Raw genomic sequence first — 143,315 nt, forward strand, 5'->3', positions numbered from 1 at the left:
TGCCAATATTTCCTGGCAATCAAAGTGTTATCTTTCTTCACTGAAGAATTTTCTCAAAAGGAATTCCTCTCCAGGTTTGTAATAAAAGGAAACTGAAAATTAGACTTCATATACATAAATTCTTGCTAGCAATCAAGCCTTTCCAGCAACACGTCCACTCAAGTGAAGTTACCCTTATTCCAAACAGTATGTAGTGGTGGGAGGTTGAGGAGTTAAATAAGGAGGAGAAAGAAGTTAATGTGACCAGCATAGGCTTTCAGGGTTGGGATGGGTGGTTGTTTTAGTTTGTGGGGTTTTTTTTTGGGGGGGGTTGTTTGTTTTGGCACAAGGGATCAATGGTGGGGGTGGGGGCATTATCTCTGAACCACATACCCAATTTGTTTGGTTTTTTTTTCTTTTGATATAGGCTCAAACTAAGTTGCTGAGGCTGGCCTCATGGTTGCAATCCTCCTGCCTCAGCCTTCCAAGTTGCTGGGATTGCAGGCATGTGCCACCACACCCGGCACCAAGGTGAACATTTTGGCTTTGAGCTGGCTCTGCAAGCAGAGGAGGGCAAGGATTTGGGAAGATTTGCAGAGAAAGTGTTTCAGGTGGACAGAGTTTTCAGGAACTCTAAATATTTGTTCTGGGTTTAACACTGTTCAGTGTCCCCAAGTACATGTTTATGAGCATGCTCACTTAGGGTCCTTGAATCAAGAGATGATTGATTGCACCCAAATTTCATGAAGATTTGTGACTTGTGCAACCACCAGCATCAGAGACAAGATATTGAGATAATGTTTGGGGAGGCCTTGAGCAACAGACACATTAGAGGGAGAGAAAAGACAAATTAACTCATCAAACCCTCCCTTTTATCATAGCACAGATAAGTACAGTTGTGACAGATCTTTACATAGTGAAGTATCTTCTTCCAATAGTGTCAAGTATCCACTTTCTTGCTTCTCTTTATGTTCCAATTCACGGTTCAGAAGCACATGTGAATTAGCCCAATACTCATAAAAAATGCACATGGCAACCAAGAACCATGTTTTAATATTAAATAACTTGCATTGCCTTTAAAATTGTAACACAAATAGAACTTCTATGACACTTAAGAGATGTCATACCAGTCACTGTGGCACGTGCCTATAATTCCACCTAATTGGGAGGCTGAAGTAGGAGGCTAAGCTCATAGTTTATTTTCCAAACCTAGTTATCCCTTTAAGAATTGACAATTTCAACAAGGATGTCCACTCTCACCACTACTATTTAATATACTACTAGAAATTCTAGGCAGAGCAATTAAGCAAGAAATGAAACAAAGGGGATAAAAATAGGAAAAGAAGAAGTCAAATTAGCACTGTTTGAAGATAATATGATCCTATCTTAGAAAATCCAAAGATAGGATCATATTATCTTAACAACAAAAAAACATATTATCTTAACAACATTATCTTAACATATTATCTTAGCAACAAAAAACTAAAAAACCGTTAGAGCTAATAAACAAATTTAGCAAAGTAGCAGGTTACAAAATCAACACACAAAAATCCATAGCTTTCCTGTATACCAACAAAGAATCTGCTGAAAAAGAAATCAAAAAAACAATCCCATTCATAATACCCTCAAAAAAATTAAATACCTAGGAATAAACGTAACCAAGGAGATGAAAGGCCTCTATAATGAAACTATAGACTATTTTTTAATTTTTTAATTTGTTTTAATTAGTTATATATGACAGTAGAATGCACTTATGCACTTTGACGTATCATACATAGATGGGATATAATTTCTAATTTTTCTGAGTGTACATGTTGCAGAATCATATTGGTCATATAGTCACATATATATACAGGAATAATGTCTGTTTCATTCTACTATCTTTCCTATCCCACATCCCCTCCTCTCTTATCCCATCACTTCCCTCTACCTAATCTATTCTTCCCTAGGGCCTCCCACCTTATCATGAATTAACATCCACATATTGAAACTATAGATTATTGAAGAAAGAAATTGAAGAAGACACAAGATGGAAAGACCTCCCATGTTCGTGGGCAGGCAGAATTTATATTGTTTAAATAGCTATACTACCAAAAGTAATATGCAGATTAAATGCCATCCCCATCAAAATACCAATGGCATTCGTTAGGAAGAATAAAAGACCCAAAATAGTCAAAGCATTCCTAAGCCAAAAGTAATACTGGAGCCATCACAATATCTGGCTTCAAATTAGACTACAGAGCTATAGTAACAAAAGCTGCATGGTACTGGCATAAAAACAGACACACAGAACAATGGTACAGAATAGAAGACACAGAGACAAACCCACACATCTATAGTCATCTGATCCTTGATAAAGGTGCTAAAAACATACATTGGAGAAAAGACAGTCTTTTGAACAAATGGTGCAAAGAAAAGTGGTTATCCACAGGTAGAAGAATAAGACTAGACCGTTATCTCTCAGTCTGCACAAAAATAAATTCAAAATGGATTAAAGACATAGGAATTAGACCAGAAACAATGTGACTGCTAGAAGAAAACTTTAGAGTCAGCACTCCAGCATATAAGACAGGCAACAACTTTCTCAATAGGATCTCCAAAGCTCATGAAATAATGCCAAGAGTTAATATGTGGGATGGCATCAAATTAAAAAGCTTTTGCAAAGGAAACAAGTTGAAATGTGAAGAGAGAGCCTACAAAACGGGAGAAAATCTTTGCTAGCTACTCTTCTGACAGAGGATTAATATCTAGAATATTTTTTTTAAACTTCAAAAACTTAACAACAAAAAATCAAACTACCCAATTAATAAATGGGAAGATGAATTAAACAGAAAATTCTCAAAAGAAGAAATAATAATGGGCAACCAATATATGAAAAACTTTCAAAATCATTAGCAATGAGAGAAATGCAAATCAAAACCACACTTTGATTTCACCTCACACCAGTCAAAATGGCAGTCATCAAGAATACAAATAATAATGAATGCTGCAGAGAGGGTAAGAAAAAAGGAACGCACTTTTACACTGTTGGTGTGATTATAAATTAGTACAACCTCATGAAAGACAGTATGGAGGTTTCTCAAAAGACAACACATGGAACCACTATATAATCTAGCTATACCACTCCTCAGTAATGTATAAAAAACATTTCAGTCATCATGTTACAGTGACACATGAAGACCCATGTTTATAATAATACAATTCACAATAGCCAAACTGTGAAACCAAACTAGGTGTCCACCAAAAAATGAAGGGATAAAGAAAATGTGGTTTATACACACAATGGATTCTCATTTGGCCATAAAGAAAAGTAAAAATGATGGAACTTGAAAACAGTATGTTAAGCAAAAGAAGCCAAACTCAGAAGGTCACGGGTCATGTTTTCTCTCATTTGTGGAAGGTAGGAAAAGGGAAAAGAAAGTGGGGCGAATCTCATGAAAAAGGAGATCAGTAGAAGAGTGGAAAGCAACAGGACACTTATCCAGACCATAACCCTGCTTGCTTGCTTTCTTTCTTTCTTCCTTTCTTTCTTTCTTTTAGTCCTATTATTTCTTGATTTTTCTCAATTATTTTACATAGCTTCTTAAGTAATATAGGGATTTCATTCCTTTACACTATATACACACACAAACACCAACTTCCCCCATCCTTTCTCTCCTATATTCTTCTTTCAGGATCACAAGTTCAAGGCCAGCCTTAGCAACTTGATAAGACTCTGTCTCAAAATAAAAAATAAGGGGTTGAAAATATAGCTCAGTTGGTACAGTGGTTGCCTCACATTCACAAGGCCCTGGGTTCAATCCCCTGCACCACAAAAAATAAATAAATAAATAACCAAAGGGCTGGGGGTTCCACTCATTGGTTAAGCACCCCGGGTTAACCCTGGTACCCCCGCCCCAAAAAATGTATAGATTTGCTTAAGTTGGCAAGTTAGTATCTTTGCTTAAAAATACAGAATGCTACTAGTATAGATATTAATAACAAAGAGCTTGTTGTAAATAACAGACTCTCGGGGAAATCCAGAATATCTAGAGTTGAGATCTAATTCTGGCGTGCAACACTAGAAGTTCTTGGTATCTAGTGACAAAACGACTCAGTCACCTGGAAGCAAGCATTGTGGATGCTGGGACTCTATTGAACAAGGGATTTCTTTTCTAAAACAACGTAAGATGTATTAGGAATTCCAGGACTCTGATGCACATGCTAGTTCTTCTCATAATAAACTTAAAAACAAAAATGAAAGAGGGCTGGGGTTGTGGCTCAGTGGTAGAGTGCTCGCCCAGCACGTGTGAGGCCCTGGGTTCGATCCTCAGCACCACATATATAAATAGATAGATAGATAATAGATAAAATAAAGGTATTATGTCCAAGTACAACTAAAAAATAAATATAAAAAAATAAATATAAAAAAACTCCTCATTTACTGTTTCAAGTATCAAAACTCAAGAGACTTTCTTTAGCCACTTGAAAGACTCTCTTATCCATTATAGACACCTGAATAGTGTTGCAAAAGAAAAGAAGAAAGGAGGGGGAAAAGGAAGGAAGGAAAGAAACTGAACTTGATTCTGTGAATTGAAGAAAGCCATAAATGAGAACAGACTTGAATGCCGATCACTGTAATGGGATTTCAGGGAATATTGGGCAAGTGGTTTTCCCTTCTAAAATGTTCCATACTGCGCTTTCCGATGGTAGATCCAATAAGGGGTATATATTCTGCTTGGATATGTAAGCACTGAGACAAAAGATCAACTGATCATTTCCCAAGTCACAGAAATAAACATATATACATTTGACAATAAGGTAACCAATGAAATATTAGCAAAGACATTCATCAGTAAACTTATTCAGTGGACCTTAATAACAGCAGTTTGCACAAAACTGGAAGTGTTCGTCAACTTTTTACCTCTGTGACCAAAATACTTGATGAGAACAACTTAGAGGAAGGAAAATTTATTTTGGCTCATAGTTTCAGAGATTTAGCCCATGGTCAGCCAACTCCGTTGCTCTGGGATCTGGGTGAGGCAGAATAACATAACAGAAGGGGGAGGCAGAGGAGTGCAGCTCCATTCATAGCAACCAGAAAACAGAAAGAGGGACAGAGGAATGGGCCCAGGAAAGAAGAATCCTTCAAGGGCATATTCCCAGTGACCCACCTTGTCCAGCTCTGCTCCATCTGCCTATAGTTATGATCTTCATCTTGTTACTCCATTCAAACTAGGATGAACTAAGGAGGTTAAAGCTCTCATAATCCAATCATTTCACCTTCAAGCATTCCTGAATTAATATAGGAGATTTAGGGGGACACTTCACACCCAAGCCATCACAATGGGTCTAGACCACCAAGTGTGAGAAGCCATTATTGTCATTCTATGGCGCTTTTAGAGTTGACCTCTGCCTAAAACAAGCTGGAGTCCAGGCTTCAAAAATTTTGCCTTTCTCAGTCACTAAAAACAGTTATATATCATGGCTTATTTAGACAGTTGGGATGTTGCCTGAAAAGAAAATTCAGAGGAACTTCTAATTAATCACATTAAGTGAAATTCCACAGTTGTGTGGACATCCAAGAGTAGGAGTCATGTTCTCACCATTCCATTAGGGATGAGCCCCTCACACCCTCTTCCCGAAGAGGCTGTGTTGACAAGCTGTTACTGCGTGCCTAGAGGGAGACTAACCCTGTGCAAGAAAAAAATAAAAAGCAGTTAACTCTTCTTCAGCCCTGCTCCTCAGATTCTGGAAAACAAAATTTATATGATGAGAGAATTTCAGAATTTGCTAATCTATTTATCATTAAAAATCCAAGAACTATTTTTGGCAATGGAATTTGGAGGGTAATCAAGATGAAAGAAACATTGTTTTACATTAGGTTAAATTTGTTTATGTGTATGGACTGACAGAAAATGTATGTTCTGAGAGTCACTCTATTCATTAGAGAGTTTTGGCATGTGCACACCTCGGGGGGAATCTCACACCTGGCTGGGTTGGCCAATATGAAGTCAGAAGCAGCTCTGGATGATGCAAAAGAAGTTTAGACGTTATAAAATCCCGGACATATTAAAGAAGGAGAGACTTCAGGACATAAGAATATTAAATTAGTTCCATCACATCTGTGCTACTCATCCTGCTACATGCAATGTCCTCTGAGGAGTCCCAGAAGATTCTTCCTCATCAGAACAGAAGCAGCAATATTTCAAGTGAACTAGAAATTTGAGTTCACCAGTTTCCCTTCTTATAGACTCTGCAATCTCAAAACAGGAAGATCTGCTTGTTTCAACTCTGATAAAATTCTAATCTGTTCAATGTTGAAAGCTGGAAATACTCACTCCAAGGTCAGCACCTCCCCTGAACCAATTGCTGATAAATCACAGATGAGACTTACCTGTGACCCTGAATACATACTCAATGCCACTTGGCAAAAAGTTACTAGATAAAAATGACAGTAATAATTAAAAATTTTCTTCTTTTCCACTGTATGACAGAGACTGCTTCAAAATCCAATTTCTCCTTCTTTGACATTACTGTAATTATAGCGTGTCACATTGCAGCCCAGTTACCCCACACTTCCCAGACTTCATTGGTATTAGATTTTATCATGACTTAGTTTTCTGAAGGATATAAGCAATACCCTCCTATTCCTGCTGACCACTGCTATAAATTCAAAAACAACCTCCTCTTAGATAAGTATAAACAAGTGGAAGGAACAATGGCCCTTGAGTTGTGCAGCAGAACATCCAAATCTCCGTAAATACCTTCCCTGAAGCATTATTTAGAAAGAAAGAAATTTTCTGTTCCCCCCTTTTTTTTAATTGCTATACTTTGGGTTCTCTTTGTTAAGCAGTATAACCTGCACTAGCTAAAACACAATACAACTTTTCTCAGCAAATCAACTCTCCATCAGCATTGTTCCCAGTGGGTTATAAGCAGGTATCAAAGGCTGACAGGCTCCTGCCTTTACCCAACATTTATTTTATTTTCCTTTAGTTGTCCCATATTTTGCAACAGCGTGGTGTCTCTGTTCTCGGTGCACCATTTTCTGCTCAGTGCAGACAACCCATATCACTACCCAATCTATTCAGTAAGTGAGGCAAACACTTTGCTTAAAGAGAAAATTTAGATTTATCTTTTTTCCTCGTTACTTCATACGTGGAGGTCAAAAAGGATGCGCCAAAGATCTCCTCTGGAACTAACAAAGGAAATTCACAAGAAATAATAATTTCTGGAAATCAAAAATACGATTTAAATGTGAACACCAAATCAACACATTTTTAAGATAACCAATCATAATTATAGACTTTTAGAGGTTCAAGGTTATTTTCACAGGATATGGCAAAAAGACATGTCATAGGACACTTTCACAGGATTTTCACGTGACAGCACTAGACAGCTTACCAAAGGACAAGATGAAACACTTCTGGAGGAAGAGAACAGCACTCCAGCTTTTCTGAAACAAATTACACAAAATGTCCCATATTTGTTCAAAAATTACTAAAAATGCTAAGAGACATATGACCAAAATCCCAAAGGGAAAAAAAAACAGATCTCAAAATGAACTAGAGAGCAGAGTTATCAAATAATTTTTTAAAATAACAATGGTTGTGTGCTTAAAGTAACAGACTTGAAAAAACAATAAAATATGGAAAAAACAAATGAAAAATAGAGGATTTTAGCAGCAGATTTGAACATATAAAAGTAAGTTTAAAGAAAATTTTAACCCTCATTGTTATACAAAATTACATATAAGAGGTTGTGAGGGGAATGGGAAAATAAACAAGAAGAGAAATGAATTACAGTAGATGGGGTAGAGAGAGAAGATGGGAGGGGAGGGGAGGGGGGATAGTAGAGGATAGGAAAGGTAGCAGAATACAACAATTACTAATAGGGCATTATGTAAAAATGTGGATGTGTAACCGACGTGATTCTGCAATCTGCATTTGGGGTAAAAATGGGAGTTCAAAACCCACTTGAATCTAATGTATGAAATATGATATGTCAAGAGCTTTGTAATGTTTTGAACAACCAATAAAAAAAAAGAAAATTTTAATTATAAACTACAATTACTGAAATCAGGAATTTAAACGTGGGTTGACTTACATATTAATATAGCAAAAAAAATATTACTTGATTGGAAGACAAACCAATAACATGTATACAAGATGAAACACATTCACAAAAAGGAAAACACAAAAAGGGAAAGAATATAATTCTTATGAATAAATATAACATACATATAGAATACAGTTAAAACTCTATTTTATTTTTAATTGGATTTCCAATTACAACGAGAGGAGATGAAAATTGAACACATCAATTTTGAATAGACAATGGCTGAGAATTTTTTTTTTATATACTGGGGATTGAACTCGGAGGAATTTTATCACTGAACCCCATCCCCCTTCCTTTTTATTTGTTATTCTGAGACAGGATCTCACTAAGTTGCTGAAGCTGGCCTTGAACCAGCTTGCCTCAGCCTCCACAGATCCTGGTATTGTAGGCATGATTCACCACACCCAGCTGCCATTTTTTTTAAGCCAATGAAAAGCATAAATCCAAATACTCAAAATTCTCTGACAGTTCAATCAGGATAAATATAAAGAAAAACATTGGGGCTGGGGTTGTGGCTCAGCAGAATAGCACTTGCCTAGCACATGAGAGGCAACAGGTCCAATCCTAAGCACCACATAAAAATAAATAAATAAATAAATAAATAAATAAATAAAGTAAAAGGAAAGAAAGAAAGAAAAAGAAAAGCATTAATGAATTGAAGGGCAAAAAGAAAACCATAAAAGCAGTAAGGGAGGGTGGAAGAAATTTCTTTAAAAGGAAAAAAATAACAGTAAGACACACTTTGATTTTTCAACAGTATCTAGGAAACCAGATGATGACTGAATGGCAACTATTAAGTGCTGAAAGAAGATAACTGGCAAACTAAAATTCTTATGCCCAGTGAAAAATACATTGAAAATAAAAGAAATAGGGATACAAAGAAGCTACTTCAACATCATAAAGGCGATATACAACAAACCCAAAGCCAACTTCATAGTAAATAGGGAAAAACTAAAAGTATTTCCTTTAAAATCTAGAACAAGAGGGGCTGGGGTTGCAGCTCAGTGGTAGAGTGCTCACCTAGCATGTGTGAGACCCTGGGTTTGATCCTCTGCACCACATAAAAATAAATAAAATAACGGTATTGTGTCCAACTACAACTAAAAAATAAAATATTTTTTAAAAATAAAATAAAATAAAATCTAGAACAAGATAAGGATGTCCAGTCCCACCACTCCTGTTTAATATAGTACTAGAAATTCTAGGCAGAGCAACTAGGCAAGAGAAGGAACTAGAAGGAATAAAAATAGGAAAGGAAGAAGTCATATCAGCACTGTTTGCAGATAATATGATCCTATACTTAGAAAATCCAAAGATTGTGGGAGAGAAATGAAGAAAAGAACGAAGAGCATACAAATTTTTCAAGAAATGTATTGGCTTGACCCAAAATCAGAAAGAATAAACTTGATAAAGCCTGTGGACCTCAAGAGTTTCATACTATTTTAATTTGGTTCTTTGTTACAAAAGGAACTGGGGCGGGGGAAAAGCTGTCTGATTTCATTCCAATGTCAGGTAAGTTTGAAATAGTCCTCTTTAATAAAAATATATTTTCAGAGTTGACACCATTCTTTTGCCAACAAATACTGTTATTGTATATTAAAAAACAACACTAACTCAAATTTATATATTTTTTTTTATCTCTTCAAATCGTGTATTCAAATAAATTGTCTCCACATGCCCAGAAAGAAAAAAACAACTTTCTTTTATAGAATTTACTAGAGTGGTCAAAATGATGATTTCATTATCCTATGTCTACATGTATATATGGTTTAATAGCTTCATTTATTAATAAATACTTCATTGTTTTTCTAAAATGCGTTCCCCAATATTGAAGGAGGTGTATTTGAATAGCATCAATTCTTTCTTTTCATAAGGCATAATGCATTAGCTTGAATGTACCTTCATTTCTCTTCATTTTATTATGCAGTCTCCAGCTAAACTGTCATTTTTTAAAATTTTATCATTGTACATGAAGTAGACTCAAATTTATATTTTTAAATGGAGAAACTTAATGATGATCAACTTTCTTCCTTTTAATTTTCCTTTCATCGGGCAAAAATTTGGTTAATTTCCAAATATTTAAGTCTAATACTTTCCTGGTTATAAATAAAACAACTCATTTATATAATAAACATTTTGATTAAAATCTAATTCATTAAACCTAATGCTATATCTTTTTATGGAAAAGAATATAACTTGGGCTGTATAATAGAAGAAAAAACAGATTAATTTAAATAGATGATAAAAATTATTTTAACTTCTTTCCCCAAGGATTATCATTTTTGCTGAATATATAAGTACATGTGTACATATATGTAAGTATGTATGTATAGGTAAATATATATCCATATATTTCTAACATATATTAAATATTGAAGTTAAAAATTTTAACACTTACTTTTGTGTGTGTGTGTGGTGCTGAGGATTGCACCCAGGGCCTTATGTATGTGAGGTAAGCACTCTACCAATTGGGCTATATCCCCAGCTCTTAACATTTACTTTTAAGGCATAATCTGTATATATCGAAGCAGATTAAACTGAATTTCCCCATCCAAACTTTCATGATATCTCCCCAAAGAAACAAATAGTGGCCACAGATTCACATATGAAATTTTCATTTAGATGAAAACGCTCAGCTGTGGTGCTGAAAATTTTTTTAACTCTATTAATTTAGGGATTTAAGCACAATTTACGAGCTATGAACAATATAAGGACATGTATTTTCAATAACTCCTACCAAGTCATTAGTTCATCGCAGGATCAAATCAATATTCTTTTTTTAAAATTTATTTTTTGGTTGTAACTGGACACAATATCTTTATTTTATTTATTTTTTATTTATTTATTTATTTTAATGTGGTGCTGAGGATCAAACCCAGGGCCTTCCACGTGCTAGGAGAGCGCTCTACCACTGAGCTACAATCCCAGCCCCCAAATCAATATTCTTAACAAAGGAAAATACTTATAGAACATAAAAGAATGAAAGTGCCATTATTATCAGAATATAAAATTATTGGTCTCATTGCTGCCTAGAATACAGAAAGCCTGGCTATGCAGTGCTCCATCCTACCAAAATAAACCATTACAAACACAATCATAACTTTTCCTGAAAGCATCAATCAACCATGGTTGAAAGGCAACCAAGTAACCTGAAGTCTGAATAAAGAGTAACCCCTCTGGGCTGGGGCTATAGCTCAATGGTAGAGCATCTGTCTTGCATGTGTGAGGCACTGGGTTCAATTCCTCAGCACCACATAAAAATAAATAAATAAAGATATTGTGTCCATCTACAACTAAAAAAAAAAAAAAAAAAAAGAGTTGCTCCTCCAAGTTCTGAAAGGCAGGCCCCTGTATCAGATCAGAAGCTCTGCTACCATACCAGCAAATGATGACAGCTAAATTTTTTAACTTACTGCTAAAGGCCAAGTGTGAGTGTATGAAAGCATAGAACTCCTGGGAGCTACAGACATAAGGGAAAAAATTCATGCCCATGGGCTCTTCTCTGCCAACTTCCCCCCAGATGCTCAGAAGAAAGACTGGGGACATGACCAAAGATGAGAGAGAGCTTCCCTCCCTGGTTTAGACCTACAGGAGGATCAACCACCACTGCAGGAAATTCCGAAGGTCCCGCCAGGAACCTTCTTCCTTACAGAACACAATACCTAAGCTGCCAGAGGGAGGGAATGCAAACCCAGTCACCCCATAGCATAGGAGAAGACCGATGGAAAAGGAGCACAAACAGCACTCTAGATCCCTGGAAGAAGGACCCGGAACCGCCCTCAGCTGACAGTTCCATATCAACATTAGTAGAGGTCCCCTGAGACAGGGCCAGGAACTCTCTCTCCCACACAAGACCCCAAACTTTGGCTGCCACACGTAGGAGTTGCAGATTCAGAGAGAGCCCCAGACACAGGCATACCGAGGGCTTCCTGAAACTGAGGTTGGACCACAGCCAAAGAGAAAGTCCCTTGCCCTCATCCCACCCCACCACCAGGCTAACAAGAGCCACTGTGAGAAAATGGAGAGACTCCCTGCATTGTTCAGAAACAGAAAAGTCTAGAAGCTGATGATAGCATAGGAACCCTCTGGTGCCCTGGCCCCACCCTAAGCACAAAGATAACACCAGAGGAACTTGAAGGTGGTATTGTGCTGAAGCAAACAAACCCAACAACAAAACCCAACCCAGCTTCTCTCCTGATAAGATTGACTCAATACCCCACCATCATTGCCTCATAGAAGGAAGAGCAAGCCCATTTCTAAGCATGAATGCTATTTATTTCAGTTTATGCTGCTGTAGACACAATATCTTCTATACCATTAAAAATTATGGAGGGCTGGGGTTGTGGTTCAGCGGTAGAGCGCTCGCCTAACAAGTGCAAGGCCCTGCGTTTGATCCCCAGCACCACATAAAAAAAATACAATAAAGGTATGGTGTCCAACGACAACTAAAAAATATTTTTTTTTAATTGTGGAGTGCAAGGATAAGCAACAGAAAACAAACCATTGTCAAGAGACAGCTAATCATGGTGTCACACACCTGGAATGATTTGTTGCCTGGAACCCCAGATACCCTGCAGGCTGAGGCAGGAGGATCTCAAGTTCCAGGCCAGCCTCAGCAACTTTGTAAGAACCTTGTCTTAAAATAAAACTCTGAAAAAGGGCCAGAGGTGTAGCTTAATGACAGAGCACTTACCTAACATGTGAGATGCCCTGCATTCAATCTCCAGTACTGGGGAAAAATGCATTTTTTTTTCAATCAAAAGTAATACTGGTAGGTGGGTGGGTCCTTCTGGGATGCTGGGAAAGTTTTCTTTCTTGCTCCAGGCTGTGGCTACATGATTGTCCTCTTGGTGATGACACATCAAGCAGGACTTTACATTTCATGCACTTTTTTTGTATGGGTTAGCAATTGTAAAAATTTAAGATAAAAATTATCTCCCCGACCCCAACCAGCCTTAAGTCCTTGGATTCATCCTCTCCCCTTTCTCCATACCTAGTCTTGTGACTATGTAAAACATTACCACCTCCCGTCAATTGTCTTTGCAGTATTTCCCATATTTTTTTCTCTAGCTTCTCACAGACATCACACCGTCATGTCCCACAGTTGATCACCCATGACAGAGATTGGCATGGAAAGGAGCAAGATAGAGAAGGAGGAGAGCTCCATGCCATGGTCTGGTTAGGGTTGAGGAAGGTTCCCAGAAAGTCAGGTCTTCTCTGGACCTTATAGCCGCTGCTACTGAGCATTGAACCCAGGGGCATCCTTTTTATTTTTTATTTTGTGATCAGGTCTAAGTTGCCCAGGTTGACCTAGAACTTTCAATCCTCCTGCCTCAGCCTCCCAAGTAGCTGGGACAACAGACGTGTGCCACTGTGCATGGCCGATCTCAAGACTGTTCCAGCTATGCCCTCTCCAGGGCAGTTCCCTTCTGCCCAGTTGCCGGGTCACACCTTTCTGTTCCTATGAATATATTATATAAGAACAACCTGCAGTATGACCTAAATTGTATTTGCCAATATTCTGCTCTTCTGCCTTTTGCAGATTTTCCTGTACTCTAGCATTAAATTCTCCACCCCCGACCTCTCAACTAATTTTTTTCTAATTCTGTCTTAAGAATCAGGCCAAACTGGGCATGGTGGTGCCCACCTGTAATCCCATCAGCTCAGGAGGCTGAGGCAGGAAGATCTCAAGTTCAAAGCCAGCCTTGGCATCTTAACAAGACCTTGTCTCAGAATACAAAATAAAAAGGGCTGGATATGTAGCTCAGTGGTAAAATGCCCCTGGATTCAATCTCGGTACCAAAAAAAAAAAAAATCAGACCAACTATCATCCATTACTTCTGTAAAATCAAATAGAATCAGGGCAAGAAGCAACTTTGCTTATATTGTAAAGGAAATGTTTTTGGTTCATGTATACTATTAGTTTCTGCTTTTAAATGGATGGTTACAGATTATTATTATATGAAGAAACAAGACTCCCAAGTTTGTTTTTCCTAATTTTACCCACATACAGAGTTGAATTTCCTTGAATCCTTGTTGTACTCACTAAGACAATCAATAGATTTTTAGTATTCTTCCTGTGAAGTATGTTAATTTTGAACTTTCCAACTGATAAACTGCAAATAGGTTAGAGAGATGAATCCCTCAGGCTGAAACCTGAGACTAAACTTCTCCAGAGCATCTTCTTAAATTTGACCAGCTTACCTTCACTTATCATTTTCTAAGTGAGTCATAAAATGAAAATCCTGAGTGTCGACATTTTTTTTTTTAGAATCTCTGTGTTAATGGTTTGCATTATAGTATGTGTCTGGCTTCAGGACACATGCTAAATCCTATCCAGTAAAAAAAAAAAAAAGAAAGAAAAAACATTTTTGATGCTTTATATTCTTTTGGCAATACTTTATTTAAAATAGCTGGGTGTAAGCTCTTTTCTATCACTAGTGTAAAACATCTTTTGCTGTTATTAAAATTTAGGTTCAAAATCAAATTCAATTCATAAAAGGTGTCGTGCAATATATGCTATCACTCTATCATATTCTTGAAATAGTTTGTAAAAGGTGGCTATTATTGGCCCTAGAGGAGATCTGAATGGTAAGCAAAGAAGAGAGGGAGGGAGGAAAAGAGGAAAGAATAGAGGCACCTAGATGACACATCTAAAATGAAATGTGTTCCAAGGGGCAGAGACAAGGGAAAGGTTACATTTGGGAAGGGTGGCTGTGGTTTGGGCAGAGGAGAGCTAAAACAACCAAAAGCTTGGGACACTCATATGGCCACACTATTTTCCACCAGGCTGGGTCGAAGGTACTCATAGGGTATGTTTAGGTTTTCATTCCGGACCTCAATTTCCTTGTCCAGGACAGCCAGCTCCTCCCTGAACCTCTTCAGCACAGCCTTGGGCCCAGGAGTTGAAAAATACTCCTCCTCATGCTGGCCTAGAGGCACCTGGGATGGAGAGGAAAACAGCTTAGAACCTATGAGCCCCGTTCAGGGCACTACACCTCCCCCTTTGCCTCCTTCCCCAGGCCCTCAGGGCATCTGGTTCTCACCATAATGGGCTGGCGTCTGCCAAGTTGCCAAATGATGGACATCTGGAGAGTAGCCTGATTAACAGTGGGCAGTGTGGCCATCACTGTCTCCATAGTGGCATCCTTGGTAGTTGGTGGGGGCAGCCTCATGGTGCAGGGTGCATTAGGGATCCAAGAGAACCAATCCAACTAAATAGGAGCAGGAATCTAGAATCAAGGCCTGCTAAGCATGAAAACCCTTTGGCTCACCTGTATTCAGCTCCCTCCCCCCACTGAAGGCCACAAATTCCGGGTTGTCCAGGTTAACAGTCAAGGTTAAGTACCTGGCCCAGGTGAATGGAAGAGTGCTGCCCAGTGCAGGTGAAGATGCACATGGTGACAAAGTGGCAAGCCTGGGCCCGAGACTGGAGAGAGGTGGGAAACCCTACAAGAAGTGGGGAGAGTTAAAGTTGTGGGGTCAGGCATAGGAGCAGAACTGAGAGAGATAAGGCAAAGAGAGGAGAAAAGGGTAGTAAAGAGGGATGCCAGCAACTCTCAGTGACCTGTGGAAATTGACCTGAGAGCTGGTGCGGGGCAGGGGATGGAGGACCTCTGCTGGGAGGATCCCAATCAGTCGGGTGCTGGGGCTGGCTCACAAAGATGTCAACTTCTCAACTGTTCAGCATGCTGGTAGCCACAGTGGGGATATTTATGTCACAGAAATGGGCAAATGCTACCAGGCAGGGCTCTTTTTTCTGGAGAGCCAGTTGATAAACATTTTTTAGCACTACTCCTACTGTGTCTAGGAGGCTTTTGGATTTTATATGGGTTGGAAATGCTTCTGGAAGATTCTACATAAGAAGAGAGGATTCTGGAGAGGTCTCTTAGAACTTTTGTCTTAGTTCTGAGGACAGGAACTCTGATTACCTCGGTCCTGGGCCCCTAGCAGCCCAATTTCAGTGATCTCTCGACACCAGTTCTGCAGCTCAGGGTCATCTCTCACAGCCACATCTGTCTTATAGTACAGATCCATAATTCCTTCCACATACCTGCCAGACAAGAGGTCAGGGCAAGAAGAGCTGAAGCTCTCAGCTCCTTGTTCACATGGCCAGTTCAGGGCATGCAGCTCCCCAACCAAGACACAGCCCTCCTGTTCTCCCAGCCTTCTTCTCCACCCTCACCCTCATCCCACCTGCCCTGCCTCCCTGCTTGCCTTACCGACGGATGATTTCCCAGAGCCGCAGTGCATCTTGAGCATAGTAGGAAGACTTGACTTCCAGGAGCCCCCGGTCAGCTAAGTCGTCAGGGGGACATAATGAGCTATAGGTCAGAAGACCTCCAGCACGCCTCAGCAGATCCAGATGGCCTCCCCCACCTACGCTCACCACCTGAGGATTGAGGAGAGACAGGCAAGTCAAGCTGTCTGAAGCTAGAGCCAGCAAGGAGAGTGAACCCAGAATCCGAATCCCCACTTCTTTCCCCATACCTGGTCAAAAATTCCACAGTCTGAGACCAGCCCATTCCTGGCCCGAAGGTTAATTTCCATGGTGTACCGCAGGTGAGGAACTATAAGCTAAAAGAAGAAAAGCAGGCAAGGGCAAAGTCAAAAGAGATCTGTAGCAGGACCCTGCAGAAACCAGCGTGGAAAGGGGAGGAAAGAACAGGTCTTCAGGGAAAGCACAGACCTGGGGCTCAGTGGCCCCTCAACACCAAGAGTTTGCTACTAATCTGCACTGCCTAATTCCTTCCACAAACCACTGGCTTAGTGCTTTTTGATAACTGAAAGAAATCACTCTCCTTTTCTTCTCATATTCTTTTCATAAGTCTAGGTGAATATTCTTCAAAATTTTTTATTAAAACCCCCATAAGAATATTTTTGAGACATTTTTTTCCTAATCTCACATTCATCCAAGAAATGTCAATGCTACAAACAGACTGTGTACCTGTTTCTGTGCTATAATATCTATGCTTTGTACATGAAGATAATATTTTTCACACACACACACACACACACACACACACACACACACACACTGATTGTCACACACACCCTTGAGGGGAATAACAGTCCCCTTCGAGAAGATCTGGTGAGACCTACACCTGCCTCCAGAACCTTCTGATTCCCTCTCCCCTTGTCCACCACACTCCCCTTCTTTCTGTTCTTCAGACAAGTCAAGATTATTCTATGTCAGGGTCCCTGCACAGGCTGTCCCACTAGCCTGGAACACCGAGGGCCCTTGACCATTTCATTGGCTGGCTTCTTGTTTTCTCACCCTTTATGTCACCTCCTTGAGAGAACCTTTCCTGACATCCAATCTAAACTCACCATCACACCACCCTGTTCTGATTCCCTCTGTCGTACTTGTCACAACCCCTATATTGCAACACAATCTTTATAGTCTGCCCTCATTGGAGATGAAAATCCCAAAAGATCAGGACATTGTCTGATCCAGATGTTACCACTGGCATCTAGAATGATTCTTGCACCCAATAACCATTTTGAATGAGTGAATGTGTTACCCTAATTGCTGGCTTGAGCCCCTTTAACTGGCCTATGTTACTATTTTAGAACTTTTCAAATCTTTTATGTGAAAGTCTTTTATGTTATTTGCATGGTCCCCTATGGATGGAATCTTTAGTCATTAGCCTGCACGTATGAATATCTGTGCTTTATAGATTTTAAAAAAACAGTAATATTTTTTACTCCTCTCCCCAGGAAACATGTTCGACCCCTTGGGGAGGTGACAAAAGCAATTGAAAATGCAGGACAGGCCCTCTCCCACTCCCTAGCTCTCTTATTTTCCATTGCTGGTTCTCACAAAGCACTGAGATGTCAGGTGAGAATGTGCAGTGAGGTGGAAAGAGAAGCAGGCAAGAGAGTCGAGTTGGGAATAAGGTATTACCTTGAAGACAGGATGTACTGATGGAAGGCACCTCATGGTGGCCACAGCAAAGACCTCAGCCATCAAGTGTCCTCTCAGAAGATGAGACTGCAGCTCATGAAGCTGGAATTCAGAGCTACGGACCCAGCATTTGGCCAAGAGCCAGACCACTGGCGGATCCGTGGGCAGGAAAAGGGGTGGCGGAATAGATCCGATCTTTGGCAGTTGGAGCTGAAGCAAAGACAAGGAAAAGTTGGAAGAGGGGCTGAGTGTCAGGTGCCCAACCATTTCCCCTTTCTTGCATGTTACCTGTCCCTTCCTCCTCCACATTTGCCTGTCTTTCTCCATCTTCCCACTCCAGCTACCATTTCTCCCCCCACCACCCTTCTCTTATCCATTCAGAGCAGTGCATTGATGTTGGACAAGCCTCAATGCGCTCAGCCTTCAGCAGAAACCGAGCCTTCTCCAGCCTCCACTTCCCCTTTCAGTTCCCACAATGTGGACAGGAATCAAACCCTTCATCCCACAGTCTTGTTCAGAAACCTCAGCCTCTCTCTGATCTTCCGACATCACCTCTGCACAGAGGACTGAGTCTCCAGTTCTCAGCTGCCTGCTAGACAATTTGAATGTTTCCCCATTGCCTCAAAATCGACAAGTCAAAACCCTACCCAGGCATTTTTTTCTTCTTTACTGGTATGGACTGACACCCCCTTTTCCTCTTTTGGAATCCAGTTGCATCTCCCTCTGCACTCCTATCCATCTTTCCTCTCCGTCTCTATCCCCAGGGGAGTCCTTCACCTCCCAGAGCTATAGCCTGAGACCCCAAACCTGGCACTAAACACAACTTCCCCTCCAGTGTACCCACAACATCTTTCACAACAGCCATCCCCAGCTTCCCTTATCCCTACTCCTTAGCTTGGCTTAGGTTTTATCCTCTCACCTCATATTATTCGCCCACTCCAATCACAGAGAATCTCCTGACTTCTCTACCTCGGCCTCTCTGCCCAACACATCTTGCCCCTGGGGAAAGGTCCTTCCTCTCCTCCCATTTGTCTAAGTCCTGGCCCTCTTGCAGGGATTCCTTTCAGACTGTCTCTGACTTTAGTATTGTCTATATTTCCAATGAGGCTGCAAAACCTTTAAAATCAAAGACTTCATCCATTTCTTCCTTTAATGACTCCTCCAGTATCTCAGAGAGTGGGTCCTCGGTGAACTTAAATGAGGGGCTGATTTGAGACGGCCAACCAACAAGGAGCAGAAATCCCAAGTCCTCTCACCTGAATGGCCATGGGTAAGAGTTGCCCATCAGGCTGCAGCTTCAGCATGACCAGAGGGGCAGCCAGGTGCTGTTGGTGATTACAGATGACATTGGCCTTGATCCCATCAAGTAGGTAAAAATCAGCTTCAAACAAGGTGCCTTCCTGGGTGGGGGAGAGGGCAAGGGCTTCTCTCAGCATAAGGTGTCTTCTTCCCACCCTGATTCCCCAAATGGAGAAGAAAGAGAAGGAAACTGACTTGTCTTCATCACCTACTTTGTACCAGGAGTGGATTATGTGCATATTATCTCATGAAATTCGTATATATTCTACTTGAATCATTCCCAGTTTTACAGAAAATGAAATAGATAATCAGAGAAGTTGGGTGTTTTGTCTGAGTTCACACAGCTTACAAATAGAAGAGCCAGGATTCAAATCTAAGTCTGCCTGACCCTGTAATCCTATGAATTTTCTCTATCAATTGTCCCAGATTAACAATCCTCTGGCCCTAATTGTTCTGCACAATCCTTGAATCCATAGCACCAAGGCTCAGTCCCATGTCCTCATTTTGACTCAGTCTATCAACCATCCCACCTCATACACCCCACCCTTCACAATTGCACCACTCTCATGTGGGAAGAAAAGCCATGGGGAGCTGTACTTCTCAGGATTGCTCAGGATTTCTGTAAGAGTCCTTCTTGCCAATCAGCCATAAGCCAGGTCCATGGTGAACCCTACTGCAGCACAGTTGATGCTAACACCACTCCCATTTCACTGTTCCATCTCCTTAGGGTTCATACCTTGAGCTCCTTCTGCAACTGAGCCTGCAGTTCCTCCATCCCTGGAGGAAACACTAGGCGTTCAGGAAGCTGAATGGAGCGCCTCAGCAGCATGGGGTTGGCGCCATTGAGAAACTGATACCCAAAGAAGGCATCCTCCTTCCAGGACTGCCGCACTCGCTCTGGGGAATGGCAGTAGAGCATGCTATGAGACCTGAGCTCCTGGTCCTCCTGACCCCCACCAAACCATCCTCATCTGACCCCAGCTTATCAGGGGATCTAAACCTCTGGTCTCCCAACCCTGATTCTTTCATTAACCCAGACTGGGTGGGATCTAGGTGATAAAAGGTCCAGGGAGAAATACTGGGATAGGTGGGACTAACCAGCCAGCTTGCTGTAGCCGCACCAAAAAATCCGGTTATAGTCATCCACATCATTCCAGTTACTCAGAATATTCACAGATCTTTTGACAGCCAGGTCAGCCAGCCTTCAGGGAAGAATAGGGCAAACAGACACTTATTCGTAGACGAAAACACTACAGCCACAGGCACCTATCTTGGACTGGTCAGTCCAGGGCAGTACATAGGCCTATTGGCCTCCACTAGATCAAGATTCTCACCAGGACCCCCCCCTTGGTCTCACCCTACGGCCAGTGAAGCTTCAAAGTCAACTCTCTTGTTTTCCAGAAATCGCTCATCTTCAGGGAGGTCAGATAAACTAGTCCCAGCCACATTCAAGACTAAGCCAGCCTTCCAGTTACCCCACCTGCGGGGGCAGAAATAAAATCAGGCATTGGTATTCCAGAGAATAAACCACTCATCATGAGTCAGGGGATGGGCCACTGTTGGGGTTTTTAGCCCTCATTCCCTCCCAACCTACGACCTGTGGGAGAGATGGGGAGAGCTTGCCCCGACTGGACAAGCCAAGAAAGGAGAGGGTCCCTCGCTGGAGGACAATCAGATAGATGCATCAGGGAGACCAATCAAAGCAGGAGCTGGTTTATTGAGAAAACACACACAGCTAATATAATGTACAGGAGCCAATCAGGATAAAGGTCAGCAGGGTGGGGAGAGTTCATGTGTATACCCATCCTACAGGGTATATGATAATGGGTGACACGAGCTGTCCACCAGGGCAGAAGGGTTCTGAGCCTATCCTAGAGGCGGTCCGATTTTTTGTCACAACCCACGGCTGATTGCCAGGCACCATCGTAGCCATGTATGGCCCCAGGACCAGGAATCAGTTAGCAGCCAGCAAGTTAGGTTTCCTCTTTTCTAATGCAACATGCCCCACATGTTACATCATGCCCTACAGGGGACTGACTAACTTGTACAACTTCCTTCTCTCTTCCAGTTCCTCTTCCCTGTGCTTCTTGAAAAGTCCTTGAGAGTCTTCAACAACTGTGCAGCCTGAAAGTAAAGGAGGGCATGGTATGACTTCACTGAGGGCCTGACCCTATCCCTATCTTCTTGGTCCTTCTAGCTGGCCCCTACAGCTTCATGTCCCTCTCCTGTCTCCTTGACACCTGTGCCAGTAGCCTTCTGTTTTGACAATTCCCTGCCCTCCAGGTTCTAGCTTCCACATCTGTGCACACAAGCGCACGCACACGCACACACACACACACACACACACACACACAGACCTTCAGCCTCTCTTGTGCCTTCTCACACACTTGTCCCTGGTGCTTACCAGTGCCCTCAGCAAGGCTCAAGATGTGGTTGCCCTGCACCCAACGGTAACAAGGGAACCTGTACTCAGGCCCTCCACCTCCAGGGCCCTGCACAGAGATCCAGTTGCAGAACCAGTTGTCATCCTTAATGAGGTGCCTTTTGCGCACTTTCACAAACAGCAGGGACCCCAAGTACTCTGAGACTTCCACCTTGAACTCCTGTTCCTGTAGGCGACAATTCAGCATCCATGCTGAGAGGTTCAGAATCAGTGGGACCCACAGGATGGTGTACTTGGGCTGGGTCTTGCTTTCCCTGGACTGCTTTCCCCAGACTTCAGGGAAAGGGGAGCGAGATAAAGGGAGTCCACATTGAGCAGGGGCCCCCAAGACCCTATTCCGAGATGCCAAATAACTCAACCCACAGTGAGAAGGTAAAGGACGGGAGATGGAAAGGTGCTCTCTTTCCTTACTAATTTCCTCCCTATTTCATCGATTGGGTCAAGCGCTGGCAAGGATCAGGCACTGGGAACCCTGCGCTGCAGGCTGGAGAGCACACTGGCAGAGGAGCTCGATCCAGCAGTTACAGCGGTGAGACCCCAGCCAAGGCTGAGGGCGGCCAGGCACCCCGCCCCTCCTGGAGGCAGGTTTCCCAGAAGACATTCTATCCAAGCGGAAGCCTGGAGGTGGAGAGGGCTTAGGCAGCTAGGAGTGAGAGCGAAGCAAAGGAAAGGAAAAGGCGTTCCAGCTAGAGTCCACGGAGACAGCAGGCGGAGAAAGGCACCAGCTCCGTGGAACTGGAGCACAGAGCGCCAGACGCGCAAGATCCGATGGTGAGTCTTAAAAGTTAAGCCAATGTTTTGGATTTGGTCCTGAAAACAAGCGGGAGCCATTAAATGTTTTCAGCAGGGGAATTTTGTTTTAAGGTCGGGAATATACTGGGGGCAGAAATTGACTGGCTTCAGAAGGGTTAGAAACAGAGGCGGGGAAGCCAGCTAAGAAGGTGAAGGTAACACAAGGTCAAGGGGATACTGGTGATCAGGGTGAGGCGGTTATCAAAACAGCGATGGTGGAGATGCCCAAGAGACAAAAGACAGGGGAGGGTTAATAGTGGGAAAGAGGGACATCTCCTTTCTACACATTCCACTGAAACATCCTTGGGGCAAGCGTCCGGATCTGAAAGGCTGGGAGACAGATGGATGGATGATGGGAATTTGGGAGTCAGCAGGTGAAAAAAAGTAACAGAAACGGCAAGAACACCGAGTAAATGTCGGGAAATTGAGAGTTCACAGGTCTTGCCTCCTTTCTCCCACCCTTCCCCCATCCCAAGTCCCCAAGATCAGAGATCTAGACCAGTAGAGAAAATTTGAGAGAGCAGCTTTTAAAAACAGGAAAACAGGATAGACGGCTGCTCCGGTGACCGCAGTGTTTGGTGACAATAGAACTCTGTGGAATGAGGGGTGCGGGGGAGCCAAGTCAATTCCAAGGAAGCCAGGAGCGAGGACAGTTATTGAAACCCTCTAAGAAACCCTCTAGGGCGCTGCACGCGGCAGACCCCCTGGAGCCGTAGGCTCACACGCTCAAGGCGGGCTGGGACGCGCCTCGTCACCGGGACTTGACGCATCTCAGGCCAAGGGCGCAGCCCACCCACCCGACTCCCTGCAGCGCACCTGGTCTCTGGCTGGCCTTAGCAGCACGCCGAGCGCCGCCTCCCCGTGCTGGCCGACCAACCACAGTTGCACCTGGTTAGCGGAGCCCGCGTAGAGAGAGGTACCAGTGGACACGCGGACGCGATAGACACCCATCTTGCTCAAAGCCGCTTAACGGGTTCTGAGAACCAAGAAGGGTAGAAGCATTAAATAACAGAGCCCGAGACCCCGCCCTCTCGGAAGTCGGGTCGTCAGTGGCGCGTCTCCAGCCGACCTCGCCAGAATACGATCAGGGGCCCCCAGTTCTATCAGTCTAGAGCTCAGCCCCGGTCCCCAAAAGGCGGGGCCCTATTGGGGGCAGGGCGTACAAACCATTATGTTGATGGGAGGAGGAAGCAGAAGAGGATTTGAGCAGAAAGCCTACAAGAAGGAATCAACACCTAATCCGGGAAAACCCAGTGAGAAGAGTGAGCCTGGGGCGGACTTTGGGGCAAATCCGGACGACTGGGAAGTCCTCCTCCACCTAAACAAACACGAACTCCTTGCAAATTGCTTCTCCCAGGCCATAGGACGCGCTTAAGGTTGCAGTGGAGAGGTAGTGGGCGAGGAGACATGGTCTTCCGCAGCATTTGAAGGATTCTATCAATTTTTGTACACTTTGCTTTCTTTGTGCTCATTACTTTGGATCTTAAAAGCGTCTGCCTTCCTTGTTACCTGCAGATATGAACCTTCTTGATATTCAACACCCATGTTATCCCCATCTGCCCTCCTTCTCCTCATCCCATAGCATTCCTTCCTCATTGCCTGGTCCTCCATATTGGACTGAGGCCATGTGTTCCTCAGAATGCCCCATGCTCTTCTCTCCAAGAACCTACTCCTAGAACATTCTGTGTATCCCTCCAAACTCTGATTAAACTCCAGTTTTTCAGCAAAGTCTTCCCTGGCAATTCTACCCCTCTCACTGAGCCAGAGCAAATCAACTTTCCCTCTATGACTTTCCCTCTTGTACATATTCCTATTATTGCACACTTCATAATGCATAGTGGTAATTTATATATCTATAATCTCCCACTAATGTGAGCTCCTCTTAGGCAAGAACCACATTCTCCACACAATTCAATTTTGTCTCCCCTGGCATTAGCACACTGTCTGGGGTTGAGGATGTCAGTGAGCATTTTCTGAAACACACTGAGCTGTAAAAAATCAATTACAAATAAATTCTTCCTTTTGGGGACATAAGGTAATCAAATAATTATTAGGCAATGTAAATAACACACAAATATTAAAATAAACTGGTGCCACCATGCCATGGAATACTGCACACCTAGTAACACTAAAGAAGTTGATGGAAATATGTTGGTAACGCGTATTTTCTGATTCATTTACTTTTTGGCAAAAGTACATTCGCATGATTCAAAATTCAGAATGTACAAAGTGATATTCACTAGGTTCTTCTTCTCTGCTAGTTCCAATCCACCCTGTTCACACTGTTGCTAGTGTCTTCTGTGCACATTCCCAAGCAAATGTATACCTATAATTTTTGTTCTTTTCCTGCACATGGTAGCACATTTTATACACTGTTCTGCACCTTGTTTTTTCCATAGTGCAACGTAAATCAGGAAATCATTTCATATTAGCATTAAAACATTAAAAACTTCCTTGTTATTTGTGAAGGTAGCTACAGTTTTGTCGTATACACTCTGCCAGTCCCTTATTGGTAGACTTTAAGTTATCAACAATCTTTTGTAACTTTTGTTGTTGTTGAAAGGAATAAATCTGGTGCATACATCATTTCTTTTGTGTAACCATATCTGTAATACAAAATCCTAGAAATAGAATTTATAAGCCAAAAGCAAGTGTAAATTTGGCAGAAATTGATAAATTTCCTGCCATAGAAAGTTGCACAAATTTATTCTTCCACCAGTAGTCAAGATATGAGAATGCCTGTGTCAATGGTGTGATAATAACCACTCCTATTGATAGGTAAAAATTGCACCCCCATTTTAATTTAATTTGCATTTTTATGATGGCTACAGTTGAGCATCTTTTCATATTATAGGAGCTATTTATGTTTCCTTTTTTGTGAACTGGCTATTTCATTTTTCTTTTGGGTTTTGGTCTTTTTCTTATTTACTTGTAGCAACTATTTATATAAGGAAAATTAACCTTTCCAACTCTATCACTACTAACAGGGTCCAAAAAGACATGATAGTCCTTTTTTTTTATTACCTACATCAGCTTCTCTTTTTTTAAATATTTTTAGACATTGATGAACCTTTATTTTATTCATTTATTTATATATGGTGCTGAGAATCGAACCCAGTGCCTCACACATGCTAGGCAAATGCTCTACCACTGAGCCACCACCCAGCCCACCTACATCAGCTTCTTAAAGCCCTGATTTTGTTCTACAATATTATTCTCCACTAAAAGAAACTTGGACCCTTGGAGGATAGCTGATCCCATGTCTTTTGGCAGGTCTAAACAACATAGAATAAGCCCAGAACATACTGCTGTGGTTAAAAGGTAAGGGTTCTCTCAAAAAAGTCACAGACAGTATTAAGAGGTCTTAATGTCCAATTATAAGGGCTCCCACTAGGCACATTGTTATATTTTGAGTAGCAAAAACAAAACAATAAATAGGGTTCATTAAAATAGATATGTGGGGCTGGGGTTGTGGTTCAGCGATAGAACACTAGCCTAGCATGTGTGAGGCCCTGGGTTCAATCCTCAGCACCACAGAAAAATAAATTTTAAAAAAAGGTACAGGGGCTGGGGTTGTAGCTCAGTGGGAGAGCACTCACCTAGCATGTTCAAGGCCCTGGGTTCGATCCTCAGCACCACATAAAAATAAATAAATAAAGATATTGTGTCCAACTACAACTAAAAAATAAATATTAAAAAAATTTTAAAAAGATACAATACCTTTGTGTCCCACTACAACTAAAAAATAAATATTTAAAAAAAATAGATACGTGTGTCAGAATACTTTTGATTGCAACTAACATAAAAATTCAAAATGATTCAAACAATTGGGAAAAATTAGGAAATAAGAAGTTCATAAGGTAGGTTGGCTGTAGGGTTGTTTGGGTCACTGGTTCAACAATATCACCAAGCAACCCAAGGTATTTTAGGGGGCTTTCTTTTGGGTTTACCCTGATCTTTCCATTCTGTCATTCTTCATCGGTTAGTTCCTCAATAGTTTACCTCTTTAATTATGTTATGGTGGCACCATGTAATAACTGCTATCGTTCCAATAATCCCATATAGACACAATATCTAGTGGGAAAAGAGGGACCATTTTGTGCTTTCTTTTTAAGAGCCGAGAAAGTTTTCTCAGAAACCATCCAGCTGTTTCCCATCAATCCAAAATGAGCCACAACAAACAAACAAACAAACAAAAAAACAGCTCTCCAAAACACAGTGTTGATTCAGGAACAGTAGGGGACTGTTCCTGAATCCTGGATATGCAAGTCATAGCAACTCATAGCCAGGTGGGCATAGAAAGACAAAGACTGTAATCCCAGAGACTCGGGAGGCTGAGGGAGGAGGACCACAATTTGGAGGCCAGACTGGGCAATTTAGCAAGACCCTGTCTCAAAAAATAAATAAAAAGTGCTGAGGCTATAGCCCCTGTGTTCAGTTACCACAAAGAAAGAAAGAGAAGGAGGGTGGGAGACAAAGGTTTTTAAAGGCAAATGAGGAGGATTACATAAGCTTTTTGAAATAATAATCCTAGGCTACAAAAATTAATTTTAAAAAAAAGTAGTATCAGTCCAAGACTGAATAGGCTACTACTAGACAGACATTTTTTTTTAATGGCCTCAGCAAGAAAGTTGCAGTTCCAGAGTCTCTTTTTCCTGACTCTCTTTGGTTAGGGTTTGACATAAATGACTCCATTTTGAATCTGAAAACATCACATTCCCCTTATCTCTTTTCTCAAAACTGAGTGTCAAGCCTGAAACCATTAAATGGGCAAAGGAGATGGAACCACTGTGATTCTCTTGACATAGTTAGAACTTAGCCCTGACTTAATTGAGCAATTATGGACACCCAAACATATTTGGGGCTCCTCCAATAAGTGAGAAGTTTGGATTAATGATTGGGAGGTAGGTGCCAAAGAGTGACTGCTATAGTTTATAAAAGACCTGAATTCATAATATTCAAATGAAAAAAGTTGTTATAAACTGTTACCAAAAAATAACATAATGCAAAAGAGTGAATAATTAGGACTTTTGACATTTTACAGGTTTTAATGAAAAAAAAATGATGTGTTTCTTCAAAGTTAATCCATTGTAATTAAGAGATGTATGTTTATTTCCATTAGTAAAATAGAAAAATATAAAAACAGATAATTTTATGTGAGCCAAATAGATATGGAAAAAATTGGAACTGTTCCCAAAAGAGGAAAGACTGATCAGAACATGTGGTTACACATGATAACCAGATGGGAAGGAGGTTCAAATAGTTAACGAATGTTGGTGCCTATACTTCATGACCAAGGAGAAAGGGGTCCTGAGTTGACAGGTAGTCAAATTTCCTAAAGAGAAATTTATGGGTAAATGCAATCCATCTCTCCCAGGTGAAGAATCTATTAGATAGATGCCCCATTAGTCATGAGAATACATTAGCAATGCACGCATATGTTTTATTGTTGTTGTTGTTGTTGTTGTTGTTGTTTCTGGTACTGGGGATTGAACTCAAGGGTGCTCTACCGCTGAGCCACATCCTCAGCCCTTTTTATTTTGAGACAGGGTCTCACTAAGTTGCTTAGAACCTCACTAAGTTGCTGAGGCAGGTCTTGAACTTGAGATCCTCCTGCCTCAACCTGGATCACTGGGATAACAGACCTGTGTCACTGTGCCTGGTTAGATATGTTTTTAATACTAATAATAAAATAGGATTATGTGGGCTGGGATTGTGGCTCAGCAGTAGAGCACTCGAGATCCTTGGTTCAATCCTTAGCACTACATAAAAATAAATAAAATAAGGGTATTGTGTCCAACTACAACTAAAAAATAAATACTTAAAAAAGAGCACATAGATATTAAAAAAAAAAAAACAGGACAATGAGAATGAGGGGTTCCACAACTCTGGCCAAGTGAATAAAAGAGTGCATCATTTCAAGGGAAAAGACAGATTGCAGAAACAAAGACTTCTGTGAAAGATACAAACACTGAAAGGTTTATTGAGGTAGGTGGAAAAGACAGTTCCTTGGGAGAAACAAGCTTCAGTACCCCAACCATGAATTAATCTGTTAGGAAGTGTGATTTTATAGCTTTAGCAGATCTGAGGATTGAGGATATTAGAGGTCTAACAAGTAACAAGATTTAAGTATCAAGAAGAAAACAATAAAAGAAATATTTTAGCAACCTTAAGGAAGTATCTAAGCCATGTGTAAAGGCATACCCCTGGAGTCTCCAGCTACTCAGGAGGCTGAGGCAAGAGGATCATTTGAGCCTAGGAGTTCAGGGCCAACCAGGGAAACATACCAAGAAACCATCAGGAAAGGGAAGGGAAGGGAAGAAGGAAACCTTATTCCTAGGGAAAAACAAAAACAAGTAAAAACCAATGAAGTCATGAATTAAATCCATAGGGTTGATGTTTTAAAATAGATTTAAGAACAGTTGTAGTAAGTCTTATAATCATTGTATTAGTGTTTATTTTGTGTACTGTTTAAAGTGTACTCAAAAGAATCATCAAATTAAATTTGCAATTGCAGTTTAAACTGTTTAACACAATGCAATGAAGTTTGCAACGTGTAAATATTTTTTTGAAGTTTAGGTTTCCAACTTCTACTTAGAGATGTTTAATAAACTGAGCATTAAATAAGATGAATATTGTAGGATGGACAAAATATCCTCAGACATTAAACACTTTATCAATGTTGAACATAAACTGTGAACAATAAGTATAAATAAATACCTGAAAGGGTGTTCATCAAAAACTAGCAATGGTTAGCTCTAGAGAATGGGGATAAGGTGGGGAAAGGACTCTCGTTTCTTATATAATTTGGAATAAATTTGTAAAGTTTTAAAGAAGCATGAAGGGTTTTTCCCAAAAATTTAATCTTGGGCAAAATGTAAGACTCTAAAAACTATCATAAAGGCATTAACTATAGTCAAACATGGCTGTCAGGAAAGCCCCAAAAGCAAAGCTCAAATTTTCCTCTTTCAAATTAAATTCAGAAAAATCAAAATGTCACAAAATTTATCATAAACATAGTTATGACACAAACCCAGTAATTTTCTTACAGATTAAAAGTGTAATTGAAGAGTTGGGAAGACATCCAAAAGCCACTCAGTGACTTGTGGGTAACCTCAGTGAGTTTAGATAATGATGCAGTTGTGACCCAGAGAGGTAAAACCTGAGCCAATTCTCCCTTTTTGGCCAGGAATATCTATCAAAGTCATCCTATATCTGTTCCACCATTGCATGTTAGGGAGAGGAGGGCAGATGACTCCCCTTTAATTTATAGGTCTTTAGGAGGAGAGGAATTATACTTGAGATGCTGCACTTAATGAAATACACTGGGAAATCTTAGCCATACCTGAAGCTGACTTGAATGGTGAAATGCTGGGCTTCTGTAATGATTCTATAATGGGATCAGACTTTGGTGCATCTTGAAAGGGGTTGAGTCTATTTTGCACATGGGAGGAACATAAGTCGAGAGTCAGAGGGCATTCAGTCTTCAATATGGCCCCCAGGGATCCCTACCACATAACATCCATAGTATTAGAGATATTATTTTTATTGTTTTATAGATAGTCTCCTCTAAAATTCTATCAGGGTTGGTCTGAATATGGCAAAAGTGATGGAAGTCACTTCCAAGGCTAGGTCTTTAAAACATTGTTTTCCTTCTCCCTACCTCCCCTCTCTTTCTCTCTCTCTCACGAGGAAGAACTCAGCTGCCATGTCATGAGGACACTCAAGAAATTCTGTGGATCCAGGCACAGTGGCACACACATGAAATCTCAACAACTTGGGAGGCTGAGGCAGGAGGATTGCAAGTTCAAGTCCAGCCTCAGCAATTTAGTGAGGCCCTCTCAAAAAAAAAATCAAAAGAGCTGGGGATGTAGCTGAATGGCAGGATGCTCTTGGGTTAAATCCCCAGTACCAAAAGAAGGAAAGGAAGGAAAAAAGGAAAGAAGGAAAAAAATAAGGAATAGGAAGAGAGGCAGAGAAGGAAAGAAAGAAAAAGAAACTCTGTGGAGAAGTCTACATGGCAAGGAAATGAACATTTCTGCCACGAGACAGCCAAGAACTGAGGCCTCCACCAACAACCTTGTGAGTGTGTTATCTTGGAAGCAGATCCTCCAGCCCTTTTCAGACCTCCAGATAACTGCAGTCCCAGCCAACATCTTAACTGAAACCTCACCAGAGACCTGATCTACAACCACTTGACTCTTCAAACTGTGGGAGGTGATGTTTGTTGTCTAATGCCTCTGAGTTTTTAGGTAATGGTAATTCAGCAATGGATAATTAATAGGGACCATGTACTTATTTTCTGAATCCCCAAACTCACAAGCTTCTGTAAAGCCAAAAATATTCACAATGAACTGACCACTTTCAAAATTAATCCTCACTCAGATATTCCTCCCCAATTAATAGCAGCTACCAACTACATGATCATCTACTTGACTGTAAAGTAAAACTTCAAGTTTTGAAAAAGATGATTTCTTGGAGCTGGAAATGTGGCTTCGTGGTAAATCACTTGCTTAGCATGCACAAAGCCCTGTGTTTAATCCCCAGTTAGTGCTAACTAACTTCGTAGGTATCTCACTTCTTATGAGACTAGAATCTTTCAGGAAACATATAAGATGTGGTTAAAATTGAGCAGCCTTTAATCTTTCTTCTACTGAGACAGGACTCCCAGGAGGCTGACTCCAGTACATGAGGTAAACATCGGAACCTCTGGTTAAATATACTTGTGATAGCCAGGCACAGTGGTGCACACCTGTAATCCCAGTGGCTCCGGAGACTGCGATAGGAGGATCACAAGTTCAAAGCCAGCCTCAGCAATGGGGAAACACTAAGAAACTCAGTGAGACTCTGTCTCTAAATAAAATACAAAATAGGGCTGGGGACGTGGCTCAAATCATGTGTCCCTGAGTTCAATCCCCAGTACCTCCACACACCAAAAAAAAAAAAAAAAAAAAAAAAAAAAAAAAAGAACACTTGCAACCAAAAACTCAATATGTTTTCAAGGAGTACAGGATTGAGACGAATAAGAGGGTTTGGGATTGTGGTCAGAGTATGCCACAGAAATGTAGGCCTGAGGGAAAGAAGAAAAAGATTAATAAAAAGTTACAAGAGCCAGTCAGAAATTGTAAATGACCTTGGAGTTGTGCATGCCTCCAACTCTGTAATTGCCCAAAAGTTCTTAGAGGGTATTCAATGATGACTTTTCAGAAATTGGACATCAGATTTCAAATAAACACATTCTCACATGTCAGAATAAAGACCACTCTGCTCATATGCACTAAGGCTGGAGGAGCTTCAGAATGAACAAACATCCACATGCTATGGAATACAGTTTGGAAAAATAGGATTTGTTAGAGTGAGTCACTTACAGAGAAGCTCAGATTGGAAAACTCAGGCTTCAAAATGACCTTAAGGCCTTCCTGAATTCACATAAGAGAAGGAGAGGACATTCCTTCTCTCAGAAAATAGGACAAAACATTAGGGTTGGCCTTAAAGGAACCTCATCAAATTCGGGAAATGAAATTGATATGTGTCTGATTCCACTCCTAAAGACAAATTCTCAACAATTGAGATCTCAGGGAGTAGAGATGAGTGGGTTTCCCACTTCTTGTAGAAGTTTCCTGAAAACAAGCTGATTGGGGTCTGCAGTGTGGGGAAGCTATGTGATTGATTTGAGGAGACAATTTGGCTTTCTGTGGTTGGTCCTAAGTGGAAGCAGGGACAAAAATTCTAGTGTTATTGATCTAGTCTTGACCATTTTGAGCCAATTGCTGCAGAAGTTATGGTTTGGTTTCTGCCACAGTGTGATTTGACTTCCCTGGATGGTTGCTAGAAAGGTTGTAGGACAAAGTTCTATATTTATATATAATCTGGCCATTGTTCTTTTATGTTTAGTTTCTCATTGGAAATGTAAGAGAGTGCCAGTTACTCTGCACTCCTGCCGGTACTTGGTATCATCATCTTGTCAGTGAAAGGTGGTTTCTGGGCAGGGGGTTGGAGATGTGCAGTTCACCATGCAAATAGATGTGTGATGATATGCCATTGTCGTTTTAACTTACATTTTGCTAATGACTAATTATACTGAGAGTCTGTGTTAGTCAGACTTCCATTCCTGTGACAAAATACCTGAGAAAAACAACTAAGAGGAGAAAAGATTTATTTTGACTCATGGTTTCAGATATTTCAGTCCATAATCACTTGGCTCCATTGATTGGCCTGTGGTGAGGCAGAACATTATGGCAGGGAGGATGTGGTGGAGCAAAGTGGTTCACCTCACTGACATCAGGAAAGGGGCCAGAGAAATGATATACTCTTAAGAACACACCTAATTCCTCCAATGAGGCCTCACCTTCAAAAGTTTCCATCATCTAATAATACCATCAAATTATGAATCCATCAATGGATTGATCCACTGGTGCGTTAAACCCTCATGATCCCCTCACTTCCCCAAAGTCCCACCTCTGTACATTGCTGCATTGGAGGCCAATCCTTCAACACAGGAACCTTTGGGGGACATTCTCAAAAACTAAAAAGGACTGGTGATATAGCTCAGTGGTGAAGTACCCCTGGGTTAAATCCCCAGTATCAAAAATAAATTATTAACAAAAATTTCTGTTTGGCCTCAGCAACTTAGAGAGACCCTAAGAAACTCAGAGAGACCTTGTCTCTAAATAAAATACAAAAAAAAATGCCTGGGGATGTTGCTCAGTGGTTAAGCACCCCTGGGTTCAATCCCTGGTCCCCTCCCCCCTCAAAAAAATCTGCTGGGTCCTTTTTTATTGTGATTACATTGAATATATTGGTATATTTATAAAGAACTGACTTCTACCAAAATTGAGTTTTCCAATCTATGAATAAGATTTATCTCTCCATTTATTTAGTCTTTGATTTCTTTCATTAGTATTTTAGTTTCCAGCATAGAGATCATGCACATATTTTATTTGATTTGTACCAAGTTTTTCTTTCTTTGGTGAGGTTGTAAATAGTACTCTTTTATTCCACATTCCAGTTATTCATTGCTACTGTATAGAAATGCATATGATTTTTGTATATTGATCAAGTATTCTGCAGTCTCAAAAAATCTCACTTATTAGTTCTAGGAGCTTTTTTTTCTTTGGGTTTTCTATGTAAATAATTATATTAGTCCATTTTCTGCTGCTACAATAAAATATTTGAGGCTTGGAACTTTTTTTTTTAAAGAGAGAGAGAGAGAGAGAATTTTTTAATATTTATTTTTTTAGTTTTCAGTGGACACAGCATCTTTATTTTATTTTTATGTGGTGCTGAGGATCAATCCCAGCGCCCTGTGCATGCCAGGCGAGTGCGCTACCACTTGAGCCACATCCCTAGTCTGAGGCTGGGAACTTTATATAGAAAAGAGGTTTATTTAGCTCACAGATTTTTGAGGTTCAAGAGCATGGCACCACCATCTGCTCAACACTGGTGAAGCCCCACAAGGCTGCATCACCTGGTAGATGGCATCACGAAGGGAGTGCCTGTAAGAGGGAGAGATCACTTGTAAGGCAGGCAGCCTGAGAGCAGGGAAGGGCCAGTCTTGCTCTTTCACAACAATGCTGTGGCAAGACAATCTCATAGAACTACCTTAATTTAGGGCTACATCCTCATTGACACAAAGACCTCCCAACTAGGCCTCACCTCTTAAAAGATCCACCACCTCCCAATGTCACCACACAGAGAACCAAGCCCCCAACATGTGAACACTTAAGGGGGTGGAAATACATCCAAACCCTACCAACAATCATAGCAAATATAATGGGAAAAATTTTATTTCTTCCTTTCCAATTTGAATAGCTTTTATTCCTTTTCCTTACAATGATGCACTGGCTAGGACTTCCCAAGGGTGTCACATAGGAATGGTGAGAATGAACAGCTTTTTCCTGTTTCCATTGTTAGGAACAAAGTATCCAATATTTCACAATTAAGTATAATTTTAGCTTTTCAACACCAGGTTGGGGAAGTTCCCTTTCCTCTTTACTCTGTTAAGATAGTGAATTATATTGATTGATTTTCAAATGTAGAATCATCCTTGTAATCCAAGATGCATTCCACTATCTTAAGCAATAAATAAATCATTGCTTTGAACCATGTAACTCTGGACAGTGGCCACTTCTGGGAATCCTACAGTGAATGCCACGGAAGAACCCATTTGCATGCAATTTGTGACTCCTGTTGATAGAAAGAATTCTGTGTTTTTTTCCATGGAATTTACTAGTTCAAAAACCTTGGATTCAAATCTCAGCTGCCCAGAAGTAGAAGCAATGAGTGTAAACTGATAAGCCTCAGCCAAGCTGTTTTGCTCAACTTCATCCGGTTTACCTCAAGAAGCCTTTCTACACCAAAACCCTTTGGTGTTCATATCTACGTAAATAAACCTGCAGACCCTCCTTCTTTGTTAAGCCAGACTCCCTCAGAACTGCTTGCCCACCATGTCCTGCTTCCATTCATAATTGAGTCTTTATTTCCATAATTTCTAATTTTCTCAATCTGACTCACAGGCCTGAGTTTGGTGAGCTGTTCATTCACTGTGTAGGATGCACTCCACTTAGATATGATTTTTATACACTTTATATACTGGTGATTTCAATTTAATAACATAGCATTAGAGATATTCCCCTCTATGTTCGTGAAAGATCTTAGTTTGCAGTTTTTGTTTCTTATCATTTTATTATTTATACTAGGGTGTTGCAGAAAGCTCAGTCCTTGTCCCTGATGAAAATCTAATAACGAGGACACAGTTTTGAGAAAAAGGAAAAAGACAGTTTATTGTTTTGCTAGCAAAGGAGAAACATGGGGGCTTCTGTCCCAAAGGCTGTGATTCTGACCCTCAGCAAGAACAGGGCAGGTTTAAAGAGGTGATTCAGAGAAAATGAGATTAGCAAGAAGAGATCAGGAAGGAGATCAGAGAGAAGATCAGGGAAAAGTTTAGGGAAAAGAAGATCAGAAGGGGCTGGGGATATAGCTCAGTTGGTAGAGTGCTTACCTTGCATGTACAAGGCCCTAGGCTCAATCCCCAGAACCATCAAAAAAGATCAGGAAGTAGGATAGGGAAAAGAAGATCAAGGAGAATAAGTTTGGAGGAAAAAAAAAACCACATAAGTCAAGTGAGCCACATCCCCAGCCCTATTTTATATTTTATTTAGAGACCAGCACCTTGCTTTTGCTGAGACTGGCTTTGAACTTGAGTCCTCCTGCCTCAGCCTCTTTAGCCATTGGGATTACAGACGAGCGTCACTGCGCCCAGCTCTTTCTTGTAATATCTTTCCCTGGCTTTGGTAATAGGATAAGACTAAATTTTAAAAACAAAATCATAAAAAGATGGAGAAGTGTTATTTCCTGTTTTCCAAAGGAGGTTGTATAGGATCCGTATTATTTCTTCCCTGTTTAATAGTGAAAGCATCTAGACCTGAGGTTTCCATGATTAGAAGTTTTCTACATATAATTCAATTTCTTTGCTAGATATAGAAGTTATAATGTCTAGGGCCAGGCATTGTGGCTCACACCTCTAATCCTAGAATTCAGAGGCTGAGGCAGGAGGATCGTGAGTTCAAACACAGTCTCAACAATTTAGTGAGGCCCTGAGTAACTCAGCAAGACCCTATCTCTATAAAATATTTTTAAAAAGGGCTGGGATGTGGTTCAGTGGTTAAGCATCCCTGGGTTCAATCCCTGGTACCAAAAATAAATAAATAAATCAAAAGTTACCTATGTCTTCTTGAGTGAGTTTGGCAGGTTAAGTCTTTCAAGTAGCTCATTTCATCTAAGTTCTCAAATACTTAGATATTAAATTGCTCATAATAATACCTTATTATCATTTTAATATGATTGGAATCCATAGGGATATCTACATTTATATTCCTGATATTGGCAATTTGTCACTTGTCTCTTTTTTTTTTCTTGGTCATGACTAGAGATCTATCAATGATCTTTTCAAAGAACCAACTCTTAGTTTTTCTGCTTTTCCTATTATTTTTCTGTTCTCAGTTGCACTAATTTCTGCTCCTTAAAACTCTTTCTTTTGGCTTGATTTTGATTTCCTTTGTGTTTTTTCCCCTAAAGATGCAAGCTTAGACTATGGTTTGAGGGTTTTCATCTCTTCTAATACATTTAATGCTATAATTTTCCAAAAAGTAGTGGTATAGGCTGGCCTATACCGACTCATGAGAGTCAGATCCATGCATATCTTCCCAACTTTGTGTTCGGTCATGTCACATCGGTGCCTTGAATCTGTATGCAATGAGGGTATTTACATCCCAGAAGGTGGAAGATACTGCCAATAAAGTCTATTTTCCCCAGAAAACCTCTTATTAAATATTTGCCAGCAACTAATAAGTACTTCCTTAGCTGTATGCCACAAATTTATTTTTTTCATTTTTATTCAATTTATGTTTTCTTATTTCATTGTGATTTCTTTCTTGTTCCTTGAATTACTTAGAAGCCTATTGTTTGATTTCCAAATATTTTAGAGATTTTTCAGAAATCTTTCTGTTGCTGATTTCTAGTTTAATCCCATATGGTCAGACACATACTTTGTATGACTTCAACTATTTTAAAATTTGATGAGTTTTGTTTTGTGGCCCAGAATATAATTTGTATTGGTGAATTTTTCATGTGCACTTGAAAAGTGTTTATTTGGATGCTGTTTGAGTGGAGTATATTCTGAGTATTAATTAGATCAAGTTGCTTAAAAATGTTGTTCAAGTCTTCTGTATCCTTGCTGATTTTTTGTTTGTTCTACTGATGACAGGGAGAGTAGATTGAAGTTTCAAAATATAATTATAGGGCTGGAGTTGTAGCTCGGTGATGAAGCGCTTACCTAACACAAGTAAGGCACTAGGTTTGAACCTCAGCATCACATAAAAATAAATAAAATAAAGGTATTGTGTCCAATAATATCTAAAAAAAAATTTTTAAATATATATATATAATTGTAGATTTGTCTACTTATCCCTTGGTTATGTTAGCTTTTCTTAGTTTATTTTTAATCTTTATTTTAGGCACCTATACTTTAAACATTTGTTATGGCTTTTTGTTGAAGTGACCTGTTTTTTATTCTGTCACATCTCTTATTTTCCTGATAACACTTCTTGATGTAAAGTCTAGTTTGTCTAATATTAATATGGTTACTCTAGTTTTTTCTACTAGTATTTTTATTATCTTTTTCAACTCTTTTTTTAATAATCTATTTATAGCATAATATTTGAAGTGGATTTATTATATACAGCATACAGTTGGCTCTTGTTTTTTTAATCCAATCCAATAGTTTCCATGTGTTTAACCCATTTAAATTTAATGACTATTAATATGCTTGGATTCATGTCTACTATTTTATTATGTTTTCTGTTTGTTCTCTCAATTTTACATTCCTGGCCTTCTTTTAGATTATTTAGATATATTTTAGTATTTCTTTCTTTTTCTTTTTTTTTTTCCAGTACCAGGAATTGCCAGGACCTTATATATGCTAGGCAATCATTTTGAAAAACCACTGAAAATTTACAAAAGTTAGGGCTTAAGAGAAATTTCAGTGCTGATATTTACCACCTTAAAAAAATGGATGATACTGGGTATGGAGGCACCCACATATAATTCCAGCAACTCAGGACTAAAGCAGGAGCTTCACAAGATACAAGTCAGCTCAGCAACTTAGAGAGACCCTATCTCAAAATAAAAAATAAAAACGGGCTAGGGATGTGACTCAGTGGTTAAGCATCCCTGGATTCAATCCCCAGTACCAAATAAGAAAAAATTAATTAATTATTAATAAAATTAAAAATTGATGCTATGCCAGGTATGGTAGCACATGCCTATGTGTGTATATATACAGTCTTTTGTCATCCTTAGTCACTTTAGATTACTAATTATGCCAAAATTAAGAGATGGTTTCTGGGAAGGGACAAATCCAAGGTGTTTTCAGGAAACATGCTTTAAAGATTAAGCCAAATGTATAACTGTAAAACAGTTTTATTAAAACCTGAGAAAGATTTAAGTTAGTGCTTTAAACAAACAAACCTTCTAAGAATCTTAAGGGCATGCTTGGCAAAACATCTCTGTTAAACAATAGGACTTTAAGGATATTAAGGGCAAGGAATCCAAACTAGATGGGGCTATTCTATGATTTTGTCTGATAGATTGGATTAAAATTGAAACATCAAACATACACACAAGGTTTTTTTTTAATGAGCTTGATCTGAAGGAAACAGAAAAATCATACTTCACCACATAATTGTCACCACTGTAAAATTGTCGCAACCTATTTTTTCAGTCCAAAAATCGGACCTTTCATCTTGTAATTGGTATAATTCTGTTGTCATGCCACTTAAAAGGTAAATAGAGCAGCAATGTATTCACGAGTGGCACATAGATGTGCATCGGTCCTCTTGTGCACTTTGAGCCAAGAGCCTAGAATTCTCAGCACCCACATTGTCAGTATATTCCAGAAAGCCAACTTGGCATGGTTTGTTTTAGAGTGCTCCAGTACTGATGGTAAACACATCTCAGGTGAGTGGCACTGAGGTCCAAGTGTCAGATGAGGAAACCAATGATAACAGTACAGAATCTTTGTTCACAGAAGATTAAATTTTTAAATCCATGTTTCACAACACTGTAGTAAATTTTCTCAAGTGTAATATTTTTAGCATAATACATAAATCAGTAACAACTGATGTGTTACCTATATTTTTCAGATGATAAAATGTTTGCTAAACTGTCATCAAGAAATGATGTACATTGATTTTGACTACACAAAACATATTTAACATATATTCACAAGTATTCCATGTATGCTAATCTTGCACCAAAGTCAGTTTAATAATAAATTATTTTTTAGGAATACAACACACACATACATACACACATACACAAAGCTTCACATAATGGTCACACTATACTTTTTTGAAAAAAAAATTGGCATAAAAATCTGCAACAAATATGTGGTGAAATACAGAAGTACAAATTAAAAAAATTTTTGGACCTGCAAACTTCTATAGGCAAGAATCAAGCTAAGAAATCTATTCGCCTACAAACATAGGCTACTATTTATGGAAAAGGGAGGATGACTTAGAAGAGGAAACAAGATCCTAGAGGATGAAGCCAGGAGCTCAGAGACCTCACAAGCAATAGATAAGCCCCAATCAAAGACCTGTCCCTGAGAAACACACCTAGGAGGCCTCATCCAACCTGGATGGGACCCTGAACTTTAAGCTGATGCTATTATGGAACATGACCTGAGGGAAGGATTGAGTGGACTTAACTGTGGAATGAATGTGATTCATTGTGGTTGGAGGGTGGACTGTGACAGATCGTGCTCCCTTCATTTAGCCACAATAATATACAATACCCTGCATTCTCTTCTATGACACTGATGTCAGGTGCCACCTCCTCTAGGATAAGAAAGGTGCAGCTCTGCGAGTGGGTGTCATAAGATAGAGTTGAATTACACCCACCTGTTGTTGTAATCCTATCCTTTTGCCCTTTGGGGATAGAATGTTCCTTGGATTAGCTCTCTTCATTAATAATCCCGGGTTCAAGGTGTGCTCCTCCTTTCTTGCCTGCCTTGCCCCACTTGTGGGAGCTGTGGCTAGAAGCAGTCACTGAATCCAAAGGAAAAGACACTTTCTGTGTCTGTGTCTTTATTTAGTCAGCCCAAATTCACTTGGAGTGACCCTGATTTAGCTGCGTGTCTCTGCACACTGATGCTCCTCTCATGGAGGAGCAGGTTCTATTTGCTCTTCTTCATGCACCAAAGTGGACCTTTGTGATGCCTCAACCAGGGGGTTACAAGGAAGCACTGCTCTGTGATTTCCGAGACCAGGTTATGGGAGTCTTTGTTGCCTTGTGATGCTTTCTCTGGAACCTAGTGGCCATACTGTGAGAACACCTGGATCTCATGGAGAAACCACACATAGATGTTCAGCTGACAGCCCTAACTCAAGATCCCAATAGAAAACATCATCCAGCTGATAAGTGAGTTAGGAGGCCTTTGAAATGACTCTGGCCTAAGCCACTGAATACAACCACGTGAGATTCCTCAAGTGAGACTAATTTAACTGAGCCCCCAACCACCACCAGCACTGTACAAAATAATAATAATATGATTGATAATATCTTATTTCACGAACTTGGGAATGGTTCATTACACAGCAGTAGATAACTGGAACAGACATGCAGAAGCCAAAACAGGAAGTAGAGGGCCTGCAGAAAGAAACTAACCCACAGCTTGTCACAAAAAGTGTTGACAGAAACCACAGATCCCTTGCTTCACCAGAGGCATATGGTTGTACACAGGGCATAGGCCTACCAGGTGCTCTTCCATTTTGTGGAGTCAAGAGATCTATAGAGCCCTGAGGTGAATCAAGTGTGGCAAAAAACAGGGCAGGATATACTACTAGTTCCCCAGTCACCCTTATTTTCCAGCCCCCAACCAACAAACATCAACTGGAGATGTACATTGGAGCAGAGAAGACAAAAAGATAAGAAAATTGTAAAAAGAAAATTACCTGACACTGTATTTTATAATAGTGAACAATCTAGTTTAAAAATCAGCACACATTTCAAAGAAAACATTCAGGTGTCAGGCCAAAAAAGACATAGTTATTTTTAAAAATCAGTGGGTAAGCTAGGCTTAGTGGCAGGTGCCTGTGATTCCAACTCCTGGGGAGGATGAGGCAGGAGGATCATTTAAGACTACAAGTGGAGGTCAGACTGGGTAACATAGCAAGATCCCATCTTAAAAAAAAATCAATGGGCAAAAATCTACTTACTGACATGAAGACTTCTTTTAGGGCTATGTGATTATTGCTTAGCCACCCTCAGAGAGAGAGAGAGAGAGAGAGAGAGAGAGAGAGAGAGAGAGAGAGAGAGCGAGCTGGGTGTGGTAGCACACACTTGGGAGGTTGAGGCAGGATGGATCACAAGTTCAAGTCTAGCGTCAATAATTTAGGGAAGTCCTAAGCAACTTAGTGAGATACTATATCAAAAGAAAAAAGGGTTGGGGATCAAAAGAAAAAAGGGTTGGGGATTCAATTCCCAGTTCAAAATTAAAAAATAAATAAAAATTTTAAAAATAAAAAGGGCTGGGGATGCAGCTCAGTAGTAAAGCACCCTTGGGTAAAATCCCCAGTGCCAAATAAATAAATAAAAATAAAAATTCCTCATTAAGAATCCAAAAAAGGTAAGAAAGATCAAAATGCCACAGAAGTCTATCCTTCATAGTCTGACTTGGGCAGAAATGTGTCCAGTGGATGCAGAGAGTACTTTTTGGAAGGAAAGAAGTGACAATTTGTCATTTGATTATTCTTCAGAATCCTGCAGCTCTTCAATAAGCTTGAAGGTTCAGCTAATTATGAAAAACTTCTGATGCTCACTACTAACCCTGGTTTCTCAAAGCCCTACATTCTTTTTCAATCAATAATCACATTAGATTTTCCAAGGAACTATATTGTAAAAGCAAAGACATCATTGGTTGCAAAGATGATGGCTTCAGTGTTGGGATAAATATTCTATCCATCATCTGGGCGGAACTGAGGAAAATGAATATCAGAATTCTCATTAAGTCCCAAGTCTTTCTATGAGAAATGTCTAGGAAATTATTATAAAAGAAAATACTTCAAATAAAATCCATGAATAATTTTAAAGCCAAAGAAGCAATGAATAGATTAGATAAATCAATCCATTAAGTTTACAGAGATTAATGAAAATACCACAAAGTAAAGAATGCAGCAAATGGGGCAAATTTATTTTATTCTATCTTCATCTTCTGGATTTTGCCTTGAAACAGAATGGTTCAACATAATTCAATTTATTAGATTTCTGTCTGATTTTATCTAATGCTTTATGAAATTCATATGTATAGATAGATATATGTGTGTGTTCACTCCTAGTCAGAATGTAATCCAAGTCATTGAAAATAAGACTTACTGAATTATTGATAATATTGGCTCAAACTACAAATGTGATGTTATTAAGACTTGGGTCATTTAGAAGTAATAATATAATCTTAAATTTGGCTGTAATATCATTGGAAAATAAAGTAGCTAAGAGAATTGGATCAGTGACTTGGAAGGAGATACTGTTGTTTTTTTTTTAAATTTCAGAATCTGAAAAAAGAGAAAATTTTCTAGTGAAATTCCAAATAATGTGAGGTCATTTGAAAAATGATACTTAATCATAAAAACAACTTACAAGGAATTATATGTTTTTCAGTTCAGCTCAGATTTAATTTTGGGTGTGGATTTAAAAGTGAAAGATGAAGTAAGAAAGTTGGACCATCCAAATCCATTTATTAAATCATGAATGTGTGATCGTGGAATTTTGGAAATACCTCGGTTTCAATATAAGGTAACCTGGGCCATAGATTCCAAAAGGCAAAATTAAAGAGAAGCAGAACTTGTAAATATTCTAACTGAAGTGTGTTTGCCAGGCGTGGTGGCCCATGCTAATAATCCCAGAGACTTGTGAGGACAGAAAGATCCCAAATTCAAGGCCAGTCTCAGTAACTTAACCAGGCCCTAAGTAATTTAACGAGACTCTCAGATAAAAAGTAAAAAGGACTGGGATGTAGCTCAGTTGCAAAGCACCCCTGGGTTCATTCCCAGTACCAAAAATAGAAAAGAAAGAGTATGTTAGCAGAAACAGGAACCTGAAGAATAAGTGTGAGTCAGGTCAAAATTCATCAGGATTTCTTACAGTGCCATTACCTGAAACACCTATGCAAACAGATATGGTGTGAGATCCTTTGTAACTCTCTGTGGCAAAGAGCAGGGCTCCAGGATGGAGCAAGGGACAGGATTATGTAGGAGTCCCTATATCCTGCCTCAAACATAGAGCACAAAGACACAAAAGTTTAGCAGCTGCCATTTTTTATTCCCAAGACAATAAATACATCCATCCACTCCACATTACACCTAAGAAAGCTGGCCTTTGTAACCACGATCAGGGCACTACTTCTCAGTCCAAAGAATTAGTGCAGACATTTCTGATAAAAATGGATGATTTAATGCATTTTTGCACTCCACCCTAAAGTCCCAATATTGTTACAAAAAAAGAATTGAGGCAGGTGAGTTCTAAGGGATCGAACCAAAGGATTTGGACATGTAAGGTAAGTGCTTTAACACTGAGCTGCATCCCAGGATGGCCTCAAACTTGGGATCCTCTTACCTCAGCCTTCAAGTAACTAGGATTACAACTGTGTACCTGGCCTGTAAGGAACTTTTTTAAACATATAAACCCACAAGAACAAAGGTAGTAGGAGAGGTAACATATATAGATGAGAGCTTCAACAAATTTATCACCTAGGAGCAGTGAGGTGATAACTACTTTAACATCCTGGAAAAAGATGAACATTAGAACCATGGAGGAGGTAGACCTAGGGTCATAAATCCTCTTTAAAAAGCACATCAGCTGGGTGTAATGGCTCATACCTGTAATCTCAGTGCCACAGGATGCTAGGCAAGAGGATCACAAATTTGAAGCCAGTCTAGGTGATCTGGGGAGACCCTCAGCAATTAGCAAGACCCTATCTCAAGATAAAAATAAAATAAAAAGGTCTGGGGATATAACTCAGTGGTAAATAACCCCTGGGTTCAATCCTCAATACAAAAAATTAATTTGAAAATGTAAGCCAATTCCTGACAAAACGTCCTGAAAGGCTTAGAAATGAAACATACCCAGTTCCTTGAAGGCGCAGGTGCAGAGTAAGACTATATACTGGGAAATTAGCTAAAAATCCTTAAAATAGCAATTATGTCTCCAGAAATCTTTCCTTAATCTGCACAGTTGGCAACAATCTACACCCAAGACTGGGGAAAATTTTAAAGTTTTACTTTCTGGGGACACCAGGCTCCCTGGATGTCTCATCCTGGTTCTCAGGATGTGATTCTATGCTCAAAACATACTGAACAAGGAAATTTCCAGCACCCAGCCCAACCAAGCTTCCTGTGCCAGCAGCCAGGCTTATTCCCTGTGAAAGTTAAGAGTACTCCTGTTTGGGAAAATGAGCATAACCAAGAAAAATTACCTGTAAATACTGTCTTCTGGGATCCTCCCGCAAAATGACCAGGCCCCCATCACCGGCAACCAGGCCCTCTAGTAGAAAAGTCCCATTAACATACCACAGTTTCCAATGGGCATCTCATAGAGCCTGACTTAAAATCTAAAAGGAAAATATCACCAGATATTTGAGAAAAGTGTAGAAATATAGGAACAAACAGAAAGGAAACTTAGAGAAAAGAGAGAGAAGAAGGAGCCAAACAAATTTTTCTGAAAAGTTATCATTAACATAAAAAGAAAGGTAAGAGAGGGGGATATTGCAGTCATGAAATAAGAATAGGAACCTATTTATTGGGGGAAAAAAAAGAGAGAAAAAGCCAGAGAAGAAGGAAGAGTTTTGGGAAATAAAAAATTGGTAGTAGAATCTAAAATTTCAAAAGAAGCCTGGTAGGAAAAGTATATGAAATCTCACAGAAAAAGATAAAGAAATAGAAAACATCAGTAAGGGCAATTAGGGAACACATCCAAAATTCGACATCTAAATAATAGCACTTCCTGAATGACAGAAGAGGAAAAACAAAAAATGTGAGGAAAACACCTGAACAAGAAATTTTTCTAGAACTTAGGGAAGGAATATTAGTGCCAGATTGATTCAGCCCACAAGCTGTCAATAAAATGAACACAATCAGACCTGGAACGAAGCATACTGTAGTGAAATTTCAGAATGTTGGGGACCAAGAAATAAAACCTAAAAATGCAGGGAGGGGCGAGAAAGAAAGAAGGAGAGGAGGAAATAGGCCATAGACAAAGTAAGTCAAAATTGCATCAAACTTCTCAATGATAACACTGAAAACTGTAAGAAATGGGAAAATGTCTACAGTTATTTTGAAGAGAAATAATTCCTGACCACTATACCTGGCTAAATTGTTAACAAATTGTGAAGATAAAGTCATTTTACCTGCTACACACCCTTTCTCAAGAAGCTACTGGAGGATGTGCTCCATGGAAATAAATAAGAGAAAGGCTTGGGATCCAAAAAACAGTAAAGGCAAATGGACATCCCCAAATAACACTTTTATCACAGGTCTAGAGAGCAATGGATCCAGAGTGGGGCTAGAGGTATGTCTCTAAGAATAAATGAATGAAATCTTACTTTGATTAAATATAAATTACTAAAATGTGTGTAAAAAATTACTGTAGAAATATCACAGCAAAAGATAAGCCATAATATATAGTTTCCCCTTAAATTCTCTGTTGTATAATAGTTTAAATATTTTCTCCTATGCTCATCTGCAATGTCAATTGATGATGTCATGGCTACAACTTTCCTGCTGCCTGCTGTCAATCCCTAGCTTCTCTACCCATTTCTTTGTTTGTTTCATTTGTTCCACAAAAATGACTGGCTTTCATGTTGTTACAATAACAATCTTTATGACCTATTCAGCCTGACTCATAAATTCTAAAGTCTTATATTGACTGCCAGCCCTTGGTGTTCTGCAGAAACTGAAGGAATGTTAGCAGCTAAATTGGAATTGCACTGCCATCATTGTTGTTGCATTCCAGCAATGGCTCCAACCTTGATGACTATGTAGCCAGATGACAAGAAAGAGATGCTTGGACAGAGCTAACAAGTCTAGCAGTCCTGCCACAACCTAGGCCTTATCTTGGCTGGACATATATAGCATTCTCATTTAATGGGAATCTTTTTTAAAAGTTACAAATATGTTAGTTGGGGTTATATTTACTTTTAACTGGAGAGAAAAGAAAGTAAACACTAACTTGGGAATCTAATGCTAAGCAGGACTTAGCAGAGATGGCTCATGCTGTAAAGATTCAAATGGAGGTCAGGGAAGTCTTGTCAGATGGGGCAAGGGTACCTATGACTTGGTGACATTAAAAAGCCAAAATCAACAACCAGCCATAAAGGATATTAATAGGACAATTGAGGAAATTCAAATGTGGACAGCATGTTAAGTAATAATATTCTCTCAATTGTTAAAATTCTTGACTTGTACCTGGCAAAGTGGCACACACCTGGAACTCTGGAGGCTGAGGCAGCAGGAATCCAAGTTCCAGGCCAGCCTGGGCAACTTAGCAAGACCCTATCTCCCAGTTAAAAAGAACTGGGAATGCAGCTCAGTGATAAGTACTCCTGGGTTCAATCCCCATACCATAAAAAGGAAAGAAAAATCTTGATTTTTATGGTGATTGTATTAGATGATATCCATAATTTTAGGAAATACTGTAGAAGTATAGTGTATTAGAGTGTAAAAGTATTTGAGGGTAAAGAATCATAATAATGCAACTTATGCTCAAATGGTTCAAAGGAGAAAATACAGATATAAAGAAAAAAGTATGGTGGAATGAATATTTAATTGACCTAAGTTAATGGTATATGGATATCTGTTGTACTGTTATTCTGTTAGCTTTCTAGGATTTGAAGTTAGGGAAAAAGGGAAGTTTTTAAATTTTTTTGAACATTTTTTAGTTGTTGATGGACCTTTATTTATTTTATTTATATATGGTGCTGAGAATTGAACCTAGTGCCTCACACATGCTAGGCAAGCATTCTACCACTGAGCCACAACCCCAGCCCTAAAATTTCTTAAGAGCTAAATACTTTGTTATATAATGTGAATGTCCTCCTTTTTGGCTCCAGCCATTTAGGATGGAGCTCCCTAACCCTCTTCTGGCTAGAGTGCCTGACCCCAGTATGCTCAGATGACTGGCACTGCTCTCCAATAACCTTCTAACACCCTTAGGTCTTCCTACTGTCCCCAGCCAGCAGCTCTCTGTTGGGGCTCCCATTGTACACTAAAATAATTATTCAAGGATTTCATTTCATTGTATTTATCCATTTGCCTTCCTCCTACACAGGGGACTATGAGATCCTTGGAGATGGTGACTGTTTCCATTTGTTATCTCTAGCATATAGCATGATGTGTGCCCTACAGCACTATATGTATTAGGAAATGAATTTGTAAATCAGTGAATGGCTCCCTGGATGTCTCATCAGAGATGAGAGCTGAAGTACAACAAATGAAAGCAAGTAACCACCAGGCTGGTTGATGGACTGAAACAATGAAAGAGCGAGTTCAGATTCTTAGTGTTAGAGACCTAAAAGTGTTGCTTACACACTACTCTACAACATGAGAGCTAGAGAAACACAGGATAGGTTAGGCCTGAAGGACTTGTGGTCAGAAAGGTGGTGGAATCTGGAGTCAAATGGAGTTAAAAATGTCTGGAAACAAAACCAGCCTGAGAAGAGGAAGGCCAAGCACAATCACCAAGGACTGGAAAGGGCATTTCCTCCTCAAATCTGGATCACACAAAGGGACATTCATTTACCTTCCAGCCACCAACAGCCGCTTGATACCAAGCATTTTGTTAGGTAAAGAATACCCAACAATAGGGCTGGGGATGTGGCTCAAGAGGTAGCGCGCTCGCCTGGCATGCGTGCGGCCCGGGTTCGATCCTCAGCACCACAAACAAAGATGTTGTGTCCGCCGAAAATAAATATTAAAAATTCTCCCTCTCAAAAAAAAAAAAAATACCCAACACTCAACACCTAGCATCCACAGGATGCTAGATGAGTTACTCTTTAGGGAAATTCACTGGACAGGTGGTAGGGAGGCCACTCCTTCAGGGTTTTAAGACTGATTTCCACAAGGCAGAAACTGAGAAAGAACACCAGGCACAAGGGCTGAAAATTAATGTAACCACATAGTCACAGGCCAGAGAAATGGCACCTTGTGGGCTCCACAGGCTCTGTGCTCTGAAAGATAGTTCAAAGTCTTCTTGGCTTGCAAGGAATGAGGGAGGAGGGTGTGCAGTCCCGTTGGTGCCCTACAGCCCCAGCCGGTTCTCTGTGATGTTCAGGCTGTGAGATGACGCCACCAAATGTTGGACATTCCTCAACAGCACAGATATTGACTCCCTCCGGCTTGAAGCTCTTATTTTCTGGGACACTGCCCTCTCCAAGTTCCCTTTCCTCTCCTCAAAGGGGCCCTTTTAACCCTAAATGTGCTGTTATCTAGGTTCCACAGACAACATCACTTTGCATTCCAAACAACTCCCTGGGTGGCTTTTCGCCTCCCAAATCTCCAGCCCTGGGCCGTCTCTTGAACTTTCAACCTCACATACAGCTGCTTATCACCCCAGAAGTACTGTTCCCTCAAAATGTTATTTCCCAGACTGTGCATTTCTTTGGAGAGACATCTTATATAATATACTGCTTCCTCAATGCCTCATACCTGCTTGTGTACCATAAGGACATAAATGCTTGTTTAAATTGTTCTCCCAAACTAATCTTGGCTACAGTCCCTTCCATTTGGGGGATTACCTATGGTTTTCATCTACCTACTCCCCCAAAGTCCCGTCTCTATCAGAGTGTAAGCAATAAGGACACTGACTCATCATACTGAGAGTGACAAGAAAACACAAAGCCTGGCTAAGCAGCCAGCTCCTCCAAGGAAGAGTAGGAACAGTGAGACTGCTTGACCCAGCCAGGCTTTGGCAAGGATCCCCCAAACTGATACTCTCATGGCTTATGTGGCAGTCAAGCCCAGGATGCGGGCCAAAGGGCACTCTGACATATCAGGACAGCTCAACCTCACTTTCTCCATCCAGGGCTCCTGCCTACAGTCAGCTCCCACCACCCTCCCACTGAGCCCCTGCCCACTTAGTCTCTGATCTCTTGGGGTCCAACTCTCTTCACAGGCTGTCAGAGCTGACTGAAAATAGAATAAGACACTTACCTCCTCAAGGGAGGGAATCCCTGCAACTTAGAAGAAAGTTTAAACTCTGAAGCACAGCTTCCAATGCCCTCCACCACCAGATCCTCACAAACCATCCAGCACCTTCTTCACTACACCACCTGCCTCAGCCTTCTCTTGTACTCAGGTGGCTATGCATGGAGGTACACTTCTGAATCTCCCTATTTCTTCTGAACCACATCCTCCTCCTGCTCACTTAATTGAGGGGCCCAAAGACAAAATAGTCTGATCCTTGTGAAATTCCACCCTACAGCTTTGTCTTTTCTCCCCCAGTAGCGCTGAGGATTGAATCAAGGGCATCACCCATGCCAGGTAACACCCCGTCACTGGACTTTTTAAAAATCCCTTTCAGATAATTCCAGATATGAGCCTTCCAACTTTGTCTCACAAATATTTAATAAACAGCTTCACAATTGAGCTACTTACAAGGATTTTTGACCAAAGTCTGGAGAATACCCCCCAAAACTCTCTCTTAATAACCCTGATTTGTTATCCCTAATAATTAGGGTCAACAAATTAGGGTATTAAATAGGTGAATAATTTAACTAACCTTTCACTACCCTGGCCACAAGCACATCTGAAAATCTGGTGGAAAGCTTGCTGAAGTCAATATGCTGACCTTACTTCCTCAACAAATAATCCAGAAATCCAGGACTAGCCAGACAACTCCTGTTCTGAATTATGGACCCATTCCAGTCCTTATCATTTATCTTTTTCCCTAGATCAAGCAAAATACACCTTAAGAACATACTCTTCCTACCAGATATGGGTACACATCATAGATCTCCAATAATTATATGTGCACAGGCAGACCAATGGAATAGAACACACGGGGGGAAAACACCCAAATACATGTAGAAACTATAATAAAGGCATTTCATATCTTGGAAAAGATGACATTTTTACAAAATGAGGTTTGGTTAAAATAGCAATGTTGGATTTGGTTTTGTTGTTGTTATTGTTTGGGGGCTTTTTGGTATCAGGGACTGAATCCAGGGGTGCTCTATCACTGAGCCACATCCCCAGTACCCCTGCTTTTATTTGTGGTGCTGGGGATGGAACCCAGGGCCTTGTGCATGTGAGGCAAGCATTCTACCAACTGAGTTATATTCCCCAGGTCCCCCCACCTTTTTTTCTTTTTTTTTTTTTTTGAGACAGGGTCTTGCTAAATTGCTTAGGGCCTCACTAAATTGCCAAGACTGGCTTTGAACTTGTGATCCTCCTGTCTCAGCGTCCCAAATCACTGGGAGGAGTACAGGCGTGCACCCAGTGCAATGTTGAGTCTGTACCTCATTCTTTACACTAGAATAAATTCCAAATGGAAGAAAACTTTAAAAACTGAGAGCAGGGTACACTGATGCAAACCTATAATCCCAGTGACTCAGGACACTGAGGCAGGAAGATTACAGTTAAAGGCCAGCCTGGGCAACTTAGCAAGAACCTGTCTTAACACAGAAAAAAAGGAAATTAGGTGCCCTTCAATAGACTATGGATAAAAGAAAATGTGGTATATACACACAATGGAATACTACTCAGGCATAAAAAATGAAATTATGGCATTTGCCAGCAAATGGATGAAAGTAGAGACTATCATGCTAAGTGAAATAAGCCAATCTTGAAAAAAACTAAGGGCCGAATGTTCTGATATGTAGATACTAACACACAATAAGGCGGGGAGGAGTGGCAAGGGAAGGGAAAAATAGAAGTTCATTGTACTAAAGAAAAGGGAATGAAGGGAAGGGTGGGAGGATGGGAATAGGAAAGATCACAGAATGAACCAGATTTGAATTTCCTATGTTCATATCTGAATACATGATCAGTGTAAACTCCACATCATGTACAACCACAAGAATGGGAAGTTATACTCCATGTATGCATAATATGTCAAAATACACTCCATTATCGTGTATATTTAAAAAGAACAAACTAAAAAATGAAAAAAGGGATTGGGCATATAGCTCAGTGGTAAAGAACCCCTGGGTTCAATTTTCGCACAAAAACTCCTAAAACTTAAAACCATAAAAATTAGTACTACAAAGGCGTGGCATCATATAAATCTTAGAGGAAAAAAATGTGAGACTTTCCCAATCTCACTCTAGGCTTCTAAAAAATATTACCTGAAGAGATAAGGGTGTTGCTTAGTAGTAGGGCATCTAGCATGTTTGAGGTACTGCCAGGAAAAAAAAAAAAATAGGAAAAGAAAATCAAGCCAAACCCAATAGCCCTAAAACACATAAATTCAATAAAATAAAATAAAAATAAGCTAAAAAAATTTTCAGCATGGAAAACAGTATAAACCATTAAAAGACAAACTGCAAAAAAGCAACCTTATTACAAAGAGCTAAATTTCCTAATCCACAGAGTTATGATGCAAGAAAAAACAGAAAACTTATCAGGCAAAGGATGTGGACATCTCACAGAAAAGGAAATTTAGAATATCTTAAACATGTTTAAAAAAAAAAAAAGCTCAAAACATGTTGATTTGCCATTGAATGTCTGGCAAAGGATCACATGATTCAATACAATTTGGCAAAGATCTGGGGAAACATATTCTTAATGGAAGCAAAAATTGGTACAAATCCAAGGAAGGACTCAGCAATTCTGCTTCTAGGAATTTATCTAACACATACTCAAATGAAAAATGATACGTACACATATCATGCATATACATGTACATGTCTGTTTTGTGGCAGTAAAAGATAATCAACCTAAATACCCACAAGCCAGGGACTGGTTTCTTAAATTATTATATAATTAAATTCTAGGCATCTGTCAATAAGAGAAATGGGGAACTCCCTATGAACTGAAATGGAATGTTTGTCCATACAACCTTCAAAGATTATCTAGAATCCAACCTTTTTTTTACCACCTTGGTTGAATGAGCTCCTGACTGGGGTCTCTGCTACCACCCTTACTCCCTTTCATCTGTTCCCCAAGAATGTCCAATGAATCCTGCTAACATACAAATCACATTGTCAATTCTCTGCTTAAAACCCTTCAGCAACCCAGGGTATGGTGCACACCTATAATCTGAGCCAGCCTTGTCAACTTAGCAACACTATCTCAAAATAAATATTTTAAAAAAGGACTGGGAGTTATGGCTTAGTGCTAAAAGCACTATTGGATTCAATCCCCAGAAGCGGGGGAAGACATGTTAGAAAACACACATACCCTCACAAATCTAAGCCCCCTTTCCTTATTTGCCTAAGGTATTTGTCACAATCTAACAGGGGACACACCCCTAGCCCCTTTTTTGGTATTTTTATTTAGAGACAAGGTATTACTGAGTTGCTTGGGGCCTCGATAAATTGCTGAGGCTGATTTTGAAATTGTGATCGTCCCTGCTTCAGCCTCCTGAGCTGCTAGGATTACAGATGAATGCCCCCACACCTGGTCACATTTAGAAAACAAATCCTATAAAGACTGGACAGAGATTTTTGTCCATTTCCAAGCTTTATCATCAGCTTGGAAAATAGCACCTATCAGTGTATCAACATAAAATGGCTGGTTTTGACATTGTACTAAAATCATGTTAACCATGAGAGAGGGAGGGGACTGGGTAAAGGGTACCTCAATAGTCCTCCCCTCTGTACCATATTTGCAAACTCTTGTGTATCTTATCTATTTCAAATATACATACATTAATATATGTACCTAGGGCATAATGGTACTAAATAAATATTTCCTGAATAACTCCCCACAACAGTAAAATTAAGTGCTCTACTAAATTGTGGATATTATCATTTGTGTAAAAAAAAAGAATGTATATTTGTGTGCGTATACATAAATATATCCACAAATATATATAATATCTCTGGAAGAACATGTGAATACTAATTGTACTGGCTACTTTAAGGAGAAAATCTGGGTGACTATTTAGAATACAGTTCAAATTGAGAAATATCTGTGCTAGCCTCTTCCCAGGATCAATATCAACTTCACCTATCTACAATTTCCAGACATCAGGTTTGGTTCTTTTCTGAAAAATCACTATTGCCAGAGGTCTTATACTTCTGTACCTCCGTCCTTGCAGTGAGCCTTGGACTTTAAAACAGCCTTCTCCATGTAATGAAAACTCTTGAACTTGATTCAGAAGGAAGTGGGGGGGGGGACAGCTCTAAGACATTTTAGGGACAATAAGGGAGATTTATCACAACATATATAATACAGATGTTCCTCCTCTTACGTTGACATTCCAATAACCCATCATAAATTTGAAATGTTTTTGAATATTGCATTTAACACACCCAACCTACTGACCATGTATAGCCTAGCCTACCTTAAATGAGCTCAGAACACTTAATTTGCCCCGAGTTAAGCAAAATCATCTGACAAAATATTTTATAATAAAGTACTATTTCATGTAATTTGTTGAATACTATACTGAGAGTGAAAAAAAAAGGAATGCAATCCTTATTATCTTAAGCCAGTTTAAAACAAATAATAGCCCACATCAATGTAAAGCCAAAAAAAAAAAAAAACCTAAAGTCAACTATCATCGTCACAAGGGATTATCTGTATGATTGAATTAGTTACTTTTGTTAAATTTGATGATTGTATCACGATAGTGTTCTTAATCTTTAGAATGTTGAAGAATTGAGGGGAAAAGGTACATGATGTCTGCAACTAACTTTCACATGGTCTCACAGAGAGGAATGTGTACCTCCAGATTTCTGTCTACATATAAGTAGACAGTTACATGGGCTAAATATTAACAACTGGTGAGTCCAGGGAACGGCCTATGTATTATATTATTACAATAACTATTCTGGGGATTTGGAATTTTTCAAAACAAGTTTGGGGAAAATTTTTTTAAACCATACTACTTCAAATGCTTTCAAGGTATACACAGAAAGAAGAAATGACTCTCTTTTCTGTATTCCTAAAGTCTTTACTTGTGTTCATACATCAATAGACTGAATGACGACATCATGGGGCCCCATCTCAAGCCCATAACGCTTGGTACCTCACAAACAGCTTCAGGCTCATGGTTCCTAAACAATATTAACTGCTTAAATGCACCACACACTAATTGGAGAATACCCAGGTATCAAGAGTGGGCAGCCCCTGGATATGCTTATGAAATTCCTGCCCATGAGGTGTTGGGAGAACAGGGAGATTGTCAAAGGACTGGCCCCAGGGCAAAGTTCACTCCCCAGCCCCACTGACAATGCCCCTTTAATATGGGGTACCCAAAGTTCACAGTGCACAGAATTTAATGACAAAACTTTCAACTTCAGTCTGAGCCAGACGCAGTGGTGCACACCTGTAATCCAGCCTCAGTGGTCTGAGGCAGGAGGATCTAAGTTCAAGGCCAGTCTCAGCAAAACTGTATCTCAAAGTAAAAAAAAAAAAAAAAAAAAGGGCTAGGGATGTGGCTCGGTGGTTAAGCTCCCCTGAGCTCAATCCCCAGTGTCCCCGCACTACCACAAAAAATCTGTTTGCTTTCAGAGCAAGAGACTGCATGTGCACAGGCACAGGTTCACTCAGCAGGCTGCTTACTCCCTTAAATTCTTACATTATTTCCCACCTCTAATTACAAACTCAAAAGCAGGGCTGCATCTTTTAATTCCTTGCAGTCTTAGCCATACACGCATCCTTGCATATACTTAGTATTACATGAGAGCAGAGAGCAAAAATTCTAAAATTCTGACTCTTAAATTTGCTGAGTGACAAGACCTCCATTTCTTCTATAAATCAGTGTTTCCTCCTCTATACAATAAAGACAACATGACAGCTGCAGGAACACTTGGAGACTCTGGATACCTTGAGAACTCCGGGCTCCTGGCCGGGGATATATTGTGGCAAGAGCCAGAAGCCACATCAATATCTAAGGATATAACTTTATTGGAAACAAAGTGTTGGGATGTGGAAGAGAGCTAGGAGTCAGGTTCCGTGGTAGGTGGTGGCTTCTCATCATCAGGGGGGCAATCGATGAAGTCAGCCAGCATGGCAGCTGTGTCATCCTGCTCCTTTTAGGAACAAAGACATAAGATTTGAAACAGATACATAGGTATACATAGAAAAGTGGCAAACCTCTTCCCTAATAAAAGCAGCTGCACCCCATTTCCCCACCAGCCCCACCTTTCTAGCCAGAGTGCTTCTCCACCTGGCTCTCACCTTTTCCTGGAGAACTGCAGCCTCTGTCTCTGTCTCCATCTCTTCTTCTGCAGCTGTCTCTGGTGGGGGTGGCACATTGTCACCCCCACCCTCAGTCCCCTCTTCCAGCAGGGTTGGAGGAGCAGAGGGTTCTTCTTCAACAAGCTCCTGAGGAGGTGGCCCTGCCTCTGGGCTTCCCCCTTCCCTCTCTTCCTCACCCTGAGAAGGGAGCACCTCGGGGGCTAGGGTAGGGGCTGTCTCAGTCCCATGCTGCTCCTCTGATCCTGGTTCCTCCACTTCCAGCAGCAGCCCAGGCTCTGGTTCTGGCTCAGGGTGCTCTTTGGGAGACTCTGGAGGAGGGAGAGCTGGGGGCAGGGTTGGGGGTGGAGGTCCACCTTCTTCTACCTCCCCTCCTGCTGAGCCAAACTCCAAGTCTTCAACCTCTTCCAACTCTTCTTCCTCCTCCTCTTCCTCTTCCTCCTCTTCTTCCTCTAATTCACCTTCTTCCTCCTCAAATTCTTCTTCAAACTCTTCTTCCTCCTCTTCTTCCTCTTCAAAATACTCTTCTTCCTCCTCTTCTTCTTCCTCAAATTCTTCCTCCTCCTCCTCCTCTTCTTCTTCTTCCTCCTCCTCCTCTTCCTCTTCCTCTTCATCACTGCTATTGATATTAATAACTGTCAAATCTTCTTCCAGAGCTGGGGGTCCTCCTCCTCCAGGAGTCCCTTCAGGGACCAGCTGCGGTGGCGGGAGTGTCACAGGACCAGGTACAGGTGGGGGCGGGGGCGGAGGGAGAGGCCCTGGGGCTGCAGGAAGCTCTTCAGGCTCCTCCTTGGCTGGCACAGGAGGGGATGCTGTTGGGGGCCCAGTAGGGGCAACAGGGGGAGGAGTGGTGCCCGAGGGTGGTGGGGGTGGCAGGGGCGGAAGCCCCTCAGGCACAATCACCACACTATCATCAGAGTCGCTTTCTAAGGAGATCTCAACATCAGATGCCTCCTCCTTATCATAGTGGACAAAGGCTGGTCTGGGCACTCTCCCCCCAAAAGTTTCATCTGGTGGGATGGTGGGTGGAGGAGTCCCACTAGGAGCAAGGACAGGGTCCTCATTGGAGCCTGCACGATGGTTCTCAGGGCCAGGAAGGAGCCGAGGGGGTACAGATACCAGGCCTGGGACAGAGAGGCCTAAGTGGTTGGCTGTGGCTGGAGGTCCAGGACGTGCTGAAGGCACAGGGCCTGCTGAGGGCATGGGGCCTGCGGAAGGCATTGGGCCTACTGAGGGCATAGAGCCTGAAGAGGTCAATGGGCCTGCTGAGGGCATGGGACCTGCAGAAGGCATGGGACCTACAGAAGGCATAGGGCCTGGGGGCTGGAAAGGCGGAGCTCTGAATGGAGACGGGGCCTCAGGAGGGGGCACAGGGGCAGGTGTGGGGCAGGTGGGGCCCATGGCCTGTAGAGGAGGAACTCGGGGGTGAGTCAGAGCAGCACAAGTCACCAGTGCTTCCGAACAGAAAGAGGAGACCTAAGGAAGGAAGAAAAGGCCACTGTGATCCTCAAGAATACATGGTCTCATGGGCCAGCATAACAAGAGAATCCAATAATCAAAGAGGGTCTCGGGCCCAGTGAGCAGTTACCTCAAGACTGTCCTCTCGCTGACCAAGGGAGAAAGCTTGCAGGGCACAGGCAAGAGGAGGTGGGCAGCGAGGAGAAGGCGCCAACAATAGCGCCAGCAGCAGGCGGTAGAGCTCACGGCGGCAACAGGAGCTGGTATATGGGGAGCTGCCCAGGACCTCACCCTGCTGGACACCCATGACCAGAGGCAGAATCAGATCATGCAGTCTCTGAAAAGGACACAGAGCACACCTAGAAACTTGGCCAAGAATGCCCAGACCGTCTCCAGGGCCTCCTCCCAGGTTTCAATGGACACACCTTAGGGGCACCCCCCATACACATGCAAAGAGCAACATCCCCCACCCCCAGGCTCCATGGATAACATGTTCCACTAACCCTGTGAGTCTCCTCCTTGATGAGAGGCCCACACATGAGGATGGTCCGGCTGAGGCCTGGCAAAAAGAATAGTATGTGACCTATAGGCAGGCTACTGACAAGATAAAGACTGAAGGCTTCTGAAGCATACAGCCCAACAATAGCATCCGGCTGCCACTGAGCACCCTGGGCAAGGCATTTATTTCCTTCCCTTGGTCTGCTTTCTCATGTATAAAATGGGGACCATAAAAGCCCCTCTAGGATATAAGGCTATTGATAATACTTAAATGAGATAATGGAGGTACACCATTATAAATGTGCCCTTAGGTACTTGGACAATTGACTCCCTGCTTCACATGGGGTGGGGGAAAGTGAAATACATGGGAGCCAAAGGAAAGTCACCCATTAACTGCATAGCATCCAATTACTAACTTCTATTGATAGATTAGTGGTTGCACTGGAGGCAAGGAAGCTCTACCAGGCATCCTGCCTTATAGGGGAATGTGAGTTCCAAAGGCAGGGATTTCCCCCAAGAGCTAGAATTGTATCTAATACATGGGTACAAAGTGTCTGTTAAGTAAATGAAAGGAGAGAAACGAGACTCTGGAAGGGCAAGATGAACTATCAGAACCCCAGTCTAACAGCAGGACACAAGACGCCACCTGCAGCCCTCATAGCTGCATGGCTGCTTCTGCTCCTTCTGCGGGCTATGGCTCCAAGCCCTCCCAGAGCCACACAGGTCCAGGCGTCACCAACCTCTCAGCGCAGCTGCACAGACATCACTGTTGGCATTGTTCTCTCCTTTCCGGTGGCTGGGTGGGGCCATAGCCTCCCCTACATCCAGCTTTATCTTCTTGGGGGCACTAGGCTTCCCAGTTTGCAAACCCCCATCAGGGCTCCCCCGAGGACTGCGTAGCTGATGGTAGAGGAAAACACTAATCAGGTTATACAGAGGCAAACAGAAGGGCAGGACAGAGGTAGGAGACAGTGTAGTGAAGAGGCACATTTGGACAAAGGGCACAGGAGATAAGTTCTCACTCACCTTAAGGGCATCAGACGGTGGGGAGATATCACTGAGTAGATGAGTGAGCAGGGCCTCTCCAGAGGCTCCTCCCTGAAGCACCCCTGCTGAGGCCCCACAAACCTGCACCCACAGCTCTAAGATAGCATATACTTTGGTCCGAATAGTGCTATAGTATGAGCAAAGAGGGTAGGTTATAAATGGAAATTGGTTGTGCCAGAGCCCCAGGTCCACCTGCATGCCTTCTCACCCTCTCCCCTTTATCCCCTCCTGGATGATCACCTGTAAGGCCTCTCCTGGCCAGGAGAGAGAGTATCCCTACCAATGCTCCAGGCGTTGAGGACCTGGGGGAGCAGGCGACTGATCAGAGCCCCAAAGCGTAAGAGCCGGCCTCCACACCTGAGGGCAGAGATGGAATGGTGACGCTCATTTCCAGCAGGCCCGAGATCCTTCTCCACACCCAGCTAAATCCCACTCACGCAAGAATGAGTGCAGACAGCAGGTCCAAGGCTTCAAGGTGGATAGACGGCAGTAATAGCAACCTCAGGGGACCATCTCCAAGCAAGCTCTAGAGAAAAAATAATCAGCAAACGTAAGAACTGGAAAAAGAAAGCAAGAGCCAGAGAAAGACAGAGCAGAAGAGTGTGACTTTGTACATTATGTACAAATAATTAGGAACCTACTCCTTGGCCACAGCTCACACAAAAACAAACTCCAATCCTCTAATAAGACCCTCAAATGGAGGGTAACGAGAGGATGGCTGAGCTTCTCAGTAACGACTCAGCTGATCCCCAAAGTCACCCTCCAATAAGGAGGCACTGGCTATGTGAGAAAATCTACTTTGACACTGGCACTTGTGTCAGGGAAGCACAGTTAGTTATGGTATTTGGACAGAAATAAGGAGCCATCTGGGACAGCTTCAGAGATGAGTCTGTTTGGGGAGCTTCAAGTCACAGTGCTTTCCTAGTTGCCCAAAGTCCTGAACAAGGGCTATGTATAAAGGACAAAGTCCACTCACAATATTCTTGCCACTGACACTGAGAGTCCGGCAGATGAGATCCAGGACTTCCTGCACAGGCACGGAAACAGGAGCCCCAAACTCAGAGCTAAAGAAAATAAGAACAGGGAGACCCTCAGAGCAGGCTCCCCAACATGGCTCCACACCCACCTCAATCTCCCTTCTTCACATTGAAGTTAACTCTCCCATTCCAAGACCCTGCTCCTTCTAATACCCACACACCTGAGCATAAGCCCCAGACAGCGGGCCAGTCCTGAAAACCTCTGCCGAAGGCGCAGGAGGACATGGGCATCACCATCTTCGGAAGGGGAAAGCAGCGTCTCCACTCCAGGGCCTTCATTCTGAACAGGAGCTGAGCAGCAAACAATCACCTCATATACTATCTTCTTTCCATTCCTTCCTTTTTCATCGGTGGTACATTTTTTGACCAGCTATGTTCATCCATTTTGCCTAGCAACCAACTGCCCCGCCTCTCTGGACCTCCCTCCTGTTCCCTCCTGTCAAGCTCCCCAGTCCTTATTGACCATCAGCCCTGGTCCCTACCCGTTTCTGCGCCTTCATAGAGGGCCCCCAACAGGCTGTGCAGTGAGGCCAGCAGGCTGTGCAACTCCTGCTCCCAGCTCTCAGTGTGCTTCAGGCCCTGGGAAAAGCCAGCCCCTAAGGAAGGCAGCCTGGAATAACACTCACAGGCCAGCTGTAAGAGGAAGGGCAGAAAGCTGGTCAGATGGAACTAGCTCAGCTGTGGAGCCCCCACCCCTCTAAAACGCAAGAGCTGAAAATCAAAGGAAGCTCAAGGGACAGTCAGGTTTTCAGGTCCAGATGGGCATAGGAAAGTAGAAGTCGAGACTAGTGATGTTAACCACGAGGAAGTGGAAACAACCCAAAAGCTATAAAAGAAAAGCTAATAATAAACCATAAGAGGCTCAGATCCCTGAGTTCTGTACCTCTCTCCCCACTTCCTTTACCTGCTGGAGCTGAGGGCTCAAGGCATCCACTCGAGACAGGAAAAACGAGGCCAATTTGCCCTAGAAGGGAAAAGAAGGAAGAGGTTGCGAGGCAGCTCCATGAGCCAGAGATACACACCCATCCATTCCCAGTGGCAGACTCTCCACCCAGTCTTTCCTACAGACGCAGAAAGCACACTGCCTACACAGGGCAGTGAAGCCTGGTATCATACATTCTTTCATAGCAGGAAAACACCCTGCATGTCACATCTGCTCCTTAGCCTCCTGTCTGGGGAGAAAAAAAACCTGGGTCCTGCACTACAGACAACTGGACTCCGTCCTGCCAGTTTTTACAAAATTACAATCATCTCCTTCAACCAAGGACACAGTCCTAAGAAATAATCTCTACATTCCAACCCTCTACCAACTCAGACACAGAAACCAGAGTCCAAAGCTAGGAATCAAGGCACTCTCTAGAGGTTATAAGGGACAGGCCAGTGGAGCAGAACAAAGGCAGCAAATCTGAGCAGTAACATGACAGTCAGCAAACATCATCTCTGCCTGCTATGAGAAAACTCTGGCACAGGAGTGTTTAATCTGAGGGCCACAATTTATTTGGAAATAAAATCAGAGGCCTTGAACATAGAAGGTGAAAAAATTACATCATTATTTTCACTAACTATAAGTGAAATGTAGTGCTCCCTTCAATTGGAAATGTAGACAAATGGCAGTGTTAGCAGTACCTTTGACTGTCACCAACAGAACATACTTATTTTTATTTCATATTATAATGGTAACATATCTTCAAATATTATCCACATGCATGACAAATTTAAAATTACAGTAGTTAGAAGACCTGCTTCTAGATTTATAATAAATTCTTTTAATTTTATGTTGCCTTAGTATCCATTGTGAATACAAACTGAACTTTCTTATACCAGAAGCAGGGCCAGTATCCAATTCTCCACCTTCTCCCAATTGCTCAATGCAAGTTATCCTGGTATGTGTCTTGTTCTCTTGGTAGCCAGCCCCCAGATCCAGCCTACTGGACTCAAGGCCCCGCTGACCTTCACACCATGAATGGGCTGGGAAGATATGCCACAGTGACTACTTCGCTGTCACCTCCTGGAACCCATGCTTGATTCCTTTAAACACATCAATTAAAACTTCCAAGGGAAATCTGTCTGAATAATGCGCTAGAGTCAGAAGTGAGAGTGTGTGTATGTGTACGCATGGTCTGTTTCCTCATGTTCCCTAACCTCTTGTGTAAGTAGCCTCCAGGTATGCCATGTATCCTATAAGGTCCCTGGTAGGACCTGTAAGTAATAAAATCTTTATTCTCTCTAGGTTTCTCCTAATCACTGAAGGAAAACTCTCATCTTAAGACAACTTAGATTAAAACAAGACCTTGCTATTTAATGTATTAATAAACTACAACATACTACTCTATTTTAAAAACTATTTTAAGAGACTAGCTTTCCTTAAAATTCTATGCATTTTATTTTACGAATTCAAAAATATTACTCCAATAAAAACATTACACTGCTGGGTGCAGTGTACACATGCTAATAATCTCAGAGACCCCGGAGGCTGAAGTAGAAGGATTGTTAAGTTTGAGGCCAGCCTCAGCAACTAAGGCCCTAAGCAACTTAATAAAACCCTGTCTCAAAATAAAAAAGTAAGAAGTTGAGGATGTAGCTCAGTGGTAATGTGCTTCGTTCAATCCCCAGTACCAAACAATCAAACATTACTCTCAGAAGGGTTCATGGCAAAAAAAAAAAAAAAAGAAGAAGAAGAAGAAGAAGAATACAACAACTGAAATATAAACAGGAAGAAGATAACATTTCTACTTTCAGAGAGATGTAAGAGTTAATCAGGTAGACACAATAGCCAAAGCTGGACAGAAAGAAGATCAGGAGGGAATGATGCTGAGACTAGAGAATAGAACTGAGCTTGGTTTAGAAAAAAAGGCTACAATCCAGATCATGAGGCCAGAGAGAGAAAAATGCTAAGGAAAGCTAAAAAATCACAAAATGCCAAGAGAGAAGCAGACTGAAGTCTTGAATTCTAGATTGGGAAGTACTAACTTTATCCTGGACTCTGTGGCACCCTATGTATAAAGGTGCACTTCCAGAAGACAAATTAAGCCGTAGCACCAGGCACAAGGCCCAGCACTAGGGAGGATACTAGGAATAGAAGCCTCTGCCAGTGTGTGGTTCAGAAACCAAGTTCCCAAGGGTTCCCTATCTATCTGTGGCAGGAGCCACATATAGTTTCCCATATTACACTTCAAGATTCTCACTAACTATGAGACAAGCACTGTTACAGCTAATCCCAGGTAGGGGAGGATCCAGGACCATTTCCCTTAGGATTCGGAGAGCATTTGTATGTCTTATGTGGTACCCAGGGTCTCCTGACTCACTTGCTTCTCCAAGGAAGACAGGTCTTCAAGAAATTAAGAAATACCAAAGCCTCAACTATTAGGGGCACTTGGCCTTTTGGGCCAACTTATTACTCATGCTTTTTTTTTTTTTTTTGAGACTCTGGCTCAAATGGCTGGACTGAGGCCAACAGAAGTCTGCTTGTGTGTCTGTAACAAAACAAACAACAGTGCAGTGACATGGCACCAACCACAAGATCTGCCCTGGCTAACCCATAACGCAAGCCAAAGTTGTTCCAAGCTCGCCTGAACATTTCACTTAAAACATGCATGAAGCCAGGCGCAGTGGCATATACATCTAATCTCAACAGTGCAAGAGGCTGAGGCAGGAGGATTGCGAGGTTAAAGCCAGCCTCAGCAACTTATTGAGACCTTAAGCAACTCAGTGAGACCCTGTCTCTAAAACATACACAACAGGGCTGGGGTTGTGGCTCAGTAGTCAAGTGTCCCAGAGTTCAATCCCTAATACCACACACACAAAAAAAAAAAAAAGAAAAGAAAAGAAAAGAAAAAGAAACAATATACATGTCACACACACACACACACACACAGTCCTAGGTGTATCACAAGGGTAGGGTTTGTCTCCCTCCTCATTCCAAGTAACTACTAATCAACTTAGCAAGGAGGAAGAAGTGAGGTAAAGCCTGAGCAGAGACTGACTTCAGGAACTCAGAATGTTTGAGATTCTTCATTTGGGAGGTATTACCCCTGAGATGGAAGATTGCAACTGCCCTGGGAGCATCTGGGAGGCAAGACAAAAAATTGATAAATATTTCAAAATGGCAACTATCAGTTTCCGAAGTACTGGTCTGCAAGATTTTACAAATATAGACCGCCCCTAATGCCTGTGCATAAAACAGATTCTTATCTGAATAGATAAAGCAATAGACGAAGCCAAAATCCTCAACAGAGGGAAGGATGTTTTCCAGATGACACTATTTTTAGAGAAATAAAGGCAGGCCAGGTACAGTGGCACACACCTGTAATCCCAGTAACTCAGGAGGCTATAGCAGGAGGATCGAATATTTAAAGCCAGCTTCAACAAAAGTGAGTCACTAAGCAACTCAGTGAGACTCTGTCTCTAAATAAAATACAAAATAGGGCTGGGGATGTGGCTCAGTGGTTGACAGTCCCCGAGTTCAATCCACAGTAGCAAATAAATAAATAAATACACAAAGGTAGGCATACCCTGCAACCACATATGAATGCGTTGTTGTTTGTTTGGAAAGAGTACACAAAACACAGGCCATAACTCTAAAAACTATACTGTCTAAAAAAGGCTTTGAATTTTACACATCAACCTCCCAACTACTCACACTGAAAACTTAAGTTAGGAACAAAATGCTAACCTGTATAATCTGAGAACGAACAAAACATCTTGCAAGGCAGGCAGTTAGTAAAATGTCAGTAAATAAATCTTTAGTAATTGTTGGTAAAATCCATGAGTTACTCCAAATACTTAGTTTCTTTACCAAAATCCTGTCCTGTCCACTCAAAGTTTCTATTAGCTGTGGTTAAGAGCATTCATATGAAAACAAAGAATCAACAAGGACATGACCCATCCTCATGCTCACTAAGAAATAGCACATGTTCTAGGACTTTTCAGATACTGCAAATAACCAGCTACAGAGGTCTCCCTCTTAACCATGGGGAGCACATTTCAAGAACCCAAACAGATGCCTGAAACCAGATAGCTGAAAACCTATATACTATGTTTTTGTTTTACTATACATACATACCCATTGTAAAGTGTGAGTTATAAATTGGGCACAGTAAGAGAATAACAACTAATAATAAAACAGAACAATTTTAACAACATATTGTAATACAAGTTACGTGAATGTGAATTCTCACATATGCTCGTGCTCTTGATACTTTAATAGCCATCTCAGTTATCAGACTATTTCAGCATCATAATGCTTGTGTTCAAATAACCCTTATTTTACTTTATCATGGCCCCATAGAGCGAGAGGAGTGTTACTGGCAATTCAGACATGCCAAAGAGAAGCCATAAAGTTCCTCCTTTAAGTAAAAAGGTACTCCATTTACATACACAAAAAAGAAGTACACTGAGGTTGCTAAGACCTAAAGTATGAACAAATCTTCTATCTGTGAAATTGGAAAAAGAGAGAAAGTCATGCTAGTTTGTTCCCAGCATGAGGCCAATTATCATTAAATCTATCAGTTTATATATAATAAGAAAAAACATTTGACCTACAAGGCAACACCTACTGGTATTTAGGTATAGCTCACACCCAATTACACAGATGTGCCAATTACAAATGATCCTTAACTGTTGCTATTTTAATAGAATTTGTAAACTGTTACTGCTTTAACAGAATTTGTAAACTATTCATATCTGTAGCAGCTCCTTAAAAATCAAAACTGGACCCCAGCCCAACGCACAGAGGAAGCAGAGGAGATGGCCCTGGCAACCAATGCATGGAGGAGGACACTGACCACATACACGTGGAGGAGGAGACTGACTGCACTGCAGCCCCCCATCTACCAATGCATGGCCCTTCCAGTTCACTTCCATCTAGAGACAACAGCCAGGACAAGGAAGACTATAACCAAGGTTCCTGCAGGCCTAGTTAAACCAGAGGCAAGGTATTGGTAACCTGCAGGGACACTACAAGATTACAGAATAAAAATTATAATACCTCAGATCTACACTGCCAGAGAGGAAGACACATGAACAACATGAAAAAACAAGGGAAGAACCTGCCCCCAAACAAACTAAGATGCTACAATAATAGAATCCATTGACAACACAGTAAATGAAATGTCAAGAGAAGGAATTCAGAATGTACACAATTAAAATGATCTGCAAACCACAGAATAAGATGAGAGCGATTATAGGCAACAATTGATCATTCCAACAAAGAGATAAGAGGGCAAATACAGGTAGCAAAAGATTACTTCAAGAAAGAGACAGACTCTTAAAAAAGAAATCCTTAAAATGAAGGAAACAATAAACCAAATAAAAACTTCAATAGAAAACATCATTAAAGGCTAGACCACTTGGAAGACAGAACCTCAGGCAATGAAGACAAAACATATAATCTTGAAAATAAAGTTGACCACACAATGAAGATGGTAAGAAACCATGAACAGAATATTCAAGAATTATGGGATGGGCTGGGGATGTGGCTCAAGCGGTAGCGCGCTCGCCTGGCATGCATGCGACCCGGGTTCGATCCTCAGCACCACATACCAACAAAGATGTTGTGTCCGCCGAGAACTAAAAAATAAATATTGAAAATTCCCTCTCTCTCTCTCTCTCTCTCCTCTCTCACTCTCTCTTTGAAAAAAAAAAGAATTATGGGATAACATGAAAAGAACAAATCTAAGAATTATCAGGACAGAGGAAGGCACACATATACAAACCAAAGGAATGCACAATCTTTTCAATGAAATAATATCATAAAAATTCCCAAATATGAAGAATGAATTGGATAATCAAATATAAGAGGCTTACAGGACACTAAATGTACAAAACTATAACAGATCTATACCATGGCACAGTATAATGTAAATGCCAAGCGTACAGAATAAGGATAGAATTTTAAAAGCCACAAGAGAAAAGTTTCAGATTACATACAGGGGGAAACCAATTCAGATCTCAGCAGATTTCTCAACCCAGACCATCAAAGCTAGGAGATCCTGGAACAATATACACCAAGCTCTGAAAACAAAATTAATTCTTCCCCTGGCCTCTTCCCTCATCTGTGCCATGTATAGTCATTTTGTATGGATCATGACAAGTGGTGTGGAGTGGGGTGACAAAGGGAATTTAGGCAGGAATACAAAAAGAAACTTTTGAAGAGTTGTCCTAGGAAAGCAATACATCAAGAAGGCCTCCTACAGGAACAAAGATAGGATGTAGAAAAATGGGCAAGGCATTCTATAGATTCAGAGAAAGCAAGGCAGAAAGAGAAACAAGGCAAGACATGATGGCACATGTATCTAATTCCAGCTGCTTGGGAGATGAGGCAGGAGGACTGCATGTTCAAAGGGCCTGGGCAATTTAGGGAGACCCTGTCTCAAAATAGAAATAAAAAGGGCTGAGGATGTACCTAAGTGGTAGAGTGACCATGGGTTCAATTCCTGGTTTGGGAAGGAAGGAAGGAGGAAGGAAGGAAGGAAGGAAGGAAGGAAGGAAGGAAGGAAGGAAGGAAGGAAGGCGAGGGGGAAGGAGGGAAGAAGAAAGGGAAGGAGGAGGAAAGAAAGGAAGGAGGAAAGGGAGTAAATGGGTGGTTGGTGGTTAGTTGTGGGAAGGAGTCCATGGGTACAGCCTAGGTCTTAACATCAGACAAATAAATAAAGGTACTGATCCCTGCTGATCTTAGGCCAGTTGCTTAATTCTAATTTCTTGATCTGTGAAGATTAAACAAGTGCTCCAAGGTAATATCATTATAGTTGTTGAGACAGGTGCTTAGAAAGCTCAGAAATGGGATCTGAGGTTAAGAGTGCTATCAAGGTTTATATTGGTGGGGAGAAGAGATTCCATGAATACTTACTTTGAGAGAACCACAAGCCCGAGGGAAATAGGTCATACAAGCCTTCATTCCTTCTAATGCTGACTGCTCACACTGTAGGAAAAACAGAAAGTCAGGAAGAAGGAAGAGATCAAGAGCCCAATGGCCCCATATACATCCCCCAACCCAATGTACTCTACTACCCTAGAAGGTCCTTTCTCTACACACTCACTTTTTTCTTGCTCCTCCCCCATCCCACTTCTTCATCCTATTCCTTAATTACTTCTCACCACATTCTTTAATCCAAACAGTGTAAATAAGGGCAAAGACTCCTAGGGGTAAAGCAGTGGGGAAGTGTCTCACCTCTGGTCTAAGGCCCAGCAGGGAAGTGAGAAGTCCAGGAAGGTGGTTGATGGAGATGTCCCGAAACAGTGTAGGAAGTTGGGCTGCATATCGGAGTAGGTCCCTCAGGACAGCCACAGCCAACTCCATGGTGGGTGGAGGGTCCTGGGACTAAAAGCAACAACACCCATGCTGCCAACCTCACCTCCACTGTCACCAAGAGGAGGAACAGGAGGTATAACAACTTAGGGCTTTTGAGAAACATCACAGTCAGTGTCAACAGTATCATCAAATCTACTACTGTAGGGAAAAAGGGCCATAGAGAATATACAGATCCAAAAAGAACATATTTGTCTTCAGAAAGAACTTGTGCTTAATATTTTAATATTAAAAGTATCTGGAATCCCAGGAATATCTGTTAGGAAGGGAAAAAGGTAAGGAAGCCACTCCTCAAGATCCAATCACCTGAAGGTTTCAAGAGTTGTTTGAGCTGGGCTGGTGGCACACACCTGTAATCCCAGCAACTTGCAGGGCTGAGGCAGGAGGATCACAAATTTAAGGCCAGCCTTAGCAACTTAGCAAGACCCTGTCTCAAAATTAAAAAAGGGTTGAGGATGTGGCTCAGTAGTAAAGTTCCTTTGGGTTCAGTCCTCAGTAACAAAGAGTTGTTTGAATCTCCCATACTACTCTTAAAAAAAAAAAAAAAAAGACAACCTTTGGATTTAGAAAGAAAATTAACACTATTTAAGGACAAAGCATTTAACACAGATTTCCTTCTACACCAGGGGAGACCATGAGCCAACAAAATAAATAAGAATACTTCTTAAGAAAGTAAGACGAGGTGGGCCTGCCTACCAACCACAGGCTCTCAACGCTGTCCAGCAATCCTACTGCATTGGCTAATTTCCTCGGCTACTCAAACCTTTTCCTTGAACTTCCAAACCCAACTTCTCCCACCACTACCACCTCAAGATGGCCTTGCTTACATCTTAGAAAACTAAAGCCCAAAGATGGGAACCACCTTAGTTTCCTATTCCCAAATCTGAAACCCTTATCATCCTTCTCCTCTGCTAAAGCCTGCCTGCCTCCTCCTGTCCAAGGACAAATTCTCCACTATGTTTTAAAATACTATCCCATCCCTTCTTTTCAAAACTTTACACATCAACCAGCTCTCTCTTCTGTCCCTCGAATGGATTCTACCCACTGACATTTACATATGCTCAAGCACTCCCAACTTCAAAACTCCTCAAGCTGGGTGCAGTGGCACACACCTCTTAATTCCAGAATCTGGAGGTTAAGACAGAAGGATCACAAGTTCAAGTCCAGCTTCAGAAATTTAGCAAGGCCCTCAGCAATTCAATGAGATCCTGACCCAAAGATGAAAATAGAAAGGACTGGGGATATAGCTCAGCAGTAGAGTGGTTCAGGGTTCAATTTGCAGTACAAAAATGAATCAAAACTACACATACACACACATATTATTATTCCTTGATCCCATCTAGTGTTCCACTTGTCAAATCCCATTAACTGCCCAATTTCTCTCCCTTATCATTAGAGCTAAAATCTTGAAAGGCTCACCTATTTTCCCTACTTCTGCTTCCATTCTCCTTCTCCCACTTATCTTCACCCCAAGCTAGCCTGGTTTCAGTGTCTATAGCTCCATCAAAAACACTCTCACTACAGTCTTACAACTTTTGGACTTACTAATATGATAAGCAATTTTAGATCCGTGTCTTGTTCCATCTCACAGGAGTATTAACAGAAATGACTCTTGCCCCTTCCCTCAAGAGTCCTTCCCTTGGAATCCATCCAACCCACAATCCTGCTTGCTACTCTCTCTTCTGTTGGATTTCATCCAAGCTACCACCCTAGTTACCTCCTTTCTACTGTTATCTTGGTCTCCTTTGTTGATTCTCCTCTACCTGACCATTACCTGTGGTACGCCTTGAAACTCAGTTGGTACAAAACTCATCTTGATATCTCATTCTCAATATTAACTGCTATCTAAATATTGAATGTTCCTTCCCTTATGAAACATACCAACTAGCTGGATGCAGTGGCGCACACCTATAATCCCAGTGGCTCAGAAGGTTGAGGCAGAAGAATGGAAAGTTCAAAGCCAGCCTCAGCAACTTAGCGAGGCCCTAAGCAACTCAGCAAGACCCTGTATCAAAATAAATATAAAAAGGGGCTGGGGATGTGACTCAGGGGTTAAGCACCTCTGGGTTCAATCCCTGGTACAAAAAAAAAAAAAAAAAACAACTAAAGCCCCAACCCTCTGAATCCTTCAAGGCTATATGGAGACACTTCCAGTCATGACAGATGAGATGCTTACGAAGAAGGATTCTATATAACACCCAAGGACACATCTATGGTGTTTTCTACAATTCCTTCTGAACCTAGCTGTCTTCCAATGTTCTCAAGTCCATGAGTCATTCTGGGCATGTCTTCTCCCTAATGCTAATCAATCATCAGGACTCCCTGTTTTGCCTCTGTATCTCTATCTATTTCTCATTAATTCTACTGCCACCACTCTCATTCAAGCTACTGCAAATGTTCTAGATTACTTCAGTAGTCTTCCACATGGTATTCCTGTTTTCATTTTCTCCTTTCTAATCCTTTCTCCACACAGCAGCCAGGGTGCTATTTTTAAATAAAAATTTGACCATCACCGTTACCACTGTTTCCTCACTGCCACTGCTATGGTTTTAATGTTCTCCAAAATTCATGTGCTGGAAACTTTTCAACACAATAACGTAGGAAGGTAAGACCTTTAGGTGGGATTAAGTTATGAGGGTAAAATGGGTTAATGTCATTATCACAGGATTGGGTTTATTATAAAAGCAAGTTCTGGGCATGCACACTCATGCCCACAACCCCAAATCCAACCTCCCATGTGATGACACCCACCATGTTATGTTGCCCTCACTAAATGCTGCCTCTCAATCCTGCACTTCCCAGCTTCCAGAACTGTGACCCAGATAAATCTCTATCTACAGTATTTTGTTATTTTGTCTGTTAGTATTTGGTATACTAAGATATCAACTTAAAACTTTGGATGAATTCCACTGCTCTCAGAACAAAAATAAAAATCCTTAATGTGACTATCAAGGCCATACATATTTTGGTCACAATCTATCTTCCCATTTGTGTCTCATCAACTCCAGCCACACCAGCATGCTTTCAATTCTTCAAATGGCAACTTCTCTTCTGTCAGGGTTTATGCACTCTTACAGCATTTTTTCAGCCCAATTAACTACTACTTATCAGTTCAGGAAAGCCCTTCCTAAACCTCTGACCCCAATCCCTACCTCTGTAGTTGGGATCAGATTCTACCTCCATAGCACCTACCTCAGTTTATCACGTCACATTCAACTGTATCATTATTCAGTTAAAGTGTTTTCCATTAGAACCGAAAATAGCAAAATAGGGTCTGTGGGTGCCTGTTTCTTCATGGCCCACAAGCTAAAAATGGTTTTCACATTTTTAAAGTGATGGAAAACAAACAACAGGCGACAGAAACATGTGGTTCACCAGCCTAAAACATTTACTATCTGCAAACACTTACTTCATTGAGAAAATTTCCCAACCTCTGTATTAGACTCTAGGCACCATGAAAGAAGAGTCCAAGTACACCTTACCATTGTCTGCCCAGAGCTTAGCACACAGTTTGCTGTAAAACTAAGTATAGACATCATCAAAGCATGGAAAAGGAGAGAAGAGAAATTAAAACATTAAAAGAGGAACAAAGGAAGCCAGGAGCAGTGGTGCACACCTGTAATCCCAGCGTCTTGGGAGGCTAAGGCAGGAGGATCATGGATTCAAAGCCAGCCTCAGCAACAGCAAGGCACTAAGAAACTCAGTGAGACCCTGTCTCTAAATAAAATATAAAAAAGGGCTGGGGATGTGGCTCAGTGGTTAAACCCCTCTGGATTCAATCTCCAGTACTAAAAAAAAAGGGGGGGGGGACGGGACAAAGGAGTAGACCAAAACAAACCCAGAAAAAGGAATATTAGTGATTTAGCGATGACATTCATTACAAAAGCTAACTAAGGAGTGAAGCTGTCAAAGGTTACAGTGTGTGATAGATCAGATGAATTAAAATAACCCAGCAGATAAAAATATCAAAAAAAAAGTTTGAAAGGATGTTTCTATTTCAAGTTTAATCTCCCTATTTTCAGGAAATTGCTTCTCTAATCATTCTGTCCTCAGAACTAAATGTCCCAGGCACACACACACACAAAAAAAATACCAGACCCAAGAGAAGGATCAGGTGGGAAAAGGAGAGGGCAGTAGGCAGCTGAATCCTTACCTGCAACACCTGCTGAATGCTACGAAGCCAGGACACACAGTGCTGCTGGAATATCTCTGTAGGGCTCTCCCCCACCAGCAGGGACAGCAGACACAGGCCCTCGAACCTTACAAGCAAGAAGGGTGTGACACAGTGGGTGGGGGCTATTGACTGCACTTTTATTCTCAAGGGCTCTAATAAAAGACTTCAACCCCAGATCCATTGTGCTTTCCACCTCCTGAAATGCTTGGAGGACCTAAGGTAAGGTGGGGCCAGCAAGGAAAGAAAGGAGGCCCAGGTAAAGAATAGAAACTTGGGAACTGGAAAGGGTAGATTCAACTCAAGAGAACTCACAATCAGAAAGAAACTTCCCACCCTTCTGGAAATGGAGAAATCTTTTGAATACACAGGGTGGTGATAATAGATGGACAGGTGTATATACAGTTCACTCCCTAAGGGAACATACCCCTAGAGAGGAGGGGGGGGGGAAGCCAGGTGTGGTGGTCCACACACCTATAATCCCGGCAACTTGGGAGGCTGAGGCAGGAGGATCTCAAAGTCAAGGTCAGCCTCAGCAATTTAGTAAAGCCCTGAGCAATTTAGCAAGACCCTGTCTCAAAACAAAATACAAAAAAAGGCCAAAGAGCGAGGCATGGTGGCACATGCCTATAATCTCAACAGCTCAGGAGGCTGAGGCAGGAAGATGAGTTCAAAGCTAGCCTCTGCAATTTAGTGATACCCTAAGCTGTCTCAAAATAAAAAAGGGCTGAGGATATGGCTCAGTGGTTTAGCACCCCTGGCTTCAATTCTTAATATCAAGGGAGAGAAAAAAGTGTTAAAAGACTTACCGAGTTTTGATGGAACCTAGACGTGCATTACTGAGACTCACCAATGCTCCAAGGGCTGAAAGATTCTAGAAAAAAGAAGTTAGGTAATAGGACATTAAACACAAGCAGAATTCTCCAAGCTTTCCCTGCCCCAGCACTTCCAAAATCCTTTCTGAAGTTACAGTACCTTTGAGGCCAAAAGATCATCCCTCTAGAGGCCTTTCACCTGTGTCCTCTTCTCCTGTGGTTAACACTCATATCAGCCTCTGAGCTCTTCCTCAACTTCTAATTTGCCTGATCCCTTCCACCATACCACACCCAACAAATCAGAGCTATCCAAAAAGAGCCAAACTCATCCCTCCATTAGTCTTCAACAATGGGTCAGGTTCACCTCAGATCCCTGGAAAGCACTCAGCATAGAGATATCCAGAAACCATAGCTGAAGGGACACTGAACTCATTCCCCATCCTTCTGCCTTCATACCCAAGCAAATCCTCTCCTGTTCCTGATTTCCATACAGCTGTAAAGAGGACATCACAGATCTACTGAGCCAGAGTCTTCCTTCCAAGGCTCCCCTTCCTCTCATACTGTGGAAGCCCATGAAAGAGGTTTCCTCATTGGCCCTCCCACAACTTCTCTACTGGCAGAAGGACCAGACCCCCCTCATGGCACCTGTATCTTCCTAATGGTATACAACACTCATTGTTTCTGTTTTTCTTCATACTGGGTATTAAACCCAGAGGTACATTACCACTGAGCTGCATCCCCAGCCCTTTTTATTTTTTATTTTTTTTTGAGACAAGGTCTCCCTAAATTACTGAGGCTGACTTTGAATTTACAATCCTCCTACCTCAGCCTTTTGAGTTGCTGGGATTACAGGAATGTGCCACCATGCCCAGCATCACTCATTCTCTGAACACACATCATGCATCTTTCTGAACACACATCATGTACTGGGTCAGGTGAAGGAACATATAGCTCAATAAATGTTTATTCAAACGTGACATTGTCTTAGATACTGGATAGTTTACTTTCTAGTTAGAGACAGAAAATAAAGAACTGATGAAATAAAAACAGGTTGAGCATTCCTAACTCAAATATCTAAAATCCAAAACATTTTGAGTGCTGGCATGACACAAGTGGAAAATTCCACACCTGACCTTATGTGATGGGGCCAGTTAAAACAGGTATACAGTAGCTTATGCAGTGCCCCCAAGGGAAAAAAAGAGACCCTCTCAGCCCCCTTCAGCTGTGATTCTCTTTCCCACAGCTCAAATTTCCCCCACATAAGCCTACCCACAAAAGGTTGTAAAATGGAGGCATGAAGGCCAGACCAGCCAATGACAGATTCCTCACAATGCCCCACATGGATTACATGCAATACTCAGTGTTTTATTTTGCTGCTTATTCTCTGCTCTCTAATGTAAAGATATTGTTGAAAATTTTAAAAAAGCAGATACCCCTATAGGTAACCGTAATAAGAAAAAAGCATGTGTATTTATTTACAGCACACATAGGTGTTCATGATAACAGTGATGATGAAGATGATGGTTTTTTTTCTTTCTTTAAAATATTTTTTTAGTTTTCGGCGGACTCAACATCTTTGTTTGTATGTGGTGCTGAGGATCGATCCCGTGCCGCACGCATGCCAGGCGAGCATGCTACCACTTGAGCCACATCCCCAGCCCCAAGATGATGTTAATATTGGGGAAAATGTACCTACAGATGACATGGTGAAAATGTGTGAAGGATTTACTGAAGGACTAAAGCAATATGCATTCATAACTGAGTAAGAAATCATGTCCATTTGTAAAATCAAAGAGACTTCTAAAACAAAAAATGTTAATGGGGCAGATGACTAGAGGAAACATTTCAAAAAGTCATCCAAAAAAATGCATTCTCATTCCTTCAGGACCCACTTCCTAGTCTTGCAGCTGTTTCACACGTTTGTTTTCCCTTAAAAAAAAAAAAAAAAAAAAAAACTAAAACAGTACACAGTAACCTTTCAATGAAAACACATGTAGGTGCCATTATTTGCAGATACTGGTATTCAATAACTGATGCAGGGCTTTTCTTGCTTTCTTTTTTCCTGTGGGTACCAGGGACTGAACTCCAGGGCACTCAAGCACTGAGCCACATTACCAACCCTTTTTTGTATTTTATTTAGAGACAGGGTTTCACTGAGTTGCTCAGTGCCTCACTGAGGCTGGCTTTGAACTTGTGATACTCCTGCCTCAGCTTCCTGAGCTGCTGGGATTACAGGCATGTGACGCCACACCTGACTCAATGCAGGGATTTTGATGATGTTTTTGTGCTGCTTCCTTATCATTTACTGTATTAATGGTGTGTCATATCATATTTTTCACTGCAAAGTACTTAAGTATTAATAAGTATAAGAAATGATTGCTTAGCATATAAATTCATTGCCACAAATGATGGTGATATCAAACAACCACAGATTGTCCACATGGGTGACTGAGAGCATCAGCTTCACTTCTTTACAGTTCAATGTACCCAAACTTTGTTTTATGCACAAAATTAACTAAAATATTACATAAGCTGGCTGCAGTGGCACACACTTGTAATGCCAGCACAAAGTGGGAGGCTGAGGCAGGAAGAACCAGGTTTAAGACCAGCCTCAGCAATTTAGCAAGACCCTGTCTCAAAATAAAAAGAACTGGGGATGTAGCTTAGTGGTAAAGCACCCCAGGTTCAATCTCCAGTACCAAAAATAATAACAATAAAATGTTCCAGTACATATATGTCAGATGGTGCTAAATGTTTTAAGAAAGAATAAAGCAGAGTAAAGAAGGAAAGCAGTGCTCTGAGTAGGAAGGGAGATAGTACTTAAGTAGTAAAATGGGCACAAAAGTCCTCTCTTGAAAGTCTGTGTAGGCAGAGATCTAAAGAGAAATGGGAACAAGACACACCCTCATGGGCAGGGGATGTGGCTCAAGCGGTAGTGCGCTCGCCTGGCATGCGTGCGGCCCCGGTTCGATCCTCAGCACCACATACCAACAAAGATGTTGTGTCCACCGAGAACTAAAGAAAAAATAAATATTAAAGATTCTCTCTCTCTCCTCTCTCACTCTCTCTAAAAAAAAAAAAAAAAATTAAAAAAAAAAAGACACACCCTCATATGCTACTGATAAAAATGCAAGATGGTCATTTTGGAAAAACCAATCTGGCAGTTCCTCAAAACAATATGCATAAGCCAGGTGCTGGGTAATCCTAGATATTTGGGAGGCTGAGATAGGAGGATCACGAAGCCAAGGTTAGCCTCAACAACTTAATGAGATCTTGTCTCAAAAGAAAAAATAAAAAGGCTGGAAATGTAGCTCAGTGGTACAGTGATAGAGTATCCCTGGGTTCAATCCCCAGAACAACAACAACAACAAAAATGGGGTTATATGCAGAGTGAATACATGACCCAGAAATTCCACTCCTAGGTTGTTTTATGCACAAAATTAACTAAAATATTACATAAAATGAAAACATGTGCTCACAATAACTTGTATATAGTTCAAAACAGTATTATTCTAATAATGAAAAAGTAGAAATAATTCAAATATCCATCAATTTCACAAGGCCCTGTCCAAAAAATAAAAAGGGCTGGGATGTAGCTCAGCAGGAGAGTGTCCCTGGGTTCAATCCCCAGTACCAGTGACCACACACACACAAAAAAATATTATAGAGGGCTGGGGATGTGGCTCAAGCGGTAGCGCGCTCGCCTGGCATGCGTGCGGCCCGGGTTCGATCCTCAGCACCACATACCAACGAAGATGTTGTGTCCGCTGAGAACTAAAAAATAAATATTAAAAATTCTCTCTCTCTCTCCTCTCTCACTCTCTCTTAAAAAAAAAAAAATTATAGAAGTAGACTAATGGTCACCTATGGCTGGAAGCAGTCAGAGAGGATTGATGGGAAATAGGGACTATCAATGGGTACAACGTTCCTATATAGAGTGATGAAAATGTTCAAAACACAGTGATGGTTGCACAACTCTGCAAATACAAAAAACAAAACAAAACAAAACAAAACAAAAAAACATTGTATTGTGGCTGGGGATATAGCTCAGTTGGAAGAGGACCTGCCTGGCATGCACAAAGCCCTGAGTTCAATTCCCAGCACACACACACACACAAAAAAAACTATTGTACCCTTTAAATGAGTAAACTATACAGTATATGAATCACATTTCAATAAAAACTTTTTTTTTAAAGGAGAGAATTAAGCAGAGAAGTGACATTATCTGACTTATGGTTAAAATAAGTAAATAAACAAAGACAGACATACCAGATTATACTGGTGCATACTATAACCTATAAGCTACTCCAGAAGTTAAAGCAGGAAGATCACAAATACAAGGCCAACCTGCAAAACTTGGTGAGACAGTCTCAAAATAAAAAAAATTTAAAAAAAAAAAAAATGGCTGGGATGTAGCTTAGTGGTAGAGCTCTTGCATAGCATGTATGAGGCCCCGGTTTGATCCCAGTATTATCTCTTTGTAACCTGGTAAGAGTGTGGATAAAAAGCTGTTAAAATCCAATTAAATTCTGAAGGTAAAGCTAATGGAATTTGATATATGCACACGGGATATGGATGGGAGATACTGAGAGAAGTCAAAGATAACCTCAAAGTTTATCACTTGATAATTAGACAGAGGTGCCATTTACTAAGGGGAATGATTCAGGAGAAGTAGGTCTTGGAGGTAAGAATCAGGAATTCAGTTTCAGGTATGTTAAATCTGTGGTATTTATTTAGCATCAAAATGGAAACGCCAAACAGGCACTGGGTAGACAAGTCTGGAGTTACAAGAATTCCTGGTTAAGATGTGAATTTGGGAGTTTTGGGTCATGACATTGGATCAGTTCACCAACGGAATAAATAAAGCAGAAATAAATAAATGGAATAAATAAAGTAAAGAAGCAATGTGAGGATTGGGTTCCTGGGAACTCTAACCTTTATAGAGGTCAAAGAAATAAGGAAGAACTAGTCTTTACTGGAAAAGGAGTAAACAGTGTGGTAGGAGGAGAATTGAGAGAGTGCTATCCCAAAAGCCAAATAAAGAAAGTCTTTTAAGAAGGAAGGATTCAGACACACGGTGGCACACACCTATAATCCCAGCAGCTGGGGAGGATGAGAGAGGTAAGAGGATCCCAAGTTCAAAGCCAGCATCAGCAATTTAGCAAGAACCTGTCTCAAAATAAAAAATAAAAAAGGGCTAGGGATGTGGCTCAGTGGCTAAGTATACCCAGGTTCAATCCCTGGTACTCCCCCCAAAACAAAGGAAGGAACAATTGACTATACTGAATGATATAGATGGGTCAAGTGACATAAGGACTCAAATTTGACCCATGAACTTACTCTCTTAATGGTCACTAGGATTACCTTCAAGAGTTACCAGATCACCCCAAAAAAGTGTTTTGGCAAAGTGGCTGAACAGATTAGCCCAATGAAATAATCATCATAGTAATAATCTATTCTGGGAAGGAACTTTAATGGATGGCAAAACAGATGAAAGGTTAAGACACAGGACATTTAAATCATCTCCCAAGATATCTATTAATTACAAATAGAAAAATCATAAGTTTATAGTTGAGAAACCTAGAAAATACATCTTAACCCAGAGATGAAAATTAATATATCAACATGGAAAAAAAAAATACAGTATATGCCTCCTGATGTGGATGCTCCAAGAATGACACACCATAACTTCTGCAGAACTCCTGCTGAAAATGCACAATCTCAATCTAAGGAAAACCCAGAAAAACCAAATGGAAGGGCATCTTACAAAACAACTATCCTGTACTGTTTTGTTTTTCTTTTTAGTACTAAAGACTAAACCCAAGGGCACTTTACCACATTGAAATACATCTCTAATCCTTTTGATTTTGAGATAGGGTCTCACCAAGTTGTCCAGTTTGGCCTCAAACTTGCAATCCTCCTACTTCAGACTCCTGAATTCCTGGAATTAAGGACAGAAGCCACCACCATAAAGTTGATTTTGACCTTTTTAAAGAGTATTGGGCCAGGAGTGGTGGTGCACACCTGTAATCCCAGCTACTTAGGCGGCTGAGGCAAGATGACTGCAAATTTGAAGCCAAACTGGGCAACTTAGTAAGACTATAAATTTTTAAAAAATTTAATGAAAGGGCTGAAGTAAAGATTCAGTGGTAAAAGAACCCTGGGTTCAATTACAGTACTGCAAATAAATAAATTAAATGAATTAAATGTTGACTTGTGGGTAAAGGATATGTAGGATTTCTTTTAATCTTTCAACTTTTCTGTGAACTTTAATGTTTAAAAAAAAAAAGAATGGAAGCAATCAAGTATAGAGAATTATTTTGAGGAGTTTTGCCATAAAATAAAATATAAAAATGGGACAGGAACTGGAGGGTAATTTTTTTTTAGCAGCTTTGAGTTATATACTGATAAAAATAATCCACCAGAGAATAGGGGAAGTTGATGATGGTGGAGTAGAGATCTGCTGAAACAAGGTTCTTGTGTAAGTGGTAAGGGAAAGTGTCTAGTACACATGCAGAAGAACCGGCCTTATGTAAGAGTATGGACAGCTCATCACTAGTAACAGGGGGGAAGGCAAAGCATTTGTCACAGGTAAGCTGGTAAATATGGTGGTGGGAGTCTATGGAAAATCCATCCATTTCTCCTTTCTCCATGATGTCACCAAGTAAAGAGTAAAAATGTAGAAAATTAGTAGGAAAAAAACAAAAAATATTAGGAGAGGTTTGAAGAAGGTACAAAACAGTTGTCTAGGAAAGTGGGACTGTAACAGGTTTGCTGGGCAACACTAAAAGTCCACTTCTGAGGACAATGGCCATGAATTTAAAGTGGAATCATAAAGCAAGGACTCATAGTTTTCTCTAGTTATACTGAGCTGTGAAGATGCAGGAACAAAATAAGTTAGAATTGGATTTAACACTTACCAAGTAAATGCAAGTCAAGAAGAGCAAAGGAATTGATCACAATGGATCACCAAATTTAAACTGGGTATGAAGGGAAGAGAAAACTTAGAAAATGATAAGTTGATAAATTTACTTCTTTCAAATAGTGGTAAATGCTAGGAAAGAAACAAATAGGATAAAATGAAAGAGAATGACTGAAATAAAAGGGGCTACTTTACAACAGTGGTCAGGAAAGATTCCTCTGAAATGGTGACATTTGAGATCTAAGTTTAAAAAAGCTCACTTTGCCAGGAATTTCCCAGCAAAGAGTAAAAAAAAAAAAAAATTAATAAGCAATGGCCTCTGTGTGTCCTAGAAATTAGATAAGCCTCGGTGGCTGGAACACAATTAAGACAAGCAGAGTGTCCCATGAGATGAGTTCAAGAGGTAAACATGCCATGTACAGCCTCATGCAATGGTAAGTTACTGTAGAGTTTCAAGCAGAAGAATGCTGATATTTAGCTACTGGCTAGAACAGAACACTACTAAGCCCTAGGGATACAAGGCAGAAAAGAAAAACCATTGTCCTTCAAAGAGCATATAGTGGGCTGGGGATGTGGCTCAGCGGTAGCGCGCTCGCCTGGCATGCGTGCGGCCAGGGTTCGATCCTCAGCACCACATACAAACAAAGATGTTGTGTCCGCCAATAACTAAAAAATAAAAAATATTAAAGAAAAAAAGAGCATACAGTTACAGGAGAAATATCTGGGATTTGCTTGGGAGGGGGCAGAGCTGAGAAGGAATGAAACTGCTAAAATGTTCATTGTTAAATTTGGGTGATAGAGACAGCTCAGGGTGGAATGATTAGAAAAATTATCTGTGTATGTCTGAATATTTCCATAAGATTTTTCTTTCAGTTATAAACAAAAATAAAACAAATCTAAGCCTAGCTGTGCTCCTGCAGAGAAGAGAGGTTGAATATACTATATAAATGAAAGAAACAATGTAATAAACATCTCTTAATCATAGGTGGTTAGGAACAAGCAAAGAACTGAAAAGATTTGAGGCAAGAGCCAAGGCAGCTCACGGAGGGATTTCAAGAGAAGAATAAAGGCCCTGAAATGAAATTAAAAAAAAAGAAAGAAAGAAAGAAAGAAAGAAAGAAAGAAAGAAAGAAAGAAAGAAAGAAAGAAAGCCAGCCCAGGTACTGAAGGATTTTTAAAGGCAGCAAACAGAAACAGAACTTACTTTAGAAAGCTCACTCATTGCTGGGCATGGTGATCCATACTATAATTCCACCTACTCAGGATGGCAGGTTTGAGGCCAGTCTGGCAACTTACTGAGACCAGCCTCAAAATAAAATTTAAGCCGGGTACAGAGGCACACACCTGTAATCCCAGCAGCTTAGGAGGCTGAGGCAGGAGGATGGAGAGTTCAAAGCCAGCCTCAGCAAAGTGAGGTGCTAAGCAACTCAGTGAGATCCTGTCTCTAAATAAAATACAAAACAAGGCTGAGGATGTGGCCCAGTGGTCAAGTGTCCCTAAGTTCAATCCCCGGTACCCAAAAAGAAATGGTTTGGGATATAACTCAGTGCTTGCCTACTAATGTGTTAGGTCCTGGATTCAATTCCCAGTACACCAAAAAAGAAAAAACAAGCAAGAAAGTTCACTCCAACTACTGTTCAGGTAGTAAGAAGACAAGGAGAAGATTTTGCTACAATCTGAACTAGAAATTGTGCACTGTCCTGGGGTAGTATCATTTTGAAATTGTTAAATTTGTGGTACCATGGGAAAGTCAAGTCGGTGATTAAGCTTAAATGGGTTGATCAAACAATGTATCTCTCTTCTCAAGTTCTAGGCCCTTTTACTTACCTTCATTTCTGTTCTTAACTAAACTAGAAATTCTTAGGGAAAGACCCATGTCTAATTTATCTACCTAGAGATAAGAACAGTATGTTACATATAACCCATACCCAATAAATATTTGATGAATGAAAATCTATGGGGAAGCAGCAGGATTTGATAGAGTGCTTATGGTAAGGTGTGTGAGGAATAAAGTATTCAATATGACACTTGACTCTCTACTCACGCTTTCCCTCCACCTCTGAGCCTCTGGACAATAACCTTTTCAGTTCTTTCCTACCCCAGGGCCTTCCCACATGAGTTTTCCTCTAAAAACCCTCTCCCATTTTCTTTCCTTACCCAACCCCTACTCATCCTTAAGGTCTCATTTTACATTCCAGTTCCCTTGGAAAATCTCGACAATTCTCCGGATTAGGTTAGAGGTTCCCTGCTAGGATTCAATTTTCATCGCGTTTCATTGCGCATTGCTCATCGCCATCATGTCTGTAAATGGAGAGCCTAGTACAGCCTTCGGCTTTCAGTAAAACCACGTAAATATTTATGCGTTGAAAATGTCCGTTAACTGTGGAAACAATCCCCAAAACAGGTATCTCCATAAGAAAACGGGACTGGAGATCATTCAATTATTCAGTGACCAGACCTGGAACTGACTCCATTCCGGAGTGCCTACCAATAGCCTAGCAACAGAAAAATGAGGCCTAATTTTTCCCCTAGAGAAACGGCGGATAAAGGGGAAAGACGTGAATCTCGTCTGAAATGATGGCTGGATTCGCTTTCTGCCGTTCTCCCTCAACCTCCCTACTGCAGCTTCGGTGCAGCATAATCCTGGCCCTCGGGTGCCTCGCCAACCTTCCCACAGAGCCGCGAGCACGCGAGCTCAGACTTACCTGGGCCCCGCCCACCGTCCCATGCAACCGCAATAGGCACATGAGCCCGGGCAAATGTGGAACCGAACAGACAGGGGGATGCACAGGAGCAACGGTAGACCCCGTTCGCGGCTGCAGCAAACCGGAAACGCTCTCCAGCAGCAGCAGACGAAGACGCGGACCCGAGTTCATCGCCGAGAGACCCCCGGTTCCCCCGGGAACCCCAGCCGGGGAGCCCGCTGAGGGCCCACTAAGAACGGCTGCCGCCATCTTCCCCGGGCTCTACTGGTGGCGTGGCGCGATGACGCAAACACACCGCGACGGACGCGTCTTGAGAAGGGGGCTTACGGAGGGGGTTGTGATCCTGCGCACTGGCTGAATGGAGGTGCACTCCCGGGCTCAGGCTGAGTGGGAGCATGCGCGGGGTGGAGGGGCCCCGGGGGCTGAGGGGCCCCGGGGGCTGAGGCAGCGGGAGTGTAGCATCTCCGGTGTTCGAGGATGGCCTATAAGGCCCGCCCGCGGCGGGACGGAGGCGGGCTTGTGGTCCTTAGTAAACACGTGGTCCGGACAAAAGGCGCTGAAATCCGAAAATTTTCCTTTAAACAGTTTTAGACACCTTCGTTCTGGGATTTGGTAATACCTATTTAAGAAACCGCTTGTCTGAAATCACATTTTTAACCTCAAGTCCGGAAATTATATGATATACGTGCCTTTGAAAAACAAATTAAAACTATATGGAGGGCATCAATTATAAAGAAAACCTTCTCTTTTCCAAAGGCACTCCCCGAGTAACGTGTGTATTTTCCTAATATTAATTCATACACAAACACATAAATGAGTAGTTTATCTTACAACAAGAGGGTGTGCACTTGGCTTTTTAAATTCATATATCGTGAGCGTCTTTAAGCTGCGTAGGATGAATGAAATACACGTGCTACGATCTAATAGTTCCATTGATGAATTTTTGCACCAATTTTTCACCAATACATTATAAGTGAACACCCCAATACCTCATTCTGTATTGAGTGATGGTTAGATTCAAATACAAGAGTCATCCTTTTTTCTGCTAGACCTCTACCCAATTCTTCAAATCCTGATATTCGCTTCCGAAATACATTAACCCAAGAGGGCTAATTTTTTTCATTTCTCCATCTCCGGTGTCACTCTGATCTAACTCACCATCCTCCCTCACCTGGCTTCTTATAAGCTCTTACAAAGGTTTATTCATTGTTTTCTGCCACCCTTTTGCTTTCTAGTGCCTCCACACAATAACCAGAGGATTTTGGTTTTTTGGGTTTTAGTGGTTCTTTGTGTGTGTTGGGGGGGGGGGGTGTTGTGTTTGCTACTAGGGATTGAACCCAGGGAGCTTAACCATTGAGCCACATCCCCAGTCCTTTTTTTTTTTTTTTTTTTTTTGAGACAGAGTCTCACTAAGTTGCTTAGCACCTTGCTAAATTGCTGAGGCTGACTTTGAACTCGAAATCCTCCTGCCTCAGCCTCTGGAACTGATGGGATTATAGGTGTGCACCACTGCACCAGGCTCCCATGTATATAAGCTTTTGTCACTTCCACCTTAAAGCCCTTCTGTGGCTTTCAATCAAGATGCTGAAGATGTAGCTCAGTTGGTAGGTCCTTGGATCCAGCACTGCACAAAACAAAAAACAAAAGTGATGACAATGAAATACTGTCTCTCAGGAGATACCTTGAGCCCAGGAGTTTTTGTTTTGCTGTTGTTATTGTTTTGTTTGTTGGCAGTACTGTGATTGAACTCAGGGCACTTTTCCACTGAGCTACATCCCTTTTTCATTATTTTTCATTTTTGAGAGAGTCTCATTAAGTTGCCCAGGCTGGCCTTGAATTTATGATCCTCCTGCCTCAGCCTCACCAATAGCTGGGATTACAGGCATGCACCACCATGCCTGGCTGAGCTCAAGGGTCTGAGACCAGCTTTGGCAACATAGAGAGACTCTGTCTCAAAAAAAGAAAAAATGCCAGGAGCGATGTTGCTCACCTGAACTCTCAGCTATTCAGGAGGCACTGAGACAGGGGATCCCAAGTTTGAGGCCAGACTAAGTGACTTAGTGAGACCCTCTTAAAATAAAAATAAAAAGGGCTGAGGTGTAGTTCAGTGGTAAACTACCTCTGGGTTCATGCCCCAGTACAAAAAAAGAAAAAAAATAAAAGGCCAATCTGGGTGTTGAAAAAATCTAATTAGTGAAATAGAATAACTTTTCATAGAATAACTTTTCGTGTTTAGTAGACATTTATATTTCTTCTTCATTGCCTTTCATGTCCTTAACCTATTTGGGTTCTGTAGAAATTCTTTGTAGATATGGGAAATTATTGCAAGGCATTTCTACCAATTTGTCTTTTTATTTTTTTAGTTCATTTGAGGAGATTATAGGAAAAGAGATGAAAGGAGAAATACTTTATCTCCATAAGTCATCCTTTATTCTCCCTCAAGTCCAATCTCACTCAAGAAATGACTCCAGTATGGCCCTCTTCTCTCTTCCACTCTACCAACCATCATTTTCTTTTGACTAGTTTATGTACTGCAGTCTTGTCCAACTCCTTCCACCCTCCAGATTGCCCAGAATTATCTTCCAAAAAGAGAAATCTCTTCATGTCACTCCTCTTGCTAAAATAATAATAATAATAATAATAATTAATAAATAAAGTGTTTCCAGGGAAAGACCTCAGTCCACTTTCTTCACCTACTATACCAAACAACATGTTCCAGTCTTTCCCCTTTCTCTTTCCTGCCATCTAACCCTGTGAACACTTCAGAAGAGGATGTGACTTGACTTTTTCCCTCTTTGGAATGCCCTTTCTCCACATCTGCCCATCTTTCAAATTTCCTTCCTATGGACAGTCTTCACTCTCTCCACCCCCATGCTGGCCAAGCGCTTTTAGTTGTTTTGTCTTCTGAGTCATACCTCTATTATAGCATCCATAGGATCATAAAACCTGTTTGTGTGTGTCCTCAAGTATACAAGGAAAACAGGGGCCAGGGTACCCCATAGAAACTAGCATAAAATAGGGATGGATGTATCGATGGATGAATGAGTGGGTGGATGTTAGCTGGGATGGGTTGGTAGAGGAGGTGGAAAGTCGGAGAAATTTTAAAAAACGAGCCGTGTATGTAGAAGACATACACCAGGGGGAGCTGAGACACCACAATAAAACGGGAAGGCGAGCCAAAGGCTTTAAGCTCTGGGGTGAGAGGCACTCACTAAAGCAAGCATCACGCAACTAAGAACCGCTCACCCACGTGTGCATTACCCAGTCCTCCTTCGCAGACTGTGTTTGAGCTCATCCCACCTCCCCCGCCACCCGCGTCGCCTCCACAGCCACTGAGAAAGCAAACAAAGGGGAGGGCACCCCTGCAGGGCTCCGGCTGCCAAGAGCCAATCAGTGGGCTCTAGTATCAGGGAAGGCTGGTGCCTTCGTTTAAAGGGGCCCAATCGGTTTCTAAGGAGTTGAGGAGGGGCGGAGAGATGGGCGGGAAGAGCGGGAGTAAAACAGCGCGCGCAAGAAGGCTCCCCCAGGGAGGCCGAGGGCTGAGGCGTGGGGCGGGACCCAGGGGCAGCCCTGTCTGAGTGGAGAGGGCAGGCAGCGCTGCGGCGCGCGCGATCTGGCTGACGCATCTGGCCCTAGTTCCCCAGGACCTGAGGGGAGGGGGAAGAGGAGAAAGAGCCGCGGGCGCGCGTGCGCAGTGGCGCGGGGAGGAGCTGGGACCTGGCAGCGGGCGAGAAGGCTGCGAGCAAGCCGCGAACCCGGCGGGCGCGCGCACCATGGGGGAGAAACCCGGGACCAGGTAAGGGAGGTGGGGCCACGCGGCGGGGCACGGCCGGTGGCGGCTCGCCGTAAGTGCCAGTATGGTCCCCAGACAAGGACAACGGGGAAAGAATCTCGGGCCGGACCCCTGGGTCCCTAGGGGGCAGCCATCCGGGGCCGCACGCCTAGGTCCTCGAGGATAATGGGGGGGGGGGCGGTGTGCGACTCATGTCTGGGCCCCTGTAGAAAGCGAGGCCTGTCGTTGTGCGACCAATGGATTCTCCTGTGCAGGCTGCGATGCAGGGGCGGAGGAAGAAGGAGCAGGTGGCCGGCCCCAAGAGGTTGTGTACTAGGAGACTGATGCTGGGAGGGGATCCTCCCTAGACTCAGGCTTAACCAATGGAAAGCCTCCTGTCCAATACCCCACAGGCAGTCGGGCTGCCCCCACCTGTCCCAAAGGCCCGGTGGCTCTGCTTCCAAACTTCTGCCTTTTCCCGTGTTGCTAGGAGCAGCAGCTTCATATTGAGGGAGCAGAGTGCTTAGAGACCCTCTATGAGATTAGGCCGAATCCTTCTTCTGGGGATGGGGGAATATCAGCCCTGGGCACAGCATCCACTCCCCGGATGTTTTCTGTGCAATTGAGGCTCCTTCCTTCCACTGACACCCCGAGTTCTCTTTTTTTTTTTTTTTTTTGGTCTCTAGCAAAATCCACTTCCTGTTGTGACCAACACCCCAAGGGGGCAGAGGGTGTATGCCTTAGTCCCAGGGGAGTAGGAGCAAAAGAAAAAAAGGTTGGGGTTGTATGCCTCAAAGCAGAGGGGATCAGGAATGGGAGCTTGGTCACTAATTCTGCAAAACATCATATAAATTCCACCACTCCTCTCACCCATATAATATGAGAATTCAGGTTTCTGAGCATCAAGAGGACCAGTGTCCGATAGAGATAATCAGAGGGAAGACTGACATCCTGGGTTAGGAGTTAAACACCCCACAGAAAGGGGAAGTCACAGACTTGAGGGAGGGCCCCCTGATTTCCGTTGTGTGGTTCATGGAGGGGGACGGGTGGACCAAAGTGGACTGCTGACTTGGCATGATTCCCTCCACCCTCATCAAATTCTGGGCCATAGGAAATGGAGAGAATAGCAGGAAGTGCAAAGGGGCATCTGCTTCAGCTACCCTCCCCCTGACTCCAGACACCTCCCTGATCATTTCCATACTCTGCTTCCTTGACCAGCTTCACTATGTGCATGCTCTGCTCCCTAGCATGGCAAGAGGTGGCTGGGATAAGATCCAAAAGGCAAGTGTCCTGTAGTTGCTCCAGAACTATTGACCCAGAGCCACATTCCAGTTGGCCAACTAACTGTGGCTGTTGCAGCCCTTTGCCAGGGCTCCTAGTGGGAGGAAACACTGGGACAAAGAGGAAAACCAGAAGCTGAGGGCAGGGAGAGTCTGGATGATGCCATAGCAAGTTGGAAAATAAGGTAGGGTCCTTATTCTAGCTGCCACTGTGTCCATGTTTACACTCCTTTATGATTGGGGATATCTGGGACGCTCCATACCCTTTGCCATATGACCTTTGGACAGCTTGGCTTCAGGAAAAAGGGACAAGGAAGTTGTAACAGAAACTTGTGGTGGAGAATTTCAATTTCTATTATCTGGGGACCCTTCCTAGGGATTGCTGCTGATGACAAATTATTGATGCTAGTTACAAAGCATAGTGAAACAGTTTGGTGATTAAAAGCAGGGACTTGGAGCCAAGTTGCCTCAGTTTGTGGAGGCTCACCATTTACATTCTGTGACCTTAGACAAAATTCTTGATCTCTCCGTACCCCAATTTCTTCACCTGTAAAATAAAAATATTAGGACTTTCATCATTGGATTAAGAGCATTAAATAACACATTTGGAACAGTGCTAGGCATGGAGTATTCACCCAGTAAATGTTAGCAAGCATCATGAATTTCATCATATGGCTGTTACTAAACTAGGGATGCCTAAATGAACAAGGCTTTGGAACTCACGGTGTAAGAAGACAGAAAGATGGTACACAGCTAAATTCCCTTGTGTGCTGTCACTTGTCATGCAAGTAAAATATGAACAAGGTGTGATAGGATTCACAAAAAAGGAGTGGGCTGGGGTCTAAGCTGGGTCTGCATCCTAAAAGAGGTGTTATGTGAGCTAAGCTTTGAAAGATGAATAGACTTTTTAAGCTGCCGAGATCAGAGATGGGGACAGTTGGTGGTTAATAGAAAATAGCTCCTGTGGTAGAAACCATTTGAGGGACAAAGTCCAGAGCCATTGCTCTTCTATGTACCCCAACTGTCATTGGAGCTAGAGGGCAAATGGAAAAATGGTTAGTTCTGACTCAGGACACTGCTGCAGCTTGCCCATTCAGGTCCCCTCTGGGGCAGGTACTCTGGGAAGAGTCTGGATGGTTCCTGGGGCAACCAATGGCCATCACTGTGGATGGCAGGGGACTAGTGAGGGTGGACCAAGGACAAGAGAAGGAGCATTTGCCCTGGTAACGAGCTTCAGGGGGCTGCCATGTGAGAAATGTAAGGGACTTATCAGAAAGTGGGAGGGGTAGAGCTGGGTAAAGTCTCCAGCCAGGGTTAAGGGTGAGCTCTGCTTCTCAGGCTGGGGAGGGATAAAGTCCTGGCATGGGGGTCCCTGCTGAGTCTGAGGGAGGCAGTGGGGTTTCCCTTTCTGTTTTGTTAGGGTCTTCAAGAAGTCGAGCCCTAACTGCAAGGTGAGTCACCCAAAGTACTTATCCTTTGACCCTCCCTGGGCCCTACCAAAGCCCAGCCTTCCCCTAGACAACCCCCAACACTAGCTCCCCACTTCCTGTGACAGCTAAGAGCTGACTTCCTTTGCCTCTTGAAGCCCCTTGCTTCAGAGGCTGCTCAGCCTAAGCCAGCCACAGGGCTGGGTGGGGACAGGCCCAAGTCCTTATAGCAACACTAAAGAAAAAGAGCCACAAGCAAGCCCAGTTCCTTGTAACCCTTTAGGAGCCAACCCATTGAGCCTGGGGCTGGGAAAAGTTAACAACCCCCCAGGCTATGGCCTGTTTATCCCAGAGCACCTTGAGAGGTGAGCCTTCTGTGCCAAATCACTAGCACTGTTCTCTGACCCGCTGATTGGGCTATCCTCTCCCAAACACATACACCTGACTGGTGAACAGAGATGAGAAGAGAGATAAAAGAGCAGCTAAAAAGCCTAAGAAGTTTGGTTCGATAGTTTGGGAAACCCACCACCCTCATCTTCCTAAACTATTGGGAGAAACTCCTTGATAGCCCAGCCTGGGCCTGGGGCAGGGCAGCCACTTTTGAGGGCTTTGATGCCTTGTCACCATCCTCCCCAATCCTCCCTGTGACTCCTTGACATCCTCAGCTCACCGTGTACTTGGGCAAGCGGGACTTTGTAGATCACCTGGACAAAGTGGACCCTGTAGGTAAGTTTGTCCAGAAGGAGACAGCTTACTTCCCCACAGGGGAGGAGATTCCTAAGCCTGGGAATGGGGAAGAAGTCCCTTCAAGAAATAAACCTGTGTCCTTTTCCTAGACGGTGTGGTGCTTGTGGATCCTGACTACTTGAAAGACCGCAAAGGTACCAGCCCCAAATCCAAAGGGCCTGAGGGGAGGTGGGGAGGAGAGAATGAGATGGACTGGCATTGGAAGGTGCCACAGAGAGATGAAGGGCTGAGGCAGAAGGAATTCTTATGCTACCAAAAAAGAAGCTATGGCTGCTTAGGTACTGGGAGGCGTTGGGGAAAGGGGTTCTCCTGACCACCCCACCTTGCCCTCCCTTACCAGTGTTTGTGACCCTCACCTGCGCCTTCCGCTATGGCCGCGAAGACCTGGATGTGCTGGGCTTGTCCTTCCGCAAAGACCTGTTCATCGCCACCTACCAGGCCTTCCCCCCAATGCCCAACCCACCCCGGCCCCCCACCCGCCTGCAGGACCGGCTGCTGAGGAAGCTGGGCCAGCATGCCCACCCCTTTTTTTTCACAGTGAGAATGCCCTCAACTCTCTGCTGGGCAAGGGGTCTGGGATCATGGTGGGGCAAAAGGGGTGAGGCATCTATTTTGAGCAGATCTAGAAGAAACAAGTGAGGCAGGTGCCCTAGATTCACCACCCTTTAAGGAAGCAACTTCTATGGTTTAACCATTCCCCACTTCCTGGAGCCCCAGGAAACCTTAGTATAGGCCTCCTCCCTGGGGCCTCTTTCTTATCCCCAGGTGCCCTTTGTCCAGCCTCTTAAATTGAGATTGGGGTGAAGACATGAGGCTTTCTGGAGGCACTGAAGTTTCCCCTTTCCTCTGCTACAGATACCCCAGAATCTACCCTGCTCGGTCACACTGCAGCCAGGACCAGAGGACACAGGGAAGGTATGGAAGGAATGGCTCTGAGGACACGTGGGCAAAACAAAGTTGAGCAAGACCCAGAGCATAACTGAGCAGAGAGTGAAACTGCAGGGGTGGATAGGGAGATATCCCCCACCCCATAGACGTGTGTGTGTGTGTGTGTGTGTGTGTGTGTTTTCACTGCACATGTGACACTGCCTCCTGCTCTTGACCTGCATGCACACGAGTACAGGGGTTGCCCGTATACTACCATAAATGAGCCTCTGCAGGCTTAGAGGCAGCGGGGGAGATAATCCCTGCACTCCTCACAGCAATGGGGCAAGAGTCCCTGCCCAAGACAAGAAACATGGAGGAAGGAAGGGGAATGGTGGAGATGAGCGCAGGAGTCTTGGGTAAGATGTGGCCTTTCCTCCCCCCTCCCAAGGCCTGCGGGGTAGACTTTGAGATTCGCGCCTTCTGTGCCAAATCACTAGAAGAGAAAAGCCACAAAAGGTGAGGGAAGCAACCTCCTCTGTGGTTTAACTATTCCTTCCCCACTTCCTGGAGCTCCAGGCCCTGTGGGAGGTGGGAGGGAGATTTGGGTGTCTAGAGATTGATCCCTTTTCCTCCCCCCCCAACCCAAGGAACTCTGTGCGACTGGTGATCCGAAAGGTACAGTTTGCCCCAGAGAAACCAGGCCCACAGCCTTCAGCTGAAACCACACGCCACTTCCTCATGTCTGACCGGTCCCTGCACCTTGAGGCTTCTTTGGACAAGGAGGTGGGATGCTAGAGAGTGATGAAAGTGCCGAGGCAAAACTGACCCTGGGGGCAGGAATGAAGCCACAAGCAGTTGCCTCTGCTGGGTGTGGAGTTGCTATGGGCTAGGGCTCAGGGGAGGGGGCACACCAAGAACGGGATCAGTGAAAAACAGGTGCAATTCATGTAACGCCCGCCCCCCCCCCTTCAAAAGCTATACTACCACGGGGAGCCCCTCAGTGTCAATGTCCACGTCACCAACAACTCCACCAAGACCGTCAAGAAGATCAGAGTCTCTGGTAGGAGACAGGGTTGGAAGGGTATCTTGGGGGAGGGAGTCCCTGCATAAGTGACTTCTGTTAAGATTTCAGTCCAGGTCATATCCCAGTGTGGGAGACCTGCCAGGGCACAATGAATTTAGAGAATGTTATCTAGACCTCAGTATTTGCTGCAGGGAGGGCCCTGTGTTAGGGATAGTAGGTAGGGGTGTGCTGGGGTTTGGGGCCCACCCCACATGGTCTGGAATGGTGCCGCAATGGTACGTCTACGCTCCATCCAGAGCTGTTCCACCCCCACCCCACAGTGAGACAATATGCCGACATCTGCCTCTTCAGCACTGCCCAGTACAAGTGCCCCGTGGCTCAACTTGAACAAGAGTAAGTATCACAACAGGCCTGCGGGTCCCAATCTTAGAGAGGAGTAGGCCAGGGGAATATGAGGTGAAGGGCAGAATTTATTTCCTGAACCATCTCACTCCTAAGGTTGTTCTCTACACAGTAAGGTGGCTCTGAGCTGTTCATTTTCTTGAACAGACTGAGCCAAAACCTATCCTATGTAACCTGTGCCTAAAGGGACAAAAAGAGGTAGGCTGCCCCATCATCCAGCCTAGCCTCTCCAAGATTCTTGTCCCTTTGTTTCTACCCCAAGTGACCAGATATCTCCCAGTTCCACATTCTGTAAGGTGTACACCATAACCCCACTGCTCAGTGACAACCGAGAGAAGCGTGGTCTTGCCCTGGATGGGAAGCTCAAGCATGAGGACACCAACCTGGCTTCCAGCACCATGTGAGGCGGGGCTGAGTGCCTATGGGGCAGGAGACAGGGCTGGTTGTGTGTCAGACTCTGTTCTAGATACCAGGAAGGTATCAGTGAACAGGAGACCAGAAACAATTTTTCCCCCCTAGGAGAGAACAGATGATCAGATAAAGGGTAAAATATACATGGCATGTTAAGGGAAAAGAGTTAAGGAGAAAAAAGCAAGCACAAACTGGAAATCTAGAGAGGGGCAGGTCTGCATTGGTTTTAAATAGGGTAGCCAGAGGTGCATTTTGAGGAAGGAGGTGTTGTGAATATGCAGACCAAGTGTGCTCCACGCAGAGAGAGCTGTAAGCCCTAAGACTCAGAGATGGGACAGGCCCAGTGTATCCAAGGAATTGTTAAGTGCCCTGTGCCCTTGGGCAGGAGCAGCTCCATTGGTCCAGAGCTTTACAAAGGGCTGGATCAAACCCCAACTGGGCACACAGTGCACACTGCACACAGGAGGCCTGGAGGCCAGCATAGTGAGAAAGAACCAAAAGGAGAGGAGTAGGTGAGGGGAACAGGATCTGCAAGGTTCTTGGGTTAGAAAGACTGAGCTTTTGTTGCCAGGGATGAGGCCCCAGGAGGGTTCTGAGCAGGGGAATGCCGCGGTGTCCTTTGCCAGTGCTGCTGGAGTCCTGGGGTATAGTGTGACTTTGTAGTCCAGCTCAGAATCCTGATGGAAGCCACGGGGTTGTGTGAGGTGACAAGGCAATGAATGGGCCACCTGATCCAATATCTCCCCACAATTGCAGAGTGAAGGAGGGGGCCAACAAGGAGGTGCTGGGAATCCTGGTGTCCTACAGGGTCAAGGTGAAGCTGGTAGTATCTCGAGGCGGGTGAGTATGGCAGAACCTGGTAGGGGTCACAGTGGTTCTCTCTGGTTCCACATCATTGTTGTCCTCTTCATACATCCTCTTTCTCCCAGGGATGTCTCTGTGGAGCTGCCTTTTGTTCTTATGCACCCCAAGCCCCATGACCACATCACCCTGCCCAGACCTCAGTCAGGTGAGCACTCTGCCCACCCTGCACCCGCAGCAAGGCCAGTGGAGAAACCTTGATCCTCCAGCACCTGCCCACCCACCCACTCTCTCTTCTCCCCTCAGCTGCTCCCGAAACAGATGTCCCTGTGGATACTAACCTCATTGAATTTGATACCAAGTAAGAAACCCAGAGCTATACCTTCCTACTTTGACCTTCTTTGCAGATTCCCATAATATCCAAATCTACCCTTATACCTCCTGGGGTTATTTGTTTTCCTTGGGGGGTAAGAGGGTGGTTGAATATTGGATGACTCAGCCTTGTAAGACTCCCTATTTCTGTCCTTTTCCATCCCTTCTGGTTCCATTGTTGTTTAAACACCTCTGCCCCTGGAAGGGGGTAGGGAGCAGAGGGGGAAACAGAAAGAAGGGTCACAAGCCTTTACCTCATCCCTCTCCTTTCTACCACCAAGCTATGCCACAGATGACGACATTGTGTTTGAGGACTTTGCCCGACTTCGGCTGAAGGGGATGAAGGACGACGATTATGATGACCAATTCTGCTAGGAAGGGGGGCTGGAAGAAGGGAGTGGATGGTGCTGGGAGAGGTAGGGACAAGACCAAGATCCCCGCTATGGAGGCGGGGGTGTCCCTGCTTCTTTTCCTTCCCCTCCATCCAGCAGTTTCCTCAACCAACCCCTTTTCTCACTCCCCCTTTACCCCAGATACGCACTGGACCCATCACTTGTTTAAAGTGGGCATTAATCTTTTGACTACAGCTCTGCTTCCCCAGTTGCCCAGTGGGTGGCAAGCTGTGTTCATACATGAATTTTTTGGAGGGGGACAACAAGGAGTGAGAGTAGGGAAAGGGGAAGAACTCCCATATTCAATTTCACACCAACACACCTGCCCCCTCCAGTCACTCTCTGCCTCCCATTCCTCCAAGATAAGACCCTGCAGAGGCAAAGCTGTTTCTTTGTTTCTGAGCATAAACAAGAAAATAAACCTTTTAATAGGCATGAGTGTGTGTGTGTTTTCCCTGTAGTGTTCAGTGCGTAGTGTAGGTATCCACAATTCCTTTCTGTACCCTCAGGGCACCTGACATCAGGCTATCAATAAATGTTTATTGAATGATTGTGTGTTCCTGTATTCCAAAGTAAACACTGAAACTTGATTTGGTCACTCCACACTCAAGTTTAATAAGGCCACAAAGTAAACTGTCATTTACAGGGGAAATAATAATTAACTTCCCCACAGACAGGATGCTCCCTCCCAGGAGCTGAGCAGGGTGGGCTCTTCTCTGTTATGCCTGATGATATAGGACAGCATTGTGACCTGTTGTGACCCAGCTGGTTTCATTCCCACTTCTCCTTATGGTTACTCAAGTAGTCCGCTCCTGGGGCTCAGTGGGACCACATCTGCACACTTCACCAGACAGAAGCCACATGAGTGACATCTTTCTAACACAGAAGCTGAAGCTTTGATCAGCCAAGAGAGTCATGCAGCTGTGGGCCTAAAGATACATCCTAGTGCTGCTCCTGTGATGCCTGGGATTTGCATCAGATTCCCTGAGGCTTGGCCTAAATTCCAGGCTAGGCTGAGGAAATAAGCAACACTCCAGAACATTTCTCACCTCCATCACCCACTGCCACACCTGTAATTGACCTTTATCTCCTATAGCTCCTTCATTCATTCCATAAACTCTTTAGTTTTGGCGGGGGAGTACTGGAAATTTAACCCAGGGGTGCCCTTGAGGGTCTCACTAAATTGTTTAGGGCCTTGCTAAATTGCTCAGGCTGGCTTTGAACCCATGATCTTCCTGCCTCAGCCTCCTGAACTACTGGGATTACAGGCGTGTGCCATCACGCCCAGCTCATAAACTCATCTTGATTTAATTATCTGTATGTGCCAGGCATGATATAGGGACATAGCAGTAGCCAAAACAAATATTAAGTCATTCCCCATCTATTACAGTATCTGTGTCCCAAGGATAAGTACAGGAACTGTGAAACACATGACAGGGAGTCTGATATAGCTGGGGTTTGGGGATGATTTCCCTGGAGGAAGTGACTTTTAAGCAAAGATAAGGAGACCACACAGAGATGGCAACCCCAAGTGAAGACTGAAAGGAACAGAGCGCCTTTTGGGGACTTAAAGAGACTCTGGACTGGAACAACCAGTCAAAGGCAATGGGTGTAACAGGGCAATAAACCAGCTTTTTCCTTTTTCTCAAAACCGTGTCCTCTGGGGCTGGGGATGAGGCTCAAGTGGTAGAGCGCTCACCTGGCATGCGGCCCGGGTTTGATTCTCAGCACCGCATAAAAACAAAGATGTTGTGTCCCCTGAAAACTAAAAAATAGATATTAAAAAAAAAAATTCTCTCTCACTCTATCTTAAAAAAAAAACAAAACAAAACTGTGTCCTCATTGGCAATGGGGTCAAGGATGGAGCTTTCAGCAACATGGGGACAAGTCTATGGGCTCTTAGTCTATGTCAAAGCTTATACGTGTAGAGTTAAATCATTATTTATCCACAGGCTTTAAGTGCTGCCAAAATGTCAATGACCTTGCTTACCCCACCATAGGATCAAGCTTCCCTCTGACTGCCATGACCCTGCTCCTTGACCTCCAAGTCCATGGATCTCCAAAAGCTTCGAGTGAATAAGAACCCTTTGGAGGCACAATAACAATCCAGAATCTGGCTCTACCACCTTGGATTCAGAGCCAGGAGCCCTCAAGAAGAATCCATGAATCCAGATATATAGTTAACACACTTTGAGAACATGAGGTTTTTTAAAGCTTTTTATGTTTTTAATGCTTTTTAGGAAGTAACACATGCAGTATGGTTTTTAAAAAGTCAAACATTATTTAACAGTAAACAATGAAAAGAAGGCTCCCTCCTGCCCATTTCCCATCCTTCCATTTCTTTTTCCTAGAGACAACCACTATTGCTAGTCCTTGATTATCCTTCCAAAGATATACTTCATATTCAGTCACACATGTGGGTTTATGTATTCTTTAGCTTATATAACACACAAAGACTAGCATATTATGTACTCTTCTATACCTTTTTACTTAATAGTGTATCTAAAATAGCATTCCTTCCACAATACATATAGATCCACCTCATTCTTTTAAAGAATGATTTCCTCATTGTTTAGATATCATTTATTTTTACCAGTTACCTATTAGTGGACATGCTGAATGACCACTATTTTGCCAACTCAAACAGTATTAAAATAATTGCCCTTGTTGATTTGTGGTTTTTGTTTTGTTTGTGGTACTGGGGACTGAACTCATGGCCTCAGTCATGGTAGGCAAGCACTTCCCACTGAGTTACATCCCCAGTCCTTTATTTTGAGACAAGGTCTCAAGTTTCTAAGTTCCCGAGGCTGGCCTCAAACTTATGATCATCCGGTCTCAGGTGTCTGAGTAGCAGGGATCACACGTGTGCATCACTACAGCCAGCTTATAGATATGTTATTTTGCCTATGCTAAGAGTGCCTATAGGACAAATTCTTAAAAGTAGAATTGCCAGGTCACAGAGGGTGAGCATTTTTTTTTATTACTGTCAATCTAGCAAGTAAAATATAATATTACTGGAGTTTTCACTTACATTTCTTTGATTATGAGTGAGGATGAACCCAACTTACTGCACTGATTTTTTTTCTTAATGACAAAAGTTCTTCATGAACAAATCAGCTATTTGTAGTATACTTTGCAAATATTTTCCCCAGTTTTTTATATCTTTTGCATTTGTATCTAGTTTTTTATCTTAAAATACAGAATTCAATGATATTTAATACATTCACTATATTATGCATTCTTCACCATTATCTAATTCCAAACATTTTGCTTCTAGTTTTATTCATTCATTCATTCATTCCAGAAATTGAACCCAGGGGTGCTTAACCACTGAGCCACATCCTCAGCCCTTTTTATTGTGTATTTTGGTGTATTTTGAGGCAGGTTCTCACTAAATTGCTTAGGGCCTTGCTAAGCAGCTGAGGCTGGTTTTGAATTTGCCATTCTCTTGCCTCAGCCTTCCAAGTCACTGAGATTACAAATGTGTGCCACTGCTTCTAGTATTTTGTTGTTGTTTTTGGTGGTGCTGGGGATTGAACCCAGGGCTTTGTGCATGCAAGGCAAGCACTCTACCAAATGAACTATATCCCCAGCCCTGCTTCTAGTATTTTTAATACACAAATTTTTAAGACAGTCAGCTATAATCACTTTTTAATGGCTTTTTAAATTTTTTTTCTTCTTTTTAGTTATTCATGACAGTAGAATGTACTTACTTTGACAAATTTATTGGCTCTTTTAGTTTTTTATTACGAAAGCTCATGGTTCCTTCTGCTTTCTCACAACTCAACACTTCCTCTTCTTTCCAGCCTACATTCAAGATCATTAGATCAACCACTATCTTATCAGCATACTCAATTTCTTCTCCTTTCACAATTCTGCTTTCAAACCCCACCCTTGAATCTGTCCCACTATCTCCTGCCTCTTTGCACTAACAGGGAGCTGATAGGCAATAACTGGAGAGAAATCATATAACCACACTTATCATTCAACAAATATTTTTGAATACCTCCTAGGTGCCAACACTATGCTAGGCCCCAGGTATAAATTTAGGGCCACTATAAATTTATGGTCTCTAATCTAAGCTGAGATCTTGATACCTGATTCCCTTTGTCCCTTCTCCTTGTCCCTGGTCACCTCCCTCTCCTGCTCCCATCCAACTATTTTCTACCTTCCTTATAAGGATTTCTGCTTTTCACAGATATTAGGCAGTGAGGATGAATGACTTAAACTTCCCACTCTACAAACACTGACATCTACACCAACTCTCCTACACCACCAAGGTTAAGATGCTTTTTTGGTTCAAAGCTAATCATTCCACCTGTGCTCACAGCTCTCACTTCCCTCCTCCTCAGAGACCTTAATTCATTGAACCAACCCTTCTCTTCAACCCCCTTTATTAGCTCTTCCTTCACAGTAAATAAACCCACACAATTCTTTCCACTGAAGGGAAGAAGAAAGGAGAAAGAGAAAGGAGGGAGGGAAGAAAACAAACTCCTCCACGCTTAGCTCTTTTTCACAGTAAAGTACATCTCTATTTTCTCTCTCATTTTTTTTAAACTTATTTTTTTATTTTTTTGTACCTGGGATTGAATCCAGGGGTGCTTAACCACTGAGCCGCATCCCCAGTCCTTTTTTAATATTTTAGAGACAGGGTCTTGCTTGGGGACTCACTAAGTTGCTGAGGGCAGCTTTGAACTTGTAATTCTCCTACCTCAGCCTACCTGGTCCCTGGGATTACCATGCCCAGCTTGTCTCTGAGTTGTCCTCAGAGACAACTACTTTCACTATCTTTAGATGTTTCTGTTGACATTTATCTCCACATCTCCAAACACTTTTGACTTCTTGATTTTTTTTTTTTTTTAAGCATTTATGGCTTCCCACCATAGAAGATAAAGACTGAACCCAATCACCAGGGAACAACTTTCATCTTGCCCCAACTCCAATTCTCTCAAGGGAATTATATCCTCAGTTTGGATCAGACCAATATTCTGTATTTAATTATGGCTATGCAAAGGTTATTTATTGTTGAGTCATGTGGTATATTATGATTACCTTTCTGTTCTTATGCAACTATTTCCCCTAAATAACTGACATTTTGAAATTTGCTTATTATCAGAATTTATCACTAATTCAGCAGTATACACTTCCAAAAAAAGTCTACATTTTGAACAATTCCAAAATTCATCTCTTTCATCTCCTTGAAGCAATCTCTCCAGGATCCTTCTGATGAACTAGCTGTTCTTTCCACACCTGCTGTCCTGGAATTGCCTGGGCTGTAGCCCTTGTGTTGGTGGTATAGTGGTGAGCATAGCTGCCTTCCTGAGCCCAGGGGTTCCCAGTTACCTCTCAAGAATTAAGGCTTACTTCCTGGATCCTAGATCTTCCTCTTCTGGTTTAACTCTAATAACTTCCTGAGAGGGACTGGTGTTGTGGCTCAGTGGTAGAGCACTCACATAGCACGTGCAGGGCCCTGGGTTCAATCCTCAGCACCCTATAAAAATAAATAAAGGCGTTGTGTCCAACTACAACTAAAAAATAATTTTTTTTTCTAAAGAGAGAGAGAGAGAGAGAGAGAATTTATTTATTTATTTTAGGTTTCGGCGGACACAACATCTTTGTTTGTACGTGGTGCTGAGGATCGAACCCGGGCCGCACGCATGCCAGGCGAGCGCGCTACCGCTTGAGCCACATCCCCAGCCCTAAAAAATAATTTTTTAAAAAATAATAATTTCCAAGGGCTGGGGATGTGGCTCAAGCGGTAGCGCGCTCGCCTGGCATGCGTGCGGCCCGGGTTCAATCCTCAGCACCACATACCAACAAAGATGTTGTGTCCACCGAGAACTAAAAAATAAATATTAAAAAATTCTCTCTCTCTCTCTCCTCTCTCACTTTCTCTAAAAAAAAAAAAAATAATAATAATAATAATAATTTCCTGAGAAAGGATGCATATAGGAGAAAAATTTTGAGAGCTTGTGCATATCAAAATGCCTTTATTCTGCCTGTGTAATTGAGAATTTGACTTTGTGAGTCTATTCTCTAAAAATCTATTATTTCATATCAATGGAACAATAGCTGGCCACCTAGGTAAGAACTGATTTCCCTGAACCTCAGAGACCATCTGACTAAGTTTTCTTCAATGGATGTGAGTAGCAATGATATGGGTTAGTTCCCTGAGACAGGTGAGCCTCCTCTGCATTTTCTCTCCCAGCTTCTGCCAGCTGCAACCCAGGAATGGAAACAACTATTTTGACAATGCAAACAACACATGCTCTAGAGTGTATTTCTCAAATTTTCTACGTGTACAAATCACCAGGGGATCATAAAACAAACACTGGCTAGGTGCAGTGAAACAGGCCTGCAATACCAGCAGCTCAGGAGGCTGAGGCAGGAGGATCATAAGTTCAAAGCTGCCCTTAGCAACTCAGCAAGGCCCTATGCAACTCAGCAAGACCCTGTATCTAAATAAAATATAAAAAAGGGCTGAGGATGTGGCTCAGTGGTTAAGTGCCCCTGGGTTCAATCCCTGGCACCAAACGCACGTGCGCTTGCACACACACACACACCAAAAAAAACCCCACAAAGTTGATTCAGTAGGTCTGGGTTGGGGATTGAGATTCTGTATTTCTAACAAGTTTCTAGGTTATGCCAATGAGGCTGGACTGCAGACCACACTTTTGAGGATAAGACCCTAAAGATGGCCCAGGTACACTGAAAGCCTTGGTCCTGTATGATTTGTGGAGCACTGAATTAACCACACCCAACTATTTTATGAGAAAAAAATTAAGTGTGCTGAGTCATGGGAAAAAATGCAGTCACTGGATCCCTCCCCTTCCCCTGTACAGGAGATAGAACCCAAGGGTGATCTACCATTGAACTACATCTCCAGCCTTTTTAAAAAAAATTTTTTTTGAGATAAGAGTCTAAGTTTCCCAGGCTAGCCTCAAACTTGCAATCCTCCTGCCTCAGCCTCCAGAGTCCCTGAAATTACTGATAATTACCACTTTAGTTTCATTCTTGATGATCTTCTGCAAGCTGTAGAAAGTGATCTTTCAAAAAAAAGGTAAATCTGGTCATAAAATATTTACTAAAATTCCTTCAAAGGTCCCCAAATGTGAATAAAGTCCACATTACTTAGCTTACAAGTCTTTTCCTGACCTGGCTCCCGGATCCTGTCTCCCCAATGTCACACCTAACCACCACCACACTCCACTCAAAATAAACCCCTTGCCGGATTCCAAATGTGCTAGGCCTTTTCACATGCTCTTGCCTATGGTGTTTCCCTTTTCCACTCCCACTTCTCATCTAGTTAGCCCTTCGGGATTCAGTTCAAGCAGCATTTCCTCTTGGACTCTTTGTGATACACCCTGGGCATATCTCTAACAAAACATCTATCCAAGTGTCACATGAGAGTCCGCCTCATTCTTCTTTAACTCCCCTGATCCTACAACATAGGTAACCAGAAAAGCAAAAAGAAAAAAGCTGGAAGGTGCCAGCAACAGAGAATAAATACTTCAATAGTCTGTATTGCGGCTGGACTCACAGTCAGAGAAAAGCCCTGGGGAGAATTATGTAACACTCACCAAGTCAAGTTTTCCTCGGGCGTGGTTGGCAGACAAAGGGCCCATGGCCATCCAGTCTGAAGGAATACCCTAGAAATCCAATCACCTAGCACCCAGGAGACGGTTAATAAATTCTTATTTTACAATTAAGTATGCTCCACAAAACAGTGGCATGAAGGTGGACAGGTCTGAATGTTCTCAGACCAGGACCTACTTCAACATTACCCCTTACACAGGTGGTCCGCGGTGAAGGCGCAGACGCTGCCAGACGCTGGACGCCCTGGGAGTGACACTAGTTCCCAGGTGGACCGAGTGCGCGCTGGGAATCCTGGGAATTGTAGTGTTCGCTAGAGAGTTTCCTCTACGCAGGCGCAAGCCGACAGCCACTTCCGAGCCCTAAGCGTTGCACTAAGCAGAAGGACGGAATCCCGTGGAGGTTTCCCAGAGGCACGATGGCTACCTACAGCCTGGCGAACGAGCGATTACGCGCCCTGGAAGACATCGAACGGGAAATCGGCGCCATCCTCCAGAATGCAGGTTCGGAACGCGACAAGCGAAAGGCAGAGCGCAGAAAGCGAACCGGAGCTGTGCACACATGCGCCAACCGGAGCCTCGACGCGTGGTGGGGTGGGATCCTAAGCGCCTGCGCGGTAAATAGGGTGGGTCCTTAGGGCGGGGCTATAGTGCCAGTCTCCGATTAGCCGCACCCATTCCAATGAGCCCCGCCCTCTCCCCGCCCCGACAGGGACGGTGATCCTGGAACTGTCCAAGGAAAAAACCAATGAGCGGCTTCTAGACCGGCAGGCGGCAGCCTTCACCGCTTCGGTGCAGCACGTGGAGGCGGAGCTGTCGGCTCAGATCCGCTACCTCACCCAGGTAAGTATGTCCGCGATGTGTTGTGCACCTACCCCTTCTCCGCCTTTGCCTTAGCCGTAGGGATCCTCTAGTAGAGCATTAGCTGGGCAAAATCAGGCCTCCCAAACTGGCGAGTTGACACCTTCTTTCCAGGACTTGTTTCCTCCTCTAAGAGAAAAGAATTAAGGGGGTTCCTTATGACAGCTATCACCATTTCCTAAGGTTTATGTGTGCCAGGCATTCATTATTATCTTTTACTACGACGACTCTAAAAAGTAGTTATTTTCACCACCATCTCACCGATGAACTTAACAGAAGTTAAGTGATTTGTCACCCACCTACCAGGCTGCTTAGCAGACCAAACTCAGGAAAGAAATGAGACAAGAAACCTGATGCTTGGTTGGGGGTTAGGTAAGGGAGGTAGGGCTACACTGATCAGTCTTATCTGTCCTGTAGGTGGCCACTGGGCAGCCCCATGAGGGCTCCAGCTACTCTTCAAGGAAAGACTGTCAAATGGCTCTGAAGCGAGTAGACTATGCCCGTCTCAAGCTCAGTGATGTGGCCCGAACCTGTGAGCAGATGCTGGAGAACTAAGCCAAGGAGTGGATCCAGAGTGTGGAGGGAGACTATGACCTGCACTTTGGGTCAAAACTTAGAAGCATGCAGGATGGGAAGCAGGAACTGAAACATACATGCCCTGCTGGTCAAAGAAAAGACAAGGACCAGAAGGTGGAAATGGAGAAACTAAAACCCCATCTTACCCACAGCTGTGGCCTGACTCCTCCAGCAGGGTGTTCCTGCTTTGGATTTAGCAAGTTCAGGAGATGGACATTCAGTTGCCCAATCCACTTCCTCATGTCCATCATGCCCCTGCCCCAGGCTCCCAAAAACAGCCTAATGAAGATATGTTCTTCCTCATTGGAAGATACTAAACAAGAACTAAGGATTTTATTAATAAAAGCAATAACAATTTTTTAAAGGAAATCAGATTCTTAATTGGGGTATATTTGAGTGATATGAGGGATGAAGAAGTAAACCTGGCCTGAACTGCATCAGCACAAAGCCACTGAGGATGGAAAGTGGGAGGGCCCAGACCTTTGGTGTGAGGTTGGAGAGGAACCACTGGTATAGTGTGCAGGATACTTGTGACTAGGAGGAACCATCAGCAGCAAAACTGAAGACAGGTGTCACGGTAAGGGGGAAGGGCCTAAAGCAAATGTCTATAGAGAAAAGAGTCAACAATTCTAAAAAAAAAAAAAAAAAAATTTAATGCTAGGGATTGACCCAGGAATATTCTACCACTGAGCTATCTCCCCAGTCCTTTTTATTTTATTTAGAGACGTGGTCTTTCTTAGTTGCCCAGACTGCCATCAAACTTAAGATCCTCCTGTCTCACCTTCCCAAGTCACTGGGATTATAGATCCTAAAAATAATTATTTATTTATTTTTTATATTTCTTTTTAAATTTGTTCTTTTTAGTTATATATGACAATAGAATTTATTTTGACATATTATACATGCATTCTTTCAGTTGTACATGATATGGAGTTACACTGGTCATGTATTCATATAAAACATAGGGAAGTAATATCTGATTCATTCTACTGTCTTTGTCTAATCCAAAGTACTTCTATTCTTCTCTCCCCATGCCCCTTATTGTGTATTAGCATCCATATATAAGAGACAACATTCAGCTTTTGGTTTTTCAGAATTGGCTTGTTTCATTTAGCATGATCATTTCTAGATTCATCCATTTGCCAGCAAATATTTCAGTCTTTATTGCTGAATAATATTCGTATGTGTGTGTGTGTGTATCACAATACTTTTATTTTTTGTCCATTTATCTGTTGAAGGGTACCTAGGTTGGTTCCAGAGCTTAGTACTGTGAATTGAGCTACTATAAACATTGATGTGGCACATCATTATAATATGCTAAAATAATTTTTATTAGTTAAGAAGCACATATAGATTTTGTCTAAGCTATCATTATGTAGGATAAAAGGCAGATTTTATTTTCTTTTAGATTTTTTTTTGGCATAGATAGGGATTTAAACCAGGGCCTCACACATGCTAAGCAAGCACTCTACCACTGAGGTACATCCTCAGCACCCAGATTTTATAATATTGATTTTTTTTTAAGGGGGACAAAGTTTGCCTGGTACAGTGGCATACACCTGTAATCCCAGCAGTTTAGAAGGCTGAGACAGGAGGATCACAAGTTCAAAGCCAGTGTCAGCAACTTAGCAAGGCCCTAAGCAACTTGGTGAGACCCTGTCTGTATGTAAAGTTTAAAAGGGCGGGGAATGTGGCTCATTGGTTAAGCACCCCTAGGTTCAATCCCCCCCCAAAAAAAGGGGGGTGGGGAACAACATGCCTCTAGTCCGAGTTGCTCAGAGGCTGAGGCAGGAGGATCCAAGTTCGAGGCCAGCCAATTTACAGAGTCCCTGACTCAAAAATAAAAAAATGCTGGGGATGTAGCTCAGTGGTAGAGCACTTGCCTAGCATGTTTGAAGCCCTGGGTTCAGTCCCCAATATGAGGATAGGAGGCTAAGAAAGTTCATTGATTGGTTAGTCATATTAAATACTGAATATAGTACCTAATATGTGTCAGAAGTTGTATTAATTACATAAAATATAAAAACAAACCAACTTTAGGCTCACAAGTTGTAGGTGGACACATACTTTCATTTTATTTATTTTTATGTGCTCAGGATCAAACCCAGAGCCTCACACAGTCTAGGGAGGTACTCTACCACTGAGCTACAACCCCAGACCACACAAGCTTCATTTCTTGGCTTAGGCATTGAAGACTGTTGCCACAGGTGTATAATGCAAACCTGAAAAGGATAAAGAAATAGAGATGAGCTCTGAGATCAAAGGGAGTTGGAGAAGTAGATAATAATTTGAACTGGGGAGTCAGACTCTAAGACATCTAGGGCCTGGTATATAGTAAGTACTCAATAGAGGATTTGTGAATTTATTGAATGGTCCTCACCCTTTTCCACAAGTTCATTTCCCACTAGCCTAGTCCAGCTGCCATCTCCTTGATGTTGCTCCAAGCACTGCCTGACTTTAAAGTCCAAGTACTGGCCCGTGGGCCCAGGGTGACTTCCCTCCCTCTCTACTCCATAGTCTCTGGCTGACTCTTCCTGTGTTCTGTAGCACAGGAAATGTTAATATTTGTGTGCCAGGGTCAGGTTTCCAGCTACCTGAGAACTACCAGGGGCAAGAGTCCTGCCAGGAAGGAATCCTGGATCCCTGGGGGAGGGATTCACAAGCCCAGTTTACCTGGAGAGCACTGCAGAGACTGTTCCCTCCTCCTTTTGCACAACACATAAAGGACGACTCCAGTGAGAATGAAGACAATGGCCAGGAGGGACGGCACTGCCACCATGACTGATTTGTTAATTGCAGTGCCTTCCATTTCTTCCTTCTGCCTCTGTTTCTCTCCATCCTTAAACCAAATTCCCAGATTATAACCCACAGTGAAAGTGGTGGTTTCCTTTAGGTGAGTGAGCTCTTTGTCCAAAGGCAGCACTCCTGATGGAAGCATGAATTGCTGGGTAGACTGCTGAGTAGGTGGCAGGTACATCTGGGCAGGAGTGCTCGTATCTGGAGGTGCCAACTCTGTGGGCTCAGGAATTGGAGTGCTGGGAAAAAGTAAGTGCTCCTGGTTGACCCGATTCTTCCCATGTTCATATCCACACTCTGAAGAGGAAAGAAGTGAGGAGCAGGGATATCAGGGAATAGGTGACATCAGACAGAGGTACAGGAAAGAAAAAGTGGTAAATTTCCTCATTCATCCCCCAAATCATGGCTGACACCCCAATAACATCCAAAAAAAAGATTAAAGCTGGGTGTGATGGCATACACCTGCCATCCCAGCAATTCAGGAGGCTGAGGAAGGAGGATTACAAATTTGAGGACAGCATCAGCAATTTAGCAACCCTCAGTAACTTAGGGAGACCATGTATCAACATAAAAAATTAAAAGAACTGGGGATGTATCTCAATGAGAGAGCACTCCTGAGTTTAACCCCCATGTATCCCCCAAAGAAATTAGATACTAACAAGAGAAAAGCATAACAAATGTATTCAATCAGTTTTACAGGGCATGGGAGCCTTCAGAAAGAAGACCCAGATTCAGGAAAAAAAAATATTTTTGTCCTTAGATTGAATGAAGAATGGACAGTTATGTAGAAATATGTACAAAAAGGGTATGATCTAGTGGTGATAAATGGGGTTGGAGGAGACCAGCAAAGCTTGCCTATTCCAATTCTTCTTGGCCTCCCAGTATAGGGCAGGACCCCTGTGGAAGGAGAATATTATGACTTATTTTCAGATGAGGTAGGTCATAGAATTCCTTTAGGGAACACAGAAAGATGGTGGAAGGTCAGAGTGAGCTTGCTTTGGCAGTCTCTCAGTTGTTAAGGGGCCATGGTTTGGGGTATGGTGTTCCAAGCCTCAACAAAGAGAATGGAATGAAACTGGAAATCAATGATAAAAGAAGGAAGGAAAAATTCTACATCACATGGAAAATGAACAATATGTTACTGAATGATCAGTGGGTTACAGAAGACATAAAGGAGGAAATCAAAAAATTCTTAGAGATAAATGAAAATACAGACACAACATATCAGAATCTATGGGACACAATGAAAGCAGTTTTAAGAGGAAAATTCATCGCCTGGTGAAAAAAAGAAAAAACCAACAAATAAATGAGCTCACACTTCATCTCAAAGCCCTAGAAAAGGAAGAGCAAAACAACAGCAAATGTAGCAGAAGGCAAGAAATAATTGAAATGAGAGCGGAAATCAATGAAATTGAAACAAAAGAAACTATTGAAAAAATTAACAAAACTAAAAGTTGGTTCTTCGAAAAAATAAATAAGATCGACAGACCTTTAGCCATGCTAACGAAGAGAAGAAGAGAGAGAACTCAAATTACTAACATACGGGATGAAAAAGGCAATATCACAACAGATGCTACAGAAATACAGAAGACAATTAGAAATTATTTTGAAAACCTATATTCCAATAAAATAGAAGATAGTGAAGACATCGATAAATTTCTTAAGTCATATGATTTGCCCAGACTGAGTCAGGAGGATACACACAATTTGAACAGACCAATATCAATGGATGAAATTGAAGAAGCCATCAAAAGACTACCAACCAAGAAAAGCCCAGGACCGGATGGGTATACAGCGGAGTTTTACAAAACCTTTAAAGAAGAATTAATACCAATACTTTTCAAGTTATTTCAGGAAATAGAAAAAGAGGGAGCTCTTCCAAATTCATTCTATGAGGCCAACATCACCCTGATTCCGAAACCAGACAAAGACACCTCAAAGAAAGAAAACTACAGACCAATATCTCTAATGAACCTAGATGCAAAAATCCTCAATAAAATTCTGGCGAATCGAATACAAAAACACATCAAAAAATTGTGCACCATGATCAAGTAGGGTTCATCCCTGGGATGCAAGGATGGTTCAACATACGGAAATCAATAAATGTTATTCACCACATCAATAGACTTAAAGATAAGAACCATATGATCATCTCGATAGATGCAGAGAAAGCATTCGACAAAGTACAGCATCCCTTTATGTTCAAAACATTAGAAAAACTAGGGATAACAGGAACTTACCTTGACATTGTAAAAGCTATCTATGCTAAGCCTCAGGCTAGCATCATTCTGAATGGACAAAAGTTAAAGGCATTCCCTCTAAAATCTGGAACAAGACAGGGATGCCCTCTATCACCACTTCTATTCAATATAGTTCTCGAAACACTGGTCAGAGCAATTAGACAGACGAAAGAAATTAAAGGCATAAAAATTGGAAAAGAAGAACTTAAATTATCACTATTTGCAGATGACATGATTCTATACCTAGAAGACCCAAAAGGGTCTACAAAGAAACTACTAGAACTAATAAATGAATTCAGCAAAGTGGCAGGATATAAAATCAACACGCATAAATCAAAGGCATTTCTGTATATCAGCGACAAAACTTCTGAAACAGAAATGAGGAAAAACACTCCATTCACAATATCCTCAAAAAAAATAAAATACTTGGGAATCAACCTAACAAAAGAGGTGAAAGATTTATACAATGAAAACTACAGAACCCTAAAGAGAGAAGTAGAAGATCTTAGAAGATGGAAAAATATACCCTGTTCATGGATAGGCAGAACTAACATCAAAATGGCAATATTACCAAAAGTTCTCTATAGGTTTAATGCAATGCCAATCAAAATCCCAATGGCATTTCTTGTAGAAATAGATAAAGCAATCATGAAATTCATATGGAAAAATAAAAGACCCAGAATAGCAAAAGCAATTCTAAACAGGAAGTGTGAATCAGGCGGTATAGCGATACCAGATTTCAAACTATATTACAGAGCAATAGTGACAAAAACAGCATGGTACTGGTACCAAAACAGGCAGGTGGACCAATGGTATAGAATAGAGGACACAGAGACTAATCCACAAAGTTACAACTATCTTATATTTGATAAAGGTGCTAAAAGCATGCAATGGAGGAAGGATAGCATCTTCAACAAATGGTGTTGGGAAAACTGGAAATCCATATACAACAAAATGAAACTGAATCCCTTTCTCTCGCCATGCACAAAAGTTAACTCAAAATGGATCAAGGAGCTTGATATCAAATCAGAGACTCTGCATCTGATAGAAGAAAAAGTTGGCTCTGATCTACATATTGTGGGGTCGGGCTCCAAATTCCTTAATAGGACACCCATAGCACAAGAGTTAATAACAAGAATCAACAAATGGGACTTAATTAAACTTAAAAGTTTTTTCTCAGCAAGAGAAACAATAAGAGAGGTAAATAGGGAGCCTACATCCTGGGAACAAATTTTTACTCCTCACACTTCAGATAGAGCCCTAATATCCAGAGTATACAAAGAACTCAAAAAATTAGACAATAAGATAACAAATAACCCAATCAACAAATGGGCCAAGGACCTGAACAGACACTTCTCAGAGGAGGATATACAATCAATCAACAAGTACATGAAAAAATGCTCACCATCTCTAGCAGTCAGAGAAATGCAAATCAAAACCACCCTAAGATACCATCTCACTCCAGTAAGATTGGCAGCCACTATGAAGTCAAACAACAACAAGTGCTGGCGAGGATGTGGAGAAAAGGGTACACTTGTACATTGCTGGTGGGACTGCAAATTGGTGCGGCCAATTTGGAAAGCAGTTTGGAGATTCCTGGGAAAGCTGGGAATGGAACCACCATTTGACCCTGCTATTGCCCTTCTCGGACTATTCCCTGAAGACATTAAAAGAGCATGCTACAGGGATACTGCCACATCGATGTTCATAGCAGCACAATTCACAATAGCTAGACTGTGGAACCAACCCAGATGCCCTTCAATAGATGAATGGATAAAAAAAATTTGGCATCTATACACAATGGAGTACTATGCAGCAATAAAAAATGACAAAATCATAGAATTTGCAGGGAAATGGATGGCACTAGAGCAGATTATGCTTAGTGAAGCTAGCCAATCCCTAAAAAACAAATACCAAATGTCTTCTTTGATATAATGAGAGCAACTATGAACAGAGCAGGGAGGAAGAGTAGGAAGAAAAGATTAACATTAAACAGAGACATGAGATGGGAGGGAAAGGGAGAGAGAAGGGAAATTGCATGGAAATGAAGGGAGACCCTCATTGCTATACAAAATTACATATAAGAGGTTGTGAGGGGAATGGGAAAATAAACAAGGAGAGAAATGAATTACAGTAGATGGGGTAGAGAGAGAAGATGGGAGGGGAGGGGAGGGGGGATAGTAGGGGATAGGAAATGTAGCAGAATACAACAATTACTAATAGGGCATTATGTAAAATTGTGGATGTGTAACCGATGTGGTTCTGCAATCTGCATTTGGGGTAAAATTGGGGGTTCATAACCCACTTCAATCTAATGTATGAAATATGATATGTCAAGAGCTTTGTAATGTTGTGAACAACCAATAAAAAAATTAAAAAAAATTAAAAAAATAAATGAATAATTAAAATACTAAAAAAAAAAAAACAAAGAGAAGGATAGTAGGTTAAGGACAACATCAAGGGGACAACTGAAGGCCAAGAGAGGGAGGGAGACAGCAACAGCTGAGAAAGGCAGGGGACAAGGAAGTTAGCAAACCCCAAGATAGAACTACTGAGACAAGTGAATGTCCTGAACTGGATAATCAGGAGGCTTGGATTGTACCCTGAGCTGTGCCACAAAATAGCTGTTTGACCTTGCCCCTCATCTCTAAACTCTCTGGGACTAACTTCTTTCAGCTGTCAAATGAGTATAATTGTAGTACCAAGGGCCAGGGTAGCTGTGAGGATTAAAGAAATAACAGGTCTATGTAGCCTGAAGGACTATACTTCACAACTTTAGGTAGGACATCAAAGAACAGTTTGTATTTTAATAGCTGTGTATTTATTTCAAGAGCAAAATACAATCAGCACATCAAATATGTGACTTCAGCCAGGTGCAGTGGTGTACACCTATAATCCCAGCAATTCAGGAGGCTTAGGCAGGAGGATCATGATTTCAAAGACAGCATCAGCAATTTAGGAGGCATTTAGCAACTCATTGAGACCCTGTCTCTAAATAAAATATTTTAAAAAGGGCTGGGGATGTGGCTCAGTGGTTAAGCACCCCTAGGTTCAATCTGTGGTACCAATATATATATGAAATAAAAATATATAGTGACTTCACAGATGACATTTTTTAGGACAAATTGTTAAACAAATTTTTTTGCAAAACCAACTTGTGTACACTTATGATTTATTCACTTCACTATATGCAAAATATACCCCCAAAAAAGAGCAGTGAAATTTTGAACACTACTTAATAATATACATGCTTAAACATTTTGGGATGAAATATAACCATGCCTACAACTTAGGTTGAAATGCATCACAAAGTCAGCCACTGTGAGACACAAATTGAAGCAGGATCACAAGTTCAAGGTCAAACTCAGCAATTTAGCCAGACCCTCAGCAACTTAGGGAGCCCTGTCCCAAAATGAAAAATAAAAAGGACTGGGGATGTAGCTCAGTGGTAGTGCCCTGGGTTCACTCTCCAGTACCAGAGAGAGAGAGAGAGAGAGAGAGAGAGAGAGAGAGAGAGAGAGAAGAAATCCATCAAAAATTAAGATGGATCTAAAGAAAAATGAGGAAGTGCCCCTGGGTTCAAGAAAGAAATAGAGAGAGAAAGGCAGGCAGGCAGGCATCAAAAAATAAGATGGATCTAAAGAAAAATGAAATTGCAGAAAATGGATGGAAGACTTGAGAACATTATGTTAAGCAAAACAAAATAAACTAAAAAGGTCAAGGGCCATGCTTTCTGTCATCTGTGGAAGAAGAAAAAGGGAATGAAAGGGGGCGTGTCTCATGAAAATCAAAGGAAGATCAGTACAACAGAAGAAAGGGACCAGGGGGATGGAGAAGGGAAGGGCAAGGGGAAATACTGGGCAGTGAAACTGGCCAAATTATATTGTTATATTGTGTACATGTATGAATATGTAACAACAAACCCCCCACCATTATGTACAACTATAATGCACCAATAAAAATGTAGAACAATTTAAAAAAAAATAAGATGGGTTAATGATAGAGAAGGGTATGCAATAAGCAAATACAGTAAATGATGTAATCTCAATATTGTGAATATCATATATTGTAAATATTTGCTTTATATGTGAGATATAGGTATATATAAATCAAATATTGCAGTCTAGGTGATGGACATATCATTGTTCATTGTACAATTCTTTAAACTTTTATATATGTCTAAATTTTCATAATTAAATATTGGAAAATGAAAATAATACCGTCAAGTGATTTCAAGGAAAATACAACAGTGATTATTTTATATATGAAAACGTTTTATATGATAGTGATTTCAAGAAAAATATTAAGTACAAAATATCACATGAGGTAGAACTGGCAAAAAAAAAAATCGTGAAGGAGCTGATAAATGATGTTTGGTAGATATGGACTTAAGCGAGAGTACTTTAGCCAGGGCTGGGGATGTGGCTCAAGCGGTAGCGTCCTCGTCTGGCATGCGTGCGGCCCGGGTTCGATCCTCAGCACCACATACCAACAAAGATGTTGTGTCTGCCGAGAACTAAAAATAAATATTGAAAATTCTCTCTCTCTCTCTCTCTCTCTCTCTCTCTCTCTTTAAAAAAATACTCTATAACTGCGAGCTAAAAAAAAAACAAAACAAACCTCATTCTTAAAAAAAAAAAAAAAAAAAAAAAAAAAAAGAAAGTACTTTGGCCAGAATCAGAAGCTTCAAGGATGTAATGTCTCTGCTTAAGGGCAGAGGCGAAGGAATTTATAAGGTGGAAAGCTGCCGTGCCCAAAGTTGAGGAGGAAAGGCAAAGTTCTCACCTCCGCGATCAAAGCAGCTCATTAATTCACGAACCCCTTGGTCTTTGATGTTCCCACATACATTCTTCTTAATTAGCTGAAACCTGCAAGAAACAGAACCTGGTCTCAGCAGCAGCACCTTCCCCACCTTCCCTCATTCCAGAGACATAACGTCACCCAAAGAAAGTTGTTTCTGCGGAGACTGGAAATCCCCAGTGAAGTGAAACAGAAAAAAAGATGGTGCAGAGAGTTAGAAGGAACAGAACTCCGAGACGGGGCAGGATTCACCCCGAATCCAGAGAGGATTCCTGGAGACAACTGGCAGGGACGGACAGTTAGGCGCTGCCAGCTGGGTGAGGGAGATTACCAGATGTGGGTTCGACAGTCACGGTAGGCTCTCAAGTTTCTTCGGTAACGATTCATGGTTTGCAAGGGTACTGGGTTATCAAAAGAAATTATTTCATCACAGGGACAGCTTCCAGCGATGCTGCCTTCGTTGCCATCACCTGAACGGGATAGAGGCGATCGTACCTGTTCTCAGGCCAAGAATCTCCCACCGCTGGTACTTAATCTACTTAGTCTCCAACTCATTATCCCATGCAGCCTCTCCCCCTAGGCCTTGGGGGGTCTGACCCGCAGCCTCAACCCACACATCACACACCGCACCCCTCCAAAACGTCCATAATCCCACCAGGACCCCGTTGTCTCCAGCCTCCGTTCCCAATCCCAAGCAACTTCCCCTTGTCCCAATTGCCTTGGGAGCCCTGCAGCGCCCCAGTTCTGCACTCAACACCGCGGCCCTAGTGTCCCCTTCCCTAGCGCATTCTCTTCCCGGGACTCCGGGCTCCAGACTATGAACCCGCTCCAGACTAACCTGGCAGAATCTGCAGCGTTAGCAGAAATAGGAGCTCGGGGAGCAGGGGTCCCGAGCTCGGTCTCATCTCCGGGATCGAGGGGAGTTTAGCTCATAGGGCCGCCTCTCCCTGACTCCGGATCGGAGAGTGTGACGTCCAGCTAATTTCTCGATGGCTTTCGCTTCCTTCCCCCGCCCGCCTCAGGTTCTGGAGAAGATTGCGGGGGCCGTAGGTGCCAAGTCTCGGCTGGGGAGAGGGCGCGAGGCGGAGGCGGCCTTCCGCCCAGCGCTCGCGCCGTCCCGAACCGACCTTTGGTCAGTATTTCCGAGCCCGTGCCGCGTCTGCCACCCGCGACAGGGAAATTCCCAAAGCTGAGCTCCTTAGCCCCGTGCCTAACCCAGAGTGGACTCAGGGGGCGGTCAGGAATGTCCGACGAAACCGAAAGAAAACTCAGACTTCGGGGTGAGACGAGTCTGTGTAGGCGGGCAGTTACTATACGGGATGATCGAGTTCGGTTCAGGGATGCCAGCCCCTCTGGCCGCCACAGGCCAGTCCGCGGACCTGTGAAATGGATGAATGGCTAGACTCCCACCTGCTCCAGCATGCTTTCACTTCCCGGCTCCTCCTCTCCGTCGCGGCGGGATCCACTCTGCGGTGCGCAGAGGTGAAGCGGTCATAGGACTCTGGCTCAGCAGCGCACGCACTGGCTAGGGCAGCCACCCGCCAAGACACCCACTTCGGGGGGGCGTGGCCACCCGAGGGACTGGCCGTGGGCTCGGGCAGCCCTGACGTCACGACCGCCCCCCACCCGAGGTATTTACCTTCGAAAAGTAGTGGCGGCTGCAGGTACCGGAGGAGTAGGGCGACCGGGTAGGGCTAGGTCTACTGGGGCTCACGCCAAACTCCAAGGGATGCCTCAGCTTCTATTCCCTCTTCCCATACCCCATAGATCAGTGGGTCTTCCTTCCTCACAAGCCCTTCCCTATAGGATTAACCCTACCTCATCTCTACCTGTAATTAAAACCTTACTTTAGAGAATTTGAGTACTCAATTTTTGAGCTCAGAATACCATCTCATCCCTGAGTACTCATCTTCAACGCTAATAGCTCACTTTCCAATCCAGGTCCTCCTCCACCATTCTCACCCCAATCTCCCATCCTCATTCCCAAAAACCCTACTCTCAGCTCCTAATATTCATCCATAGATCCACCCTAAGTGACCTTCAAAACCCCATTCTCGCCCATTTAGTGACCCTGCCCCAAACTTTCTCAACACTACCCTATTACTTCCTATGCTCAGTCTGGGCCCAGGCCCTGTGCCCCTGAAGACATGGAGTTTGTGTCTGGATACCGCGATGAGTTCCTTGATTTCGCTGCTCTCCTCTTTGGCTGGTTCCGCAAGTTTGTGGCAGAACGGGGGGCTGTGGGGGCCAGCCTTGAGGGCCGCTGGCGACAGCTGGAGGCTCAAATCAGAAGGCTGCCCCAGGACCCCGCCCTTTGGGTGCTCCATGTCTTGCCCAACCGTAGTGTGGGCATCAGCCTGGGGCAAGGGGCAGAGCCAGGCCCTGGACCAGGCCTGGGGGCTGCCCGGCTCCTGGGAGATGAGCCTCCACTCCACCTTCAAGACCTGAGCCCCTATGTCAGCTTTGTCAGCCTAGAGGATGGGGAGGAAGGGGAAGAGGAGGGGGAAGAAGATGAAGAACGAGAGAATGGAGAGGAGGAGGGTGCAGGCACAGAGAAGGTGGAACCACAGGAGGATGGGGAACCAGCCACTACCAGTAGGGAATCCCCTCAGGAAGCCAAGCCTCCAGGGGAGCCAGAGGAGGCTGAACAGGAGGCTTGTGGTGAGGATGGCTGCCGAGATTACAAAGTGGAGGATGAAATGGGACCTGAGAAGAGAAAGGAACGCAGGAGTGGTAAGAACCCAGAGCCAGCCTGCCCTATGTCCTGCCCAGCCATCCTCCCCTTATGAGGCCATCCCCTCTCACTCAGACTCAGTTAGGGATCACAAACTGGTGGCCTTTGGATCATCTGGACCAAAAAAGTGTTTTCATCAACCACAGAGTTTTTTTTTATTTTTCAAATCAACATTTAAACATTGAAAGTGATGAAAATCCAAAAGTATGATCTGGGCATCAGGGTGCATGCGTATAATTCCAGCAACTTGGGAGGCTGAGGCAGGAAGACTGCAAGTTTGAGGGTGTCAGCATCTTAATGAGGTCCTGACTCAAAATAAAAAATAAAAAGGGCTGAATATGTATCTCAGTAGTAAAGCACCCTATGTTTGATCCCCAGTACCAAAAAAGAAGAAAACCCAAAATCCCCAGAAGTCTAGATTTATACTTCCTTAAGAAAAATCTAAAATTCTGACAGTGTGCCTACATTTCTGCACGTGGCAAATTCTGGTACTGTGTAGTAACAGTTGCCTTAAATGAGGCAGGGCCTCTCTACCTAGGCTCCTTTACTCACTGAACTTACTTGTGCCTAACCCCCACAGCATTTGAGTTTGATACTCCTGTCCCTGTACATCTTTGTTCCCTATTGTCTCTCCCAAATTTTCTCTCTTTCCCCAGAGACTGGCCCCCTGCATCTTTCCTGCCTCTTACTGGTGACGGATGAGCATGGCACCATCTTGGGCATTGATCTGCTAGTGGATGGAGTCCAAGGGAATTCAGGCCGGGGTTCAGGAACTGAGAACCTAGCTCCTCGGGCCTATGCTCTTCTCTGCCACAGCATGGCCTGCCCCATGGGCTCTGGGGACCCCCGAAAGCCGCGACAGCTTACAGTGGGAGATGCTCAGCTGCATAGGTACAGAAATCTGGTATTAGAGGATGGGGAGGTCTAGGGCCTGGACACTGGAGGCCCCTTACCCCATCCTGATGCCATCTCCACTTCAGAGAACTGGAGAATCTGGTCCCAAGGCTGGGTGTGAAGTTAGCAAAGACTCCAATGCGGACATGGGGTCCTCGGCCAGGCTTCACCTTTGCCTCCCTTCGGGCTCGAACCTGCCATGTTTGTCACAGGCATAGCTTTGAAGTGAAGCTGTCACCCTGGTGAGTAGCCCACAAAGATGGAGTCTGAAAAAAAGACTCTTAACAGGAAGAAAAAAAAAAAAAAAAAGCAAGCCAGGTCAGTTGGAGACAGACGGGGAGGGTCAGGGAAATACAAAGACAGAGATGGAAAAAAAACAAACAGGAATTACAGGTAAGTTAGAGTGTATAAGACAAAAAGGCCAAATGACATATGGGCAGCTGTGGGGCAGACGGCCAGCAGACAGGACTTAGAGAGATTAACACTAGGTGCCTACCACCCCATGTCCCCCCAGTCCCCAGTGCAGTGCCGTATTGTACTGTGGAGAGACTTGTCTCCGGGCTGATTGGCGGCGATGTCCAGATGATGTGAGCCACCGATTTTGGTGCCCAAGGCTTGCGGCTTTCATGGAGCGGGCAGGGGAACTGGCAACTCTGCCTTTCACCTACACTGCAGGTACCATAAGGAGTTCAGAGTGGGCTGGGTGAACACTAGGACCAGGTCTTTGAGATAGGGCCTGGGTACCTGGAAACAAGGTTCTGGAACAGAAAACTAAGTGCCTTTGACTGAAATCTAGATCCCTGGAATAAAGTTTGGGTACTGGGTATTTGGGGCTAGAGAAAGGATCTCTGAAATGAAAAACCAGGTGCTTGGGTCCCAGTGAGAGCTCAGGGGACTTTCGGGTAGGTTTCAAATGCTTGCTTCTCAGCTCCACCACCAACTGTCAGTGCAACCTTAAACATATCATGTTACTTCTTGGAAGCTTAGTTTCCTTATCTGTAAAAGAGGAATACTAACAAATGTAAAATCCCACAGAATTGTTACAAGGATGGTGTAGGCTCTGTGCCTGGTATACTGTAGACTTTCAGAAATGATAGTTCCCTCCTGACTAGAAACAGACTCAGACCCAGATTCCTTGGGGAAAGTTGAGCAGAGCTCAAGTCTTGGGGCCTCAACACCAGGCCCTCAATACTTCCTCTCCTTCTCCAGAGGTGACCAGCGAAACCTTTAACAAGGAAGCCTTCCTGGCCTCCCGGGGACTCACTCGCGGCTACTGGACTCACCTCAGCATGCTGATTCCAGGACCTGGCACCCCCAGGCACCCCCGGGGCAGCACACCATCCCTTGGCCTTCTTCTCAGTGGTGCGTGGGGACTGTCCTCAGCCTAGAGGAAAGGATTGGGAAGAAAAAGTTGACCAGGTCCCAGATAATTCCTTCATATACACACCAAACCCCTACCAACACCAACTGTGCCATTTCAACCCTCTCTGAAGCCTTCAAAGGGGTCACCCTGCCTATCCCATCCAGTAGCCTTGACCCTTAAAAGGCTCTCATCCCTCCTAATACAGTTCTAGGCCCTCTCTCAGAGGACGCAGCTCTTCTGGAAGCAATAGAAGTTGGGTCAGGTGAAGGTTCCCTCTTCTTTTTATCCTCTCAGGAGATCCCTACCAGCTTCTCCAGGGGGATGGTCCTGCCCTGATGCCTCCAGTGCCCTCAGATCCACCCAAGGCCCTCTTTGGTGAGCAGGAAGGGCCCTGAAGGAACCAGAGGTGGGGACAGGGAAGGCTAAAGGCCTGGGTGTCTGAGAAAAAGGGAGCTATTAGACCAGAAAGGTTGGGGTTCAGGCTTGGAGCTGGGTCCTCCAGTAATCCACTCTCCCCCAGGCTCCTGGCAGGATTACTACACATGGCGGGGCCTCAGCCTCGACTCCCCCATGGCTGTGCTTCTCACCTACCCGCTGACTGTGTACTACGTCATCACCCACCTCGTGCCCCAGTCCTGTAAGGAGTACAGGGTAGGATGGGGGGATGTAGGAGCAGGAGGGGTCAGTGAGAAAGACCATATCCTTAAAAACTGGCCTCTCCTTAGTCCCTGAGCTCAATATACAGAACAAGCAGTCGCTGAAGATCCATGTGGTAGAGGCAGGGAAAGAGTTTGACCTTGTAATGGTGTTTTGGGTAAGTCTTTCCTGGCCTGGAGACTGGCATTGGCTGTGGGGTGGACACAGGATGGGAGCTAGACCTGTCTTATCTTTGTTCTTCAGGAGCTTTTGGTCTTACTTCCCCATGTGGCCCTGGAGCTGCAGTTTGTGGGTGATGCCTTGCCACCTGAGAATGACCAGCAACATTTTACCCTGCAAAGGGTGAGGGCTTGAAGAAGGCCCTGATCCTTCTATTGGCCTCCCAATGTTTGTCTTCCTCTTCCCATTCTTCTGTCTTAACTGGTGCATCCACCTGAATTCTGGTGGCTTCTCCGCCCGACCCTTGGCTCCACAGGATGGCCCTGAGGTGTCTGTCCGTCCTAATTCTGGAGTATCCGCACGGCTAAACTCTGGAACTAAAGAGAAAGGGGGTCGTAGGGACCTGCAGATCAAGGTGTCAGCCAGACCCTATCATCTGCTCCAGGGGCCCAAGCCTGACCTTGTTATTGGTAAGAGCCTGGGACTAAGGGAGAGAAGTATGGGGAAGGGAGGAGAGAAGGAGACCATGGAAGCCAGCATCTCTCTGCTCTCCCTGGGCAGGATTTAATTCCGGCTTTGGTCTCAAGGACACGTGGCTGAGCTCTCTGCCCAGATTACAGGTGGGGTATCTCACTTTCTTCCCAAATCCCTCCTTCCTTTTCTGAAAGCCTCTGTACTCTCCTCTCCCACATCAACTGCTCCCCAAACGTGGAGAGCACCCACGGGGTCCTGGACCCTCTGAGCTCTGTGACTGCCTCCTGCCTCTGTTGCATGCTGGTGTGTCATAGGGTCTCAGTTTTCAACTGTCATCCTGGGGGCTTGGGATGTATCTGGAGGGAGGAGCCTCTCAGGGAGTCTCTAAGGCTCTGCCCCCACCTCAGTCTCTCCGAGTGCCTGCTTTCTTCACTGAGAGCAGCGAGTATGGCTGTGTGATGGACGACCAGACCATGGCAGTGGCCACGGGAGGGGGCACCAGTCCTCCACAGCCCAACCCCTTCCGCTCCCCCTTTCGCCTCAGAGCAGCGGACAACTGCATGCCTTGGTAAGGGCCCACTTTCCCTCTGGACCCATAACCTCTCTTACTCTCTGCATCTAAAAGGTCTCCGTTCTCCTGGGACCTTACTCGCCTCAGCCCTATAGCCCTCCTTTTTTTGTCCCCACTAGTCACCACCACCCCATCCCCGCTGTTCCAGATAATCTCCAATATACCCCTTTGGATCCAGTTCACGAACTCTCCCCAACTCCTTTTCCTACGATGCAAAAGGCCCTGCTCGCCGTTTAGCGAGCTGAGCCCTATTTAGCCCCGCTCCCAGAATGCCAGGCCCGTAAGTCCCGCCCCTAAGAGCCCCGGCCCCGCCCCTGACAGCGCCCACGCGCCTCCCGCAGGTACTGCAACGCCTTCATCTTCCACCTGATCTACAAGCCACCCCAAGGCGGCGGGGCCCGCTCGGCGGCGCCCGGCCCCGCGCCCCCAGCCCCAACTCCCGTAGCTCCTCCTGCCCCCGCCCGTAGGCGTCGAGGAGAAAAGAAGGCTGGACGCGGAGTCCGCCGGCGGAGATGAGTGCAAAGATGGTAGCAGTCAACTCCCCCCCTTCCCAAACACACATCCTAGAAGAAAACAAAAATACAAAGGGGAGGATTGGTTGGCCGAACCTGGAAAGGTAAATAAAATTACTTGTTTGAAATCACTGAGTCACAGATCCTTTGATTACATGTTTTTAATGGGGCCATTAAACTAGGAAAGGAGAGAAGGATTTGGGAATGACTGATTTTGTCCCAAACCTTTTCACTTGTCTGATCTCACACTCAGCTTTGGGATGCTGATCTTCCTTGACAATCCCAAACCTCTCCCGATTTTTATGTAGGTAAATCGTTTTCCAGCCGGGATAACCCTCAGAGATCTGCCTCAAAGCAAGGAAAGACCAAGAAGCAGAAATTGGGTTCTCTTTGGTGGATAGGGAAGCAGACAACATTTTAGGGACACACAGACCCTTTGGTTTGGATTCAGTGAAAGACCCTAGCCACCCAGCTCCACCTTCTCTCATCCCTCATTTCCTGTACATCTAATAATATCAATTTTTGCTGGGTTGATCTCCTAAAATCACTCAAACCCATCTACTTACGACCAGTTCCACTGCAAGCTTCATTATATCTCATTTCCACATTACTGCCAAAGTATCCTTTTAAAACACATTTGAGGGTTGGGGCTGTAGCTCAGTGGCAGAGCGCTTGCCTAACATGTGTGAGACACTGGGTTTGATCCTCAGCACCACATAAAAATAAACAAAGGCATTCTGTCTGTTTACAACTACCAAAAAAAAAAAAAAATTAAAAATTGAGGGGCTGCTGTTGTGGCTTAGTGGCAAAGCTTTTGCCTAGCACATGTAAAGCGCTGGGTTCAGTCCTCAGCATCATATAGACATAAATAAATGAAATAAAAGTATTATGTCCATCTACAACTAAAATATATGTATATATTTAAAAAGAAAAACTCATTTGAGGCTGGGCCCCATGGTGCATGCCTATAATCCCCTCTGCCTGGGAGGCAGAAGCAGGTGGATAGAAAGTTCAAAGCCAGCAATTTAGTTCAACCTCATCAATTTAGTGAGGCCCTAAGCAATTTAGCCACACTCTGTCTCAAAATAAAAAGGGCTAGGGATGTGGCTCAATGGTTAAGTGCCCCTGGGTTCAAGCCCTGGTACCAAAAAAAAAAAAAAAAAAAAAAAAAAAGGAAAACCACACACACATATTTGAGGGCCTGGAGGTATAAAAAAATGATAATGAGGGGCTGGGGATGTGGCTCAAGCCGTACCGTGCTTGCCTGGCATGCGTGCGGCGTGGGTTCGATCCTCAGCACCACATACCAATAAAGATGTTGTGTCCACCGAAAACTAAAAAATAAATAAATAAATATTAAAAAATTCTCTCTCTTTAAAAAAAAATGATAATGATAGAGCACTTGCCAAGCATGTGTGAGGCCCTGGGTTCAATTCCCAGCACCACAAAAATAAAACACATTTGAATTTAGTCCTCTCCTAAGTCCCTTTAGTGACTTCCCTCTTTCTTAAAATCAAGATGGAGGCCCAGCATGGTAGTGCATGCCTGTAATCCCAGACAGGGAGGCTGAGGCAGGAGGATCTTAAATTCAAAGACAACCTCAGCAATTTACCAAGGCCCTAAGCAACTCAGTGAAACCTTGTCTCTAAATAAAATACAAAAAAAGGCTGGGGATGTGGCTCAGTGGTTGAGTGCTCCTGAGTTTAATACCCTGTAGCTAAGGAGTTCCTTGACTATAGGCAGTAATGATTTTCAAGCTACTGAATATAGAAAACAAAAGATAACAAACCTGGCAGACACCACCTTAACCAAGTGACTAAGATTTTTTTACAGAGTTACAAAAATTGTGCTGTGAATGGATAATTATGAATGTAATGCACTCTACTGTTGTCATGTATGTAAGAAATAAATATAAAAAAAGAAAGAAAAAAATTTTAATAAGTCCTGTTGACACTATGCGCCTCCTGACATGATGTGATGTGAAAGCCACCACACCTCTGCAGTATTCTTCCCCAAATCCACAATTTTAGGCTAATCATGGCACACATCCAACAAATCCAAATTGTAAAAAGTCTACAAAATACTTGACACCGTTCTTCAAAAGTGTTAAGGCCATGAAAGGCAAGGAAGGCCAAAACACTGTTACCGAGATTAGAAGAGACTAAGAAGATGTGACATTTGATTGGATCCTGAAGCAGAAAAAAATGACCTTGGTGGAAAAATCATAGAAATCTGAATAAAGTCTGTAGTTCAGCTAATAGTGTTGTAACAATTCTGATTTCTTAGTCTCGATTAACATGCCGTAGTTGTGTAAGATGTAACATTAGAGGAAGGTGGTGAAGGGCTTATGGAAACATTCTCTTTGCGATCCCTCTATTTACCTAAAATCATTTCAAAATAGAAAGTTAAAAAGTGAAGTTCTTTAATATTGCATATAAGATGCTCTCTTCCTATTAAGTATTCTCTAAGTTTCCTTATATACACAAAGCCCAGAGTCTGATAATAATAAATATCTTTATAACCATTACCTAGCTTTAAGAATTATCAACATTTCCCCCATTTTATTATTCCTACCTCCAGCTTTTTTTCTAGCATATTTTAAAGCATACACCAGACACTAGTCGTCTCATTTATTTGCATCTATAACTAATAATGGCTTTTTAAAAAATGTAACCACCATGTACAGTAATTCCTTAGTATCTTATAATTCCCAGTTCATATTAAAATTTCTTCAGTTATCTCAAAGGTGCCTTTCATAGTTGGTTTGTTCCAATAAGGAATTAAATGAGAGCCACACATGACTTCTGGTAGTTATGTTTCTTAGGTCTTCTTCCTTTTGTTTTTGAGGTTGTTGTTGTTTTGGTTTTTGTTTGTTTTATTTTGTTTTTTAGTACTTGGGATTGAAACCAGAAGCACTTTACTTCTGAGTCACATCCATATCCCCAGTCCTGTTTATTTATTTATTTATTTATTTATTCTTTTGAGATGAGTCTCCCTAAGTTGCTGAGAGGCTTGTTAAATTGCTGAGTCTGATCTTGAATTTAGAATCCTCTTGCTTCAGCCCCTCTAGTCCCTGGGATTATAGAACATGCACCATGGAGCCAGCAGAACCTCTTATTCTGTCACAGATCCCCTTCCTTTTTCTTTCTTTCCCATTTTCATGCCACTGGGAACCCAGATCATTTGTCACATAAATTGTTCTTCATTCTGGAGCTAACTGATTACTTTCTCCTCCAGGTGTTTTTTAATTTGTTCACTAATCTTCTTTAGTTTCCACAAAGTGGTAGTTAGATCTAGATGACAAGCTTCTTTTGATGTGGTCCTTACCAACCTGATCTCATGCTACTTCTTGCTCCTCTCTGCCCTCCAGCCAAATACCTCTAAATAAAGATGCCACACTCTCTCATTATGGAACTTCCCATTGTCTTGTCCAACTAATTACTAGACAGTTTTCTTTCCTTAGGAAAGGAGGCATTGCCTAACCCACACTTGAGGTTAGACAAACCCCCTACCTCAAACTCTCACAGCACTGTGAATTTCCCCCCTGGTATTTCATCGTTCTCACTCTTATAATTCCTTATCTACCTTTTCAATTGTAAACACAGAAAGCATGAGTGCTACATCTATCCCTCAGGGTCTGGCTTTGCATGTGGTAGGAGATTGTTAATTGCTTGTCTAATTACTTTCCCCCATAATCACTGGGATTATGATTTAGGATGCATGCACCATTTCTATCCTTCCTCCTTATCTTTCTTCTCCAGCTTCAGCCCCTACAGACAGAAAGGGGAAGCCTAGCTCCCTAGCGGATTGAAGGGAAACAACTTTTTACCACTCCCTTGGCCAGAAAACAATCTTTTCCTAGCCAGACAGGCGTGGTGGTATACACCTGTAATTCCAAGTACCCAGGAGACTGAGGCAGGAAGATTGCAAATTCAAGCCCAGCCTCAGCAATTTAGTGAGACTCTGTATTCATGGAAAAAAAAAAAAAACTTTTTCTAAATTTTTACCATGTACTGCACAAAAGTATAAAAAGATGGCTATGCTCTGAGTGGTGGGATTGCTAAAGATTTGCGTATTCATTTTGTGTGGATATGCTCTTTTTTTAATTTTTTTTTTAGAGAGAGTGAGAGAGGAGAGAGAGAGAGAGAGAGAGAGAGAGAGAGAGAGAGAGAGAATTTTTAACATTTATTTTTTAGTTCTCGGCGGACACATACCACATCTTTGTTGGTATGTGGTGCTGAGGATTGAACCCGGGGCCGCACGCATGCCAGGTGAGCGCGCTACCGCTTGAGCCACATCCCCAGCCCCTCGTTTTTTTATCTATTAACACAAAGTCCTTTTGTAATAAAAATGTTTATGTACAAATTACTCCTTTAAATAATTCATTTACCAACTTTATTCCCCGCCCCCCCCCCCCCACACACACACCCGCACTCCCCTACTGGGGATGGAACTCAGGAACTGAGCTACATCCCTAGCCATTAAGACAGAGTCTCACTAAATTGTCCAAACTGACCTCAAACTTGTGATTCTTCTGCCTCAGCCTCCTAAATCACTGGGATTATGATTTAGAATGCATGCACCATTGCACCCCAAATTTACCAAATATTGATTGAGTGCACAGAAAGCTTTGTGTTGGACCTTAGATATTTAATGGGGAAAAAAGACAGATAATGATCCCTGCTTCCAAGAAGATTATAATCTATGTTAGTAAATCATGGTCTCTAGCCAAAATCAGCCAACCTTCTGTTTTTGTATGGCTTTTTTTTTTTCTTTTTTGGTACTGGAGATTAAACCCAGGGGCACTTAACCATTGTTCCACATCCCCAACCCTTTTCTGATTTTAGAGACAAGGTCTCACTGAGTTGCTTAGGGCCTCCCTAAGGCCTCCCTGCTGGCTTTGAACGCAAAATTTTCCTGCCTCAGACTCCCAAGGTGCTGGGATTATTGGCGTGTGCAACCTCACCCAGCTATGTTTTTGTATGACTTTGAGAAGAGATCAAAAGAATAATATTTCATGATGTGAAAATTATATGAAATTCAAGTTGTAGTGTTAACAAATGTATATTAAAACAACTTCAACGGTGTCTTTACATTTTGTCTGTAGCCACTTTCAGGATACAAATGGTGCTAATATTGGAACAGAAATCCTATGGCTCAAAAAGTCTAAAATATCTACTAACAGGCCCTTCACAGGCAAGAGATGATGGTGCTTTGATGTTGGAGAGAAGAAGAGAGACCCTAAAGCTAATGAGGAGATAGAAACAACAGGTCATGATCAATGGATAGACATTAGAGAGAAGGAAAGGGCAGGAAGAGGGTGGAAGTAATAAAGGATGGCTCACTGGTTCCTAGCTAGGGGAACTTGATAGAAGAAAGTGCCATCTGTTCACAGTAGGGACACAAGAGGTACAGAGTTGGAGTAATTGGAAGGATTTTAGAGAGAAACATAATGAATTTGGGTGGAACTTTTAAAGTCTGAAATGCTTGTAGGACATCTTGGTAAGATTCTGGAAGTCTGATTTGTTTTGTTTTGTTCTGAGGTACTGGGGATTGAACCCAGGGGTGTTCTACCACAGAGCTACATACCCACCCCCCCACACACCCCTTTTTTTTTGTGCCAGGAATTGAACTGAGGGATGCTTAACCACTCAGCTATATTCTTATCCCTTTTTATTTTTTATTTGGAGACAGGGTCTCACACGTTGCTTAGGGCCTTGCTGAGTTATTGAGTCTGATTTTGAACTTGCCATCCTCCTGCCTCAGCCTCCTGAGTTGCTGGGATTACAGTCATGAGCCACCGCAACCAGCTCAGATATTTTAAAATATACAGTTGTTGTCAGTTACAGTTACTGTACTATGTATGCTACAGAACATTAGAAATTATTCCTCTTATCCAGTGTACTCCTGTGCCCATTAACCATCCCTAAAGAACATTTAAATGACACTTGATTCTAACACCCAAAGATAAGCACTGTTGTCATCTTGGTGAATTTACAGACTCTTAATCAGAATGCAGAAATTTCTACAAAATTTTAATAATGACATACATAATGCTAAATTGCTATTTTTTTTTGTCCTGGGGATTATTGAACCCAGGCGTGCTTTACCTCTCAACAAAATACCCAGCCCTTTTAACTTTTTATTTTGAGGGACAGTGGTTTGCTAAACTGTGGCCTCACTAAATTGTAGAGGCTGGTCTCAAACTTAACATCCTCTTGTCTTAGCCTCCTGAGTCACTGGAATTAAAAGAGTATGCCACCACAACTGGCTGCCAACTTGCTTTTATGACATAACAATATGTTATGAACAATTTTTTTATGTCATTAGGCAGTCTATTCTCTTGGATAGTTGTATACTCGCTACCAGCCCTACTTTTGGAGATTCAGACAGTTCCTAATTTGTCTCAATATTAAGTGAAAAAGGAAGTAGAAAGTGGCCCAGTTTGCAACTTAACTGGGACCATATATGGTGTGGCCTGCCTGATGGGTGAGGAGTTGATTTGCCTGAGATGCTCTACATGGAGTTTCTGGTCAAGGATGAAAGAAGGAAGTTTGTAGGTTAAAAGTGTGGGACGGAGATGGGGAGGGCATCATGGGTCACAGGGGGATGCTCGTCCCAACTCAGCCTCTTAGGTTTAGTTAGATCTGAGTCCTACAAGGGAGGAATCATGGGCAGAGGCTGGAGGAGGTATTTTTAAAAACTCCTATAAAGCCAGGAAGGTCCTTCTCCTTCTTGGGGAACACAGTGTGGTTTCGACAGGCACTGACAAGTCTAAGGAATCCAAAAGAGTGGCTCGGGCACACAGACAACTGACAAGTTTGGAAACTTTGGCCTTCTCACTGGAAGCATTGGTGAGACAAGAAACAGCAAGCTATATAGATGGTTATCGTGAATAGCCCCAGTTAGTACCCACATGCTGGGGTGGGAGAGCACTTTGTTTAGTTTCTAAGTGTTTGGAGGTTTTTCCTGATATTATGTTGATTTGTAGTTTGAGTCCATTTTGATCAGAGAACATTCTCTGTATGATTTCTATTTTTAAAACTGGTTAATGTTGAGTTTATGGCCCACGATAGATGGTCTATCTTTGTACATGTTCCATGAGTATGTGAAAAGAATGTGTATTCTTCTATTATTGGGTGGGGTGAGCTTTCAGTACTGATTGCATCCTGTTGTTTGAGGGCGTTGTTGAATTCCTCTGTTTCCTTGTCAGTTTTGGTCTCATTGCTCAATCAGTGGCTGACAGGTATGCCATGGATTATGAATTTAAGCAAAACTTGTTTGATCCCAGGTTCCAATAGTTACTAGCTGGGCAGGTATGGAGAGATTCAGAATTAGACTCCCTAGAGAAACTCTTCTGAGATCTGAACTCTGCTGGCCTAGCCTGGAAAATACAAATAGCAAATATTCTAGTCTGTGCCACACTATGTTCTAAGCATTCTCTCCTCCCCCAGGGATGCTTGACCACTGAGCCACATGCCCAGCCCTTTTTATTTTAAAACAAGGTCTCTTTAAATTGCTGAGGCTGGCCTCAAACTTGGGATCCTAAGCCTCTCTAGTTACTGGGATTACAGGCATGTGCCACCACACCTGGCTGTGCTAAGCACTTTCATACATCAATGTAATCTTCACAGAAAAGCTACATCAGATGGTATTGTCTTCATTTTAGAGATGAGGAAATTGAGGCACAAGGAGGTTTGGTAACTTGAAATCAAGTCAAATAGGGTAGCCTGGGAACAAACTTAGGCAATATGGCTCCAGATATGAGCTTTAACCTCTTGGTCATACCACTTCATGGAGAATGACACAATTTGCTACAGTTTGGATCTTGAATATCTCCCCAAATCCAGGGTATTGAAGGCTTGGTATCCAGGTGGTGCTATTGCAAGGTGGTGGAACCCTTAGAAATCGGGGGCTAGTAAGAGGTCTTGAGATCAGTGAGAACATATCCATGAAGGGGTTTGTGGGACCCCAGTCCCCTTCTCATTTTCTTTTATTTTTCGGGCCACGAGGTGAGCAGTTTTTCTCCCTACATGCTCCTGCCATAATGTGTCACCTTGTCCTCAACCTGAAAAACAATGGATCTGCCTGATCTTGGTCTGAAACATCCAAACTCTGAACCAATATAAAACTTTTCTTTTTCTAAGTTAATTATCTTGGTGTTTTGTGATAGCGACAGAAAGCTGATTATCACATCGACCTTGGGCAAATTACCGGCTCCTCTGTGTTTACCTCTTCACCATAAAATAGGGCTAGCAACAGTACCTACTCCATAGAGTTAATAAATGAATTAACATTTATTAATTTCCAAGGAAATTAATAAATGTAAATGCTTAGAAGAGCCCTCAAGATAGTAGGTATTCAAACAATAAGTGCCATATGATGTTTTTTATGCCTTTTTTTTAGTTGTAGATGGACACACAATACCTTTATTTTTATGTGGTGCTGAGAATCGAACCCAGTGCTTCACACGTGCTAGGCAAGTGCTCTACTACTGAGCCACAACCCCAGCCCTCCTAAGATGTTTTGTTGTATTTGTTTTTATTGCAAACTAAGAGACCAATTCTAAGACAGAACCTACAACTAGAACTAATTTCCCACATTTGGCAAAGAACACACCTTTCTTTACATCCCTATTAACTATAGGTACAGAAGTCCACACTTGCCAGGGCATCCACTATCACTTAGATTGATCTCCAAACAACTCTTCATCCTCTCTTCAATACAATTTTCTACCTTCTCCCCACCCTTAAATCCTTCATTGGACCCTATCTGGATCTTAAGCTAAATCATCAACAAAATTCCCCAAGTCATCATCCCCATTTTCCCTTTGCCATCTTGCTCTCATAGACACTTGATGCTCCCTCAGAGACGCTACTCCCTTGCAACACTCCAAAGTAGTAGTAGCTCTTTTGTTTTTCTATCATGCTCCACATACTTGGAGGTGAGGCAGGTATCTTTCTTGCTTACTCTTCTTCTTGCCTCTAAAATCTTTCTACTCCTTCCAAAACCAAAGCATCTTTGAAGCACATGGAAACAGACTATACCGCTCATGATCCTTCCCTGTTGTCATCTGCCCACATCTACCAACTTCTCCAAAGATAATTAGCTTACAATAACTTTTCCACCATTAATCATGTCCTCATTGATGTGGCTTCAAATCCATCTAGGTAATCTGACATTTTAAATTTGCAGTTCTATTTGCATTCTATTGCAAACTTTTCCTCCCTGCCACCTCAGCCACACCTCCCTTGGTCAAACCCCAACCCTGTCATTATCAGTAAGTAACTGCAGCATTTCCAGTCTCCCCATTACAAGTATTCTACCAGTATCCATTTTTCTAGCCCCTTCTCTGGTACCCTCACACCAGCAATCCCTCAGCCCTTCAGAGTCCTTAGTCCATTAATCATGCCATGTTTTTTACTCTCTGTCACTTTCTTCATGTCTTTGCATCTCACTTCACCAAGTTTAGATCCAGCTGTCCATTGCTACAATCATTCCTTTTCATGCACTCTTTATTTTGAAAAAAAAAATTGCTGCTGGATATTGAACCCATGGTCTCATGCATGCTACCCAAGAATTACCATTGAGCTACATTCACAGCCCTTTTTACTTTATTTTGAGATAAGATCTCACTAAGCTGCTGAGATTGACCTCAAACATGTAATTCTTGTGCCTCAGCCTCCCAAGGCACTGTGGTTACAGGCATGTACTGCTTTACCAGGCTCTGCATACATTTTTCTTCTTCTTTCTTTCTTTATTTTTTCCTGTTTTGGTTCTGGGACTGAACCCAGGGGTGTTCAGCCACCATTGAACTACATTCACAGCCCTTTTTACTTTATTTTGAGTTAAGATCTCACTAAGCTGCTGAGATTGACCTCAAACATGTGATCCTCGTGCCTCAGCCTCCCAAGGCACTGTGGTTACAGGCATGTACTGCTTTACCAAGCTCTGCATACATTTTTCTTCTTCTTTATTTATTTATTTTTTCCTGTTTTGGTTCTGGGACTGAACCCAGGGGTGTTCAACCACTGAGCTATATCCCCAGTCCTTTTTTTGTATTTAACTTAGAGACAGGGACTCACTGAATTACTTAGGGGCTCACTAAGCTGTTGAGGCTGGCTTTAAACTCACAATCTTTCTGCCATAGCCTCTGAGCTGCTGGGATTACAGGTGAGTGCCACCGCACCTGATTCTACATACACTCTTCATTCCCATGTCCTTCTCGCTCCATCTCACTTGCTTGCAAAATTGCAAGTTTGATTAAACCAAATTCCATCAATGATGAGACTTTTTCTAAACTACATGACTGGAGAGAAATAACTGTGGTGACTGATTTCACTTTGAGTTTATAATCACAAATCATAGGTAGGCTCTCAGCACTGCCCAACAATTGTACTTGGTTTCCCTTCTCAGTTCTCTCTTCTACCCTCTGAAATAATGACTGAATACCCTATCTCTCCACAAATGACCACACGTCCCCATCCTCAGCGGGTGAACTTAATTTTTAATGCACACAGAAAAGGGAAGCAACCAGAACTTCCTCCTATTTCCACCAGTGCTTTCTATTGTGTCTCTTGCCTGCATGTTCCTGTTTTTTCTCTGTAGATTTTCTTTTTCTTTTTCAGTCTCTGTTGAATGCAATCTTCAAATGTTAGATAATGCTTTCTTCTTCATTCACATCTTTTTGTTTTGTTTTGTTTTGGTACCAGGGATTGAACCCAGTGGCACTTAACCACTGAGTCACATCCCGAGTCCATTAAATTTTTTTTTTTTAATTTTGAGACAGGGTCTCACTAAGTTGCTTAGGGCCTTGCTAAGTCCATTCACATCTTGACCACTTCAATGAAAACCCCCTTGTTAACAATCTTTCCAAAACCAGTGGTCAGTACTTAGGACCACTTGACAGAATTGTGTCCTTCCTTGAAATCTTCCAAGACCTCACATGCCCTTGGTTTTCCTCCCACCTGGCCAGTGGGTCCTCTTGCTGGCTTCTGCCAGTGTGTCTGTCCCCTAAGCTCTTCTCTCTGAGTGTGTTCATTCCCCTACCCATGCCCTGCCTGTCTGCCTGTCTACCTCCTGATTTCTTGTGTTTAAAGTGGTACCACTTATCCCATCACTGGATCCAAATCTTAGGGAGATATAGATATAGATATAGATAGATATACTTTTTTTTTTTTAAAGGAGCTGGGGATGGGACTGGGACTGTAGCTGAGTGGCAGAGCACTTGCCCAGCACATGTGAGGCACTGAGTTTGATCCTTAGTACCACATAAAAATAAAACAAAATTAAGCATTATGTCCATCTACAACCACACACACACACACACACACACACACACACACACACATACAGAAACTGGGGATAACTCAGTGGTAGACTACTTGCCTAGAATAGCTGAAGCCCTGGGTTCAATCCCCAGTAGCTAAATTAATTAATTAATCCCTTCCTTCTAACTTTGTGGTTGGAGAATGCAGCTAGTACAAGTTTGAGTTTGGGGACTTTTGTACTTCTATCAGAGCCTAATGTTTGACCAATATTTATAAATGTTTTATTGGCATTGAAAAAGATATGTTCTCCATTTATGAGATAAAAAGGTCAATAAAATATTGCTTGAGTGAAAACTCTGAGAGGATGCAAACTTTATGTTCACTGCTAATGTATTTACTGCTGATGTATTACTGATATCAAGCAAAGGGCCTGACGTCCATCATAGGTATTCAATAAATATTTGTTGAATGTGTGGTTAACTAATCAACTTTATTATCATTTGGATTCTCTAAACCTTTGTACCATAGTATATTTTTCTTACTTTGCATGCCAAAGACTGGTGACGTAGGTTAGTTTCCTGCTACCATTATAGTTCTAACAGTTTCCCAGTCTATTTTTATTTTGGCTTTAAATAGTTTGATACAATATGATTTAGTTTCTGAAGGTTTATGATCATTATATAATCACTCAGATATTAAATATATCCCATATCAGTATAAAATGTCTACTTAACAAAACACTATCTATAAGATATGGTTTAGGGCTGGGGATGTAGCTCAGTGGTAAAGCATTTGCCTAGCATACGTGAGGCACTGGGTTCGATCTTCAGCACCACATATAAATAAATAAATGTATAAAAGAAAGGTATTGTGTCCATCTACAACTAAAACTAAATATAAATTTTAAAAAGATATAGTTTAATATTATCATGCATTTATTATTTTGAATAAGCAATATATAATAATAAAATTCAAAAGGTACAAAAGTGAAAAGTAATCTTCCCTCTTCTCTCTTCTCCGATCACCTAATTCCCCTTCCCGTGAGACAACACTGCAATAGAATTTTGCTGATTAGCTCAATTTAAAAACATTTAATTTTTTTTAGTAATTTAGGATTTTCTTTTGTTAAAGCATGACCAATATTGGATGTTATATTTGCATTTTAAACATTGTAATATAAATATAAAACACGAAACATCCAAAATTAACACTAATACCCCACACTTGGATTTAGATACTGAGCATTTTATACTTTACAGAAAGAAATTTTCAAAGTATTGTCAGTGCTTTTAGTATATACTATTATTCCTACCAAAATCTTAATGAAATTTAAAGCATTGATATTAAAAGTAGTTATTTCTTTTCTTGAATATTCTAAAACATGCCAGTTTTGGATTAACCTTCAAATTTTAAGGATGTAAAAGATATTCAAATAGAATACTCAAAGAATATGTTTTAACATGATAATTCTGTTTACAATTATGACAAAAATACCTTCAATTTTCAAACAAAAAAATCCCTAAGCAAACAAAAGGTATTTGGGGTCAAGTTATTTCTTAGTACAAATAATATATCATATGTCAATCAATTTAAAATTTTTACTTTTTCATATAGGAACTTAAAGTATTTGGCCCATATACTTGGTATAATTTATCATCTTATTTTATACTTTCTGCTTTTTATTTTTCCTTGATGTTTTATCTTCTACTTTATTGACCCTAATCCAATATGGCTGTCATCCTTAGAAAAAGAAGACATCTGGACACAAATATATACAGAGGGAAGACCATGTGAAGGGACCAATAAATCAGCCACCTACAAATCAAGACGGGGAGCCTCAAAGGAAGCCAACCCTGCTGACTCCTTGATCCCAGACTTCCAGCCTCCAGAACTGTGAGAAAATAAATTTTTGTTACGTCACTCAGGCCATGGTACTTTGTAACAGCAGCCCTCTCAAACTAACACTTTCCAAAATAACTTAAACACAAGGGGGAACTATGTGGTCTTCTCACAGGGAATACCCCCAATGACCCTCTAGGGAGGAATCTAAAGGGGGGGAGGGGACAGAGCATAATGTGTTCCCATCTGTGCTGCCATCTGCTAGCAGCTCTTCCTTGTCGCTCAGTGGTTCCTAATGAAGATGTTGCAATGCCTGTAAGTAAATATTGCCTTCCCTGAAATGAATATATACTATGTCTAAGGATTTAAGCAGAATTGACTGCATCATTTCCACGATTTCTCTTGCCAGTAAGGAGAAGACACTGCATGGAGTTCTACTTTAGTGACCTTGTTCCTAGAACTGCACCCAAGATGGGGATCCGCTAAAATGAAGATCTACTTGCAGATGAGTCATAGCTAGCAGATCCCTAATGCTCCATCTCTGTCCACTGTTCCTAATCCTTGCTGAATTGAGGACTTTTCTCAAAATGCCATCCTTCCTTTAGAATCTATTCCCGACACCCTCTTTGGTCTTGCAAATATTACAGTCAAATATGTGGTGTGTTTTTTTTTTTCCTGGTATCTCAGAGTCTACTCACTAGAAATAATAGTGAAGGGAGAGAGTGGATGGTGAACTCTGATTCCCTGGTCTCTGAAAGTCTCAGTTGTGAGAGGGAAGAAGAAAGAAACACTGAGGGGCTGTATGTGGGGTTTCCACTGAAAATCTGAATTTGAACACTTTACCATTTTGAACATTGTAATATAAATTATCTCCCTTCTAAAGACTCCATCTGATCCTCACGTGGACGTTAGTTCTCAGGAACTGGTGACCCAGGTCTTGCCATGCTCAGAGAACATTCAGTTCCCATCCCCAGCCAAATCACATTACAAAACATTCTAGATGGGAATCCTTGGGTCCTCTGAATAGTATCACTTTCATTCTTGAGTCTACCTTCATTTTCTTCGCTTTCATGGTTTTAACTCCCCCACTTCAGGAAACAAAAACACTAAACAACTATGGGTTGTTCAAATCCCAAGTTTAGAGACATCTTTGACATCTTTTTCTCTTTCCACCTCCAGCTTTAACCCATCAGTGGTCCATGCTCTCCCTATGCATCTCTCTGGCCCACACCTACATCCTTCTCACCTACACTGCCATAATAGCTTTTTTTTTTTTAGTTGTAGATGAACATAATACCTTTATTTATTTATTTATTTTTATATGGTGCTGCAGATCAAACCCAGTGCCTCACATATGCGAGGCAAGCACTCCACCACTGAGCTACAATCCCAGACCCATGTAATAGCCTCCTGTCACACCTGGTTTCCCAACTCCTGCTCTTCCTTTTCACAATCTGTTCTCTAGATACCACCTTAAAAAAAAAAAAAAAAGGACCAAGTGTAGTGGCATATGCTTATAATCCAAGCAGCTGGGGAGGCTAAGGCAGGAGGATCACAAATTAAAAGCCAGACTCAGCAACTTAGTGAGGCCCTAAGCAACTTAGCAAGACCCTATCTCTAAATAAAATATAAAAAAAGGGCTGGGGATGCGGTTCAGTGATTGAGTGCCCCTGGGTTCAGTCTCTGGTACCAAAAATAAATAAATAAGGCCTAGAGTGTAACTCAGTGGTAGAGTGGATGCCTAGCTTACACAGGCCCTGGGTACAACCCCCAGCTTCAATAAATAAATAAGTGAGTAAATAAATAAAATCATTTCACAGCTCTAGTTATTTATTTATTTTAGGCAGCAACAACTTTTTTCCTTTATTTCTTCCCCTTGTGAAAGGAAATTCAAGTTCTGCAGCTATCCTTTTCTGCCCTCAAGTCTCCAACCAAACAAGTGACCACAGACACCAAATCTAAGGCTGGATAACAGCACAGACCTCAGACACTTGCCTCCAGTTCTGAGGTCCAAATGGATATTTGTATCAGTAAGTCAGCATTAAAAAGAAAAGCACCACTCAAAACCGGGGGTGGGGGGCAGCTAGACCTAAAGCTTTCGTCAGGTAGACCAGAGGCAGGCTTCTGAGTAATGAGTCTCAAGACAAGAGGCCACCTAAGCTTGGCTGGATGGAGCCCCACAATAATGATGGCCACCTCTGTTTGTATAGAGGGCTGTTGAGAGTAAGCCAGCTCAGTTGTCTGAACAAAAGTGGAACACACAAGTCTTTCAAAGGAAGCAATCAAAGCATATCAGGGTTACAGCTCCACCTTTATGTGCCCAAGCGGTTGCTGAGTCAGTGGTTGGTGGAGGCTTCCAAGGACAGGAGACAATAGGGTACTTGTAGGCCATGTAAGTAAGCCTCTCAGGAGACTTCCAGGAGGGAAAGCTCATTCTTGGGATCAGTTGACCATGACTTTACCCAGGGCCTCCAATACCTCTCACTTAGAGTCCTCAAAGTCCCCCATCAATTTGGCTAACACTTTGCTCCTCCACCACCCACAGTTGGCAGTTGGTTTCTGTGATGAGTCAGGTATCATGGCTGATGACAATCGCACCCTTGTACTCATTGATGGCCTCCCTCAGAGCACCAAAAGACTCTATGTCCAAGTTATTGGTTGGCTTGTCCAAGGTGAAGACATCAGGCTCCCAACAGGCCAGCTCTACAAACACAACTTGGGTTTTCTGCCCACCAAAGACTTTGCAGATCTGGATGGTGTGTGAATGATTCTCAAGGCCAAAGCAGCCCAGGCACTTGCCACATTCTGGTAGGGCAGGTTGACACTATTTAAACCTATTTAAAACCCTCCAAAGACTTCTACCCTTCTCACAAGGCTCTATACGGGAATCAGCCCCTGCCTGTCTCTGATTTCATCTTGGATCCTTCTTCCTTCTTTTGATTAGAATCACAAGATTCTAATGTTTTCAAAGTTCAGTCACTTTTGGTTCTGCATGGCGAGTTCTTTCCTGCTAAGTTCCCTTCCCTGAGTGGAGGTGACAGCATTGTGGTGAAGGGTATCAACGCTGGAGCCAAGCTGCCTGGTTCAGACTCCAGACCTTCCCAATTTCTTTATTGACAAAATGAGAATAATGATAATAACTCCAATTTCTCTCATAGGTTTCATATGAGAATTATGGGAGTTGATACATGTAAGATAATTAGGACAGACTCTGCCTGGCTTACTGGTCAACCATTATTATGTTAGTTATTATTAAATCCTGCAAGTCCATTGAAAATGTTTATAAAGCCCAGGAAAGCAGCACAAATAGAGGCCCACATATCAGAAGTAAATATACCTCAAACTATTTCCACGCTGCTTATGTGGAATTGTCCTCACAATCCAGAGGCTGAAGGAGCCACACTCTTTTCTATACCAGTAGAAGTCCAAGAGTAACTCAGAATTGCAGGCGCAGAGTGGGCAGAAGCTGGCTCTAGGGACCCACCAACCACTACACACACCTACAGACTAAGCTTCAGGTCTACTTCAATGCAAATATTTCTTTCCCATAATTTCATGGATTCATTTGGTTTCTGAACTTTCAAAACCTTTGTCCCAGGGCCAAAAACAGGACTGGAGGAGGGGGGTCTTTGTGTTTTAGTATTTGTGATATGCAGAGCCTTCTACATCCTTACTACCCACAGTGTGGTCCTTGGAACAGCAGCATCAGCATCATCTGGGAACGTGTTAGCAATGCAGGCTGTCTGGTTCCACAAAAATCTACTGAATCAGCATCATCTGCATTTCCACAAAATCCCCCAGAGATGTGTATCAAGTCAAAGTTTGAACTAAGCAGTTAGGTAGGGGCCCTTCTCGCTCAAGTCCAAGTGTAGTTCTGATTCTCTGACCACCAAATAGAGTAGCCATACCCCAGTCACCCTTTATCTTAACACCCTGTTTACTTCCTTCATATAATTTAGCATAGTCTCTCATTTCTAGTTTATTGTCTGTCTCCTGAAACTATAGAATGTCAAGACAAGTGCTGTATCTGAACTTGGCCTGTACAGAGAATGTGCTTGATACTGAATTTTACTGTATCTAAGATACCTTCAATTGTAACACACCATTATTCTATGTACCCCTGGAAAAAAAAATGCTGCCCGTTAAACTACAACACAATTTTATTTATATATATATATATATACATATATATATATATATATATATATGTATATATATATATATATATTAGTTTTAGGTGGACACATTATCTTTATTTTACATTTATATGTTGCTGAGGATCAAACCCAATGCCTTGTGCATGCTAGGTGAGCACTCTACCACTGAGTTACAACCCCAGACCTATTTCTTAATATTTAAATTTTTAAATCTTATGCCAATTAAAACTCTTTCAGGCCATTAAAAAAACACATCTGGTGCATACAATGTTTTTCCACACAAATATTGTTCTCTGTGCCTGCAAGAACATTGACCAGGGCTGGGTGCAGAGGTGCATGCCTTTAGTCCCAGTGACTCAGGAGGATCACGAGTTCAAAGCCAGCCTCAGCCACATAACAAGGCTCTAAGCAACTTAGTGAGACCCTTTCTCAAAATAAAGAATAAAAAAGGTCTGGGGGATGTAGCTTGGTGGTAAAATGCCCCTGAATTAAATCCCTAGAACCTGCTTACTCCTGAAAAAAAAAAAAAAATTGGCCAGGGGCTGTGGATGTGGCTCAGTGGTAGAGCACTGGCCTAGCATGCATGAAGCCCTGGTTCAATCCCCAGTATCTCAAATAAAAATAAATAAAAAGTAAAAGAAGGAAAGAAAAGGCCAAACAGCATTTTTGTTTGTTTGACGCTGGGATTGAACCAGAGTATTCTACCTGTGCTATACCTCCAGCCCAGTGATTCTTTACTGTTTGGTTTTTTTACTTCCTTTTTTTCCTTCCTCCGTTTTTTTTAATACTGAGGATTGAACTCAACTTGCTGAAGTTGGCCTCACACTTGTAAACCTACTGAGTCACTAGAATTACAAGTGTGTGCCATCACACCCAGCTCCAGCATTTCTCAAGAATGTTCTTCCAAGTTGCTGGCATGTTCTTGTCTTTCCAATAGTGTGCACAGAATTGAAAAATTGAAACCTTCAAGCCAGGTGTGGTGGCATATCTGGTAATCTTAGCAACTCAGGAGGCTGAGGCAGGAGAGTTGCAAGTTTGAGTCTAGTCACGACAACTGGGAGACCCTGTTTCAAAAATAAAAAATAAAAAGGGCTGAGGATGTAACTCGGTGGTAAAGTGCCCCAGGGTTCAATCCCCAATACTGAAAATAAAATTTTTGACAACTTCACTAATATCTTTTGTGTGTGTGTGTGTACTAGGGTTTGAACCCAGGGACACTTTACCACTAAACTACATACACTCTCTTTCAGCCTTTTGTTTTGTTTTGTTTTGAGACAAGGTATTCCTAAATTGCCAAGGCTGACAGCAAACTTACAGTTCTTCTATCTCCACTTCTGAGTTGCTGGTATTACAGGTATACATTGCCAGGTCTGGCTATTAATATCAGATTTTTATCTCTACTTTGTTTCCATTCTTTTCTAAATACATCATTAGCTTTTTGTTTCTATTTTAAAACATAATATTCTGAGCACTGTGGTGCATGCCTGTAATTACACACACACACACACACACAAACTTCAGTAAGAGACACAGTGGTATATGCATGTGATCCCAGCTACTCAGGAGGCTATACTTGAGACCATGAGTTCAAGGTCAACCTATGAAATATAGTGAGACTCCAACTCAAAAACAAAACAAAATATGTATATACTTCCCTTTTTAGAGCAGTTCAAAGGAAAAATTGCAGAAAGTACAGAGTTCCCACATATATTATGCCCTCACGCATGCACAACCTTCTCCATTATCAACATACTATACCACAGTGGAACATTTGTTACAATCAGTGGACCTATAATAACATCATTATCAGCCAAAGTCCATAGTTCGCATTACAGTTCATTCTTGGGAGTTGTACATTCTATGACTTGGACAAATATATGACGAATCCACCATTATAATGTCATATAGAGTAATTTCAGTTCCCTAAAATAATCCTCTGTGTTCCGTCTATTCTTCCATCCCATCCCCCCATAATCCCTGGCAATACTGACATTTTCACTTCCTCCATAGTTTTGTATCTTCTGGAAGATCATATAGTTAGAGCCATACAGTATGCAGCCTTTTCAGATTGGCTTCTTTCACTTAGTATTGAAGGTCCCTCCATGTCTTTTCATGGATTTATGGTTCATTTCTTTTCTTCCCCCCAGTACTGGGAATTGAACCCAGGTCCTCACACATGCTAGGCAATCACTCTACCACTCAGCTACATCCCCAACCCTCTACAGTAAGTTTTGAAGTCAGTTTGTTCTTTTTTAGTCTTGTGTTGTTTATTCTAGGTCTTTTGCCTCTCCATAAACTAGAATCAGTTTGTGAGTACCCACAAAAAACTTGTTGAGTTTTGATTGGGATTGTATTGAATACATAGATTAAGTTAAAAGAACTGCTATTTCAATAAGATTGAGCCCTCCTATCCATGAACCTGAAATATTTCTGTTTACTTAGATCTTCGATTTCTGCTGGGCACAGTGGCACACACCTGTTATCCCAGCAGCTCAGAAGGCTGAGGCAGGAGGATTGCAAATTCAAAGCCAGCTTCAGCAACATACTGAGGCTCTAAGCAATTTAATGAGACCCTGTCTCAAAATAAAAAAATAAAAAAGGACTGGGGATGTGGCTCAATGGTTAAGCACCCCTGGGTTCAATCCCTGGTACCAAAAGAAAAAAAGAAAAGTTCTTCAATTTCTTTCTTTGGAGTTCTGGAGGCTTCTTGTTATAGATATTATACATATTTATATCTAATTACAGTCAAATAACACATAACAATGTTTTAGTCAATGATAGATAGCATCTATGATGGTGGTCCCATAAGATTTTATTGCCTAGTGATGTCACAGTCATTTTAGTTTGTGCAAAAAATACATCCTATGCTGTTCTTCCAATGACAAAATCGTTTAGCAATGCATTTATTAGAACATAGCCCATGTTTAAGTGACATGTGATTGTATTTCACATGTCTAATGTGCTAGGAATGTACACACACACACACACACACACACACACACACACACACACACACAGTTAGAGCCATGGTGGTATATAGCTATAGTCCCAGCTACTCAGGAGGAACACTTGAGCCTAGGAGTTCAAGGCCAGCTTATGCAATGTAGCAAGACTCCATTTCAAAACAAAACAAAACAAAAATATATACATACACTTAATTTTTTTAACAGCAGAGCTAATGTAAATGGTATTGTGCCTCTTGAAGACATTTCAAACAGCATCTTAACTCAAGAAGTACAAAATCAATAGGATACATAATTCAGTTGCATTGATAACAATACAAACAACTATGATCAAATTCTCACAAATGTAGGCAAAATATACAATGTTTACAAGACACAATCCATTGTATGATATATCCTCATGTCAGAGGTGTTAAAATGTACAAAAATGCATGATATGGTTTAACATTTAAGGAATCAATACTGGCACTGACTCAATCTGATGTATCCTTGTAACCAACTGTAGGTCCAAAATAACTAACACATTTCCCTTTTTTTTTGTCAGTTTACATCCTATATGAAAGCAAATCTAATTGTGTCTTTCAACCTGCCACACAGTTTATGGATTGCTAGCCTCTGTACATTAGTTAGGATGTAACTTTGGCTGCTTATAACAGATACCCAAATTAACAACATCTCAAATAAGATAGGAGTTTATTTCTTGCTCACAAAACAGTAAAGAGGCAAGTAGACCACAGTTATAACAATGCTTGTGTTCCTCAAGGTCGTTCAGGTATCCAGGCTTCTCGGATAGTGTTCTTTCACCATCTCCAGAGGCTCCCTTCATCCACATGGTTCAAAAGGCTCAACTTCACACCTGTATTCTAACCAAGAAGAAGGAAAATGTGAAGACCTGCTTAATTCCTAGAGTGCAGCACCAAAGTCAAACACACCATTTCTACCCCTTCTTGTAGACCACAACTGTGGTCACATAGCCCCAGTTAGCTGCATGGAAATCTGGCAAATATAATCTTTAGCCAAACAGTCATGTGCCTAGCTAAAAAGTCTATATCACTACATAAAAACAAAAGAATGGAGCTGGGTGTGGTGGCATGCACTTGTAGACCCAACTACTGGGAGGCTGGGGCAGGGGCATCCCTAGAGCTCAGGAGTTCAAGGTCAGACTGGGCAACATAGCCAGACCCCATCTCGAAACAAAGAAACATAAGAATGGTGCTGACTCACCACCTCTGTCATATACTGGGGCAGGTATGTGGCCTACTCAGCTATGGCCAGGGATATAGGATCATGAATTTTAGACAGATTCCCTGGGAAGACACATTTATTGTGCCTAATAGTTCCCCTAATTTCCTATCTTAATGGTGAAGAATTCCTCCTGCTGTAGAGTGGTCCCTGAGTAACTTATGTCAATTAGCATGTTGACTTCAGCATGTTACCTGTTCACAGTGCTGGGTCAGAGACAGGCACTGAATCTGAACCAAGCAAAGGAGAAGTTTTCTGGGCAACAGAAAAAACTCCCTTTGTCTTTAGAGAAAGCCAAGAAGAAATTCCCTGGCTGCTGGTGGTGTAATGTGATGACACCTTGAATTTCTGGATCACACTGCAATCATGTTAGATCTACCTTTAGATGTTTTGATTACCCAAACCAGTAAGTTCCCCTTTTGTTTCAGTGTGGGGTTGTTCATTTGTTTGTTTGTTTTTAGGACTGAATTGAATCCCTCTGGGGCTTCTCACATGCTAGGAAAGCACTTTACCACCCAACCCAACAGAGAGATGGGTTTCCTGTTACCTGATAGTTCCTTAAAATAGACTCAGGTCATGGCAGGCAAGAAATGATTGACATCTGGACACTCTTAATATCATTTTTTTAGAATTGAGATTATATATTCTGTCTTTAAAAGAACTTTTTGAGGGCTGGGGGGATGTGGCTCAAGCAGTAGCGTGCTCGCCTGGCATGCGTGCGGCCCGGGTTCGATCCTCGGCACCACATACAAAGATGTTATAAACTAAAAATAAATAAATAAATAAATATTTTAAAAAAAAGAACTTTTTGAGGGAAACTTATATCCAAGTCTGCAACCAGATTTATATAAATGGTTTAGACTTCCCCATTTGGGAGTTTTGATTTTACTTCATCTCCTGGTGAGTTAAAATAATTTCCCACAAAAGGAGAAGGAGATACAGTGATATTTCCAAATCCAGCCATTCTCAGAAATGCAATTCTGTTGTCCTTTACGCAAAGAGCCACATGATCGTATGACGCTAGGCATAAATTTGGACATGTACATATTAATTGAGTCATGACTTTTTTGTTTTTTACATAGCTATAGATAACACTCCTTGGTCTTGTGACATTTGGCATTGCAAAGAAGTCTCTGGTCAGACCAGCTTTTGTCTTTTTGTTGTTGTTGTTATTGTACTGAAGATTGAAACTAGGGGTACTCTACTACTGAGTTATATCCCTAGCCCTTTTATTTATTATTAAATTTTTATTTATTAATTTATTTTGTGGTACTGAAGATCAAACCCAGGGCCTCATATAAGCTTGGCAAGTGCTCTAACACTGAGCTATGTCCTCTGGTCCATTTTATTTTTTTATATTGAGACAGGGTCTTGCTAAATTGTTGAGGCTGGGCTCAAATTTGTAAACCTCCTGCCTCAGCTTCCCAAGTAGCTGGACTACAAGTGTGCACCACCACATCTAGTTTAGTAGCACCTTTTCATCTTAGTCATTCTTTCTGGCTCTTACTGGAAGAATCCTAATGATGTCACTGAAAACCTTCCTGAAAATTTTCCAAATGCCACAGTAAATATTTTTTCAGAAATCTGTCTCTTCCTTTTAGTCTTTGGGATGATGTGCTCTCTCCTTGTTTTGAAGAAAAAATTTCAGACCTCCTATAATGTCTTGAAACATTATTCACATTATTTCATCCATCCAGAGTTGCATAAAAATAATACAATGAGTACGT

The 143,315-nt window shown here is 42.3% G+C and overlaps 6 protein-coding genes across 9 annotated transcripts; 3 read left to right on the forward strand and 3 right to left on the reverse strand.

Moving 5' to 3' along the window:
• Window positions 1-14,841: 14,841 nt before the first annotated feature.
• LOC308636949 (polyunsaturated fatty acid lipoxygenase ALOX15-like) lies at window positions 14,842-23,471 on the reverse strand (the record flags this gene model as incomplete). The annotated part of the gene is made up of 14 exons (XM_081272816.1): window positions 14,842-15,021; window positions 15,126-15,293; window positions 15,428-15,528; window positions 16,011-16,132; window positions 16,302-16,471; window positions 16,570-16,656; window positions 17,987-18,196; window positions 19,243-19,386; window positions 20,022-20,182; window positions 20,384-20,487; window positions 20,643-20,765; window positions 21,328-21,409; window positions 21,690-21,894; window positions 23,337-23,471. The coding sequence occupies 14 exons, from the start codon at window positions 23,469-23,471 to the stop codon at window positions 14,842-14,844; spliced, it is 1,992 nt and encodes a 663-aa protein (XP_081128942.1).
• A 31,377-nt stretch (window positions 23,472-54,848) lies between these two features.
• Window positions 54,849-82,800, reverse strand: PELP1 (proline, glutamate and leucine rich protein 1). Its single transcript, XM_081271838.1, has 17 exons — window positions 82,394-82,800; window positions 72,761-72,825; window positions 71,934-72,039; window positions 67,643-67,792; window positions 67,322-67,393; window positions 60,380-60,439; window positions 59,958-60,108; window positions 59,637-59,766; window positions 59,415-59,502; window positions 58,876-58,964; window positions 58,679-58,795; window positions 58,418-58,565; window positions 58,132-58,291; window positions 57,397-57,452; window positions 57,024-57,230; window positions 55,418-56,911; window positions 54,849-55,269 (listed from the first exon to the last, which is right to left on the reverse strand). The coding sequence occupies exons 1-17, from the start codon at window positions 82,640-82,642 to the stop codon at window positions 55,177-55,179; spliced, it is 3,435 nt and encodes a 1,144-aa protein (XP_081127964.1). The 5' UTR covers window positions 82,643-82,800; the 3' UTR covers window positions 54,849-55,176.
• Window positions 82,801-85,929: 3,129 nt separating this feature from the next.
• Window positions 85,930-94,323, forward strand: ARRB2 (arrestin beta 2). 3 transcript variants are annotated; one of them, XM_081272222.1, is made up of 15 exons: window positions 85,931-86,189; window positions 88,866-88,896; window positions 89,538-89,598; window positions 89,709-89,753; window positions 89,960-90,156; window positions 90,475-90,534; window positions 90,935-91,002; window positions 91,134-91,269; window positions 91,462-91,546; window positions 91,807-91,903; window positions 92,175-92,312; window positions 93,080-93,163; window positions 93,253-93,332; window positions 93,431-93,485; window positions 93,778-94,323. In XM_081272222.1, exons 1-15 carry the CDS (start codon window positions 86,167-86,169, stop codon window positions 93,869-93,871), a joined length of 1,254 nt encoding a protein of 417 aa, XP_081128348.1. In that variant the 5' UTR covers window positions 85,931-86,166; the 3' UTR covers window positions 93,872-94,323. The 3 variants fall into 3 exon arrangements, with proteins under 3 accessions (XP_081128350.1, XP_081128348.1, XP_081128349.1); XM_081272223.1 differs by having other exon boundaries at window positions 85,932-86,189; window positions 91,831-91,903; XM_081272224.1 differs by lacking the exon at window positions 88,866-88,896 and having other exon boundaries at window positions 85,930-86,189.
• Window positions 94,324-100,498: 6,175 nt separating this feature from the next.
• Window positions 100,499-103,274, forward strand: MED11 (mediator complex subunit 11). The gene is made up of 3 exons (XM_081271956.1): window positions 100,499-101,984; window positions 102,193-102,323; window positions 102,759-103,274. The coding sequence occupies exons 1-3, from the start codon at window positions 101,900-101,902 to the stop codon at window positions 102,894-102,896; spliced, it is 354 nt and encodes a 117-aa protein (XP_081128082.1). The 5' UTR covers window positions 100,499-101,899; the 3' UTR covers window positions 102,897-103,274.
• A 1,692-nt stretch (window positions 103,275-104,966) lies between these two features.
• CXCL16 (C-X-C motif chemokine ligand 16) lies at window positions 104,967-114,297 on the reverse strand. The gene is made up of 6 exons (XM_081270552.1): window positions 114,164-114,297; window positions 113,592-113,778; window positions 113,085-113,223; window positions 112,739-112,821; window positions 105,591-106,010; window positions 104,967-105,139 (listed from the first exon to the last, which is right to left on the reverse strand). Exons 2-6 carry the CDS (start codon window positions 113,656-113,658, stop codon window positions 105,099-105,101), a joined length of 750 nt encoding a protein of 249 aa, XP_081126678.1. The 5' UTR covers window positions 113,659-113,778; window positions 114,164-114,297; the 3' UTR covers window positions 104,967-105,098.
• ZMYND15 (zinc finger MYND-type containing 15) lies at window positions 114,250-120,204 on the forward strand. 2 transcript variants are annotated; one of them, XM_081270550.1, is made up of 14 exons: window positions 114,250-114,384; window positions 114,871-115,486; window positions 116,144-116,378; window positions 116,468-116,623; window positions 116,896-117,056; window positions 117,591-117,743; window positions 118,039-118,119; window positions 118,265-118,381; window positions 118,470-118,558; window positions 118,645-118,743; window positions 118,877-119,030; window positions 119,122-119,180; window positions 119,442-119,602; window positions 119,947-120,204. In XM_081270550.1, the coding sequence occupies exons 2-14, from the start codon at window positions 114,901-114,903 to the stop codon at window positions 120,119-120,121; spliced, it is 2,226 nt and encodes a 741-aa protein (XP_081126676.1). In that variant the 5' UTR covers window positions 114,250-114,384; window positions 114,871-114,900; the 3' UTR covers window positions 120,122-120,204. The 2 variants fall into 2 exon arrangements, with proteins under 2 accessions (XP_081126676.1, XP_081126677.1); XM_081270551.1 differs by having other exon boundaries at window positions 118,042-118,119.
• Window positions 120,205-143,315: the final 23,111 nt, after the last annotated feature.

This window comes from Spermophilus citellus, assembly GCF_964194105.1.
Source record: "Spermophilus citellus genome assembly, chromosome: 17".
Taxonomy (NCBI): domain Eukaryota; kingdom Metazoa; phylum Chordata; class Mammalia; order Rodentia; family Sciuridae; genus Spermophilus; species Spermophilus citellus.

What these genes read in the sequence shown, in the direction of transcription:
- MED11 (XM_081271956.1), top strand. Translation starts at nt 101,900, where the DNA reads ATGGCTACCTACAGCCTGGCGAACGAGCGATTACGCGCCCTGGAAGAC. An exon ending in CGCCATCCTCCAGAATGCAG is followed by an intron (nt 101,985 to 102,192) that starts GTTCGGAACGCG and finishes CCGCCCCGACAG; the next exon opens with GGACGGTGATCCTGGAACTG. An exon ending in AGATCCGCTACCTCACCCAG is followed by an intron (nt 102,324 to 102,758) that starts GTAAGTATGTCC and finishes TCTGTCCTGTAG; the next exon opens with GTGGCCACTGGGCAGCCCCA.
- PELP1 (XM_081271838.1), bottom strand. Translation starts at nt 82,642, where the DNA reads ATGGCGGCAGCCGTTCTTAGTGGGCCCTCAGCGGGCTCCCCGGCTGGG. An exon ending in GGACGGTGGGCGGGGCCCAG is followed by an intron (nt 72,826 to 82,393) that starts GTAAGTCTGAGC and finishes TCTTTTTTCTAG; the next exon opens with AATCTTTCAGCCCTTGGAGC. An exon ending in TGTCTGGGGCTTATGCTCAG is followed by an intron (nt 59,503 to 59,636) that starts GTGTGTGGGTAT and finishes TATTTTCTTTAG; the next exon opens with CTCTGAGTTTGGGGCTCCTG.
- CXCL16 (XM_081270552.1), bottom strand. Translation starts at nt 113,658, where the DNA reads ATGAGACCGAGCTCGGGACCCCTGCTCCCCGAGCTCCTATTTCTGCTA. An exon ending in AACGCTGCAGATTCTGCCAG is followed by an intron (nt 113,224 to 113,591) that starts GTTAGTCTGGAG and finishes TATCCCGTTCAG; the next exon opens with GTGATGGCAACGAAGGCAGC. An exon ending in GTCTCTGCAGTGCTCTCCAG is followed by an intron (nt 105,140 to 105,590) that starts GTAAACTGGGCT and finishes TATCCTTTTCAG; the next exon opens with GTTTGCATTATACACCTGTG.
- ZMYND15 (XM_081270550.1), top strand. Translation starts at nt 114,901, where the DNA reads ATGGAGTTTGTGTCTGGATACCGCGATGAGTTCCTTGATTTCGCTGCT. An exon ending in GAAGTGAAGCTGTCACCCTG is followed by an intron (nt 116,624 to 116,895) that starts GTGAGTAGCCCA and finishes ATGTCCCCCCAG; the next exon opens with TCCCCAGTGCAGTGCCGTAT. An exon ending in ACCTTGTAATGGTGTTTTGG is followed by an intron (nt 118,559 to 118,644) that starts GTAAGTCTTTCC and finishes TTTGTTCTTCAG; the next exon opens with GAGCTTTTGGTCTTACTTCC.
- ARRB2 (XM_081272222.1), top strand. Translation starts at nt 86,167, where the DNA reads ATGGGGGAGAAACCCGGGACCAG. An exon ending in GGGGAGAAACCCGGGACCAG is followed by an intron (nt 86,190 to 88,865) that starts GTAAGGGAGGTG and finishes CTGTTTTGTTAG; the next exon opens with GGTCTTCAAGAAGTCGAGCC. An exon ending in AACCTGGCTTCCAGCACCAT is followed by an intron (nt 92,313 to 93,079) that starts GTGAGGCGGGGC and finishes CCACAATTGCAG; the next exon opens with AGTGAAGGAGGGGGCCAACA.